At 42.9% G+C, this 144179-nt stretch overlaps 1 protein-coding gene and 1 long non-coding RNA gene across 2 annotated transcripts; both read right to left on the reverse strand.

Moving 5' to 3' along the window:
- Positions 1 to 46464: 46464 nt before the first annotated feature.
- LOC147445947 (uncharacterized) lies at positions 46465 to 84905 on the reverse strand. Its single transcript, XM_086525271.1, has 13 exons — positions 84816 to 84905; positions 84643 to 84732; positions 48902 to 48977; positions 48717 to 48813; positions 48573 to 48642; positions 48299 to 48478; positions 47823 to 47945; positions 47647 to 47730; positions 47391 to 47575; positions 47153 to 47291; positions 47021 to 47080; positions 46824 to 46940; positions 46465 to 46748 (listed from the first exon to the last, which is right to left on the reverse strand). The coding sequence occupies exons 1-13, from the start codon at positions 84861 to 84863 to the stop codon at positions 46635 to 46637; spliced, it is 1383 nt and encodes a 460-aa protein (XP_086381397.1). The 5' UTR covers positions 84864 to 84905; the 3' UTR covers positions 46465 to 46634.
- A 97-nt stretch (positions 84906 to 85002) lies between these two features.
- LOC147445948 (uncharacterized) lies at positions 85003 to 112599 on the reverse strand. The gene is made up of 8 exons (XR_015189827.1): positions 112459 to 112599; positions 112231 to 112352; positions 112055 to 112149; positions 87090 to 87330; positions 86868 to 86931; positions 85467 to 85615; positions 85295 to 85365; positions 85003 to 85184 (listed from the first exon to the last, which is right to left on the reverse strand). It is a non-coding gene; the product is annotated as an uncharacterized LOC147445948 (long non-coding RNA).
- Between the last annotated feature and the right edge of the window lie 31580 nt (positions 112600 to 144179).

The raw sequence follows: 144179 nt of genomic DNA on the forward strand, positions 1-144179 counted from the left end.
ATAAGATTTTCTATAAGCTTTTCGAAAGCATTGTTCTCCTTGGCAGACCATGTATACCTAACGTTTTTCTTTGTTAGGTTATATAATGGTCTTGCTATTAGTGAGAACTTTTCTATGAAGCGTATATAATATGCACACATACCTATAAAGCTTATTAGTTCATGAAGATTCCTTGGATTAGTCCATCCTTTTATTACCTCTAGCTTTGATGGATTCATTTGGATGCCATCTTGAGGGATAATGTGACCTAAATACTGAATCTCTTGTACAAAAAACTCACTTTTCTTTCGATTAACATAAAGTTTATTCTCTCGTAAAACTTGAAATGTTACCTGAAGGTGTTGCTTGTGTTCGTCTAGTGAATTAGAGTAGATGATAATATCATCAAAGAACACTCCAGTAAAAGGTTGAGTGAGGCCTGAATAGCTTCTCCATCAAGCGGGTGAATGTGGTTGGTGAATTGGTCAAGCCAAAAGGCATGACAATGTATTTGTAAAGACCAAACGTTGTGCGAAATGCGATCTTTACAATGTCTTGATCAACTATCCTTATTTGATGGTAGCCACTTTTTAGGTCAATCCTAGTGAAGTAGGTGGATCCTTGTAGCTTATCAAATAGGTCTTCTACCCGTAGAACGGGAAACCTCTTTTTGATAGTGATCCTATTTAGTGCTCTATAGTCGACACACATACAATACGTGTCATCTTTCTTTTGCACTAATAACACGAGTGAGCAAAATGGAGATGAGCTAGGCCTAACCATGCCCTTCTCAACTAACTCATGCACTTGCCGCATAATCTCCTCTTGTTGAGCTTGAGAAACTCTATACGGAGGTTTATTAGGCGGTGAACTTTCTAGAAGAAGTTCAATTGCATGGTCATCATTGCCTCATTCTCGCCTCATTTAGGAGGTAGTTCACAAGGGATGTCGTCAGTAAAGACATCTTGAAATCCCTTGAGAAAATTGGTTAACTCTAATTCCTAGTGATTATTTACATTTTCTTTTGCTAAAGCATTAGGTTCATTTTGATCATCTTTAACAAAAGTCATGTACACGGAAATAGAGCTCTTTATTGACTTATTGAAAGCTTGTGTATGTACAATGGGTATGGTGTTACCCATCTCTTTGGCATCTATGTACATATCTTTTTCCCTGAACCTAAAGTAGATTCTCCTTTCAGGGAATTTAACATTGGCAGCCATGCGATCAAACCATGGTGCCCCTAGGATTACATCCTTGTGCTTGAGAGGAGAGATAAAGAAGTCCTCTTTGTCCACATAGCTTTTGACATGGAGCCTCAATTTCCCAATTAAGGGAATGACTAAAGCTTCTTGACCCTTGAAAGCACCATCTGCGGGTAGGACATCTCCCATCTCATAGGCTTGGATGCCTAGCTTGGTGGCCAACTTTGTGGATATGAAATTGTGAGTACAACCAGGGCCGAAGAGAATAAAAACATCATGTTCTATTACCTTTCCCCAAGCATGGCATAGAGGAGATCCTTTGTGGTGAGCTTCCTCTTCTTGGATTTCGACCAGGGTAGTTCTAGGAGGCTCATGGCGGGTGTTCTTTTGGGGGCAAGCACGGTATGCATGCCCTTGCTCGCCGCATTTGAAACAATGGTTATCCTTGCGATAATGCTCAAGCTCTTCAGGAGAGAGTTTGTTTTTGCCTTTGTAAACTCTCTTCTCCTTAGCTTTGTTGTTATTGGAATTGCCCTTAGGAGACTTTTGGACATTGTCCTTCCCCTTAGGCTCATTGGAACCCTTGTTTTCTGTGGGCTTAAGATTTCTCTTAGCCCCTGTTTGAAAATTGATTTGTGAAGCCACCATGGTATGGTGTATGAGTGCAGATATGGTGCGTGGCCTTTGGGAGTTGACATACTCCGCCATTTCTTCAGTTCAGCCCGCACAAAATTGTTTTTTTGCTCTGCAAAATCCATCTTTTTAAAGACAGTAGCTTTGAGATGTAAGTCCCAAAACCTGTCTACATATTTGTGAATGGATTCATAGGAAGAGAGCTTCAAACTTCGCCATTCGGTGAGTACTTTATCTTTGGCATTGGTGGCCAAAAACTGCTTCATAATGGAAGCTCTTAAAGCTTTCCATGTTTGTGGGGCTTCACTGTTTGTCCATAGGCTAGACCACCATTGCCTGGCGGACTTTTGAAAGTTCATATCAACATGGTGTAGCTTAGAGGACTCCGTGAAGACCTCATCTCCAAACGCTACCTCAAATTGTTGAATGAAAGCCAAGACTTTGTCCATAGCACCAAAGGTGCCATCGTAGGTAAGGAAAGAGATGCTCTTTCCTCCCTCTTTGAACTTCTTGAGCGTGGACGATCTCTTCCACGCGGCATAGGATTTCTTATGGCCTCTTCTTTTTGATGGTTCAAAAGTTGCACCATCTCTTTCTTCAGAAGATGAAGAATTTGAGGAAGATGGAGAAGAGGGTGACCTCTTTCTCGCCTTTTTCTTGCCTTGGTCCTCTTTGTCTGCACCTTCACTTTCTTCATAAGAGGAAGAGGATGAAGAAGATGGAGAAGAGGGTGACCTCTTTCTCGCCTTTTTATTCTCTTGTTTTTTATCATCCCTCTTTGAATTATGGTGTGGAGAGGTGTGCAATGGTATTCTCTATTTGGGAGGTGATGGAGAGCGTTTTGCCCGATGTCTTCGTGGAGTCATCTCTACCAAGGTCGGAAAAGGCTCACTTCTTTCTTGTTTTTTTAGTGGGGGCTCTTGAGTTCTCCTTTCAGAAGGAGATGCGTCATCAAGAACCAAATTTTTGAGCCCTTCATATAGATCCTCTTCTTCTTCTTGAATTGGAGAGAGGCCTCTTTTGGAAGTCTTGCAAGGAGGCTTTCTAGGTACTCTCTCACCATGGTGGGGAGTTTGGACAATCCCATGAGCACAAAGTTGCCGTTGCACTTCACTTTGGAGGGATGGATTTCCCATGGCTTGTTGAAGCCTAGAAACAAGGTAATTAACAAGCATAGGGGCATCATTAGTAGCCTACTCATTAGAAAAATCAAAGCTATCAACATTAATTTCACTCGCTTTACTATTGTCAGCCATTCTAAAAATTTTTAGGTGTACTTTGGCACTTCAAGCCCTAGTTGGTGCTCCTCTATACCCCTTTAGAAAATCACTCAAGCTATTGTACCCATGGCTCAAATATCATTAATTGCAAGGAATAGAAGAGAGGGTCTTTCAACATCAAAAGAACACTGGCTCCTATCAAGCTTCTAATAGCTCAATAGTGGTTAAGCCGTAGGCAAGCCCCGTAGGACTTCACTATTAAGACCATAGCTCTCGACGGTGATGCTTTGTCTCTGCACAAAGGCAGGCACACTGCAAGGCTGAAAAATTACTATTCTACTTACTCCATTGCAATTAATAATACCAACCATTTATAGCTAGCTTGAGGACCTCCCTTCTTGACCAAGAAAAGAGAAACCTTGTGCTCTGATACCAATGCAACATTTAATGGCCTAGTAACTTGTGTGTAGCGGAAAATAATATGAACATAGTGAGCATTTCATTAGAATAGATTCCTAATGAGCATAGAAAGAGTGCTTGGATGGAGAGAGCAACAAAAAGCATAACACCTAGTTAGATAGGCATGAACAATACTTCAAAAGAGAGATAAATTAAGCTATTGACAATAGTTGAGGACCGGATTTACATGGAGCCGGTCCCCCCTCCAAAAGGCTTTGTATTATAGGTTTCCCCCATCAAGAGAGACATTTTACAATACAATTCTTTGTGTTCCTTCAACAACTAGCTAGTACAATGAAGATGGAAGCTTCAAGCACTAAGCAAACACTTATAAAACACAACATCAATTCCCTCACGGTCTTAGACACAAAACCTCACACACCTTTGAAGATGGTGAGAGCTAGCAGGGTATGAGAGTAGATTGAGAGGAAGAAGGAGTAGTCTTACGAGAAAGAAGTATATCTCCTCACATAATCACTCATAAAAGCTTAGCATATCTTAGTAATTAGCATGGTAGAGGAGATGAACATGCATTGAAGCTTCTCTCTTGGTTGGATTTGCATCACAAAGCCAAGAGTCGTTGGTGTAGGCCTCCCTTCTCACAAGCTTGGAGTAGATAATGATCTTTCCATTAAAGCTTGAGAAGGAGACAGAGAGTCTTCTTGCTTCACACATGAGATTGTGTGAATGTGTGTGTGTGTGTGTGGAATCTTATCCATTTCAACCTGTTCTTCCTCAGACACAGGACAATCTTGTTTGCTAAGTTTCACATATGGTGGCAATGGAACACTCAATGCCTTTCCCTTCTCCATATTGAAAAGTTGCAAAACCTTGTCAATATACTCTGTTTGAGATAACCAAATCAACTGCTTTGATTTGTCTCTCTCAATGCGCATACCAAGTATATGACTTTCCTCACCCATGTCTTTCATGTCAAACGATTTTGCCATCTTTGACTTCAAAGCTGAAATTTCTTCCAAGTGCTTGCCAGCAATCAACATGTCATCCACATACAAAATAAGGATCAGCCAACTGCCATCCTTAGCCTTCTTTGTATATAGACAGTGATCGAACTCACTACGTTTGTAGCCTTGAGAAAGCATAAACTTGTGGAACTGATGGTACCATGCCCTCTGTGATTGTTTTAAGCCATAAAGACTCTTTAACAACTGGCATACCAAATCGTCCTTGCCTTTCTCAACAAACCTGCATGTAAATTTCCACATCTAAATCACCATGCAAGAACGCTGTCTTGACATCCATTTGGTGCAACGCCAAATCTAATATGGCAACCAATGCAAGAAAGCATCTCAATGTAGTCATCTTGACCACCGGAGAGAAGACTTCATCAAAGTCAATGCCTTGTTCTTGCTTAAAGCCCTTGGCAACAAGCCTTGCTTTGTACTTTGGCTGACTATCATGAGCAGTGATCTTATACCTGTAAACCCATTTACTAGGTAGAGCCTTTTTGCCCTGTGGTAATTTAACAAGCTTCCATGTCTGGTTTTTATGCAGAGCTGTCATCTCTGATTGCATGGCCAATTGCCAATTCCCGGAGTCCTTCATTTGCACTGCTTCCTTGTAACATGAAGGCTCATTGCAATCAGTCAACATGACATAGTTCATAGATGGAACAAACCTATCATGAGGTCGCGTGATACGTCCAGATCTACGCACAATAGGTGGCTCAGGCTCAGCCACAACCTGCAGTTCCACTCTATCCTGTCCTTGCTCCTCTTGAGCCGTGACATTTTGTCTTGCACGTGCAGGTCCATCTTCCTAGAAGACAACTCTTCTAATCTCCTCAACCCTCTCTGGTTTAGAATGATATTTGGATTCATTAAAGTGAACATCATTGCTGCGGATAACCTTTCTAGATTCCCAAAGTCTGTACCCCATCTCACCAGAATTACCATAGCCTAGAAAGATGCACTTTCTACTCTTTGGCTCAAGTTTGTTCCTAAATTCCTTTGGAACGTGAGTATATGCCTCACAGCCAAAGACTCTGAGATGCTTGTATGAGGGCATTTTGCCTGACCATACCATCTCTGGCACTGAATCCTTCGGCAAAACCTTGCTAGGAGATCTATTTACAAGATGAACAGCTGTTGATACAGCTTCAGCCCAAAATCCATTTGGCAGCTGTGCATTAGACAACATACTTCTGACCTTTTCTTGTATGGTCCTATTCATCCTCTCAGCAACACCATTTTGAGGAGGATTGTAAGGAGCAGTAAGTTCACGTTTTATACCTTTTGACTCACAAAAGTCCTGAAAGGCCTTTGAAACATACTCTCCACCATTGTCAGTGCGTAAGCATTTAAGCTTCTTGCCACTCTGATTCTCCACAAGTGTCACAAACGTTTTGAAAACACTAAACGCTTCATCCTTGTGTTTGAGAAAGTAAACCCATACTTTCCTCGAGTAATCATCTATAAATGTCATAAAGTAAGAATCTCCCCCTCGAGATAGGTTAGGCATAGGTCCACACAAATCACTATGAACAAGTGCCAACTGTGTATCTCTTCTACTGCTTCTATGCTTATGTGGCTGCTGTGTTTGCTTACCATACAGACAATGTTCACAGAATTCAAAATCATTAAATGAAAAGCCAGGCAAATAACCAGAACAAAACAAGATTTCCATTCCCTTCTTGTACATATGTCCTAACCGGCTATGCCACAAAGAAACTTTCGGCTGCTCGGTTACATTGATTACATTTTTAGAGACATTTGATACATAAATCATGTAAAGTCCTCCAAACTTTACTCCATGTGCTACTGTCATAGAACCCTTGGATATCTTCCACATGTTCTGTCCAAAAGTGGTGACGTAGCCAGCATCATCAAGTAAACCTATACTGATCAAGCTCTTTGTAATTGCGGGAACATGTCTCACATTCTTCAGCGTGAAAGAAGAGCCATTTTTGAAACTTCAATTGAACATCTCCAACACCTAAGATCTCACATGTCTGCCCATTGCCTAGCCGAACATGATCTTTAGTGGTCACATAAGAGGTAAACCACTCCTTGTTTGGAGACACATGAAGTGATGCCCCCGAGTCTATAATCCAGTCACTCAGTGCATTTCCATCAGATGCTGTAAGAAGAGCTGAGTCCATTGTATTCTTCAAGAAGTAGATGTCTCTTGACACTAGACTGTCATCCTCTGCAACAGTGTTTGTCACATTTATTTCTTGAATCTTCAATGAGGACTTGTTCTTCTCACCATGGTCTTCAGCTTTCTCTTTGCCTTTTTCTACTTTCCATTCTCTGCAGTCTCTTTTCATGCGACCCTTCTTGCCACAATGGTAGCATTCTATGTCACTCTTGCCTTTAGCAATGCGGGACTTGCTACGAGACTGATTCCTCTTTCCACCTTTGTACTTTTCTTTGGTCCTTCCCCTGACAACTAAGGCTGTTCCTTTGCCTTTGTCCATTGTCTTTCTATTGGTTTCTTCAGTAAGCAGACTTCCTTCTACACCTGCTATGTTCAAACCATCTGGAGGTGCAGAATTACTCAAAGCAATGTCCCAACTTTCCGGCAATGTGATCAACAGGAACATAGCTCTAATAGGTTCATCAAAGTTGACACCTTGAGCTGACAACTGACTGTAGATGGTGTTGAATTCATTCAGATGATTGAACATAGGGGTCCCTTCTTTCATCTTCAAGTCAACAAGATTCTTAAGCCAGTATATCTGTGAAGCTGCACTCTGCTTCTCATAAAGATCACTCAGCTTTGTCCATGCTTGGTAAGCCGACATCTCGTCTGCTACATTGAAGTAAACGCTTTCTGCCAAAGTCAGCATAATGGTAGAAAGTGTCAATTCATTCATTTCGCTCCATTCATCTTCGTCCATATCTTTTGGTTTTATCCCCTTAAGCTTTATAGGTTTTATCTTCTTCTTTTGTACCAACACATGCTAAATCTGCTTCTTCCACAATGGGAAATTGGTTCCATCCAGCTTCTTGATATTGTAAAGAGCAGTGTCCTGTGATCCAGCCAATACATCCTAGCTGCCTATCTAAGGGTGCTCGAGGGATCGCTCCAAGACCTGTATCACCGAAAGGATCTCAACATTCGAGAATCCCCCAGCTCAATAAAACCTCACTCGACCCTCAACAAAGGCTGCAGTAAATCTGACACTACATAGATTTCCCACAAAGTCATACATCCACAAATTTCCCACTATATGTTGTAACCGTTGCGGCGGTTGTTTGCTGCGTGACTCACAGCCAGCAAACCCTCAACAGACATACATCATCTCTGACAATACATCCCATGTGGAAGTACCTGCAATGTCAGGATGAAATCTGGAATATCAAGCAGCAAACACAAGCTACCTGATGAACTAGTGGATGTCGCCTACAGTCTGTGTGTAGATGTGCCCGTGTCGTATGTAACACGCCTCCAAGAACAGTGAGCCGTCTTTTGATGTGTAGACATCCACAAATCAGCACTGTGGGAGTGCCGATATCCTCAGCACCTACAGTCGTAGGCCAAAACCCCAAATTTGTAGAGTCGGATCTACACCCGCCGAGACCACGTAGTCAAAAATGGCATGCGCAGAACTTTGTCGAAGCCGAACGGTGGTCGAGATGACCTCAGAATGAAATTCTGTGAACACCGACCTTAGAATGAAATTCTGAGAACACTAAGCCCTTTGGGCCCTCCCACAAGATTGGGGGCCGTGTCTTCGCCTGTCGAATCTCACTGCAATCTGAGCTGGTGATTCTGGCTACCTGCAAATGCTGCCCCAAGCCTCGATCTAAGCTCTGATACCAGTTGAAGGAGTACGAGCGGGAGTGTGACGCGAGAGAGAGTGCGAGAAGAAGAGCACGACGATATGGTGAACTCGCTCTACTGTGATGTGTAGAGCATAGTGAATTCTTATTAGGTTTTTACAAAAGAATATGTGTACATACCTGGCGGCCCGCCCACTTACCTGGGCGACCACATTGGGCTTTATACCCCAACATCTCACACTCTTAAAATGCCAATCCATGACCTTCTTAGCTCCCTAATTTCAATCTTTAAACACTTTCATTTCTGTAGCAATTGCATCTTCCTTTGGTAACCTCGGTGTTGTCTCATGCTCTCCATCAATGTACATACTCCTAATAATGTTTAGCCATAAGAAATGGTCATTCAAAACTTCCAAGCATAGAAGTTTGTTCTATTCATATTTTTGCTAACAATTTGGTTAAGTCTATCATTGTTGGATGACATGTTTTCAACACCTCAACAAGTCTTTGAGCAGCCTACTAAAAGTAGTCAGTTACCACCGCTAACCGCAGTATGTGATCATACACGTGTTTCAAATGAACATTGTAGCAAAAAAGAAACTATTTGCACCAATGAAATGTAGATTTGCAAAGACTTTAACCTTGTATGTGACTGCACTCTAACTCCAAAATGAGGGCCGAAACATGTCCAGAATGGAAATCTGGCTACACAATTTTAATAAAAAAGGACTATACACAAACCCGAGACGCACAAAGTTGAAAAAAATCAATTCAATCAAATCTCATTTGATAATGGCTCCCAAGAATCTCGACACAGCTTTTCTGTTGTTACAAACTCCTCGGACACAACCAAGCTCTCATACCATGTTAAAAGATAGAGAACGAGAGAGCTTGAGCTCTTGCCAGTGCATGCACACACAAAGATGGAGGAAAACCTTCTATTTCTTCATCTTCACTAACTCAAGATAAGAAGTCTACAAAGCATAAAATGAAAAAATCTAAATTAAGAGGAAACTAGTACAATGGTCTAGTGTGACCTATTAGTGAGTGAGCTTGATGGATAAGCATATCATCACGCTGGTAGGTAGACCAAGTCAATAAAGTGGAGTTGTAGTATCACCTGTGAAGATATGCGTATGCACCAAGGCGCGAGAGTGATAATCATCATGAGTAGTACATGTTGAGCTTGAAATCTCAACACAATTATTAGAGGTAGAGTACCTACAAAAGAGAAACATGATAGCAAACATTAGTAGAACTCATACACAATTTATCATGTGTTCCTCCCGGCATGAAAAGCAACCTCCAATTGCAAACTTGTTGCATGAACTTGCGATGCCATCGTGGTAGAATCTCCTAGGCCTCTTCTCATAGCAAGGGTGCCTTAACTCTTGGAAAATTGATGCCAAAAGTGGAGGGTGACAACTTGCTTTCATAGGCTCCTAGATCCAAAAAGAATAGAGGGCAGAGATAGGGGCACCTTTCTTTTGTTAAGGTGAGGATGATTAGGTTGGCTGCTGAAAATAGGAAAAAAAGGATGATTTTGCGAGATTTAGCAGCCCAAGAGGGGGCGCATCAAAAGAGGCTTGCTGCCTATGCTAGTAAAAGGGAGACGGGGGATCGACCTGCTACTTTATTTGGCCTAAAAGAGAGGCACCTAGATTTTGGACATCATTTTCTTCATTGGAATAAAGTGAGTGTGCTTTCTTAATCTATACAAAATGGTCCATATTGCATCATTTCAAGTCTGAGTCTTAGGGAGATCATTAACAAAATCCATGGCAATACTCTCGAAGGTTTATTAGACACGTGAAAAGGGTGGAGTAGCCCAAGCATCTTGTGCAGATAGTATTTCACTCTTTGAAAAACTAAGTATTCCCTGCAGGACATATCGATTGATGTTTGCTATTAGGTTTGTAAAAAAAAAAAAGCAGTTCCAATGCTAAGATTGTAGGTAGAATACCCCTATGAGTCGCATAAGGCGACGCATGTGCTTCATCCATAATATTCTTTCTCATTGGTGTTGCTACACAAACTTTTTGGTGGTGGTAAAGGTAACCATCCCGAATAGAATAGGGATATTGATTCTCTATGTTTTGTAGCTTTCTCCAAATAGAGGAGAATTTAGGGTCATCTAGATACATGTCAAGAAGTGATTCCAATTCTTGGTGATATATAGAACTTATTGGCAATCACCCTTGGATGTCTAAACAATGCGGTTGTCGCCACGTTTTTAATTCCATCTGTATGGAGAATTTGTAAATGAAACATGGCCAAGAAGTTTGACTATCTCTTTTGTTTCTTAGATAATTTTTGTAGTGTAAGGAAATATGCCATACAGTAATGATCTGTCTTGATCACAAAGTCTGTGCTTAGAAGATAATCCGTCCAAGTAGACAAGGCGTGAATTATAGCCATAAGTTCCTTCTCATAGATTGAGGCATGCAATTTTGCTTCCTTAAATTGTCTACTCTCAGAAGCCACTACATGGGCTTCTTGGTTCAACACTGCACTGATGCAATCACCTAAAGCATCACATTGTACCTCAAAGGGCTTCCTCAAGTCTGGTACTATCCAAATAGGACCATGGCTCAAATGGTATTGAAGCATGTCAAAGATAGTCTTTTGTCTCGTTTCCCACTTGAAAGGGATCTTCTTATTTGTTACATCATAGAGTGATCTTCCTACATTATCAAAGCCTTGGGATAAATCTTTGATGACATGAACATAACCCCACAAAACTATGTAGATCATGCACTATAGTGGGAACTGGCCAATCGTGAACAACTGGATCTTTGTCAAATCCATGCTCACGTTTTTGTGAGAGACGATATGTCTTAGGTAATGAATCTCCATGAGAAAGAACTCACTTTTCTTTGGAGCTCATGCTTTTGTAACCATTGTATCCAAGTGCTTTTGATGTTCCTCTTTTGATTGGGAGAAGATTAGTATGTCATCAAAGAATACTCATGTAGAGGCTCAGTCTAGACTAAAGTTACAATCCCTCATTTGATTGAATGTGGTAGGAGCATTGGTTAGCCAAAAAGCATGACCAAAAATTCATAAAGTTCAAAGGTTGTGCAACAAGCAGTTTTATGCACATTCTCAAGTGCTATGCGTATCTGATGATACCTACTCTTTAAGTCTATGCAACAAAAAGATGCTTGCACCTTGTAGTTTATCGAGAATATCATTGATTTGAGAAATCATAATGCGATTGTTAATTGTGATCTTGTTTAGAACTTGAGATACATCCCAAGTTAATGCAGCTTGGATTTCTTAGTGAAGTTTCCATTTGCAAAAGCAAATTCAAATTACTTGATGAAAGACAAAGCCTTGAAGACATCCCTCCATCCAATGTAAATGTCTAACTTGATGTTCTCGTCTCACCAGATTTTAAAACTTGTATCTTGCGGTGATGCTTGCAGCTAGCCTTCTTGAACTTGGGTTTCTATGAAGGGTTATGTAAAGAAGCAATAGGTGCTTTCCTCTTAGAAGAGGGTTGAGATATTGTATGAGAAGTAGGCTATACTTTTCCTCTTAGAAGAGGGTTTAGATATTGTATAAGAAGTAGAAGTAGTATAGTCAAAAGAATATGATGGAAAAGAGATAGATTTATCTTTACGGTTGTTCTAGAGAGAGAGAGCATTCTTTTTCTCGGCCTTTGCTCTTGGCAGTCTAGCTATTCCAATCCAAATATCTCTTGTGCACTTTGGATCCTCTTCCCATTTTCCTCTTGTTGGTTGTTATGTGTGACATTGTTTTTCTGTCACCCGCATCCTTCTCTTGGGTCTTCTTGAGATCGTCCAAAACCTTCTGAACATATGGCCGAGTAAGCCATACCTTTTTTTGGGGAGGAGGGGATGTTGTACCCATTTGTGCTCACTATGCCATGGCTTTTGCAACCTATTTGAATTGTGCCGCCCCACCAAATCCTTTGAAAAATCCAACAATACACCTAAAACCTACAAAAGGTAAATCAAGTATATGGAAGCTATGGAGAAAACCTCTGTTCTTTTGGTTTCTCTTATTTAATCCAATAATCAAGATAGTGTCAGCACCTAAGATAGACTTGGCAAGTAGGGTAGCCACTAGAAGGGCCCTATCCTCTCTCTTCAATAAGTTGCATGCCTCCTTCATGAAGGAGGCTTGTCTCCTCAGTTCACATATCGCACGGTCCATCTCCTCAACGTAAGCCTGCACATAATGGAAAAAATCCGTTGTGAAGGATTGGGGGGCTGGCCTCTACAACACCTCAAACCACCACAAATAAAATAGGATGAAGAGAATAGCTCTCTTGAGACAATATGGGCTGATCCTCGCTCACAAATTTTGGCATCCTCACTACACTCAACCTCGACTAGCTTCGACTAGCTTCCCTCTACACCGCTACAACTCCCACTATACTTGGATGCATCAAATGAAGCAAAGGGATTAAAAAAAAACGAAGGAAAAACAATGAAAAAATTTTCACGTTTTCTTATAGAACCAAGGGTTTCACTTCTTTTCAAACGCCCTTCCATGTGCTAGTAGAGACTCCATATGTGCTCCCATATATACTCATAGTTTGACCAAAACCTATCCAAATCAAGCCGAATTTAAAAAGCCACAAAGCTTTTTTAAAAAAACTTTGGGAAAAACCTTGCCCTTTTGCATACATACAAGCAAGGAATTGCAACGCATAGTCTACCCTTGACTAGGTGCACCACAGGGAGCTGCACACAACATGGCTGCCATGCCGCAAACCAAGATGAAGAGAGGTCAATATGCAGAGCTTAGCACCCAATTTCATCAGCCCATTGAGGAGAGAAACACTCTCAACTCACCACACCAAGGATCTCGCAAGGCAATAGGGGCACCCCTACATCAGAACCCCCACCTTTCACTGCAGGCTGCAGCAACATAGAGATTCTTCTTCACAACTGAAAACTCCCACTCACCCATGAATTCAAGCTGATAAAAGTTCATTTTTTCTTCATATTTTTAATGCACTTACTCAGTCTTTTAAGTCTTGACACTTCTATATACAAAAACAGCAAAACTATGCACCTCGCACAACTGGCCGGCATGCATAGAGACAACTGGCACACACCACCCTTGTACACTTTGTACAAGAATGCTCTATTTCCATCCAAGGGGTCCAAAAACATCTCTAAGACTTTGGGGAGGTTCACATCATTCCTCAAAAACACGTCACACCGTCAATAATTTCAAGCACTTCCAAATTCTCTTAGCACTCCTCCCAAGTGGTTTAACCACCACTAGGCTCTAAGAAGTTTCCAATGCAAATAGCGCTTTTAGATGTTTTCTTACTTCTCTTAGAGCTTGAAAGTGGTCTTACTTACATGACATCTTAGAATTTGCAAGTGGTGAACACTTGTAAGTGGTCTGAGTATTTGCAAGGGGTCTTAGCAGTTGTAAGTGGTTTAGAAAATTGCATGTGCTCAGACCAAAGTGGTCTAAGATTATGTAAGAGGTCTGAGCACTTGTAGGTAGTCTAAGAAGATTCATGTAAGTGTTCTAAGCAATTTCCATGGTCTAAGCACTTGTAAGTGGTCTAAGAACTTGTAAATTGGTGGTAGCACTTGCAAGTGTTCTAAGCCCTTGCAAGTGGTCTTAGCACCTGCAAGTGGTGTGAGCAATTGGAAGTGGTCTAAGCTCCTTGCAAGTGGTGTGAGCACTTGTAAGTGGTCTTAGCACCTACAAGTTTGAACCCTTGCAAGTGGTCTTAGCACGTGCAAGTGGTTTGAGAACTTGCAAGTGGTCTTAAGACCTGTAAGTTTGAGCCCTTGCAAGTGGTCTAAGAACATGCGTGTAAGTTCTCTAATCTCTTGCCAGTGGTCTAAGCAATTTTAAGTGGCCATAGAACTTTTAGGTGGTATGAGCCCTTGCATGTGGCTAAGAGCATGCATGTGAGTGGTTTAAGCAATTGTTAGTGGTATGAGCACTTGAAGTGGTCTAGGCATTTGTAAGTAGTCTTAGCACTTGAAAGTACTTAAACCGGTAATCTTAGCATAGCAGTACTCTTGAGTGCTTGAAAGTACTTGTAGGGTGGACACCTCCACAGTGTTAGTCAAGGAACTAGCCCTTGACAAGACCCTATCCAACACTCCTATCTCAGCTTCCATCTTGACAATGACAACTTCATTTTCTAGGGGAGATGCTTGTAATACTTGCATGGCTGCTCCGAGTCTCTCCATCTCTACTATAATTGGAGCACAAGTCGAGTAGCTTCCTTTGTTGGGTAGCCACAAATCCCCCGTCTTTGCTAAGATAAGACCAAATTAGTAGAAACAAACTTCTCCTTAGAATTATAAACATGTACATCAAGATCATTGGAAATTTTACGCACCCAATCTCTGTATAAAGGTTGGGATGCATCCTCGCCCTCTTTTGCAGGATGAGTGGACACTATCGTGCCATAGGAGTCTACAGCATACTCCATTTGTCAATGTAAGTTAGACACACTATAATTGAAGAAGAACTTGTTTACCTTGAGATCCAAGCCTCCCCTATGGGCCTTTACATTCTTCAGGACCATACCACCCACCACAGCCCACGCAATCTTGTAACTTCTAGGCTTAGCTTGAGCTGTTGGCCCAATTCTCATAGGAAAATCCCCTAGAAAATCTGTCATTAGTTCCCATTAGAGGGGGCAGTCTGGTACACTTTTTGATACAAAATATGGCAAGCATCATAGAGATAATCCTGCATCATATGCAAGAAGACCTTTGAGTTCTTCTTCTAGAGAAATTTGAAGATGGCCGGTCACTTCTCTTGTGGAAAATCGTGGTCGATAAGTTCTATGGACATCTTTCCCTCCATACTCAAGTCGTACTCAGCATGTAGCTCAATAGCTGAGTAGCAAAATTGAGAGAGCTTGGGGTACTCAAACGATGATGGCAATAATAAAGAGAGCAAGCAAATGTTAATTCTCCAAGGGCCATGCATGCACCGACAAGGTAACAATGTGTAAACAAAAACCAATGGAGGAGACGTGTAATAAGCATATGTGCATGTAGCAGACATGAAAGAAAAACACAATACCTTTTGGAGCGTTGGACTTTGTAGTCGAGGAGCCATTTTTGTCAAGGAGGCTTTACCTTGGTCTTTGGAGGTGGTGAAGGTGTTTGCACGACATAGTCAGCATCCTCGGAGGGTCTCTTGCTCCTCGTGGAGGGGGTGTTCCTCTTGAAGATGGTAGCACTCATCTCTGTGCACAAAAGCCGGTGTAAGACAGAAAAGGATGGGCAAGACGGAAGGCAAGAAGGGAATAGCAGAGAAGATCTCGGGGTTAGAAAGAGTAAGGTGATGCAACATGTGGATTAATGGGGGACGCAACAAGAAGATTAGTGGGAGGAGGACCCCAACTTCATCTAATGATTACTCGCATGCATGTGGAAATGGTACATAGAGCATAGGCCATAGCGGGAAATTTCTTTCCCTTTTACAAATTTCTCTCCTTAGGGGAAATTTTCTCTCCCTTTTACAAATTTGAAAAACATTAATTTTTCTTCCTTCTCTTAGCTATTGGTGGGACCACCAAAAGGTGGAAAAAGTGGTACCACCTATACATGCTTTCACCCTTGAGCTTGATACTACTTGATACAAGTAGAATCAAGCAAAGAGAGAGAGAGAGAGAGAGAGGGAGAACAAAGAAGAAGAAGTGTGTGGAAGCATGGAATGGTGAATTAATTTTTGGAGCATATAGCCTAAGTTTATAGCAAGGTGGAGAGTCCCATTTTAAAATCATGTGCACATCTATAGTGCTATATAGCAGCACAAAGGTGAGGAGGTAGCCCATTAAAACATACATGCAAGAAGAGTGGGAATTAAGACATGATGGGTTCATTACAGTCATCTTTTTTGAAACAAAAAAATGTAGGTGAAAGCACCTAGGGAGTTGCATTGATCACATGCTCTCATCCTCTCTCAATGCTCTCCCATCATTGCTCCATCATTGCTTTTGCATATAGCAAGAAAGCAATACTTTTCATGAGTTAAAAATTAGTACCTTCACCTAGGTAGTGTACACTCTCCTTCCTTGGCTTCTTCCATACCATCATCCTCTCATCTCCCTCATGGATACCCATTCTAGCACTATTGAGCTAATGTCCTTGTCATTACCCTATACATGCACTAAGATCCTTTTGGCAGCTACAAAGTCTTCTTCATCACCAAAACAAGCAAAGGCTTCCCCAAAGCATGATCGATCAACCAAATTCTACCAAAATGTCCCAAACTAATGATGAGTTTGTGTTAGCATATACATGTGGTAGTGATGTGTGTGAACACACTAGGACCGCCGGGGCATTTTTTCCCTCTTTAGGAGGTTTTTTCCCTCGTGCATTGTATATACGCCCATCACTCTAGGGCTATCTATCTTTCCATTGCACACTAAGTAAAACACTCTCTATTGTGTGCCTTGAGCTTCCTTCGTCTTCTCCAAGTTGTGTGTGTTTCTCTGCAACCCTAATTCCAACAATTGATATTTGAGGAAGTTTATGTAACGCAGCCTCGCGGTTTTGTCATAAAAGGACAAGAGGACAAAGTGTGCAGATGTAAGAAGGCTTTGTATGGGTTGAAGCAATCTCCTCATGCTTGGTATGAGAAAGCTGACACTCATTTGGTTAAAGGAGGCTTTCGTAACAGTCCAACAGAAAGCACATTGTATGTAAAGCGTGAGGGTGATGTAATTCTCATTGTGGTTTATGTTGATGATTTGCTAATCACTGGACTAAATGAGAGACATATTGCTGAATTTAAGGCTGATTTGAATGCTACTTTCAAGATGAAAGATTTGGGACTGTTGCATCATTACTTGGGTATACAGTTTAAGCAGTGTGATGGTGGTATTGCCTTGTGTCAGAAAAGTTACATAGAGACATTGCTATGTAAGTTTGGACTTGAGGATTGAAAACCTGTTGCCACTCCCATGGAAACAGGTTTGAAGTTGAGTCTACATGATGCTGGCGATCCTGCTGATGTCACTCTTTACCAAACTGTTGTTGGCTGCCTCATTTATGTATGCAACACGAGGCCGGATATTCAGTTTGCAGTCTCACAGGTCATCAGATTTATGCATAGCCCAGGGTCTAAGCATTGGCAGGTTGTCAAGAGGATTTTCCGCTACCTTAGTGGCACTTTACATCTTGGCTTGTTTTATCCCAAGGGGGGATCATTGCCGCCGCTAGACTTACATGCTTTTTTGGACTCATATTGGGCTGGTTGTTTTGACACGCGAGTGTCCACAAGTGTTTTTTGTTTCATGCTTGGCAGTTCATGTATATCATGGTTGTGGCCACTTCGAGTTGTGAGGCTGAGTACAGGGCAGTCTTCACAGCTACGGTTGAGCGTGTATGGCTCAGACGCCTTATGGCTGATTTGGGTGTTGGACAGGACACTGCCAACACTATCTACACTGACAGTCAAAGAGCATTGGCAGCTGCGAGGAACCCAGTTTTTCATGCTCGCACAAAGCACATTGAGGTGCATTACCACTATGTCAGGGAGAGGCTCTCAGCAGGAGAGATCAACTTGGCTTATGTGCCAACACAGGACAACCTTGCAGATCTTTTCACAAAGGCATTGTCTCGTGAGAAGCTTGAGGCTTTCCGCAAAGCTTTGGGCTTACTCCCCTTTGTGGACTAATCATGTCCTCAGGGCATGGCACTTCCCTTTACTCATGTGCCAGCTCTCGTTCACCGCATCACTCCAGGGGGGATTTGTTACCATATACATGTGGTAGTGATGTGTGTGAACATACTAGGACCGCCGGGGCATGTTTTCCCTCTTTAGGAGGTTTTTTCCCCCGTGCATTGTATATATACGCCCATCACTCTAGGGCTATCTATCTTTCCATTGCACACTAAGTAAAACACTCTCTATTGTGTGCCTTGAGCTTCCTTCGTCTTCTCCAAGCTGTGTGTGTTTCTCTGCAACCCTAATTCCAACAGTTTGATGGGTCCTTTATTTGATTTGGAAAGAAGAAGAATCCTGCTACTTCTAAACTTGGATGTTTACACATTTACCACATCTAAACTCTCTCACTCTTTATGGGGCTACTTGATTTACGTGATCTAAAATGCCTTTGAAGTAAGTTAGGATTATAGGATTTCAAAGGATAAATCAAGCTTTTAATCACATGAACTGTGAAGTTTTTCAGCCTTCATGATCCATAGCTAATTAACCAAGAGCTTTTGTTTTCAATATTTTTATCATGCTTGCTATCATGATTTGCATCATAATGAAGAGAGGGGACAATCCAATCCTCTACACTGTGATGCTTTTTTATTTTCTTATTTCGTGTGTGTTTAAAATGATCAATTCTCACACTTTGTTAATTGCATTTGTTGTCTATCATTAAGGATTAGGCTATATAAGTTTAATTCATATGATTGTAGTAAAATATTTTCAAAGAAGGAAGCAAATTAATGAACTAGCCCATCTAGTTATAAAATTAGGCAAGAAAAACTAAAAAGTAAGCCTATAAGAACCGATCCATTTGGGGGACCAAGACCTAACAACACATAAATTTAACTAGTGATGATGCATCTATACAAGAAATTCATGCAATTACATACATTGCACAACATCTATAAGAAGCATAGAACATTCCAAATCTATGAGCAGACATGCAAGCACAATAAGAATCTAATCATTTCATTGCTCTTGCAGAACAAGACCGAGTTATAGATAATCAACAATCTTTAGTCGCCCTTGAGGATGATTCCCATGATTTCAAAGATGCTTTCTAAAGGAGAGGCAGAAATATCTCTCTAGAGTCTTCTAAATCATCAAGTAGGGGTAGTTCAAGGTCTTTTTAATAAAACTCTCTGGCATAAAAAAATGAATTGTGATGAAGTAGCTCCTACATGATGGTGTCCTAAGTAGTCTCATGAGTGCAAAATTAAGCACAAAACAAACATCTCCACCTCCTTCTCCATTGAACATCTAAAAAAAATGAGACTCTTCAAGTCTACCATGTTTCCAAGGGAACACAAAGACAAGGGCACAAAATTGCCCTTCCGTCCTAACAAGAGCACCTCTTTTGGGAACACAAGTAGATGACAGAAGTAATGGCACCATTGACAAAGCCTTAAATTTGATCCAACAATTTAATGATACCTTTTTTGTGACAATGTCGTTGAACAATAAAAGGGACAAACCTTCAAAAGACTAGCACGGGCAATGATGGTCTATCCTTAAGACTCAAGGAAAGGTACTATGGACTTGGAAAGAGTGCAAGGTTTCTATCATTTTTATTTTTTTTAAATGGACAAGGTCAAGATAACACCCTCGTAGCTAGAGGAGGCTCGAATTTGAAACATGGGACACTATTTAAAAGCATATATTGACAAGTTCTAGTATTACATCTCAAAGCCACTATCTTTAAACATGTGAACTTCTTTGAACAATTCCAACAATTTTGTGTAAGACTTCTCCATGACATGTATTCTTTTGTTAATGCATAGAGACCCAAGACCTTTGTGAAATTATTCATGACACTATGGTTACCCACAAGATCTCCTGTCCTACTAGGTGGGTGGTCCAGCTCCATGTTACTGAAGAAGATAATCTAATGTATGTTGATAGGTGGTTCAACTCTTATCATTAAAGAAAATAACCAATTGTAGGTCAAGGTAGAGGCTTTGTGAGAAGATCCACAAGATTGGCAGTGGTGAAACAATAGTCCACGTTGATACAACCATCCTTAATGCAATCCCAAAAGAAGTGGTAATGAACATTAATGTTCTTAGTTCGTGCACAAATAATAATATTTTGTGCTAAAGTAAGAGGAGTATGAGCAAGGAGCAAGGAGAATGGATTTTGTGGTGGGTAAACAAGGAGCTCCTCTCTTGGGAGAACAGCTAGTTCAATGCGCCATGTTGGATGAGACCAAACAAAAGATTATCCTTGGAAATAGTTGGATTTATTTGAGGGATACAATATCTTTTGTATGTGAAGATGGCACTATTAAGCAACAAAATGTGTCTCGCAAAGCATATGAGGATAGGAATTATAAAAAAACAAGGAGATCTCTTGTGAAGAAGACATGCCAAAGGAGGAGGCAAGTCTCTTGAGAAAATAGGAACATGCGACCTATGAGACCGAGCTACAATTAAAAGTATGCTTCTGGTTAGCATAGATGAACTAACAAGCAAAGCCAATGTGGTACTTTTTTGTGAAACGTGTCAGGCCAAGGGCCCGGCCAACGGCCAGGACGGACATGCGGTCAAGGGGATCCCTATAATTAGCAAGCAGGGCCTATATAGGGTACGCTTGGGTGGAGAGTTGCATGGTCCAGTCCCCCGTGGTCTAACATTGGTATCAGAGCTTAGGGGAGGAAAGAAGATATGGAGGAGGATTTCGGAGGTGGTGCTCTCGCATGGCGAGGCATGGCTCCTCTTTTTCCCTCTAGTTCTCTCTCTCTCTCTCTCTCTCTCTCTCTCTCTCTCTCTCTCTCTCTCTCTCTCTCTTTCTCTTTTGCAAGGCATTCCTCTCAATCTCTCTCGCAACCATGGCAAAATTCATAGATGGAATTGCATGTGATTGCATGGCTCTTCTCTGACGAGGCAGGCATGGAAGCCGAAGAAGCAAGCACTGTGTGCTGCTGTCCCAAGTCGGGGACGAAAAATCAAAGCCCTCAAGACCGCGTGTAGCAATCCTAAGTCAGGGAACATGCCGATTTTTGACAGGAGCGAAACCAAGCGAGTTTGGGCTTGACAGGAGTGCCTCGGTGTGCTAATGAGTTCACGTTGCTGTAGCGCATCCAGAAACTGTCCATAGCATGAGCCCTCATCCGATTCTCCATTGTGCAAGCAGCCGAGTTCTGCACAGGTTATTGGCCATTGCTTTTTTCATACTTGACCAATTTCAAACATATTTTGGCCCTTTGAATTGTTTAAGGGAATGAGTCCACCTTGGCTTATGCTCGTTCAAGGAAAGATACCAAGGAAAATCTGTCTTAAAGGGAGTCAATCTTGGCAAGTACAAGGCCTCGGCAAAGCGCAGTTTGCAGGTCACTCATGCAAGTCGGAGCTTACAAAAATTTTCAAAAGAATTTTTGAAAATCTGCAATTTATGAAGTAGCAAGGCCATATTTTTGGTAGCGATATGAACGTCTTCGCAGGATTTTTGGCACTCAAGCACGGCTTGAGACTCAACAAGGGTGTCGTCAAGGGCGAGCTGCACCCGATCGGCAGGTCCTGAAAGGCTTCTCCGTAAGCTCAGCTGTTGTTTGAGGTCCATGGACACATTGACTGATAGGTCAAATCGCATGATTAACCAGCTCTTGCATGCAGGCACAAGCACATCTTGTGACAGTTCCATACGCACTCAACTTTTGTTGACTGCTTTGTTTGCAAAGACCCATTGTTTGGTTGAGGGATCAACATCAAGCACGGCTTGAGTACACAATACTTTGACAACCCACGTTCGTCGGAGGTTGAAGGTTGATACAAAGGCAAGTTAGGCAGGGCCTGTGACATATCCAATTACGGTATTCGGCAAGGCCGATCGGTAAGTATAATTTCAAGTAATTGTCTACCATCAGAAACATTTTAGGAGAAAGTCTCCCTATAACAACATTCCAATAAACCGATTTGTGTCTTATGTTGGTTGTTAATTTTTTATCTCTCCTCGTTGTGCTATCTCGAGGCGGAGGAAAGCAAGATTTTTGGGAGCACAGCTCCATGCATTGGATGCATACTCATTTACAAGCTATTGCAGCTTGCTAGGGAGCAGGCAATATAGGTACATGAAGCATCGTGGAAAAAACGTTGACATCCACAGCTAGGATTTGAATGCAATGTTGACCACCGTATGAATTTTCACAATGCCAACTTGTCAAGCAAAGGTTGCTTTGAACAAGCAGTATTGGACAATCGCTGACATTTGATAGCTCAGCTGTAGATGATATCTTTCTCACTATCGAGCAATGTTATGATTCTCAATCAGTAGCAAAATTTGACATTTTAGGAGAAAGTCTCCCTATAACAACACTCCAATAAACGGATTTGTGTCTTATGTTGGTTGTTAATTTTTTATCTCTCCTCGTTGTGCTATCTCGAGGCAGAGGAAAGCAAGATTTCTGAAAGCACAGCTCCATGCATTGGATGCATACTCATTTACAAGCCATTGCAGCTTGCTCGGGAGCAGGCAATATAGGTACATGAAGCATCGTGGAAAAAACGTTGACATCCACAGCTAGGAGTTGAATGCAATGTTGACCACCGTATGAATTTTCACAATGCCAACTTGTCAAGCAAAGGTTGCTTTGAACAAGCAGTATTGGACAATCGCTTTTGATTGGAAACTATTGCTTTTGTGCAAAGCAAAGTGCTTTGACAATTTTACATGAAGCAAGGCTTCTCCCTTGTGCCAAGGTATTGGCCAATGACTTGGCATCAAGGGAAGTGGCACACAAGTTTAAAAAAAACTGGTAAAATAGGGAATATCACCTCACAGAATCCCTACCAGTTTAAACTGTGCAAGGCACTGATGGTTTTGGTTCTCACATTTGAGGCCATCACTTTTGCCGAGGGCTTAAATTTTGTATGCATGGCATGCTATCTAGGTGGATTCAATTCTACCACCTCATGAAACACGCTTCCGCTTAACACTAGACACTTTGTCAAGGACAAGATAAGTTTTGGATTGTTTAACATGCTTGTTGGTTGCTGTCAACACACAACAAACACTAAAAGGAACCTAAACTTTGGAGTTCATTCAAAGTGCCAATGCCAGGCAAAGTGCCAATGCTAAGATATTCTCATAAAATCACGACCCCTGCATGGTAGATAGGTCAAGATGTGTTTGTGTTTTTCTCGTTCTCTCTCTCGAAGAATAATGAAAACTTTCTAAGAAGCTTTTGATACATGTTTCGCTGGTGAGTTAGCCCGAGCCAACATGCTCTAACTCTCAGCTAGAAATTGGGCAAGATGCCATCCAAATTAATCTTCGTCAGTTCGACGATTGAACACTAATTGCCATGAGGGCTATGAGCCACACACGCTGGCTAAGAGCCATTGTTAAATCTAGGGTAAGACCCAATTGTTGGTATTTCTTGGGTGATTCTTCTCAAGATCGAACATATCTACCCACTGGAGTACACATCGACGTTAATGTACAAGCAAGAGTCTTGTCATTACGGATGTTTAGACTGTCATTTTGCACTACATGTTTTTATTGCAACGCTCGAGTTGAGTTTTTGATAGCCTTAAACTCCCATCAACTTATCTCTACCACGGAGCATAGATGCAACAATCATTTGAAACATCAGTGTTCTTACGAAGATACTACCACTTGTGTTTTCAAGGACAAAAACGCTTCTCCAAGGGGGGAGTAATGTCAGGCCAAGGTCCAAGCCAAGGGCCGGGACGGACATGCGGTCAAGGGATCCCTATAATTAGCAGGCAGGGCCTATATAGGGTACGATTGGGTGGAGACTTGCATGGTCCTGTCCCCCATGGTCCAACAAAACATGGGAGCATGATACACAAAGGATTAACAAGTTGGAGGATTATTATGTACATTCATTGATGTGGTCAAAGAATCTCAAGCAACAAAGAGGACAAGCATGTATGATTAAGAAAGGATTGAAAGATTCTGTATCAATAGTGAAAGATGACAAGCACAAATGTTATGTATGGCTAAAAATTATGACACCAAAAAGAGCACCCATTTTTGCAGTCGGTTGCTACATTCCTCATCAGGATTCCTCCTTTTATGATTATATGGATAGAGATCAACCATTTGTTGATTTAGAGAAGGACATTGTTTATTTTAAAGGCAAAGGTGATGTTATTGTCTTTGGGAATACGAATGCTCGCACAAAAACATTGCAACAAGATACTCAACAATTTGATATACCATACATTTAAAGGGAGTTGGAGGAAATTCATTTGTATGATTGTACTTCAATGGATGAGAAAGAGCCACATCACTTTGAGAAGTTACTTTTACACATGTGCAATAGCATGGGTATGCTCATTGCCAATGGTGTATCTTTATGGGGTGAAACTGATGTATTTATATGTAGAAAACACAATATGGATAGTGTGATCGACTATAGCTACTCTCTAAAGCCATTATGTATCACATGAAGAGTTTTATGCTTAGCCAATGGACCTCATAATCAGACTATCAGAACTTATGTATTGACCTTACATGTAGAGAAACAACTAAGCATGATAATCTCAACCAAAGGGAAGAGAAGTTATCTCTTTGTATAAATTTCAAACGCGCACCAATGTATATTGAAATGGTTTAGCAAAATTTATGGATGATAAAGCTTCAAGATGATGCACCATTGGAAACTAAATGGGAAACTTTTAAAAAAATTATTTGTTATTGTGTCGAAGAATGCTTTGTTATAAAGCATGTCCATGGTATCAACAAAGGTAGATCATGCAAAAGGTGGTTTAATAAAGAATGTCAAGATGCTTAAAAGTCCTTGATAGATCTAGATGCGACTATGGACAAAGACAACTATCAAAGTCATTTGCATACAAGGCATTCATTCAAAGAAGAGAAGAACATAGAAAGTTAAGCATCAACTTTTTCAAGTGTAAGAAAAGGTAAGCGCATATGGAAGATTTTGGAGAAATCTAAAGGGCAAGCGGATTGAGAGTTTTAGTAACTTGAGTCTTATGGATATGTATACATATTGTAGGAAACTATATGAGCAACCAACTTGAATCTTATGGATATGTACACACATTGCAGGCAACTATATGAGCAGCCAAATGTAATAAAGATGCCATTTTATGGTTCACTCCCATGTATGTCATCGGCATTGATCAATTGGAACAAATGGTACTTGACTTATGCAAGAAGAAGGCATTGAAGAGGTTACTACGATAATCATGCTTTTGCTGCATGCGGATGACATAGTGCTTCTAGCACACATTTTCAAGGATGCACAAAAGCTTATGGTTGTCCTCGAGAAGTTTTGCTTGCATAGTGGGTTGATTGTGAATGAATTCAAAACAAAGGCTATGCTTATGAAAACCAACCATAAGGAGAAGCCATGCATTGTCTACAACAATGAAACACTTGAAAGTTGGAAGATGGGAAAAGAGCGCACTATGCTTTTGAGAACATGTATAATGGGGGAAATGTCAAATGTTGGGTTCTCAATTTTGACACATTGGTGACACCGGTTCTTCGTTATGGAGTTGAAGTCTAGGGCAAGAGCATCTCAAAGTCCACTTGAAAAGAGTTTGAGAATGTCCAAAATTGTTTTTCTTACAAACTTTCTCCAAGTTAAGACACAAACACTATATATGCTCCCACTTCTTGAGTCGGGATCTCTTCCAATTGAGGTTATGGACATGGAAAGGGTTGAGGAGTACTGATAAAGATGCGTCAAAACCCCTCACATCGACTTCCTACAATTGCATGGGAGGCAAGCAAAAAAGTTCAAAAAACACATAAAAGCAAGATCTTAAGCATGGGATGGATGCAAGACATAAAGAAGTGGGTTGGGAGATGGGATGCATTACACTTGCTATATGATGCCTCAATAGACTCCCAAGAGAATAAAGCTTTTCTACACGCCAATGCAGCTTGGGAGGAATCGGATGGATCATGCTTCATACATTACACCACCCATATTGCCCCCAACTACAAAACCATGTTCTTTTCTAAACGAGGAAATCGTACTCACCCTTATATGATTGAGCCCCACTTCTTGGAGGATTTATCAACCCACACAACAGTGCACTTCTCGTCTCCCCTCTCCCGCATTGCATTGCGCATGCATGCACTCTTTCAACTGGTATTAGAGCTACATCAATCGCTGGCAATGCTCCCTCAGCGGCAAGGATCGGTGGCATCGGGAGGAGAACCGGTGGATCTCAGAGCTCAGCTTCCCCACTGGCGTGTGCAACTCCCCTTGGAGCTTGCAGAGATGCAATGGGATTTTAAGGCATCTCTCCTGGAAATACAGAAAGCAAGAACAGAGCAGTGGATCTTTGAGCAGCAGAGATTGAGCAAGCAAGGAAATTTTGAAGGGCTTTGTAAATTAAATCAAGACTGCAAGCTTGAAGGACACAATCGAGCTAGTCTGCAGGCAAGCAAGGATAGACCTGCAGAAATTGAGGATAGCTAGAAAATTTTGCAAGCATTGCAAATCATGGAACCTAGAGAGAATTGAATGCAAGGGGAAATTGACCAAGCTTTGAAAGTGAGCATCGATTAACAGGCATCGGAGTAGCATTGGTCAAAGGCAGACTTGGTGCAAGGTAAAGGCAACAAGCAGAGAATCGAGGCACGACTTCTGAGCCTGAAATTGGGGGGGTCGGCGGTCCCCTGCCCCCAATCGTACCTAGCTAGGTATGCAGTGCCTCCCTCATCGAAGCTCATGATGTTGAGGTAAGTCACAATGTGGGAATTATTGTGAGAATTTGTCCAAAAATTCTTGTAGCGTAGTGTTAACTCAAAGAGCATGTAAGCAAAGTAGTGAGTGTTGTGGCGGTGTACACACACACACACACACATTGCACGTGATAGTGGGCCAACAAGGAGGGAAATCTTGAAGGAAGCAAAGTTGGGAAGGCATTGAAGCCTCACAGCAAGTCGATAGAGAAGGAAGCAAGGTGTGTGTGTAAGGGTGTGTTCCCACACACATACACACACACATTCACACAGTTCGAGAGCAGTCCCAAAATTGAATATTTTTTCTCTCTAAGAGTGTGTATACACACTCGTTAGTGAGAGAGAAAGTGAGACAAAGAGAGAAGACTTGACACGAGAAGCAAAGAGAGAGAGAGAGAGTGCTCGACACACGTATACACACACAGGCGTTGTGTGTGTGAGCACTGGTCAGTAAGCCTGGGTATCCCCTGACAACTTCGGCATAGAGCGAGGGAGGGAGAGAGAGTATACCTCCTTCAATACATATATGCCTTTGACTATCGTGTTTCTGGAGTTCTCATTGGCTCAGCATAGGCTCGACCTCAACGGCTATGGCATCGGCGGTGAGCACTTTCGTTCGACAACGAAAGATGGCATCGACCAAATTTTCTCGGCTTCAACTTAGCAAGCATGAGCAAGAGTGGCTTGGATCTCCTCCAACATAGCCTCGCCATCGACTACCCTCCCACGCCCTCATTCGCAGCCGATTTGCCCCGACAATTTTCCTCGGCATCCCAACATCCCGACTTCCACTTACCAGGAGACAGATCGAGTGAGAGTAGCATCAGCTCTCCTCTAGCCCGCATCCGAAGCGGCTTGGCTTCGTAATGTCTCCATGGTGTGTAAACTTTGACGGTTTCCCATTTTCCCCCTTCGACCACACACAACAACACATACGGCTCCAACAGACCATTTCGAAGCGTATTTTCTTTGAGCGCACTCGGTTCTTTGAACGATGTTTATGACCATAGGTGGCTAGTTGTGCTATGTGTATGATTTTTGGTCGACAAGTTGACCGACTGACAAAGTAGTGTATGTCAGGTTGCACTCTTCCAATGCAGACTATGCGACACATGTAGTGCCCATGTATGACCATGTGGGTTATTCCAGGGAGTGGTTTTAGCACGGTTTGTGTGATTATACAGCATGAGTGGCAGATTCACAGGCTTACAGAGGTTTTGGATAGGTGCAGTTGTCCATAGAGACACTCACTCAGGAGTGACTAGTTTGCGAGGGTTTTAATAGTTTATATATACTATCTATGGATCTATTCATATTTTATGCGATTTTGGTGAGTTTTTTGAGTTTTTTACTCAGTTTTCAAGGAAAACTCGATCAGATTCTTCCTAAACTCTCGTCATGTATTGTGCGGGTTACTCTGTGATGGTTCAGTGGTCGAGTGAGAATCCCACTTTGACAGTGATTAAATTCAAACTCTCACTTTGGCTGGTTTTGTATGTTGTATAGTGGTTACAAATTACAAGCAGTCACAGGTTTTACAAGTTTTTGCAGACCATTGTTAGACAGTTTTCTTATGGGATACAATTTGAGCATTGTTTGCTCACTACTTGCATATACGGTTATGCGCTTTACGTTCGGTTGATCTGTTTGTCCCATAATGGCTTCTTGGTTTAGTGACCCTGTTTATGCCTACAGATTACATTTTGTGGAGTTGTTTTACGCATATGCAAGTATCGATTTTAATTCGATTGATCATGGGTTTCATGATTGTATAGTGGTCGAGTGATCTTTCACTTTGATATTGACTTATTGCACTTGACATGTATGATGGTTTAGTATAGACACTAATGACTCGTGAGAGACAACGGTCTCATAGTTGTTGATATATGTGATGTTGGCAATGTGGTCACACACGGCACATTAGGCACCGCTATTTCAGACGTATGAGACATCAACAAAAATGTATGCAAGATACAAATGAGATTTTGGCACATGCTAGAGCGGTGGCCTCATATACTAGTGACGGGGATATCACATTTGCCTTTAGCATTCTTCCTGTTTACATGTCTTTGAGAGGTGATACTTCTCCACATTGGTTGCTAGATGAGGATACAGTTTTTCACGTCACACCACAATGTGAGTGGTTCAACACTTTCTCTAGTGGGAGTCGATAGTTCAATATTTGACATTGCAGGTGCAGGATATGTTTACTTCTCATCACCCAGTGGTGTATCCTATACGCTATGAAATGTGCGCTATGTTCCTCAACTGAGATTGAGTTTGATCTTAGTGAGACAATTAGCAAATTCTGGGTGTTCAATAATTTTAGAGACCAATCTTTTCAAATGCAATGTGGATCACTAGTGATTGCTAAGGGACCTCGAAGTGGCTTGGTATATCCTATGCACGTATTCAAGGTATGAGATGGCACAGTCTTGGTTTTGTTACTACATGTGTTGAGAGGAGACGAGACATGTCTCCTTTGCGAGTGAGCTCTAGTATGCTCAGGAGACAGATCATTAATCTGTGCAAGACGTATCAATGGACTCTGTAGAGAGAGAGGTAGAGCGGCAGTGCTCTAGTGAGATTCTGTAGGTGTTGTCAGAGTTTGTGCAGGTAGACGTAGAGCAGGTTTGCTCCCTAGAGAGACAAACAAAGATGACAGACATGGAGTTCTTTGATATTCTCATGCTCGAGATTGATAAGTTAACGCCAAGACGCATAGTTCTGCCTATGGATGAGAGTGACGTAGCCATCCCAGTGTCCATACGCGATGAGAAGTCATGATGATGCAGTGCATGCAAATAGCACATGAGAGGTTAGAAGAGCCAAGTTTGCGTAGATTTCATCAACATTCAGGCGTCTCATGAACAACCTACTAGTGTTGAGGCCCGACCTAGCAGTTGTAATGGAAGCATTTGCGGCAAGGATTGTTAATTGTATGGGGACTGACATTATGGAGGTATGCAGACCATACAGAGTTGTCTGCGAAATTTACATACAGATTCTAGCATGGATACGCATGCTCGCCTTTCACTAGAGCCAATACAATTACATGTAGATCGAGAGAGCGAACCAATGGATATGGGTTGAGAGAGTCTCTCACGTGCTTTCTTGTACATACTAGTAGTTTAGCTAGTAGCACTCACTTATAGGTGTTGGACTGCCAGGTTAGGGCGGGTGCCACCTTGGTGTAGCCATGGTATAGATGAAGCATGCAACAGAGGTTGAACGAGAGAGAGAGAGAGAGAGAGAGAGAGAGAGAGAGAGAGAGAGAGAGAGAGAGAGAGAGAGAGAGAGAGAGAAACTCAATACGCTATATGATGTATTTATTCAATAGCCTTTTACATATATAGATGAAACTTTCCATGCAAACTTGCTCTCCTAACTGCATACCTTTGGGAGATGTTCCCACAGGCTGATACCACTAAACTTGGGGCTTGAATACCCAACAACCTCCCCTCAAGTTCAAACTACATACGTCACTCTCATGATACCTCTAGTTTTTAGTATACTCGTCAACAATGAGTTTTAGGTTCTCTCACAACCAAGGATTTTGGTGTATCTATAATCTAATGCTAGCTATTGTTAGGCTACCGTCAAATGGAGTTTTTGGTTCACTACCAAACCTTGGGTTTAAGATGTACCCGGTAACCTCATGAGGAGCAAGACAAAAATGGGCTAAGAACAAATGTTTTTGGGAGGTCTTACCACTTATGTATGTGTGGCAGTGTCTACCCCGTACGTATAAATTTTTATCATGGCATGACTAACAATAGATAAAGTAAAAGAGGCTTTGACTACAAAAGGTAATTTTGTTTGACAAAATACAAACCAGAAGTCTATGACACTTAACAAGGAAAAACAATTTTCGACTTTGTATATGTTGTTGTACCAAGGTGTAAGTATTATCATTGTCTTGTTGCCATGCAGTAGTTAGTGCAAAGCGAAACAATCGGTGACCTTCTTTGCAAAAACTCTCAAAAGGTTTCCATGCATTAATACCTTGATATTTGATTCGATCACGTTCACTAGAACTTGAACCGTCATTGGAACTTGAACCATAGGATTGAATGTGGATGCAAATTGCCAAGGTCCAATTAATGCTATCATTTATTTTTTATTTCGTTTACCTTTTGTTGGTCCAAAGCTTTACTGCAATGCTTTGAAAATTCTGCTCATTTACAAGTTTCCTCATCCCAGCCATGTTGCGCACATCCTACAACCAACACGCTTCACAAGACCGCATTTTTTTGCATTCATAAGGGCACCACATTTTACATAGCTAACCAAGCACCTTCAAGGTGCAAGAAAAGGTGATTGCATGTGGAGAGAGGCCTTCCCTTCACATCCGGGGCATATCAGCCCAGAGCTTCCTTGCCATCATGTGGGAAATATCTTGCAATCAACGCGTTCCAAGAAATAACATTCTAGAAAGGATGCCCATCAATACCCACCCAAGAAGGTCAACCATGAAAGTATAGTGCTCTTTGTCTAGCTAAAAGCCCATATTCTTCCTTCATGCTGTAAAGAAGCATCTAGCCCTCATCCAACAGGCTTGAGTGATTGAGCACACTAAGAAAAGTGGTTGTAGTTGAAGGGGTGCCCTTGTATCACATCCAACAAAAGAAATGCATGGCTTCCTCGACCAGCCCTTGCTGGTCATATCCTCCTTTGGCAAGAAACCTCACTTCACATCTCGTTAAAACAGACCGTAGCTTCCTCGCACAGTTATGCTCGGCATATTCTTCTGTAACCAATGCAGTCTAGGAGACCACATTTTGCAATGAAATCTCATCAATAACTTTTTGTGTAAGGACACCACATGTCGCATACTTACCAACCAATGCATAGCCAAACACGTTCAAGGTGCAAGCATGGGAGATTGCATTTAGAGAGATACCTTCCCTTTGCAATTGTTGAAAACAGCATGAAGCTTCCTTCAATCAACACGTTCCAAGAGGTGACATTTCAGACAGAAATCCCATTAAGAACTTTTCGTGCTTTCATAAGGGCACCGCATTTGGTGTACATATCGACTAGCACATTGCTGCACAACACATGTTTCTCAAGTAGTCCCCCCAACAACCCCTGACTACATAGGTGATTGAATTTGAAGAAAGGCCTTTACAAAAGCATTGTCAAGCACATGTTTCTCCAACAGCCCCAAAGTAGCAATCTCATCGTGAATTCTCTTCAGATCTTGCATAAGGCCACAGACCTTCAAGGTGCAAGCATAGGAGATTGCATTTAGAGAGAGGCCTTCTCTCTGCATATGGTGAAAACAGCCAAGTCACAGCCATGTTCATGTTATGCCTATTATGTGCCTTTGAGAGGTTATCCACAGCACAGGAGAGAAATGAAAAATTCGTTGCTATTTCCACAGTCGATGGCGGAGCTGAGAAAGGAAGCTCGCTGCTAAACGATGTTCCTGTAAATAGATTTAGGATGGATACACACTGTCAATATGCATGTCCGTCAGTTTTTGGGACAGGCGGACATGTATTAGGGTTGCGTCCCACTGGACATGCAGCTCTTCCCTACTTACATGGAAAAAATGCATTGGTAGGTTCGATGTCCCCATTCACCGCCTCCTCTAAACCCACCAGTTGGCTCTGCATCTTAACCAAAAAAAAAACAAAAAACATAGGGAAAAGAGTTGGAAATGGTTGCAAAAGGTGGACTCTACAAGATCCAGCCAGTCAACCGCTACAAGATCCAGCCAGTCAGCCAGTCTACAAAAGGTGGACTCTACAAGATCCAGCCAGTTTTAAATTAAAAGGTGTTCCTAATGGCTTCAAAAAGTTTAAAAAGTGTTCCTAACTCAAAGATTCCTCTAAACTCTTGGGTAACCTCCTGAGTCTTTGAACTCTTTAGTACCCTCGTGCTCTCCTGCTCCACCTTCTCCTCCTCCGCTATTCCGATGTTGTGCACATACCTATCTACTACCCCCAAGGCATTTGTCGTGGCCCTCCCTCTCACAATTGTCCCTCCCTCGAACGTAACAAAACCTCCTACATGCAAACATATAAAAGTCGTCGTATTCCTTCCACACGATGGTGACATCAGGGCAAGTCTCGCAGAAGCATTGAATGGCCTCCTGCATGTAGCGCACCTCCATGATTTCGTCAGTATTGAGCTCGGGGTCATGATGCTCAGTCTCAGCGCCTCCAAGACATCGTCTTTCAGGCCCTCGCAATCCACCACGTCCAGCTCCTGCAACTGTGCTGCATGCTGTGCCAGCGCCCGCTAGCCCGCCACCATCACATCGTGGCAGTTGGACATATCCAACACTCTCAGTCGCCGTGAGCATCCCGCCAATCGCAGCATATGACTTAAGCGATGCAATACTGCAGCAAGTGAATAAATAGCTGCTATCGCAGGTTGAGGTAGCGTAGAGAGGTGGCCACGCAGCCCCTCCTAGCTGCAGCCTTGCAAAGTACAATAGTGCAGACACCCTATTGCCTTCTATTCTGGGAGTAAAGGATCTGTAGACATCGACAAGATTAGTTCCGCTCCAATCTTTGCTTTCCTCACCTTGGAACCACCCTTTCCGTTCATCTCCAATAACACACAACAGACACGCAACAAAGACATATGCTTACGACGTCTACAGCATTAACGCACTGCATATTTCCTTGCTCACTTTTTGGTGTGGGTTGTTTGGTGGGGGGGGCGGGGGAGAGAGAGAGAGAGAAGAATACACCAACTAAACCATTCCTTTTTAATATAAAAAACTTTTCACCTTCCAAATTCTTTACACGTAACCTTTGAAAAACTATTAACACTTTTTGAAATTCCATCTTTTCATTGCTTTCTCATGGAGTATTCCATGTTTTCTCGAAGTTTTTGCTTTTTCTGAAATTGGGGAGACCTAATAGATAGCTAACTAAATAAAAGACCAAACGTTCGATTAATAAAACACCTAGCAAGACCTCGTCCTTATATCACATGAGAGTAGCACTTGAGACAACCTAGGTTTAGAACTTTAGTGTTTTCCACCTACAAGTTTTAGAGCACACGCAGATGGAACGGTTGGATAGGCAAGCTACATCGCTCTGTGTCGATGATGGGTTCGACTTGCAAGCTGAGACTCGAGGTCTCTTATTTTCTAGCCTCCCCTATCTCTAGATCTGTGCACAACGAAGGCAAAAGATCCTTGTGCATAGATCTTGAGGTGGGGGAGGCGAATGGTTACCATTTAGATCCCTCTTCCGCTCATTTGTCTATCCTTTGGATCCCTCTGCACCTCCCATCTCATATATACACCTAATTAGACTAAGAGCCGACTCCCATGTAGGCTTTAAGATTTAGTGGTATTATGTGATTAAATGCTTAAAAAGTAGTCACACCAAAAGGTAATTCTAAAAGGAGGTTTCTATAACAAGAAAAAAATTGGAACATACAGCTCTCCTTCAAACATGGAAAGAATTCTCATAGGTCAGACTTCCAAGAGACTTGAAAAGTCTAACCTTTCTTAGTCTTTGCTCTGCGCTTTGCTTGCATCGGAGTCCTATGTACCCTAGTGTCGATCTGTTTTGGGTAGCTTCAACAGTGCCTCATCATGTGGGGGGGCCTTTAGGAGACCTGGCTAGGGACTTGAGGTCTAATGCATGCGAGGTCTGCAACCTGCTATCAGTTTCATCCCAAAATTATTTGAATAATTTAGTGGTTAATCCATCAAGGGAGCATTCATCCTCGATGAATGCCTTCTTCAGACAATAACCCTCCTAATGATCCCTTTTCCTTTCGTATTAAGAGTCTCTTGGAAAGTCTTTTTTCTTCCAGCACTCACAAAATGTGAGTGGATAATATATTGAAATAAAAATTTACATTCCAAGCCATGCCCAAACCGGGTCATGGCATCAACCCAAGCAACATCAATCCATAGCCGATGTGAGCTTTTTATACGAAAGCTGAAACTACAACCATTGACCAAAGCAAAGACAAACTCTAATGCCAAAAAACTAGAGAAGATCGTGCTAATACACAATTGGGAGCCACCACAACCTCCCTTATCTCACAAGGTATACCATGCCCAGACCATGTAGTAGCAAGAGCATCAAGAAAGGGTAATGACACCAACAGAGGCTCAAAAAGACATAATATTGCACAAGAAGGGCTTAGCCATCCAAAATAGCATTGCACCACAAACAATTGATTCCGAGAGAGTCGAAGCTAAGATGCCAGAATGCCCAAACCACATGTCAATGCCACCAGCAAGTAAGGCCCCGCCAGCGCCCCAACCTGTTGTTAACATGCAGCGGACCGAGAGACACAAATCAACACCATCCTTGGGCTTTTGGTGGAGAGCCATGCATCGTCTGTAAGGCCTAGTGTTGCCAAGGAGAAACACCGTCACATCGGGCTTGAGGGGGAGCCCACCTTGTCAAAAGATAACCCTAGAGCCACCAAGCAAAGACCATCTTGCCACGACGAACCCCACCTACCGACGACCCCAACCCCAAAGAGACAACCAGGGTGAGCTATTGAGATTTGAAGTGAAGCAGGGCTACTGCCAAGCCCTCTCAAAAGAAATTGGCCATGGTTGCACCCCCGTTGCACCATTGTACACATATTAGGAGGGGTCGATAGTCGGGTGCCTCCCAGAGCAACCCCTGTCCACAAGCCTCTTTGTCTGCTGTGTTCTTATGTCCCCAATCACGCGAATGGCCAATCAAGTACTAATCAATGGGGTCTTGGACCTGAGCATTACAAAAGGCCTCATCAAGTCTATACCCAAACAAGTATGATATTTCCAGTTGAAGCATAGGCGCCCCATAACGATGGTGTCAGTTGCCTATAAATTATTGCCAAATCTATAGCCCTCAGGCTCTCCCCTCTCCTAGATGAAGTCCTCACTCCTCACCAGCATGGATTTATAGAGGGAAGATCAATCTATGATAACATTCTGGCAGAAATGGTCTGTATTGAATATACTTCCGCCACTAAGCAAGAGTTTCTCTTGGTGAAATTGGATATGAATGAGGCCTATGACAGGATCACATGGTCATTTATCAAAGATTTCATGAAGTCACTAGGCATTGGGCCCCAGATGTGCCGACTGGCTGGTACTTTTTGTGTTGGTAGCCAATCGGGGCTCTTCTTCGATGAAAGGATTGTGGGGCCTTCAAGGTAAAAAGTTTTATCAAGCAAGGCCCTCAATTTTCCCCTCTAATGTTTTCCATTGGATCCCATCCTCTAGTAACACTTCTCGAAGACAGTGCGGATAAAGGGGAGATTCAAGGACTATCTCTACCTAACAACCATCAACTTCTCGATAAGCTCTTTGCAGATGGCTCCCTGCTCTTTCTCATCGCATGCCCTCAAGTCATTAGGAAGGCCTTTGAAATTGTGCAAACATTTGCCTAAGCATTAGGGTCAAAGTGTAGCATTGATAGTCGAGATTGATCTCTCCCCAAAAATGACTCATTTGATCCTTCATTGTGGACAAGGCAGATTGTAAGTAAAGGGAGCATTGTCCTGTACCTCGGAGCCCCTTTGGGGGTAGATGTAACCCACAAGCAAAGATTATTATGGGTGATGGAGAAAGTGAAGAGCAAGATGCAAAGGTGGGAGTATGTGTTGCTCTCTTTTCCGAGCAGAATAAAGGTTATTAAATTCTTGATCCTTCATTGTGGATAGGAGAGATTGTAAAATGACTCGTTTGATCCTTCATTGTGGACAGGGTAAGTAAATGGGGCATTGCCTGACACCTGGGAGCCACTTTGGGGGTAGATGTAACCCACAAGCAAGATTCTTATGGGTGGTGGAGAAAGTGAAGAGCAAGATGCGAAGGTGGGAGTATGTGCTCCTCCCTTTTGCGAGCACCATAAAAGTTAATTATTCTTACTCCTTTATGTAGCCTTTAATGGGCCATTGCTTAAGTTGGCAAGATGCAACTAGAAAGAGTTCTTGAAACCATTGAAGAGATTCCTATGGAAGAACAACACTAAAGACTCGACGCCCTGGAAGTGGGCTAAATGGGAGACCATTGCCAGACCTATGGAGCAAGGCAGTCTCGAGATTATTAACCCTAGCATTCATGCGGAAGCCCAATGTGCCAAGCTTATGGTTGCCCTCACAAAATCGGACCATGCTTGGGCTATTATGGTTAAGGCTATGATAAATAACTCTAAGTTATGCTCGAAAGGTGGTCAGTGGCTATTTTTGTCATGTTTGGAAGGCAAGGAAGAGTCGGATATTTGAGAGCATATTGGAAACAGCTAAGTTTGTTAGGAAATAGGATGTAGCTAAGAAGATATTATAGTAGTTTACTTAATGGAGAGGGATAGTTTTCACACACAAGAGATTATAGAGTAGAGAGAGAGAGAGAGAGAGAGAGAGAGAGAGAGAGAGAGAGAGAGAGAGCACATGATATATGTGGTTCACCCAATGTGGACTACGTCTATTGGAAAGAAGCCACTCAATGACTTTAGTACTTCAAACCAGAAGTAGGTTATAAAAGAATTATACCCTTAATGGAACTCCCACCTTGCTTCACTCTCACCACCTCACATGTGCCTTGCTTCATCAACTTCACAATGCATTTTGTGTGTAGAAGAGGCCTCCTTTTATAGGCTACCCTCTCTCATGAGAGACAGCCATGTGTAGCCACCATTGTGAAGACAAGTCCGAGTTGAATTCTCCCATGCACCCATATGTGGCCTCCCTTGAGAAGACAAGTCCGCCTAGAAATCGACCACCGGCCAAAGACTTCCGCCCATCGGCCATTGACTACAGGCCACTACAACCGGCCAACCAAACGGCCGTTTTTGAACAATTTTCAGCCAGCGAAAAGGAAATATTCCGTGGGCATGAATTTTTTGTTTTCTGACGAATGATTTTTCTCATGCACAATGGCTTCTCCTCATAACGGGGGCCTTACAAATGTGTGTTTTAAGACTAAAAGTTACAAGGGGTAAATCAGGCTCCATACTTACCAAAGTTCACAAAGATAATCCAAGAAAGTAAGGAGGGATCATCGCCATCAGCAAAAAACGGCTAAACTAGATGTGCTAAATTTGAGATTACCAACTTTAATGCTACTTTTATCACTAGTTTTGCACAGATCATGTCAAATCGGAAGTTGATTGAGATTGTGTGTCAAAGACGGATATACAATTACTAGGTTTCAAGCCTATCTTGCATGGCAATCTCTCTCTCTCTCTCTCTCTCTCTCTCTCTCTCTCTCTCTCTCTCTCTCTCTCTCTCTCTCTCTCTCTCTCACACACACACACACACACAGTGTATTTGTAGCTCCATCTAGTCGAGCAAGATCAATGGCCTCAATTATGGAGTGGGATTGTGTTTGGATATTTATCATCTCATGACTTCTCATCCCAATCAAAAAATCAAGAAACAAATTTTAAAGAAAAATGTGGTCATGTCCCTATGTGGAGTATGTGAACTTAAATGCCAACCAGTACAAGTAAACTATACCCATTCATTTCATTATAACATACTTTTTGGCATACATAGAACAAGAAGCATGTGAATGGTGAGTCTTTGCTCTTCAAGAGGAAAAGGTTGGGGGTGGTTCACATCTAGAAAGTGCTCATAATCACAATATTTTGATTGCCACCATTAAAATAAAACGACTTACAACATCCAATGGATGTGAACTGTTGATCTCTCCTTAGACCGGTGGCAATTGATGACGTGGATTCTCTCTCTCTCTCTCTCTCTCTCTCTCTCTCTCTCTCTCTCTCTCTCTCTCTCACACACACACACACACACACACACAAACCACTCTATTTTCTTACGTGTGAGCACAAGCACACATCAAGGGAGGTTGCAATTCATTGAGTGGTATGAATACATGGTATTTTGATAGATTGAAGCATCTCATATGAGTCTGTGGAATTTTGATAGATTGAACCGTCTTCATAGAAGTATGTGAAAAACGCCAAATTGGGGAGATGAACATTTTGCATAGTCCTAGCTTGCTAACTTTCCAAAAGGAAGAACATTTGACTCAAGTGCACCAACTACAATTTTATCACTCAAAATACGCTTCAATTGTGGAAAATATGAACTATAATTTTTGCTTTCTAAAGTGTAGACAACAAAAATACGTTTCCGAGACTTATCATCTACTGTTTTGCTTGTTGCTCGGGCACAAAAGCACATGCCATCAAACAACCATTGAAGGCTTCAACGGTCACACACAACTGACCATTGAAGGCTTCAATGGTCACACACAATAGACCATTAAAGGCTTAGTGAAACCCTAGCTTCATACAAAGTGATAGACAACAAGGCTTTAGTAGGACATTTTCTAAGTACATGCACAACAAACAAGCTAGCCTCTAACCAAAACTCATGTCGCAAAGCTTTGCTTTTGACTAGACATCATGCCATCTCTATAAACCTATTTTTCTTTTCAGCAATACCATTTTGTTAAAAAGATATGACACATGGTACATAGATGTTTTATCCCATGATTATCCAAAATCTTATTAAATTCTTTGATATCTACTTCCCCCCCTCAATCAAATCGGAGGGTTTCCAGAGTACAACCAAATACATTTTTTGTCATTAAAAAGAATCACTTAAAGCACATAAACAGTTTGGATTTTGCCTTATGTGGATGCAGACTTGGAACAACCATAAGTAAAATTCACAAGTACAAATGGTTGCTAAAAGATAAGAGTATGGACTATACAACAAATGTCACTCTATGCAAGCTACTATTTATGAGTAGCCCATAGTGGAACCATCCCTTGGAAACTTGGAATGATGCAGTTTGCTCAAAATGCAGTAGTCATATGCACGTCTAGGTGGTGTCCAAACTGGCAAAATCTAGATGGCCAAACCATGCACACAAATAATTTGCCTATGAAACAACTCTAAACCTAGAAAATTCAGCATTCTAAATCATCAATGCAAGTTTATAAGCATGGAGCTTATAAATCCCATGACACAAGGTGCTTTGTCATAATTGTATGGTCTAACCTAAGATCATGAACAATGCTTCTTTCATTCACAAAAAAACAAGTCTAGCAAGGGCAGAGACAAAGAATGAATTCTTCTTGATCCTCAATATATATAACACGTCAAATATGCGAGAGTAGTAAGCATAGATAGGTGGCATCCGTAAGAGATAGTCTCAAGATAACATATCACAATATGATGTAATGTTCTTTGTAGTACCACAATCAACGTACCATATATGTTACCACAATCACTAACATACATCATGAACAGAGGGTAAGGGTTATATTGATGATATGCACGAAACGCATACTCAGCATACACTATTGCAGAACCAACATTAAAAGAAGCATGCTTCATTTTCCATTTTATTATGAGCTTCTTTAACCTTTAGCTTAGGACAATTCTTAATGATCATTTGGCTTATGATAATTGAAATTCAATTTTATCTTGCCTGTAACCTTTAGCTTAGGACATTTCCTAATGAACTGATCATTTGGGTTATGATAATTGAATTTCAATCATGACCTATTTGGCTCTACTTTCCATTGTATTATCTAGAATGTTCCTAGATTCCTGGCATTCCTTTCTTGTTCGCTTGCAACTTGGAGTAAATCTTCCATATAGCAACTAGAGTCAAGCTCGCAGTGTCATTTTTTGCATTGAACTTTACTTCGCTAACCAACCCACCCCAAGCTCCTTGATGTGCAGGGCGTGAGCCCTTTTATTATTTAAAAAATGCTTCCCAAGTGTTGAAGAAAAGGCATGCAAGTGCTACCTGTCTGCGGGGGACACCCACGAGGTTGGTGCATTCTACCTTTGCTGCTTGATCATGTCAGTGCCTTCCACCTTCCCTACGCGTCCACGTCCCCGCCCACATGTCTCCTCCTCACCGGGTCGCCCTTGTTCGACTTTTGCTTCTGTTCTCCAAAGGGTGTCCCCTTAGATATCCATTAATAAACCCTCCCAAATCAATGGCACTCCACTAGCAGATTGCTTATTTTATTTTGCATCTCGTCACAACGACGCATTACAACATACGAAACCTTTACACGATTTGATCTCTAGCAGGCACGTACGCTTGCAAAGGCTTCCAAGCTAGCCAGCCCATGTGACCGCTTTGTTGCTCATGCAACGACTCTCGACTTCTATACTCTTTATAATGCAGCTTAAAATTTTCAATAAAGGAGAGGGCGTCCACTTGTCACTCCCTGGTTCATTTCAAAAAACACCTTACAAAACATCTAATCTAAAATACAAAAAGGGTAAAATTGTAAGAAATGACAACCTTTTCAGAATGTAAGAAGTGACAAGTCTTTTCCAATGTAAAGTCAAGAGACTTTCTATTCCACATAAAATATATCTTGAAGTTTGATTGCACATAACAAAAAGGGGATAACTTTAGTGGAGGTTTTGCTACTTCATGTGAATTCACTTTTTGAAGATATAACAAAAAAAAGAAAAATTTTAGTGATTTTTTTTAATGGAAATGTAATTTTTGAAGATATATTTGATTTGATCTTTTTTAAGGGGCTCTTTTCAAGACCAATATTGATATGTTTTAAAAAATTGCACATAACAAAAAGGGGATAACTTTAGTGGATGTTTTGTTACTTAATGCAAATTTACTTTTTGAAGATATAACCAAAAAAAAAAGTGATTTTTTTTTTTTTAATGAAAATGTAAGTTTTGAAGATATATTTGGTTTTATCTTTTCAAGGGGCTTTTTTCAACACCAATATTGATATGTTTTAGAAAATTTTGGAAGTATGTATTTCTTTAAAGAGCTTGAGAAAAAGAAAAAAGCTCGCCTAACGTCGGCTTGGGGTTGTTTTGCTCTAAGGACATGCATGACATGCAAATGCAGGGATTGTTATCCACATTATTGACCATGAGAGAGAGAGAGAGCGAGAGAGAGAGAGAGAGAGAGACCATTACATTGCATGTGTGTATACACATGTACATTTTTGAGGGGGAGAGAAAGAAAGAAAGATTATACCGTTGAGCTCACGCACTTTTCAATTTTTTAAGATATTATTAATGTATTTAAAGGATAGCTAAAGTTTTTCACCCGTAGAAAATGGATTAAATGCCCGACAAAGACCACCCGCCACATTAATACTCCAAATGGGTAGAGAGATTTCTCAGCTAATGGACCTTTTACCAATTCTTGGATATTTTGTTCTTTTCATTTTTAGGAGTTAACATGTGGGCCATGCTTAAAAATCTATAAATTTCTTGAATTTTGGCAAGCAAGGGTGCCAATCTAAAATCAACGAGAGAGAACACCCCAAATGGGTAGAGAAATTTCCCAGTTGATGGACCTTTTACCAATTCTTGGATATTTTGTTATTTTTATTTTTAAGAGTTAACATGTGGGCCATACTTAAAAATCTATAAATTCCTTAAATTCTGGCAGGCAAGCGTGCCAATCTAAAATCAACTAGAGAGAGAGAGAGAGAGAGAGAGAGAGAGAGAGAGAGAGAGAGAGAGAGCGGGGGGAGGACAATTGTTAAGTGCCACATTTAAAGTGTTGAAATGCAAAGTCCAACAAATGACGAGGGGAGCATAGAAACTTTGAATGTCATAGTTACTGTATTGGAACAATAGCAAGATGTCTCTTTGTGACAAATGTGACAAACTCAAGACATATGTGACAAATCTTTTCTTCAAGCATATATGTGTGTGCGCGCGCTATGTGTACATACAGACATATAATTGGAAAATATCATGATGTCTCAAGACCTATGTGACAAATCTTCGCTTCAAGCATGTATATATATATATATATAAATACACACACACACACACCAATAGAATTAGAGCACTTCTAAGTTTGTTGAACAAGGGCTAGCACCTCATGAAAAATAATGTCTATGAGAAGCTTCCAATCTTGGTATCAAAGAATGTTTTGCAGCATCTATTAAGAGGTCGTGTCACTCATCACTTTTATAAATGCGATAGACTATACATGTAGGAAGAGAGTATTGACAGTGTTCCACTTGGAAGAGAAGATAACCCTATGAGAATAGAGGCATTGTTTCCTTGGCCGCAGCAACGTGCGGGTCGCATACTAGTATAACATGAAGAACCACAGCAACCCCCCTCTTCGCAAAACATCACCTATGTTGTTGTTCCTCTTCGGGTCTTCTGCATCTAGCTGGCAGGTGCTCCTGTGTCACCTTCGCAGAGCTGCCTCGCTGCTTGGATTGCGCTCCTACGTCCTCTTTTTGCATCTCCATTCATTCACAAAGTATCGTAGTAGATTCCTCTAAAAATTCATTTTCGGAATTGTGATGACATGATGATTTCTAAGAAAATTAAATTTCTTGCAAGGTTCCCCTTTCATACGGAGATTCGTGTGCGGTGCCTCCCTCGCAGAAGCTCATGATATGCATTGTATGAAAAACACAAAAAAAAGACTCTTGTTTTCCTACATTAGAAAATTTCTAAATCTTCTTGTGAAAGGATGGGGACGGCAGTGAGGGAATTTGCAAGACTTCACACAAGAGAGAGAGAGAGAGAGAGAGAGAGAGAGAGAACCATCTCATGCATGCAAATGGACTAGCAATCTCCTTGTGAATTCCCTCACAGATGTCAAAGCATTTGACAAGAAGCCCCCAGTACACATCTGACAAAAGGACAACACACAACACCATCTCGTGCTGCAAAATTGGTTAAGTAGGCATGAAGCGCCTACCACATAAAGAGAGAGGAATGAAATGAAATAAAATGTTATATTAACGTCTTCAAAAGGCCAAAGTACCTATGAGACCAGAAAGTTACAATATGGTGGATCTGATACAAAGTCAGAGTAACAAAACTAACAACATAACAAAACAAAACAAAAAAATACTATGGGATCCTAGACTGGTCGATGTGAACTAAGCAAAATGGACAGCTGGCCGGGATAGCTAAATCACAGGAGATCTAGCATCGGGCACTGATAGATCTCATCAATCTCCTCCAGGGTCAGTAGTCTAACTGGGCGTCGTGCATGCCTGGCCAAAGTGCTCCGAATCTTCTGATGAAGCCTCCGTCGATGTTGTGTAGTCCTCTGCAGTCGTGGGCCCCTAGATTTCCCCAGCTCACTCACTCAGTCGATCGGTGTGCCTCTGGTGTGAGACGAAAGTGAGCTCTGATGTGGTAGTAGCTCTTGCGACTGTCCAGTGTCTGTTCTAAAGAGATCTGTGATCCGTCTCTAAGACTAGCTAGCCTCTCCACTCATCAAGGTATCTTTGTGTCTGCGCAGCTCGAGCAAGAACAAACCCAAGCATCTCTGATCCTCATATCCCATGACTCTGGAAAGTGGTCCAAAACCCTCTCTGAACAAGCAATGGAAGCGTCCTCGTATCTCGTAGTAGAGGGGGCAACGGCATGTGTAGTGCAACTCTATCTCAGGCTCCATGTCACACAAGGGACAAGTCTTGGCCTCTGCCGATACTCCGCTGTATCTCCCAGTCTCAATCCGCAGCTGGTGAGAAGATGTGCGTAACTGGCCAATAGCACATCGTATCCCATGAGACAAGTGGGTGTCCATGTATCTGGGTCTCGTCACAAAACCATCTTCCCTAAGATGGAGAAGATGGGTCTCTGTAGAAAGCCATCTTCGTGCCCAACTCCTGCGCCGACTGTATCCATGTCCTCCTGGTGTCTAGCTGGGTCAGGTCTTGGCGGATGAGCCTGGTGATCTCGGACTGTGTAAGAGTGAGAGATGGTGCATCCAATGAGTACTGGAAGGGTGGCTACATGTCTATGTTGAACCCATGCGCCTGAAACCATGATGTTATCTCTCCATACTAGCATGTTGTATCTCCCTGCATGGCTAACTGTCGAGAGGACTCAAGTGCAATACGAGCATATCTGTCTGTAGGAAGTTCCCACATGAGGTGTATGAAAGAGACTGATCTGGTGAGCGCCTCAACCACTGATGGGGGGGCCGCTAGCTCTGCTCGAATAATGACATGTGGTACTGATGCATTGGCTCTAATGAGCCGCGAGATCATAGAGACGAGAGGTTTCTCCATGCTCCCCCATCCATCAATGTGGCCCGACCCCCCGTGATGATCCAATGAAGGTCCCCATATTTCAGCTCCATAGAGCAATGCAGAAGCCACCAAGGTGTCAAAGAGCCAGAGCTTCGTTCGAGGCTCCTGAAACTGAACCTGTGAACACATCCTCTCCAATCTACTCAATGTTGCACAGCCTCTAGTCAATCTGGTCTGCTGCTCTCCTGAGTGAGAATGCCGGTCCACTAAAAACCACTTCAAGGTAAGTGTAAGCATCTATGTACTCCATAGTCTCCTGGCCATATGTGAATATAGGTGCTGACCTCCTGATCCACTGTGGGGTGGTATTAAACACCATAACCTTGGTTTTACCAAGGTTGACAGACAAACCACTTTCATGGGCAAACCTATGCAAAGCATCCAAGTGGCGTTGCATCCCCTCCGGAGATTCGGAGATCAACACAATATCATCAGCATATAACAAAAGTGGAATCCATGTCCCTTCCAGTTGTGCACCCCTATCACCATCGCTCTCAATGTAGTCAGAAACCTCATCTACATACATACCGAACAGAGTAGGAGAGAGCGGGCAACCCTGCTTCACCCCAATAATGGAGTGAACCGGTGTAGATAGTCCCTCAAGGGTGCGCACCTTCCCAACTACTATCTGTACAATGCCATGATCCCCCAAATGAGCTCTATGGGTACTCCCATCTCCTGTAGTCTGCGCATCAATCTAGCTTTGGGTACTGTGTCAAAGGCTTTGCGGAAGTCCACAAAGCTACAATAGATCCGTCTCCCATGAGATCTGCCCTCCTCGATGATGGCCCGGAGTGTCAAGATATGGTCAAGAGTAGAGGAGCCTCTCTTGAACCCTACCTGCCCATCTACACGTATTCCTTCCCTCTGTCAAGCTACTCAACTGTTGCACAAGAATGGATGCATACAACCGTGCCAGTGTGTCCAATCATCATAGTGCGATATTTCCCAAGCTCCATAACGTCTCCTGACTTGAAGATAGATACAATCGTAGATAGGCTCTAAGTATCAAGCAAGCCCTCACACATGGCACGGTTAAACATAAATGCTGGAAGCTCTGCTAGTAGATCTTCGGCGTGTATGAAGTGCTCAGCCACTAGGCCATCATGATCATATTCTCTCCCAATCCTTATCCTGTCGATGGTTTTCTTCACCATCTCAACGGTGAAAAAAGCACGTGTATGGGCATGGATCGAGGGGGTCGGGAAGGGGCGACTGTCCAGGTATTGCGTACAAAGATGATGCATACTGACCCCAGGTCTCTGTAGAGGTAACAGCGGGGGGGGGGGGGGGGGGGGGGGGGGGGGGGGGGGGGACTGCTCATGAAAGAGCCGCCACGCCTCACGCGAGTCCTGACTCAAGAATAACTGGTACAAAGAGAGAGAGAGAGAGAGAGAGAGAGAGAGAGACAGAGAGAGAGATTTCAACACAACAGACTACACAATGATTGGATTAAAAAACCTTTAACTGCCTCGATAGGAGCCTTGAAATTTACAAATGGGAGGGGAAAGACCTCAAGGGTGATAAAATTGCTCAATACAAGCTGTTGTAGAGTGGCAGAATTATTCCCTGTACACAATGAGCTTCCAAGTCCTCCCAAATCACAGGTTTGCCGCCTCTGTTCCACAGACCAAAAAGCAACTTGCAATTCACAATTCATAAACTGCAAGTCTGTATCAGCTCTTCTGACCAACATTAAACAAATCCCACCAATCTCGGCTCTGACGCACACAGGCGTACCTCCCTGATTCCTTTCGAGTTGAACTACATCACCACCAAAAATCTGAGCTACAGAGCATGGGCATCTTCTTCCGATATCAAGAATGCGCCCACGGGTACACAACTCACTACCCATGATACATGTTCATTAGACCTAGCAATGTAACTCAAAACTGTCTCTACTTCAGCCGAGCATGTAATGTACATAATCGGGAGGTGATGTAGTTAACTGGCTCCAGGCATTTGGGGAAAACGATACCAATTCAAGGGTGAGTCACCAAAAGGTCTGCATCGAGGATGTCAGGTCTACATGAAATAGCTTAAGGCAGCTTTCTTCCGGGATCCTCCTTCACCATACAACTCATTCCATTGGATTAGCTCCGTCATATTGGCAGAGTCTGAAGATACACTGGCACAAACCTAAAATATGAAGAAGACCATAATGAGACTCTCTTTAGTACATCATAGTGAAGATCAAAACGCATAGATATATACTTGCTCATGTGCCCGCCGCACATCATCCATGTTCAAAGGCCTTATGTTAACAGGACTCCCTGCAGTCCCCACAAGGGGTGGGGGAGGGCGACCTTCAGCTACTGCAGCTTCCTGCTCCTGAATTTGCAAGTTCAAACATCAGAAGCTCCTCTATGACGTTTGAAAATGTGATGCTTCTCTGAAACTCAAAAACTCACCTTCTTCTCCTTGTCTAGAATTTCTCGAATAGGACGGTAAGCAGCCATTACACATAAGTTCTGAAGCAGCAATACATTGTCAGTTCACTAGGCTTTAAATTGAGAGGGCAACAGGGCAGATCAGTTTAGTACCTTTAAATCACTTCCTGAATATCCATCAGTCATTGCAGCGATATCATCGAAGTCTAAATCAGGGGCCACTTCTTCTTTGGCAAGAATGACTTTCAGAATCTTGGTACGATTAGCTGCATCTGGAAGATTCACCATGAGCCTGCTCACAAAGAATCAGAAGTGTGAAAAAAATTGAAAAAAAAGCCTTAGCCTTCGAACAACCCAACAAAACATCACAAACAAAGGCACAATATAAGACCTCCTAGGAAGTCTTCGAATAACGGCCTCATCCAGATCAAAAGGCCTGTTCGTTGCGGCTAGCACTAGCACCCGCTCTCTGTCCTTTGTTCTCAATCCATCCCAGTTGGACATGAACTCATTCTTCATTTTTCTCATGGCTTCATGCTCTCCAGGTTTTTCTCTGCGCCCAAGCATACTATCTACCTGTACCCATTGAAAAGAATCAGAATGACCTTCAAGAATCTCCATGGCTTCGACAGACGACTTCAACTCACCTCGTCAACAAAAACGACACTCGGAGATATTTTGCTTGCCAAGGTGAAAACAGCTTTAACATATTTCTCTCCTTCACCAAACCACTTAACAAGGAAAGAAAAATGCATTAGCAACTGCCTCCACAGAACTAACTGCAAAGCATGCCATATTAACAAGATTTGCTGCCACAACTTACCTTAGATGCAATGCTGGACATAGAAATGTTGATAAAATTTGCACCAGCTTCGGTAGCAACAGCCTTCGCAAGCATCGTCTTGCCTGTCCCAGGTGGCCCAAACAGTAAAATTCCTTTGCAAGGCTGCAGCACGAGGAATGCTTAGACACAAAGCTGCAACAAACATTGAGGCTACCCTAAAACCAAACAGAATAGACCTTTCCTTGCTGCCTCCAAGTACACAGTGCGATAAATAAAACATTTGATCCCATGGAAACTAAAAGTCAAACATCTATTCAGAACTCAGCCTGATGCACGTTACAACTAATAAGCACAAAACACAGAAAGGAGAAGCGGTATAATAGATGCAAAAAAAGTGTACTGTTAAGCCCAAGAAACCCATGGATCTTGATCACTTGCTTTTGTGCATCTAAGCAGGGAAGTAGACACCAGGAGCACATATCAACATATCTGGCACAAAAAGGTGGCACATTTACCTTTGTAAGCTGACCTTTGCAGAACAGTTCTGGCCTCTGCAACGGAAGCATAACCAGCTCTTTCAGTGTCTCTTTCACATTTTCAAGGGCCCCGATATCGTCGAAAGTCACACCTATATCACTTGGTGGAATTACTTCTGAGAGTAATCTTTTCTCAAACTCGTTGTCAGTCACAATGTCCTGCATCAAACACCAAAAAGACAAAAAATGAATGATCATTTTACAAACAACTCTTTGGAAAGAAAAGAAATCACAGGCAAAAATGTGATTATACCTTGAGAGTCTTCTTCAAACTGCGTGAGTCATTTTGCACTGACTGAAAAATATTTAAGCCATGGACAACGCTGCAATCACACAATATATTTCAATCATCTAATCTCCTGCAGAACAAAAAATCCCTAAAAATACAAGGATTCACCTCTCTGTGGAAAGAACCAGCTTACTGTTTCTCATCACTGGCTCCTGACAACCCATCAGATGATCACTAATTGCCCAGCCAACGATCCGCTCAGCCGCTGAGGGCAAGAGATTTTATTGTTAACACTCTTTTACCATTAATGAAAATACAGCACTGTAAGTAACAACAGATGTAAATGAGCTCACTTTCATTTGTAAGAGCCTGGTCCTTGATAAAGACCGAGGAAAGACCATCAACCTCCACATTGTTCCGTGCAAGCACCTGGAATGTCGGTCACTATCAGATATTTCCTCTATTTAAAATAAATTGTGCAAAACTAGTCAAAACTGAGAATCTGCAGAAGGATATGGATGTGCTGACGTCTGGCTAAAAGGGTTTCTAGATGTATGATTTCAAGACTCCTGTGTTTATAAGAGTACACAAGCATGCACCGTGCAAATGAAGACAGAATCTGTTAGTGGTAAAATGCTTTCAGTAACTCGCGCCCAAAAAACTCCTTAACGTCTACCACATCTCTCGTATTTGTAACAGGTTGAACACCCAAGCGAGAACTCAATAGCCACACACGAACAGAATTGCAACAACTAATCTTAAATAGATAGAGAGAAGAAGGGGAGGAGAGTCGACACGAAGTAGCGGAGTTCCACTTTCAAATGCACTGGCCCCAAACACAAGTGCCCATTTCGGTACTTCTTTCTTGATTGCTTGATCACAAAGCACAACGGCCGTAGGGTCCTCTCTACAGCCTTGCTTCCAAGCTTGGTCTACGAGAGAGAAATCCCTAGGTCATATTTAAGGTACATGGGGCCCTGAAAAAACACAGCGCCACCAAAAGCAACTCAAGCCAAAAGTTGTTTCCCCAAAAGTACTGGTAAAATATGGCGCAAAAAGTTAATCAACCATCCGTACAGGGCTGCCACGTGGCACCATAATTTTCGGTGTGTTTTGCGGATCTGCATGCCACCTCAACATTTCACAGTTTTAAGGGTTTTAAAGTTTTGGCCGCTTTGTCCACTACAAGTGTCACGTGCGCACACAATTGCGTCAAGTGGACAAGCTTCTGCTATAGTCTAGCATCAGTCCTAGTTTAGCATAGGATCTAGCTTGGCACTTTGTGAGCCTCTAGCAGGACATGCATGTTCACGCAAATCATAGTTCCATACCCTCTCTTGCACAATACAGTCATTTCAGCATAAAGGCGTGTGAACGGTCTCTTAAGTTATTAATAAGCGACTTTTTAGCCCATTTTCATCAAAATCATGGGGCTGAAATAATGCATTGCTCGACCCAGCTTTGTTCGAGTATATATGTGACCTAGGGGTCTCACCTCCTAAGGTAAGAAGCAAAAGAACCAGCAGACCCAGTACCCGCGGCACCTCGACCAGCACCTCCAGCATTCTCAGCCCATTTTACCAATGTTTTCAAACATCAGTATTAGCATTTTCAGCAGCCTCATCATCACCAGCTTTTCCGGTACCCCGGCACCCTAGCGTTAGCAGATTCCAGCCCAGCGGATCAGCGTTTTCAGCAAGTAGCAGCTTAGAGTCTTCAAGCATTAGCGTTTCAGCATTCAGCCCGTAACCTCACAATACCAGGTATCCACAGCAGGTACCCTTCAGTATCTCTGTAGTACCAAGCATCTCTAGCAAGTACCCACCAGCATATAGGATCATTGTAACAGCATTGTGCAAGTCAATTGCTCTCGCAACAGACCAAAGGGGCCCTTGAGGGTGGTTGGGACCCGACATGCAGTGTCGTCTCTCTCTCTCTCTCTCTCTCTCTCTCTCTCTCTCTCTCTCTCTCTCTCTCTCTCTCTCTCCTTTTCATTGTGTTCAATTCAATTCTCTTTTCAAGTGAAATACAGTAACCTTGTGTTTGTATGGAGTACTAGATCCAAGCAAAATCATTAAACACTTCCGTTGCACCTGACAACAAGGGTTCACATGCTATTTACTGTCATGCCACTTCATCAGATTTGTGGCATACCCCCCTCTAGAAGAAGAGTAATCGCCTTCAATTACCCTTGCAAACAGACAAAGGACGAAAACTGGCTCAACAAAGACATCAACTCCACGCTCCTATGCACCAAATTGCACACAAAGACACTAGTCATTGAACAATCATTACATTTCCCTCGAGATCTCAAATATAGATCATGATCATTGTAACTTATTTAGCAATCACATCCAAACCGAGCTCATCTGTCCATGGATGTCTTGACCTACTAAACCTTGTCAGTATGAGATTCACATTCTCTCTCTGCTAATGACCATCCCCACAAGACAACCCATTCACGAAGCATGCATCCCATAAATCAATCACTTAGTTCACATTGACCACTCAGATGCAAACAGTCAATTTAGTCATCTCATCTAGTCCAGAATTAATGCACATAGATCATTGTCTAGCCATCTCATCCTTTCAGAACTCTTGATGCACTTCCGTTGCACCTGACAACAAGGGTTCACGTGCTATTTACTGTCATGCCACTTCATCAGATTTGTGGCATACCCCCCTCTAGAAATAAGAGTAATCGCCCTCAATTACCCTTGCAAACAGACAAAGGACGAAAACTGGCTCAACACAAACATCAACTCCACGCTCCTATGCACCAAATTGCACACAAAGACACTAGTCATTGAACAATCATTACATTTCCCTCGAGATCTCAAATATAGATCATGCTCATTGTAACTTATTTAGCAATCACATCCAAACCGAGCTCATTTGTCCATGGATGTCTTGACCTACTAAACCTTGTCAGTATAAGATTCACATTCTCTCTCTGCTAATGACCATCCCCACAAGACAACCCATTCACGAAGCATGCATCCCATAAATCAATCACTTAGTTCACATTGACCACTAAGATGCAAACAGTCAATTTAGTCATCTCATCTAGTCCAGAATTAATGCACATAGATCACTGTCTAGCCATCTCATCCTTTCAGAACTCTTGATGCACTAAGATCAATATCCAGTCGTCTCATCTAGATAGAACTCTTTATCACATTCATGACCTATTTAGCCATCACATCTAGATCTCACCGATTCCTAGCAGCTTTCTAGATGTTTATCATATCAATCATGCGGCAAAATGCTACAGGCATTGAAAGGCATTTCATATTTTCAACATATACTCAAACAATACACACATGAAAGAGGGCATGTAACAAGTTCAATCTAGGAAATTTTGTCACGTGCACATCTAACCCTATGTGCATGTGGACAAGCTACACCAGTTCTAGGGTTCAAGTTAGCCTAGGAAGCGTTCTGGCACCCTTGTGAGCCTGTGGGCAGGCCGTGCATCTCCACGCACTAAGAGTAGTAGCATACCTCTGATTGCACAACCTAGTAGCACCCAACATTAGCCTTTTCCACTTCATAAACCCAACTCTGCATTGCAAATTGGCCATGCATTTTATATTTATTTATTTATTATTTATTTATTTAATGCCAATTTGTAACGTCGTGGGGCTATTGGAGAGCAACTGGTCGACCCAACTTTCTGCAAGTATAAAGGAAGAAGAGGGGCACCCATTTCAAGCTGAAGAAGTTATCCAACTTGCAGTGCTTCTCCTTAGCAGACTGGCAGAGAGCCCAACATTTTCAGCCAACAAGAACCCTGGCGTTTTGGCATCTGCACCTGGCATTTTTGCCAATTCCAGATCCACCTAGCGTTTTCAGTCTTAAGCATCGCCACCAGCAGATCAGATTAGCATTTTCAGATTCCAGCCCCCTGCACTTACAATTTCAGCCCTTAGCCTCGCAGATCTCATCTCCTGCAGCAGATCCTCATCATCCCATCAGTTCAGCCAGCGTTTTCCAATTCAGCCCGCAGATTTCAGATTTCGGCGTCAGCGTTTTCAGTAAATTGTTGTCGAGTCATCGTCATTGCCATCCTCTCCGACACAACGCCAGTATTCAGCAGCAGATCACCGTTTCCAGATTTCAGCATATCAGCCTTGGCGTTTTCAGTTTTCAGCCCGTCGTCATCGACGCCACCATTGTCGGCGACATCGTCCGCAAGTCCATTGCATCTAGACCATTGTACCAGATTTGTCCAATCTATAGCATAGACCTCTGTCGCCATAGAGAGGGGCGCCCTTGGAGGGGGGTTTGAGAACCGTCTGGCATTGTATTCCTCTCTCTCTCTCTCTCTCTCTCTCTCTCTCTCTCTCTCTCTCTACACTTTCATTCACAGTAGCATTCACTTTCTTTGTGATCATTGCACTTGCACTCTCTCTCTAAGAAGAATGGAGGGCTTTCCCTTCCGTAAGTAAAAGGAACCCTTGAGCAAAGTTCGGAACACTCATCCTGAGCACTATCAACATTCACTTTGTCACGAGGACGTGGCAACTGTTAATTACTGTCACGAGGACATGGCAACTGCTAACCTTAGTTGTTGGTTTCTTTCCGATGACCCTCTTTTTGAAGTCACAAATGGTCGGACATTGCATGGCCAGTGTGAAACGGCCAACGGCTGATCCTGCATCAGTAAAGGCAAGGTCGCCACGAGCTGGTCGGGCCAGTCGGCACGAGGAGTAAAAGGGTGGCTAGGATCAGTGTTAAGCCATTTAGGCCCCTCGACAAGACTTTTAAGTTTGTGGGTACTAGGAAATTAATCCAAAAGGAGTCTACGGGACACATGGCAGTAGGGGAGCTACATACAAGCCAGCACACACCTTCCAGAAGGCTCATCCAAAAGGGGGCGCCTAAATTTGAGAAGGGGGGGCTGATTTTTACACAGTGTGTGCTTTAAGTGTGTGGGAGAGTAGTGGGTCCAGGTGGTCACAGCTTTAATGGAAAGCTTGCCTTCTCCCTTGTCTTACGTAACGCGATGATTTGCTCTCGGGGCGTATCCCTCTCTCCCATTTGGCACATATGGTAATGCCCCACTAGATGGGCTTCTCAATTGACCATGTACAGTTTAGAGGGTTTTATGCGTGTTTGCCAAGGCAAGAGCCTTCTGAACAGGTACAGGATTGGTTCAATTGCTAATCGCGAAGAATTACGAAAATGGAAACTTTTCTCGCGTGGAAACTCGTCCGTTTCAAAGGGGAATTATCCCATTGCATGCGGGAGCGTCTGAGGCGCGCGTAGACGTGTTCGCTCCACACCAAAATTCTCACTTGTCTCATGCCTTCTCTGTCACGTGACACATCCAACCCTATGTGTCCATGGACAAGCTACAGCACGACAAGGGTTCAGTTCAGTCAAGTCAGTCTAGATTTAGAAGTGTTATGGCACTTTTGTGAGTCTGTTTGCAGACCGTGCGTGCCCAGGCACTTAGTGTAGATGCATATCCTCTGGTTGTACACAGCATGATCATAAGCATTCCCATCAAAATCCTTCAGGGGAATTTTCCAATGCATTTAACCTATTTTCCCTATTTTTGACATTTTTCACTTATTATTTTTAAGTGACTTTTGTTGGAAAGTAAGTAGGGCAAATTAAGTAAGTTTGTATATAAGCAAATCTAGGCTAGCACTAATTGGCAAAAGAGGCAACAGGAGCACCTTGCTCAACAAGCAACTTCTCAGCAAGACCAACCCCCGCGACAACTCTGGCGTTTTCTCTCAACACAAGGCCTAGCGTTTTTGCACCAAATCAGCCAATGTTTTTGCACTTGCGGATTTCCGGCGACAGTAGACAGCAGATCAGCCCTAGCGTTAGCAGATTCCCACAGCAACACATCAGATTCCCTAGCATTAGCAGATTTCCCCGCAAGGTCAGTTTTCAGCCCTAGCGTTTTTGGTTTGCAACACCCTCAGCGTTTTGCAGATCATCGCGACAGAATCAGCCATAGGACGAGCGATTTCAGTTTTCAGCCTTTAGACATCGCAGAAGAAGTCCCAAACCTCGCAGATCTCACCTTCCCGCAACAGTTCCTCGCCGCACGGTCAGTTTTCGCAAGGTTTACAGTTTCAGCCCGGAAAACGCAGATTTCCGCATCTGCGTTTTCAGCACGTCGTCGTTGTACCGTCGTCGTCGACATCTTCACCGACATAGAGTCAGAATTCAGCAGATAAAGCTTTGCAGATTTCAGCCCTTAGAATTTTCAAATTTCAGCCCGTCTCGTCGTCGTCCTCGTCGTCGTCGACATCGTCAGCAAGTCCAAGCATTGTAGAGATTTGTGCAATCATAAGTAGACCGCTCTCGCCATAGAGAGTGGGGCCTTCGGAGGAGGGTTTGTTGGGTTAAAGGTCCAAATGGCCCCCTTATAATGTACATTTTAAAGGTTACTAACCTTTGGCTAAGTTCACATTGAACTTGGCCACTAACTTATAAATTGGTCCTATACTTTTAATAAAGGGAACAAGTGAGTAATTAACTCACTTATCATTTGCCCTCATCTCACGTGTAGCGTGCCCTCTCTCTTCTGCTAGCGCTTCCTCTCCTGCTGGCCTTCACCTTCCCTCTCTGCACACACACTGCACTTCCTCGCGTGCTCTTTCACTTGCACACACCGCCGTGCGCTCATCAACTGGTATCAAAGCCCGATTAGGGTTTGCCCCCAAACCTGCAAACGCTGAATTTCAACCAAGAAGGTCAACTTTCACGCGAGATTTTGCAACTTCTTCGCCAAAGGACTCGTCCCCGGACACTAGAGAGCTCCCGGCAACCCAAATTGATCCAAAACAAGATGAAATTAGGTCAAAAACAGGAAATTACAGGTTATGACAGTAAAATACAAGTTTTGCAAATGATGTGGGAATACTTTCACTAAGTCCCCGCTACCCGAAAACACTGAAATTGCCGAAAAACAAGCCCTAAAACAGGTGTTTCAAGAAAATTTCTGATTTGCGCAGGTTTTTGCAAGTGTTTTTATGGTACGATTACATTGGGGAAAGTGCAAATTGACGCAATCTACGCACATTTGACAAATTTTGTCGATGTATGACCATTTGTGGCTCAATTTCATGCAATTTTGATGCTACAAATTGGGGCTTTTACGCTTACATGCTTCTAAAGGCTGTGTATTAGCCTGATGTATGTCTTCTGAGGCTAAAAACAACTAAATTTGTTGTTTTCGAGCACAAATTCGCTCGCTAAAATTTCCTACGCATAAATTTCAGAAATTGAATTTTGTGCCCAAATCGACCTATTTTGCCCCAAATTGCTCCTGTGACCGTTTGGAGCTCTAGTGCACATCTCTGAGAGGCTATACTCCGATTTTTGCGCATTTTGCCCAAAAATTCAGCGTATTATCCCTCTTATTTCGTGCAACTATGGCCTCATCTTCTTCGGATGTGAAGAACCTCTTCGAGATTAGGAGGTTCGATGGAACAGGTTTTGATCTTTGGAAAGATAGGATTCCCTGAGGATTCATGAAATCCTATTTCTTAAGGATTGCGAAGGGGCACTTGAACAGGTGAAGCCACAGAATATGACGGATGAAGCATGGGTTAGCATGAACAGGAAGGCCGTTACATACATTAAAATGGCCATGACCGATGAGACCGTCATTGATGTGAAAGGTCTCACGACTACTTTTGACGTGTGGGAGAAGTTAAAGGGAATGTATGAAAATACTCCGCCTATCAACCAGGTGCACGTGATGCGAAAACTTGTTGGCATGCAACTAGATGAGTCCAAGAGCGCGGCAAAGCACTTGTCATTATTCGCAGGTACTTTGTCGCAGTTACAGGATTCTGGCTTGCCCCCTTTTGATGATAAGCTGAAAGCTATCTTCTTGCTTATGACCTTACCTGAGTCATGGGAAACTTTGGTGGTTTCGTTGTCCAATAACACCTCTGATGGTGTTACGGGTTCTATCTTGAATGAAGAAATCAGGAGGAAAGCAAGTGGAGAGGGAGGCAGCTCTGCCAACATGGTTAGAGGCAGGACAGAAAAGAAGAATGCTTATGCACAAAGGAGTAAGAGTAAGAGTAAAGAAAGGGGAAATGCAAGCAAAGGCAAGGGTGATGTGACTTGCTATCAATGTGGCAGGAAAGGTCACAAGAAACCCGATTGCAGGTACTATAAAGCTGAGTTAGAAAGGAAAAAGAATCGCGAAGACAAAAAGAAAGAGAAGAAGGAAGTCAAGGCAGATGCATAGGATAGCTCAAAGGACAAAGAGAAGGCCAATGTGGCTTCTAGTGTCGTGATTGAGGAGCTGTCAGATGTAGAGGATATCTTGTGTGCCACTTTGTCAGATGATGATGCTTATGACTTTGATGCCTCTCTAAATGTTCATTCACAGGACATGCAGATCACCCAGAGTAATCTTATTGATGCTTTGTTGACTGTCAATGATTCATTGTCCCAGAATTGGATTGTTGATTCCGATGCTTCATTTCATGTGACTCCTATCAAGGAGTGTTTCTCTACTTTTGATGCAGGCAAGCGGCCATGTATACCTTGGAAACAATCATGCATGTTCCATTGAGGGTATTGGCACTGTGCATCTCTCCATAGATGGCACAAATGAGCTTGTCTTGCATGATGTTAGACATGTGCCGGGAATCAAGAAGAGTATGCTTTCTGCTGGTCAGATGGATATGCATGGTTACAGCATCTTGTTTGAGAGAGGATCATGGAAAATGACCAAAGGCTCAAGGCTGATTGTAAAGGGCACAAAGAAAGGGACACTTTACTGCATGCATGGAAAGGCCGTGTTGGGCAAGTTTATTGCATTGGCTGAAATTAACTCTCACATGGAGTTGTGGCATAAGAGGCTTGGCCATATGAGCCAAAAGGGTCTTTCTAAGCTTCGTACTTTGAACAAGCTTGATGCTAAAGGCACAAAGCTTGACTTTTGTAATGAATGTCAATATGGCAAGCAAGTAAAGCGTTCTTATTACTCTGGTGTCTCTCGTAAATCTTGTGTGCTTGATCTTGTACATTCTGATATATGTAGCATGCCTACTAAGTCTATGGGTGGTGCATGTTATTTTGTCTCCTTTGTTGATGATCATTCTAGGAAAATTTCGGTTTATTTGCTTAAGTCTAAGGATGAAGCCTTTGCTGCGTTAAAGAGATTTTGTAACAGACATGGACACTCCAATTCAAGAATCAACCGCGACAGCACCAAATAACCACTTCAAAACAATTCACAAATCACAATAGATTTGCACTGGCCCGGCGGAGTTCCGTGCCTAGAGATATTGGCCCCAGAGACTGGCGCCCCTTTCGGTATTTCTTTTTGTATTAATCAATCATCAAAGTACAAGAGAGCGGTTAGGGTTTCAGTCTCAGACTCTGCGTCCAGATGCTCTGAGAAGTGAGGCCCTCACCACTAATTTAAAGGTTACAAGGGATGCCCAAAAGCAGAGCCCCAAAAGCTTTTAAAATCAAAAGCATCAGTTCTCTCTCTCTCTTAGAGAGTCTTTTCTCTTTTTTTTTTTTTTTAAAAAGCAAAAGCAAAATTCGCGTCGCTCATCATTTTCCAAAAAAAAAAATTATTTTATTTTTTTTAATAATCCGCCTCCGCGATTTCCGGAATTTAGGGTTTCTAGCAAAAATTAGGGTTTGCAGGAATTTTAGGGTTTCCGGCAGAAATTAGGAATTCTGCTATCCGCCACGTCATCACTTTGTGACATACCCCCCTCTTGAAAGCATTGTAATCGACCGCGATTACGCCTCCAAAACGTACCAAAGCCATAAACCGTCTTAGCAGACACTGACTGTTAGTACCTACGTACTAGGAACACACATCTAGCACATGTACAAAATCGACAGTCACATCACACGACATCACAGGACATCACCAGACATCACAGGACATCACATGACATTCAACATTCATTCGGATCTTAGACCATGATTTATCGGCAATGTAGCTAGCAATCACATCTAGGTCCAATCGGGACCTCATCGATGTCCGATTGACTAACCCCTATTGCAACCATGTCTATTCGAGATCAATCAGACCAAAATGCTGCAGTCATTTCGGCTATCAGTTCCTGCACTCACAAGAAGTCAAGAACAAATCAATATCATAATCAGCAATTCCATTTCATAAAGTCATCCAGCAGAATACTGTCAGCTCTCAGTATCCCTGAAGCTCAAAGAGACATCAGTGACTTTAGTATCAAAATCGAGGCATCTGTTGACAAAGGAGCGGAGTAACTCCCCCCTTGTGCATCCCACTGCACCAGATCTTCGGCCAAGCTGAGTTCTGGGTTCCGTTTGGAGTAGACTATGCTAAACCAAAACATCGAGGTAAAGTTTCACAATCCGAGGAGTATCTGCTAGGTCCTCCTCCTCCATCCACTTCGCATCAAATGCAGGAAAGTTCTTGAACTTAACCAAGAACCGCCTTCGGACTTTACCTTTCTTCGTATCATTATGTACCAAAATCTGTTCAGGAACAAGGATCTCCTCGTTTTCTTCCACTTTGGGTTGCTCATCAGGCTCCCCATCATCAGGCACATCACCCTTAACAGGTTTCAAGAGACTCACATGCAATGCATTGTGAATCCTCCAAGTATCTGGCAGTTTCAATTGGAAGGAGACATCATTTATCTTGTCAGTGATCTGGAAAGGTCCGTAGTATCACATACTAAGCTTTGGAAAAAGCCTCTCCTTTCCCTTTTTCTTTCTTAGGCGTGCCTTCTCAAAAGTAAGAGCACCCAATCATCCTCCTTCAGTTTCCAGTCGCGACGATGGCGATCCGCTACCTTTTTCTGTCGTTCTTGAGACTCCTGCAAAGTCTCGCGAACCTTGGCAAAAGCCGTATCCAAATCTCGCGAATATTCATCCGCTTCAAATTTCTAATCTTTCGTGCTCAGGAAGGATGGAACCTTCGCAGCAGTTTCAACAATCTCTCATGGCGTCTTCCCCGTCGAAGAGTGTATCGTGTTATTGTAGGCAAATTCCACCAAAGGTAAGTTCTTTTCCCATTGAGTCTTCTGATCCGAGATACAAGACATCAATAAATCTAAAATCACTGAATTGGCAATCTCAAATTGCCCGTCAATCTGCAAGTGGAACGATGACGAGAACTGCAACTACGTGCCAATGTTCTCCCAAATTGCCTTCCAAAACCAACTCATAAATCTGGGGTCTATGTCAGAGAGAATCGTCTCAGACGTGCCATGTAATCGGAAAATCATCGTGATCATTCTGTATTCTCGGGAGATAAAAAAAAATGAAATCCATTTCAATATTTTCCCAGGGGCGGGTGGGTATGGGTAAAGGCTGTAACAATCCCTATGCCTTATGCCTGTCAAACTTGACCTTCTGGCATACCAAGCAACTGCGCACAAACTCTTCCACATCCTTCTTCAGTCTCCGCCAAAAGAAATCTCTCTCTACCCCTTTCATGGTGGTAGCAATGCCGCGGTGACCCGTAAAAGGTGGAGAGTGGCAATCAGTCATAACCTTTTCCCTCAACGGCTGTGTAACGCACAACATAGTCTTTTTCATCAAGTAGCCTTCCCGAAGGGAGTATCCAGCTACTGTCTCCCCATCCCGTATCCGTGTGAAAATATCTGCAAAATTTGTATCTGTGGCACACTGATCGACCATATCCTCAAAGCTCCTATGATGTATCGCGGAAATAGCCAGAACCAACGGTTTTCGAGACAAAGCATCTCCCACCATATTCTTCTGTCCCTGCACATGGACAATCTGGAAGTGGAACTGTGACAAGATGTTCACCCACCCCATCTGCTTTTCCGAAAGCTACTTCTGTGACAAGAAGTAGCGCAAACTCTGATGGTCTGTAAAGACAGTAAAATCCGCTCCGAGTAGGTAATGCCGCCTCTGAGTAAGAGCGTGGATAACCGCCAAAAGCTCTTTCCCATAGATCTGTGTTGTCATCTCCGGCCTAGAGAACAAACGGCTCTCGTAAGCTATGACATGGCCTTCTTGCAGCAAGACCGCACCCAGACTACGACCACAAGCATCACAATATACTTCAAATGACTTCTGCAATTCCGGCAAAGTCAAAATAGGTCTCGTAGTCAATTTCTCTTTCAATGTCCGAAAGGCAGTCACCTCTGTGGGTCCCCACGAAAAAGGTACTCCTTTCTGTGTCAAGGTATGCAAAGGGGAAGCAACCTCTGCAAACTTTCGTATGAACCGCCTGTAGTACGAACACAGTCCCAAGAAGCTTCTAGCTTCATGGACATTCCTCAAATCGGGCCAATCACGGATAGTCTCTATCTTGGCCGGGTTCATTTGCACTCCTACTGTTGACACAATGTGTCCCAAAAAGTGTATCTCTGGTAGGAAAAATTCACTTTTCTTAGCATTAATCACTAATGTGTGATCTCGTAATGCCTGAAAGACTTGAAGCAGATGATCTCTGTGTTCTGCCTCATTCTTCGAGAAAACAATGATGTCGTCAAAGAAAGTGCCAACGAATAGCCTGTACTCTCGAAAAATCCTATCCATCATCCGGTTAAATGTCGTAGGAGCATTGGTTAAGCCAAAAGGCATCACCAAAAACTCAAATAACCCAAAAGTCGTCCGAAAAGCTGTCTTGTAGACATCTCCTTGTGCTATCTTGATCTGATGATATCCACTCTTCAAGTCAATCCTGCTAAAGCACGAGGATCCCTGTAACCTGTCGAGTATATCATCGATCCTAGGAATCGGAAATCTGTTCTTGATGGTGATTTCGTTGAGAGTGCTATAATCGATGCACATTCTCCAAGATCCGTCTTTCTTCAAAACCAACAACACTGGAGAGCAATACGGTGAAGTACTAGGCTGGACAAGACCCTTTTCCAAGGGGTCTTTCACTGAGTTCATAATCTTTTCATTCTGTACTCGGCTCACACGATAAGGTGGCCGATTCGGTGGCGTGCTTCCAGATTTCAGATCAATGGTATGATCTTCAGGCCCTCTCAAAAGCAATCGGCATGAGCATGGAGAAAAAAAATCTTGGCGTTCTTTTCTTCAGGTCAAAACATTTTCAACTTTTATCCATCGTTCAGTTCTCCCAAAAGAATGAGTAAGAAAACTGAAGTTCATCAACTACAATCTCTAAGCCCTTCATTCATCAAAGTCGCTTTCTCGGCCCGATAGTCAACCACGGCGTAGTTCTTGTGGTACCAAGAGATCCCGAGTAGAACGTCACTCGCATGCCCTGAACACCCCTGTCATTGCAAACGAAGTTTGCCAATGCTCGGTGTAATGGCAACATCCCATCCGAGTGCCAGTCGAACTACCTCCGCCTGTGGCGCCAGTCTGTCGGGCGTAGTTCCAAATCGAGCCGCCAATTCCAAGCGAAAAGAAGTTGACCTTGGCTCCTTCAAAAGAGCTTTCTGATCCTTCACTTTGCCCCAAAAAAAGCGGCAAAGTTTGTACTTTCATTCATTTGATTCGGTGCAGGTCCCACGCCATGTGGTACCAGTTCTGCTTTTCTAGCTGCCTTTTTTGCCACATTCCTCAGCTGCTCTCAAACTCTTAGGCCTGTCGTCGTCTTTTCATTCTGTTCTTTCTGTGCCTTATCACGGCACTCGGCGGAGATATGTCCATGTTCCCCGCATCCAAAGCACTTTGCCTCTCTGATGAAGCGAGCTCTCTCCTCAAGAGTAAGCTTGGGTCGTGTATCCTTTTTTTTCTCTAGGTTGCTCTTTTTCATTCTACTTTCATTCCCAGAAGTCTGTTCGGCTCCTTGTGTCATGGCCTTATCTGTCGGGTAGGTCAAACTGCCAGAGTGAATGGCAAAGCCCCGCTTCGCATGACTCATCAACTCCTGAATAGAGACTGACTTCTGTTCCAAGCAGTGATCTCGGATCTCTGTAGGTAGACCCAAGGTAAACCGCTCAATCTGTTCTCTGAACGAGATCTTCTTGAATGAAGAGGCGGGTAGAAAAAAGCTCCAGAATCTTTCACAATAAGCATTGATTGTATCTTTCTTGGTCATCCGAAGATGGTTCCATGCAGCTCGTACATCTCGTTCATATTCTTGCGTCAACCAAGAAGAAATAAAAAGCTTCTTAAATTTCAGCCATTTAACTGGCGCACTCTTGTTAAAAGAAGCGTGGACCACCAAGTACGAGCATTCCCCTTGAGGTAAGAGGTAGCTCTCTGAATCTTGGAGTGCCCTGAATAGCGTCCTCCCGCGAAAGCGATGTCAAACTGCTGAATAAAAGACAAAGCCTTCGAAGCATCTGAGTATCCTGAAAAGTATCAAACTTGATCGAGTGGCCACCTTCCTTAAACTCTCGGACTTTCTTGCTTTTATCTTCGAGAAAGTCATACTGGTTGGCTTTGTAAAAATTCTTCTTGTTCACATAAAACTTTCCGTCATCGGAATCTGAGCTGTCTGTAGACGAGTCCTCAATAGAACTGTCAGTCTCTAGGCGAGATGTAGCCTTCTTTGCCTTTTTCTTGCCCTTTCCGAAGCTTTGTGTCTTGCTTTGTTTTTTGCTTTTTTTCTGTCTTCTTCGCTCGAATCCGAGGAGCTAGAAGAACTGTCAGAAGAAGAAGAAGAAGAACTAGATAGGTCTTCAAACTTGACGCGCTTCTTCAATTTCTTTGCCATGTCAAATGTCGACCGACGACCCAAATATCCCGGGAAGTCAGTGCCTTTCGTCTGCTTTTTGCCGTGCTTTTTGGCTTTCTTTTGCGTGTCAAAAAGCTGAGCAATCCGTGCATCAACCACGTTCTCCAGTTCCTTCACCGTATATTTCTTGGAGACAGAAGGTTTCTTGAGAGCGGGTTTCGGGAGTGGTGTTGTGGTTCTCTGCCACTCCATCTGTACCTCTTTCAAAGAGGTCTGGTTCATATATTTTGCCATCTTCGAGTCCTTGGCAAAATTAAGCATCATCTTTGTTGCATCGCCAGTCAATTGACGACGCTCCATCTCTCTTTGCTCCGCCTGAGTAGGCCGAGGCGGGCCATACTCTCTGTCTGAATCTTCGTTGTGATCCCAGCCTGCATCTCCAGATGCAGAGGGAGTCGACTGATCATTGCCTGAAGCCATAAGTGCCGCGGAAAAAAATTCGGGGATCGGATTTCCCGTAGAAGAGAAATCGGCCGTGCTCTGACACCACTGTAACAGACATGGACACTCCAAGTCAAGAATCAACCGCGACAGCACCAAATAACCACTTCAAAACAATTCACAGATCACAATAGATTTGCACTGGCCCGGTGGAGTTCCGTGCCTAGAGCTATTGGCCCCAAAGACTGGCGCCCCTTTCGGTATTTCTTTTTGTATTAATCAATCATCAAAGTACAAGAGAGCGGTTAGGGTTTCAGTCTCAGACTCTGCGTCCAGATGCTCTGAGAAGTGAGGCCCTCACCACTAATTTAAAGGTTACAAGGGATGCCCAAAAGCAGAGCCCCAAAAGCTTTTAAAATCAAAAGCATCAGTTCTCTCTCTCTCTTAGAGAGTCTTTTCTCTTTTTTCTTTTTTTTAAAAAGCAAAAGCAAAATTCGCGTCGCTCATCATTTTCCACAAAAAAAAAAAATTAATAATCCGCCTCCGCGATTTCCGGAATTTAGCGTTTCTAGCAAAAATTAGGGTTTGCAAGAATTTTAGGGTTTCTGGCAGAAATTACGGTTTCTGCTGCCCGCCACGTCATCACTTTGTGACAGATTTCATGCATTTGTGACCACCCAAACAGGTAGAAAGCTAAAATGCTTGCGTACAGACAATGGGGGGTAGTACACAAGTGCTGAATTTAACAAGTTTTGTGAAAATTTGGGCATTAAGAGGGAGCTTACTGTGCCATATAGCCCCTCTTCTGATGGTGTGGCTGAAAGATTCAATAGCACACTTTGTGAGAGGGTGAGATGCATGCTATCCACAGCTAATCTCTCTCATGGATTTTGGGGAGAAGCTTTGAAAACTGCAGTGCATATATACAATCGATCCCCTCACATGTCTTTGAAACGTGACATCCCTGAAGAGGTTTGGTCTGGCAAGCCTGATGTAAACCCATTGCCGGATAATGTGGATCATTGGGTGAGGCGGTCTACTCGTCAAAGACGGCCTGTGAGTCATATAACCCCTCTTTGCATTACATTATGTTGACAGATGAGGGAGAGCCTCTTACGTATAAAGAGGCAAAAACATGTGAGCTTAGCGACAAGTGGGAGCTTGCTATGCAGGAAGAGATTAAAGCTTTGCATGCTAATCACACTTGGATTTGGTTGACTTGCCCAAAGGAAGGAAGGCTATTCCTAACAAATGGGTGTATAAAATCAAGACTGTTGATGCAAAACCCAAGTATAAGGCAAGGCTTGTTGCAAAGGGATATGTTCAAACCAAGGGCATAGACTTTCAAGAAGTGTTCTCTCCTGTTGTGAAGATGACCACTTTGCGTGTATTGTTTGCCATAGTGGCTGCTCTTGATTTGGAAATTGGACCAAATGGATGTACATACCGCTTTCTTGCATGGTGATGTGGAAGAAGAGCTTTACATGAAGCAACCCAAGGGTTTTGTTATCCCTAGCAAGGAACACTTGGTATGTATGCTCAATAGAAGCTTGTATGGGCTGAAACAATCATGTAGACAGTGGTACAAGAAGTTTGATCGCTTCATGCTTAAACATGGTTACAAAAGAAGCCATGCAGACCATTGTCTGTATACCAAACGTGATGAGGATGGCAGCCCTATCATTCTTGTGCTCTATGTAGACGATATGTTGATAGCTGCAAAGAAAAGAAGCATTGTTGATGCTCTTAAAGGACAGCTGAAATCTGCGTTTTCAATGAAAGACCTTGGGGCAGCTGAACATATACTTGGAGTGCGTGTTACACGGCAAAGAGACAAGCGCCTAATGTATTTGTCGCAAGAAAAGTACATTGAAAAGGTGCTGGACAGATTTAACATGGCTGAAGCAAAGCCTCTTGGTGTGTCATTACAGCCATATGTCAAAATCTCCAAGGATGATTGTCCCAAGTCAAAGGAAGAAGCCAATGACATGCAAAGTGTGCCTTATGCTTCAGCTTGTGGCTACTAGGCCTGACATAGCCCATGCAGTGGGAGTTGTGAGCCGGTTTATGGCTAATCCAGGCAGGTTGCATTGGGATGCAGTGAAATCCATTATGAGGTACTTGAAAGGGACTAAAAACAAATGCCTCTGCTATGGTAAAGGACCAATGGAGTTGAAGGGATTTTGTGACTCTGACGTGGCTAGTGATGTGGATACACGAAAGTCCACAAGTGGCTATGTATTTACTCTTGCGGGAGGTGTTGTTTCATGGTGTTCTAGATTGCAAAAGATTGTTGCATTGTCTACGACAGAGGCTGAATATATTTCAGCCACTGAGGCTTCCAAAGAAGCTATTTGGTTATCACGCCTATGCAATGAGTTTGGTTTGCCTGCCAAGGCACCTATGCTTGGTTGTGATAGCCAGAGTGCCATATGTCTGGCAAAGAACGCCATGTTTCATGCACGCACAAAGCATATTGATGTGCGGTATCACTTCATACAAGAAGTGCTTGAGGATGGCCTTATTACATTGGTTAAGGTCCATACATCACAAAATCCAACAGATGCTCTCACAAAGTGCTTACCCAAAGCACAACATCATCTATGCATAGAGATGGTGGGAGTCACGTAGCTTAAAGGCGCCATTTATGCCTTTAAGTGGGAGGTTGTTCGGTTAAAGGCCCAAAAGGCCCCCTTATAATGTACATTTTAAAGGTTACTAACCTTTGGCCACTAACTTATAAATTGGTCCTATACTTTTAATAAAGGGAACAAGTGAGTAAATTAACTCACTTATCATTTCCCCTCATCTCACATGTAGCGTGCCCTCACTCTTCTGGTAGCGCTTCCTCTCCTGTTGGCCTTCGCCTCCCCTCTCTGCACACACACTGCACTTTCTCGCGTGCTCTTTCACTTGCTTACACCGCCGCGCGCTCATCAGGGTTTTACAACGTCTCCGGTGTCGTATTCTCTCTCTATCTCTCAGTCTCATACACCTTCACCCACAATGTCCATTCACTTTGTTTGTGTTCATTGCACTCTCTTACTAAAGGAACGGAAGGCTCTCCCTTCCGTAAGTAAAAGGAACCCTTGAGCACAGTTCGGAGCACTCATCTTGAGCAAAGTTCAAACATTCATTCCGCTGCACCTAACATTCTCCCTTGCCTTATGTAACGCAATAATTTGCTCTGGCGTATCTCTCTCTCTCATTTGGCACATATGGTAGTGCCCCACTAGATGGGCTTTCCAATTGACCATGTACAGTTTAGAGGGTTTTATGTGCGTTTGCCAAGGCAAGAGCCTTCTGAACAGGTACAGGATTCGTTAATTGCTAATCGCAAAGAATTGCAAAAACGGAGAGTTTTCTCGCGTGGAAACTCGTCCATTTCCAAGGGGAACTATTCCATTGCGTGCGGGAGCGTCTGAGGCACGCATAGACGTGTTCGCTCCACACCAAAATATCCAAAACAGGAAATTATAGCCTGCTGTCTTTTTCTGCAGGTTTAGGGTTTTGCACCTAAACTGCAAGAGAACACCGCCAGGGGAGCCTCAAGAAAGCCTCGGGATGCGTAAACAGGGCTTAGGACACTCGACAATGGTGAAACGAGGAATTACAAGCTTGCTGAAATTGAAGGATTTTGGCGTCGATGTGCTGCCGAAATTGGGTCAAAAACCTGCAATTACAATCATGGACAGGTTCAGATAGCTTGGTGAGAGTTAGGTGAAAGTGTACGGATCGTTTATTTGCAATAAAAATAAAGAAATACCGAAAGGGCGCCAGTCTTTGGGGCCAACAGGGTGTCGCTATCTGCTTGGTAACACTCTAGCTACCAGGCCGTGGTTTGTTTTTAAGTGTTATTCCAGTCACAAAATTATTCGTGACGTTTCCTTTGTGTCATAAATTTTAAGTGAAGATCGGATGAAAGCTAAAGTGTCTACCGCCCTACGGGCTGGTTTCACACTTCCACTGCACCTTACAAATTTCCAATTCAATGTACATCTTTTCATAAAGTCATTCAATAGAATACTCTCACAGCCTGTTAGAACCACTAAAATCCCATGGACAAATTAGTGACTTTATTCCCTCTAGGCAATCTGTGACAAAGGAGTGGAGTGGCTCCCCTCTTGTGCAACGCGCTTGATTACACCTGCTGCTTTGACGTGCACTTAGAGAATAAACAATGCTAAAACCAAAAGCCTTAAGCTACAGCTCTAGTACTAAGGAGAATCTACTTAGTTTTCCCCCATCTATTTTTCATCGAGAACCGGATAGTTCCTCTCTCGGACCAAATTATCGGTGAACCAACTTACCCTTCTGTTTATTTTCCATGTGCCCTATGACCTAATGGTTGCTTCTCTAGCTCCTTGTCCACTTGGCCATCACTCTGAATCTTTGCAACTCTTTGATTTACCTTCATCTAATTCCTTTGTTTCTTTCTTTGGAGACTAAGGGAAGATATACCCCTCTTTACCACAGCCAAAACACTTGCCCTCTTAAAGTATTCAACACGCTACTCTTTTGTCAATTTGGGACAGGTGGATTTCTTCTTTTGCATCTTGCCCTTTTTTTGCTCCTTGGAAGACTCCCTCCCCGTTTACTCCGACATTGGTTTGTCCGTTGCGTAAGTCAAGGAGCCTGCGTGCATCGAGAAACGATCATTTGTGTATTCTATAAGCTTCTTAATGCTTTTGGACTTTTGCTTCAAGCAATGTCGCCGAATGTCTTTAGGCAAATCCGCAACAAAATCGTTCCATCTGCTCCAAAGAAGGAATTTTCCAAAAAGAAGCAATTGGCAAAAAGGTATTGTCACAAAATGATGACATGGCATGTCCACCCGAAAAACGAAAAGATGTCAAAGATTATAAGTTGTTCCAACGTATAGGGTACCCGTCCGATGGGGCCCAAAGGACACTAGAATAAATAAAAAAGGCAAATCGCGTGGACGTGCTAACGTGGTAGGGTTGTTCGAATGCTTCACGTTTTTCGTTGGCTGCTAACATGGCACCATAGTGGTCTCGTACGGTCTTGTACACATACGATGATGTGCGGTACTAAACGAACTAAAAAATATTAAGATGTACGACGACGTTACGTACGTTCAAAAAAAAAAAACAAAGAATTCTTACATCTAAGGATTAGGCCCTTGGGTTTAAACTTTACACTTAAAGAAACTTGACGTTATGAGATCTTCAATGGGAGCTTGAGAGGGAGAGACCCAATGGAGAGAAGATGGCGAGGCAAGACTCTAGTCTCTAGAGCTTGTCACTTGAGAGCTGGAACATGGAAGCATTGAGCAGTGAGAGCATTGAGAGTTTGAGAGCAATGAGCATTGAGAGCTTGGAAGTGTTGGAGAACAAGATGGAGAGGCATTGCTTAAATAGGAAGAGGCTAGAGCATGAGAGAGAGAGAGCATGGATGATGACTCTTGATGAGAGGGGCAGAGCGTGGGGGAGAGGGAGAGCATAAGAGAAGTGGAGCCCTAGCACATAGAATCCAATGTTTGAATGTGGCTTAAGTGCTTGAATTGGCGCTCCAAAACAGCCCCAAAAGTTGCCCTCGATGGCCCTTAGTCAACAGTCAAGAGCTGCCAATGGCTATAAACAACCATTTAAATTTTTTTGGGCTGCTCAGTATAATCCACTCACAATTGTGAATTTTGCTTTTTTTTTCTTTTTTTTTTTAACGTACGAGACGGTACGTGACCTGCAGTACGGAACGAGACGTTCCATACGTCATACGAAAACTACTCTGCATGGCACTGTACGGAATTCCATGATTTGCGTTGGTAGCTTTTGGCGCCAGTTTTTGGACCATATGCTTTTGGAACCTGTAGCTTTTCATGTGATTGCTTTTGGGGCTCTACTTTTGAGGCAACCCTTGTAAGAATAAAAGAGCCCTTGGGGCCTCACTCTGCAGGGCATCTGGACGCAGAATCTGAGAAATACCGAAAGGGGCGCCATACTTCGAGGCCAATACCTTTGCGCACGGAACTCTGTTGGGCCGTGTCAACTCTGTCTCTCTCTCTCTCTCTCTCTCTCTCTCTCTCTCTCTCTCTCTCTCTCTCTCTCTCTCTCTCTCTCTCTCTCTCTCTATATATATATATATATATACACACACACACATATATATATTATATATTATATATATATATATATATATATTAAAGTTCAATGATTATGTTCGTGTGTTGCTATTGATTTCTCGCTTGGAGTGTCCAAGTCTGTTACGGTGGTATCAAAGCTCAGAAAGATTCTTCTTCTACAAAGGATCTGATCCCTTCTGCAGCACACCCAGATTCTCAAGGAGAACACGACAAAACAGTAGAGATTTTAACTCTATGTGAAAGAATCTCCGTATCCTAACCCCGGACTTATTAGCAACTCCCACCCTTACTTCATCCTGCATCGAGCGCGCTCATGTCTTCATCGCTCTGTCTTACAGGGCATAAGCCATAAAGAACCTCAAATTACACATGGGTTCTCGCGGAGAATCTGACAGAGAACACCTCTCAATGGGTAGACAAAGAAAGTTGAAAATCCGACGCGGGGACTGAAGAAAAGAATGAAGATTCGGACAACTTCTTGGCAGGAAAGTTTGCCAAAGCGAAGTACAAACGTCAATTGCAGGTTGACGCATGTATGAAAAGATTGATCAAGTACTCAAGAGACACAAGATTAGTGAAACACCTGAAGGACTACCCGATTGACGAGATTTACTCGAGATAGTCAGATATGGCCATTGATTCTCCTCTCAGATCGGGAGGAAAGTTACAAGGACAGATGAGTGCAGAAAAGCGGAGCCTATACTCGCAGAAAGAGCTGGACAGAATTCTTGAAAAGAAGAACCAAAGGGCCACTAGAAGACAAGCTAGGGAATTCCAGAGCAGTCGAAGAGTGCGTAAGAAAAGGAAAAACGAAAGCCGGACTGGTACCAAACTTTGTGAGGACCGACCCTGATGGACGAAAGTACCGAACTTTGCAAAGCATGGGGCAAAGTGCCAGATCAAGAAGCTTATCTTCTTTGATAAAGAAGCCAAGGCCAACTTCATTTCAACCGAATTGGCGGCTTGACTTGGAATTACGCCCAAGGAAATGGACACAGACAAAGGTTGTTCTAGAGACACCCGGACGGGATGTTGCCATTACACCTGTCATTGGCAAACGCCGTTTGCATTGGCAAGGGTACTTAGGGCACGAGGACTTTTTACATCATGCCTTGGAAGGGTGTGACGTCCTCCAAGCAATCCCTTGGTTCCCAAAGAACAATGCCGTGGTCGATTATAGGGCAAGGAAAGCCATCTTGAAGAATGAGAAGTGCAAAGGGATTGTACTTGATGTAAAAGTGAAAGACGAGTCCATCCCACTTGATGAAATCCAATTTGTTTTTTTTTTGAAAGAATTGAATAATGATCAAAGGTCAAATATGTCTCATCTCAAAAAGAAACGACAAGATTTTTTGCAAGCTCAAGCTGACTATTTTCCGTGAGGGCTTACCATGCGAGTTGCCTTCTTCATGTCCTGAAGATCACACGATTGATTTCATTCCCGGTAGTACACCACCAAACTAGTCATCTTACCGAGTTAGCCGAGCCCAAAATGAAAATATAATGAACCAGCTAAAAGAACTTCTTGAAAAGGGTCTCATCCACCTAGCACTTCACCTTTCTGTTCATCGGTGTTGCTAGTACTAAAGAAAGATGGATCTTTGAGAATGTGCATTGATTATAGAGCTCTCAAAAAAATCACCATCAAGAATAGATTCCCTATCCCAAGGATAGACAATGTTCTCGAATGACTTCAGAGGTCCTCTTGTTTTAACAGAATTGATTTGAAGAGTGGATATCATCAAATCCGAATTTGCTCTTGGAGACGTCTACAAGACAGCTTTCAGGACGACTTTTGAGGTTGTATAAATATTTGATGATGCCATTTGGCCTTATGAATGCTCCAGTAACATTCAACCATACGCTGGATAGGATTTTCAAAGAGTACCGATCGTTTGTGGGCACTTTCTTTGATGACATCATCGTCTTCTCCAAGAGTGAGGCAGAGCACAGACACCATCTGTTACAAGTTTTCCAGACACTGCAGCAACATAAACTAGTTGTAAATGCAAAAGGAGCGAGTTTTTTTCTTTCGAGAGAGACACTTTCTATGACACATCGTCTCAGCAGAAGGTGTAAAGATGGACCCGGCCAAAATTGAGACCATTTGTGATTGGCCCGATTATTCATGAAATTCAAAGTTTAGCTAGCTTTTTGCACCTACTATCGGTGGTTCATTCGAAAATTTGCAGAGATAGCTTCTCCTTTGCATGTGTTGATTCACAAAGGGGTTCCTTTTACTTGGGGACTGTCAGAGATTGCAGCCTTTCAGACTCTCAAGGAAAAGTTGACAACCGGACCGCTTTACCAAACTTGCAAAAGTCCTTTGACGTCTACTGTGATGCATGTGGTTGCAGTTTGGAAGCAGTCTTGATGCAAGAAGGACATGTCATAGCTTATGAGAGCAGGATGTTTTCACGTCCTGAACGAGTTGCACACATTTATGAGAAAGAGCTTTTGGCAATTATCCATGCTCTTACTTAGTGGCGACATTTTCTACTCGGAGCCGACTTTACCATCTTGACAGAACATCAGAGTTTAAACTACTTCTTGACGCAAAAGCGGCTTTCCAAAAAGCAAATGAGGTGCGCTAACATCATGTCACAGTTTTAGTGGCAGATGCGTTGTCTAGAAAGCCCTTCGTTTTGGCTATTTCTGCGATACATCATCGAAGCTTCAAGGATATGGTAGATCAATAGGCTACAGCTGTAGCAAATAATGAGAGTTGAAGCTTGCCTCATAAAGGTCTGTCATAAAAACTAATATCTAACCAACCCAAATATCCTGATTTTGCAGATATCTTTCATTGGATGCAGAGTAGAGAGACAATTGCAGGCTATTCCATACCGACAGCTATTTGATGCGGAAAACGATGTTGTGTGTTACACAGTCTTTGAGGCCCACTTCATTCCGATAAAGAAGACAATTAAGCCAAATCATTTAGCGAAACTGATTGGCTCACAAATTTTTCGATTATATGGCATGCATTCTTTCGGACAGAGATGTGAAGAACTGTATATTACTTCATATGTGTTTATTATATTTCTACACAAGACTAGAACTAGAAAGATAACATTGACAACAGACTCAAGAGACTGTTTGATTGACTGAATGAAAACCGAGTACAAAGGGTTCCTTTTGTCACGAGGACGTGGCAATTGCTAACTTGAGTTGTTGGTTTCTTTCCGATGAATTTTGTTTAATTTTTGGGATCTTCTTTTTGAAGTTGCAAATGGCCGGACATTGTATGGCCAGTGTGAAACAGACATCGGCCGGAAGTTTCACCCGCAATCGGGAAGGGCAGGTCACCACGAGTTGGTTGGGCCAATCGGCACTGGAATCCGAGCAGTAAAAGGGTGTCTAGGCTCAGTTCAAAGTCATTTAGGCCCCTCGCGACACTTATAAGTTGGTGAGTACTAGGAAATTAACTCAAAAGAGGCAAACTAGACACTTGGCACTTGTTGAGCAACCTGCAAGACACCTGGAGGGGGCGCCCGAGAGAGAGAGAGAGAGAGAGAGAGAGAGAGAGAGAGAGAGAGAGAGGGCTGATTTTTGTACACGCAAGTGCTACTGTGTGTGTGAGTAGTGGGTGCAAGTGATCACAGCTTTAATGGAAAGCTTGCCTTCTCCCTTGCTCTATGTAGCGCGACGATTTGCTCTTGCGCATCTCTCTCTATCCTTTGCACATATGGTAATGCCCCACTAGTTGGACTTCTCAAATGACCATGTACAGTTCTGGGGTTTATGCGCATTTACCAAGGCAAGAGCCTACTGTACAGGAACCGGATTAGCTAATTGCTAATCCCCTTCAAGTACGCACAATTCCATTGCGAAGGAATGCGAAAACGAAGAGTTTTCTCGCAAAAAGGGAACTGTCCCATTGTGTGCGGAGAACCTGAGACACGCATAGGCATGCTCCCTCCGCTCGAAACGGTCCAAAACAGAAAATTACAGCCTGCTGTGTTTTTCTGCAGGTTTAGGGTTTCGCACCTAAATTGCAGGGAATGGCCAGGGGAGCCTCGGAAAGGCCTTGGGATGCGTGTACACGGCAATAGGCACCTAACAGTGGCAAAACAGAAAATTACAGCATGCTGAATTTGACCTGCAACTCACTAGAAAGCTTCCGTACTGCAAAGGAAAGTGTCCTTGACGTGTACTTTTGACCTACAAGGATTTTTGCACCGTTACGCTGGCGAAATTGGGTCAAAAACCTGCAATTACAGCCATGGAAAGGTTTGGACAGCTTGGTGAGGGTTAGGTGGAAGCGTTCGGATAGTTTATTTGTCAAGGGAACCTCGGGAAAGCATTGGATGCTTCTTCAAGACAATTTAGAGAGCTTTCCCGCGAGGAATCTCAAGGGCAAGTGACCCTACAGGTGCGAGAGCTCGAGGGCTACCCAAAAAAGTGATCGGCACGCGGATCGGAGCGCAAAACAGAGAATTCAGCGAGCTACAATTTCTCGCTAGGTTTTCCAAAGAGCTCTAAAGTGCGTGGAAAGTATATGTTTGCTTGGGATTTTGTCCGTGGAGACTTCTACTATCGTTATGTTGCCCAAATCGGGTTCAAGTACAGGAATTTCGGCCCGATAAAAGTGGGACAGCTTAGAAGTTTACAGGTTTTTCTCAAGTATAATAAGAATAAAGAAATACCGGAAGGGGCACCAGTCTTTGGGGCCAACAGGTGTCGTTGTCTGCTTCGTAGTGCTCTAGCTACCAGGCCGTGCTATCACAAATTGCTGACGTGTCAAAGCCCTGAAGAAGGGAGCCAACTTGCAGATATCGGCAAAGGGCCCTAAACCCTAAGAGAACAAGTAACAGAAGAAGAAGCCCTACCAACTTACGGGGACCCCGTCCAATAGGGCCCCAAGTGACATAAAGGATTAAAATAAAGCAGAACACACACATAGGAAGAACTGAAGACGTGGCAGATTTCTGAAAATTGCGTTGGCATGATGACGTGGCAGGCTGTACGGATTTCCGTGTTTTGCGTTGGTTGATGATGTGGCAGTTGTACGGATTTCAGTGATTTACGCTGGCAGCTTTTTAGCAATGCTTTTGCACCAGATGCTTTTGAGTTTGAAGGCTTTTCATTGTAATTGCTTTTTAGGCCAAGGGCCTTTAAATATGAGGTTAGGGCTCATTCTCTGGCCTGCTTCCTGGTGAAGGTGCAGAGTCTGGAGTACCGGCTTGTACTGTGTTGATGCAATATAAAGAAATACCGAAAGGGACGCCAAGGTTTGGGGCCAATACTCTCTCGGGTGGAATTTCGCTACTCCGTGTCGCGTGTCGTCTCTCCTTCAGTTCAGTTGTTATTGAAGTAATAAAAGTCTATTCGGTCCGTTCTTTTCTATTGGCACGTGGTGCCTGTCTTGTGACACGTGCTTTGTCTTGAAGTGTTGAATTCCAGTCACATGCTTCTTCGTGAAGTTCCTCTACGCCCTAAAGTCGAAGGTAAAGTTATCGGGTGAAAGCCAAAGTCTATCGCCCTAAGGGCCGGTTTCACCTTTTATAGAAATGAAGTCACTAGTGAAAAGGCATATCTCATGGTAAAGAGACATGACTTTAGACGTAAAGACACAACCTTTAGGCGAAGAGCTGCAACCATTGGGTGAAGAGTCGCCCCTGTAGAGCGAAGGGGTGTGACCAGTCTCGTCAAAGGAGTGTGGCTTTTGGCGAAGAGGCACGTCTTTTGGGCAAAGGGTCGCGACCATCCAAGCGTAGGGGTCCTCCTTGGCATGGTACTTCGCCTATCTGCATCCATGAGTGTATGCGTATAATGTATCTTAGTCACAATCGTGACAAGAGATTCCCCAATTCACAGTTTGTTTTGGAGGGCAATCTGGAAGAACATTGGCACGCGGTTGCAATTATCGTCCTCGTTCCACCCACAGACAGATGGGCACTTTGAGATAGCCAATTCAGTGGCTTTGGATTTGTTGAAGTCTTATATTTCGGATCATAGACTCAAGGGGAAAAGTATTTGCCCTTGGTGGAGTTTGCCTACAACAAGACAGTTCATTCTTCGACGGAGAAGGCGCCATTTCAGGTAGTCAAGGGTGCTAAGGAGGTCCCATCATTTCTGAGCACCAAAGAGAAGATTTTTAAGGCGGAGAAAAAGCAAGAAAAGCAGATTTTTGAGAAAGCCCAAAATGCATGGAAGCTTGAAGGCCCTCCAGCAGTTCAAAGGAGGAGAGCTCGTCCTTTTCAAAAACTGATCACATGAGCAAGAAGACCAAGGAGTTCAAGGAAAGGGATCATGCCATCAAGTTCGAGACGTTTTCAGGCTACCAGGACACCCATACAGCCCTTGAAATTGTACAACAGTTTGACGTCGCCTTCTCTGGAGATCGCTTCACAGGACACTCCAAGGTGCGGAGGGCGGCATCTTACTTGAAAGGAACTGCACAGACATGGAGGTCTACTCTGTTGTTACGGAGATGATTAAAATTTAAGACAATTTTCACGCCAACTTGGATATCAGATGAATATGCAACACGTGTCATCACAGCTTGGCATCACTTGAAAATGACCGAGAGCGATGCATTGTATGATTACTACCAAAGGTTTAGGGATACTTATTTGCCAGTGTCTTCGTTTCGAAAGATTACTTTGAGAAACTAGATTGAGCGGTTTGTTGTGGTTTGCGACAAGAGATTGAAGACTATTGTCTAAACCAAAAGTCTGACTCTATTCAGAGACTAATGGAACATGCTAAGGAACAATTTGGAACGCATGTCGGCTCATTGACTTATCCTACACACAGAATAGTATCCACCTCAACAAGGTAAGAGTCTACTAGTGAAAGAATGAATCGGGGCAACCAGATGATAGCTCATTATAGGATTCTAGAGAATGAGATGGTAGCACATCCGAAGGTTCCGACCAACTAAGGGAACCAAATTCAAGTTCATCGGAGGATTCCGGAGAAAGGGGATCAGATGATAGTGCGTCTCAAGGTTCCGATGATTGAGACTGACGGGCCAATGGACAGGGAAAACTAGCAGAGATACCCACAGGTCCCAGGACACAAGGAAAGAAAGGAAAAGGCAATCAACTAGTAGATCAAAGAATTCCTCAGATATTGGAACTTTGCCTTGAGGTTTTCAGTCTAGCTTCGACTATTCCGAGAGATTCTGTGGATCAGTAGGGTTGAATCTGGTGTTTGCACAAGAGGGGAGTTACTCCGCTCCTTTGTCACACGTTACCTAGAGAAAATAAAGTCACTGATTATCAATTGGATTTCAAGAATACTAATGGGCTGACAGTATTCTGCCGTATGACTTGATGAAAGAAGTACTTCGACATGGGAATTCCCGACATGAATCTGATTTACATGTGCTCTCTCATGTGACTGTGTTTGAGTGCAAGTTTGAAAGACGAAATGGCTACAGCAATTCAATCTTGCGATTCTATGAACATGATAGCAATAAGAATTAGTCAATCCGACATCAATAAGGTCCGTTGTGGATCTAGATGCGATTGCTAAACAGGTTGCCTACAGATCATGATCCTAGATCTCGATGGATTTTATGTGATTTGATTTAAATGTGATGTGGATGTTCACAGACCGTCGTCGCCGTGCAAGTGTTGCATTTGTGTCGTCTAGTTCGTCGGTACGAGTCAGTGTTCTACTGAACTAGTTCGTGACTTGTGTCAGATTTTTGCAAGCATTCCTTCAAGAAGATGGTATGTCACAAAATGATGACGTGGCATGTCCACCCGAAAAACGGACAAACGTCAAAGAATATAAGTTGTTCCAACTTATAGGGTACTCGTCCGATGGGGCCCCAAGGACACTAGAATAAATAAAAAAGCCAAATCGCATGGGCGTGCTGACATGGCCGGGCTATACAGATGCTTCCACATTTTTTGTTGCTTGCTGACGTGGCACTGTACGAAATTCCGCGATTTACGCTGGTAGCTTTTGGCACCAGCTTTTGGACCAGATGCTTTTGAAACTTGTAGCATTTTATGTGATTGCTTTTGGGGCTCTACTTTTGAGCCAACCCTTGTAAGAACAAAAGAGCCCTTGGGGCCTCACTCTACAGGGCATCTGCACACAGATCTTGTTTGTACTGCTCAATCAACCATATCAAAGTGAACACTTTACCCACGTTCTCGGACTTTATTGTACAGAAGCAAGGTTAACCATCATCTCTAAGCATTGCCCTTCAAAAAAGATGTCGCTTTTTGTACTTTGGAGCCTTCTAAGAAGTCCCCCCAAATAAAACGGTGTCAAATTGCTCTAATGTGAGAAAGGGCTCAATCGACATCCTTGTAGTTCGAAAAGGTATCAAATCTTATTGCTTTACCTCCATTCTTGAACTCTTTAGTCTTCTTCTTCTTCTTATCAAGTTGTCATATTGAGCAGCTCTCAACAAGTGATTCTACTTCTTACCATAAAAGGTACCAAAAGTGTGGGTATCACTGTACGAATTGTAGGAAGAGAACGAGGTCTCCACCTCTGATCTTCTAGATTGCTTTATGTGCTTTCTGAACTCTTTTTTGATTTGGTTTTATTGATCTTTCTCTGCTTCTTCTGCCTTATCTCATCCTCATTACAGCTAGAGAAAGAGAGATTGTCAGAAATCTCTGAAGACGAGGGGTAATCTTCGAAGTGAACATGCTTCATGGATCCACTAAGCATCTCAAAAGTCAATTTCCGTCCCAAATAACCGGCAAAATCCAAAGACTTCCTTTTATTTCGACAGTGCTTTTTGCCTATTATCGTCTAACTGACAGCTTTGTCAAACACTTCTTGCAAGTACAGTTTCTAGTTTTCAATAACCGGCTTTTCTTTGATCTACATCACCGACTTGATAGGTGAATGGATGGCCTTCTGCCATTGAAAGTGAACCGCATCAAGCGGATAATTCTTCAAATACTTCACATAGTTCACGTCCTTGAAGTACTTGATCATTCGTTTTTGTACACGTGTCAACCTAAAGTTAACACTTGTACTCCTTATTTTCGAGATTCCTCGCCGAAAACTCGCCGATATCCTCTCCCCATTCCTCAGAAGGAGGTTTGCTTCCGTTTGAATCTCCGTTGTTTCCTTCCGTTTCTCCCATGGCAGTGGTGAAACCGACCTGTAGGGCGGTAGACTTTGGCTTTCACCCGAAACTTTACTTTAGACTTTAGGACACAGAGAAACTTGCAAATAAAACCTATGACGGGAATTAACACTCCAACATACACGGCTTGGAAGCTAGAGTGCTACCAAGCAGACGCCGACATCCGTTGGCCCCGAAGACTGGCGCCCCTTTCAATATTTCTTTATTACTTTAGAGGGCAAAGTTACAAAACTAGACTCTTGGGGATCTTTATTTGTATCCAACTAGATCGCACCTGTCTTCGCAAAATTTCAGTAACGCAACGGCCCCAGAACTCGCCTTGAACAAATCCCCCTGTTAGAACTCGCTTCCAAAGACATAAACCCTCTGCTTTCAGCCCAAAAACAATAATAACAGCTCGCTGTATTTACTGGTTTTTACCCTGTTTTCAGCCCTAAACAGTCCCGGAACTGTCCTCTAACAGAGGAGCACTATTCCCAATGCTTCTGGCATCTATATGCCTACAAAACAGTCCAAAAAGAACGCATAACCAGCGCTGAAAATGCACCTGTAAGATGAGGTTATCACCCTCACCAGTGCCTGCTTTTGGAGTAGCAGTTAGCTACTCCTGTTCCTGCTCAAAGAGGCTCTTGCCTCGGCACAGAAGCATAAGACCACACAACTGTACATAGGTCAAATGAAGAGCCCCCTTGTGGGGCATCATGTTACTTACACGTAGGGAGGAGAGAGAGAGAGAGAGAGCAGTGAATGTTGTGCAAGACTTCAGTTCTTGCACTTCACTGTACATAGAGGGTAAGCAAGCACACAGTCGCTTTGGTACCTGCAACAATCCACCATACGGCTGAAAATTGCAACCCACGTTTTAGTTTAACGCTTTTCTCTCTCTTAAGTCGAAAAATGCCCAAAAATGTGCCAAGTGGCACTCGTGCATTAATTCCCCGCTTTGGACCTTCTGGTCTAAAAATATCTCAACCGGTTGCTCAGTTGACTTAGCGACAGAGTAGTAAAATATTCCCCTTGTCATTCTGAAGTTAATGACACGAATAGGTTTCGAGGCCCAAAATAGCAGTTCCCAAAATTTTAGGAGATGCTTCCATTGGACTCTCACTAGTCATCTGACCATCTATCACCACTGGGACCACGTCCAAAAATGCAATGTAGCACAGTTCCCGAGTGATTTTCTCTTGGTGACCCCACCTTGGCATTGTGTCTCATTTGAGTTAGTTTCCCTAGTATCCACCAACTTATTAAGTGCGGCGAGGGGACCTAAATGACTTTGAACTGAGCTTAGACACCCTTTTACTACTGGAATTCAAGTGCCAACCAACTTCCCATCTGCAAATAAAAAACTACCGTTTCACACTAGCCATACAAAGTCCGGGCATTTGCAACTTTAGAAAGAGGGTCTCAAAAATTAAACGAAAATCATCGGAAAGGAACCAACAACTAAGGTTAGCAATTGCCACGTCCTCGTGACATACCCCTGAAACTGGTAGACGTAGGCGTAGGCTTTTACCCGATAACTTTACTTTAACTTTACGACACAAAGGAACTTCACGAATAAGACACAAAGGAACTTCACAAATAAGCCTGTGATTGGAATTCAACACTTCAAGACAAACCACAGCCTGGCAACTAGAGCGCTACCAAGCAGACAACGACACCTAGTTGGCCCCAAAGACTGGCGCCCCTTTCGGTATTTCTTTAATCTTATTATACTTGATAAGAACCTGTAAACTTCTACAAGCTGTCCCACTTTTATCGGGCTGAAATTCCTCTGCTCCAACCCAATTTCGACAACAAAACCACATTAGAAGTCTCTACGGACAAAATCCCAAGCAAACATTGACTTTCCACGCACCTTAGAGCACTTTGCAAAACCTGGCGAGAAATTACAGCTCACTGAATTCTCTGTTTGCACTCTAATTCAAGTGTCGATCACTTTTGTGGATAGCCCTCGAGCTCTCGCACCTATAGGGTCACTTGCCCCTTGAATTAGACGAGATTCCTCGCGGGAAATCTCACTAAATTGTCCTCTACAAGCACCAAATACTTTCCCGAGGCTCCCATAGTAAATAAACGATCCGAACGATTACACCTAACCCTCACCAAGCTATCCAAACGTGTCCATGGCTGTAAGAAATCAGCCTACTCTCTTGAAATGGGCACCCCCTCTTCATGCAGACTGGCAAAGCTGCTGAGGAGCCGCCGTGTGTCCAGTTTGCCTGCCACGACTCGGTGACATGGCTGCCAGTACACACACACACACCCTCTGGCAAGGACCCCCTGACTGGCTTGCAAAAATGATGACGTGGTAGGCCCGTACGGACAGCCCTGGAATGCTGACGTAGCAAATTGTACGGCAATCCCCGGAAAAAGCGGAATTGCTGACATGTGGTAGGCTGTACGGACGCCCGCATTTTGCGGCGGATTTTGCAACAGTAGGAAAAGTAGCGCCGATTTTGGGGTTGCTTTATTTTGGCTACGCAATTAGAGAGAGAGAGAGAGAGAGAGAGAGAGAGCTTTTGCTTTATTTCTCTCAAGCGAGAGAGATTGTCCCTCGGAATGACCCTCGGAAAGTTTTGAGCTAACTTGAGTGGTTTTCCAGATATGTTGTAATCGCGGACGATTACTCCTTGATTACTTTCTTTCAAGAAGGGGGGATGTCACAAACTGTTGGCATGTCAAGCAACTGAAGAACGGAGCCAACTTGCGGATCCCGACCGAGTGGCCTAAACCCTAGAAGCAATAGAAGAAGCAGTAGTAGAAGAAGTTTTACCAACTTGCAAAGTCTTGCCAAGCTGCCTATTTTTAAAGAGTAGTTCCCACCAACTTATATGACCCCATCCGATGGACACCTAAGTCACTAGAAGTAAAGCCGGCACACACGCGTAAAAAAGCTGATGACGTGGCTGACAATGCCTGTACAAATTTCCACAAAACGAGTTGGTTGCTTTTGGAGCTTTGGCTTTCGAGAGAGCATATGCTTTGAGCTTGAATGCTTTTCATGTCAACTGCTTTTCATGGCCAAGGGCCTTTAAATATGAGTCAAGGGTTCATTCTCTGGCACGCTCCCACGTAGAGGTGCACGGCCTTGTACTGAGTTCAAGCAATATAAAAGGGACGCAAGCGTTTGGGGCAGTGCTCCATTGGGATGGAACTCCGCCACTCTCTCTCTCTCTCTCTCTCTCTCTCTCTCTCTCTCTCTCTCTCTCTCTCTCTCTCTCTCTCTCTCTCTCTCTCTCTCTCTCTCTCTCTCTCTCTCTCTCTCTGATATGTCCCGCTCATAGGAGAGGGGATCTAGCCCAGATGCCGTCGGGATGGGCGTCCACTGTCGGGGCAGACGTAGTGTGAACACGGCCAGTGTGGCCGGCCATTATTATAAAAGGGAGGCCAAGGCCTCATTTACAGTTATCAACCCCACAAGCAGAGTGCCAGTGGTTAGCCCGCGAGGCTAGGAGTGCGCGAGGTCACCTCGAGGAGGTGAGGCCGGGTGGTATGGGACGCCCGGTCTTACAGGTGCACGCCTACGTCCTCGGACACTGGCCCCAGCACGGGGGAGTTGCCAGATGGTGGCTATGGTCGGGTGGTTCGTCCGACGCGTATCTGTAGACGGTCCGTGTGGCCGGGAGTTCCTATCTCCTCGTTCGTTTCATGGTATCAGAGCCGGCTTGGCTGCACGAGGGACCGTGTGCACACCTACGGAATGGTTTGGGTCGGAAAAACTCGTGTTTGCATAATTTTTCGTGATTAAATTGCTGAAATTGCTTACTTTTCTTCTCGGAAGCATGTTTGCAGGTAAATAATACAGTTCGACTGCTGATTTTTGATAAAAATAAGCAAATTGACAGATGGGAGTGCTGGAAATTGAAAGATTTCCGATGAAATTACTGGTTTTTCGATGAAAATCAGCATGTTACTCATCAATTTGCTTTCTTGATTAAATTTCAGCATATAGTGTATTTTTGCCTCTCTCTGCCAATTCCTCTCTCTGTAACTCTCACTGTGCAAAGCACAGAGAGAGAGAGAGAGAGAGAGAGAGAGATACCTCTCTGTGTTGATTTTCTTCAATCTGCAGGAGACGTTCCAGGAGAGAGAGAGAGAGAGAGAGAGGGAATTTGCGCAGATCCACCACATTGTAACTTTCTGGTCTCATAGGTCACTTTCGCCTTTTGAAGACGTTAATATATCATTCTCTCTCTCTCTCTCTCTCTCTCTCTCTCTCTCTCTCTCCTCTCTCTCTCTCTCTCTCTCTCTCTCTCTCTCTCTCTCTCCTCTCTCTCTCCTCTCTCTCTCTCACTCTCTCTCCTCTCTCTCTCCTCTCTCCCTCCTCTCTCTCTCTTCTCTCTCTCTCCTCTCTCTCTCTCTCTCTCTCTCTCTCTCTCTCTCTCTCTCCTCTCGTCTCTCTCTCTTATCTCTCTCTCTCGTTCTCTCAAGTCTCTCTCTTCGTCTCTCTCTCTCTCTCTCACTCGTCTCTCTCGTCTTCTCTCTCTCGTCTCTCTCTCTCTCTCTCATCTCTCTCTCTCTCTCTGTTCAGTTGTTATTTGAAGTGCTTAAAGTTGTTCAGTCTGTCTTTTTCTGTTGGCACGTGGTATCCGTTCTCATGACACAAAATGGTAAACTTTGAGGACTCGTGGTTTGCTACATTTTTTAAGATTTGTCGTACAAACAAAAACGGAAGGGTAGGTGTCCCTGCAGTATTCTGGCCTAGCCCCTACATCCGTGGAATGTTTCCACATGCAGCCTGCAAACTTGCTTGGTTGTATTTAGTATTGAAAAGGTGTGTTAATGACATGCATCTCATGTGCCATCTAGCGTGACATTGAACTGTTCGTGGTTTCAACTGCTTCTATGTCTAGAGATTTTAAAAACTTTTGTTTTTCAGGGCACGAGATAGGTTTTGTATACATGCATGTGAGCAAGGAGGGTAGAGGACACAGAAAGGTGCAAGGAAGGGATGAAAGGTGAGTTGGGGGGTGGGGGGGGAGATCACATATAATATGTTGAATGCAAAAATCAAAGTGTCAATCAACATACATCAAACTTTGAACTTTTACAAGGCTAAATTATAAAATAGAAAGTATAATTCCAAGGCACATGCCAAAAAATGTAGCTTTTTTTTTAATTGAAGAACTAATTTAAACTTGGAAATTAGATCAAATATGGCATACATCGAAAAGTCTTTGGTTGAACTTTAAATAAGAGCAAGATAGAAAAACAAAGCTAAAATAATATCAAACTGAGCCAAGGCTCTATATTTTACTCTGAAACTCGATAGAAGTAAATACTAGCCACCAGCTCTAGTGCCCTTTCTAGAAGGATCGTTTGATTGTTGCTACATCTATCCCCTATGATCACTACATTGGAATCCTCATGTACAGGCAACACCTCTCTCATCACCTGGGAGCTTTTAGTAGCTTGACTGCCACACCTTCCACGTGCTTTTGAATAAGTGCTGGCTGGAAAAGAGCTTCAGAAGACCACAATTTTTTCGCCTTGAAAATTTGAAACTTTCCATTTCGAAAGGTTTTGCCAAAACGTTTTGGTTGTACCAAAGTTTCAAGGTTCCAAGTAGGCAAAATTAGATTTCATGTCACGAAGGTTTCGTTAGGTATACCCTTACCTAGGACTTCGCTTGTAGGCTAGAGGCTAGTAAGTCCAATTTATATAGAGATAGAATCGCAATACCGTGGGGTTTTCCTCTTGAAAACAAAGGTCCTTTCGACCAAACAAGTAGTGAAATAGACCTTACCTAAACCCAAATATTTTGCATGCCCACATCACAACATACACCTGGGGATCTTTCCATATCACTCAACAGTAAGTGCTCGGTACAAATAATGAAATGTGTATACTTAGCTTTCTACCTAAGAGCAGGTATAAAGAATGACATAAAACTAACCGATCGTAGCTGGACCATATTAGCTTTGGATTTAAGAGTCTCCACATCCCGTTCCAGCTGACGTTTCCATTCGGTTAATAAAACTTCATCCTAAATACATACACCAAGTGTTAAATGCAGCGACAAAAATAACCCCATGGCAAAGAAAAAATGTATTTACGACTAGTGCCTACCTGTGGTGCTTGCAGAGAAACCTTGTTTGGAAAAAGCTTGGAAAGCATCTTTGATGCTTTAGGAATTTTTCTTTGGGTGAGACTGCATTAAATAAGCAGGAATACCCCCGAGTAAGAGAAACATAGCAAAGAAATCTTTACAAAAAGAAGCACCAATTTATCTTGGAAAATTAGCACAAAATTGCTGCTGCTAACCTTTTCCTTGCGACTATCTGACAAAGTGTGTGAACCGATAACAACTATTCCACCTTCTAACTTCTCAAGCTTGCTCTTAAAAGCTGCATGGTACTCAAAATTCCCAATCACTGATTTTTCAACATCTTTGACAAAAAGTATGCAAGGTCCCTTCTTACTCTCTTCTGCAACAACCTGAAAGGCCAAGTGACTGTAAGTTGTTAGGTGCAGCATTAAATAAAAGACCCTGATCTATCCTGATAATTCCATAGCCATACAATCCACACACGACAACTTAAACAGACCTCAAAGAGTACGTCCGTCACAAGCTTCTCCAAATCTTCACTATAACCTCCTTCCATTCGAAGTTCACTACCTGATTAATAAACCAATATGAAAGGTAAGATAAGAAACCAGGAAACCTGTTGCGGCAATTCTCCACACCATGCTCAGCCTCAAATATTGTCAAATACAAACCATTGCAAAAGAATCCATGGTCATCCTCACATATCCCCCCCAGATTGTTGCCATCCGCAATAGCTTTGTCAAATCGAACTCCAACTTTACCGGGATTTTCTTCAAAAGTAAGAAGAACCTTTCCACGGGCACCAATTGAGGGTCCGCGGCTGCAGACGGGACATGTGGAAAACAAAGTAGTTTAAGCATACCAAGAAAAGAAAAACCAGTAATTTTCATTCAAGATGTTAAGGGTAGAGAGAGAGAGAGAGAGAGAGAGAGAGAGAGAGAGAGAGAGAGAGAGAGAGAGAGAGAGAGAGAGATGAAATGAAATGTTATATTCATGTCTTCCAAAAGCCATATTGACCCTGAGACCAGAGAGTTACATCATGGTGAATCTGATACAAGGTCTGGAAAAAAAGAAAGAAAGAAACAACTGAACAGAAACACTACTAGAGCTGTAAAAGGTGGAGAGAGAGAGAGAGAGAGAGAGAGAGAGAGAGAGAGAGAGAGAGAGAGAGTGTGATCTGTTTTTGACCAGTGAAACATTTTTCTAATTTTCCTTCCAAATAATGGATCTGAAAATTTTGCAAACAGAACTCCAAATATGCATCACCAGCTCTATTGATTAACATGCACGAGGGATGAAGTGCAGAGAGAGAAGGAGAAGAAATGACAACCCTTAGCATCACCTAATAAATTCATCAATAAGGTGTTTCTGGCAGCCATAACAGGACATCAAAAAACAAGCAGCTTTCCTCCCCATCAAGAAAGTCACTAAAATCACGTATGTGTTGAGTCGACTATGAAGTAGGATGCCAGCACAAACTTGATCAATAACTTCCACTTGCCAGGTGGAGCAACTCATCAATCGCTACTGTTTGTTATTTTGGACACAAGCAAGCAAAAAAAAAGGCAATGTAATAAATTACGCCTTAGTATTCACGCTATGTAGACTTGGTATACTGGTTGTTGACATTAGGAGTTTCTCTCATCATTTGGAAGTTACAACGAACGGAGAGTTTCACCAATTTAGTACTTGGGTGTCCAGCATAATCATACCACCTAAAAGAGCAGATCCCCGGTATATAACATCTGACAAAAACCTATAAGTGAATGTTTCTGTGGTCACAGATGAGGGTGCCTAGGGGTGTAGAAAGGCAAAATGAATATTGACACAGAAAAGGCAGTATTTTATACAAAAATTGAGCCCAAATTTGGTTCAACGTTTGGATCCTTCACAACAAAAAAGAAAGATATAATGTGCACATGTCAGTGAGAAGGTGAACGAGACCACCAGTTCTGGGCATTGCGTTCTCAGACAAGGAGGGAAGGGGCAGGGGAAAAGGAAGGGGGGGGGAGAGCTTCTTTACAATAGCAAATAAATAAACTCAAAAGAATTTAAGGCCACAGAAAGGAAACCTGCAAACATAATTCTGAAACGCGACACTAGCAACATTTGGACCAATGAACTTGACACGATCCCCTGCACAGCCACAGAAAACAGCTGAAAAAACTTGACCCTGATCTCTTCTATAATGAAGCCTCCCATCAACCTAACTTTGAAGGAAAGTCAAAATACTCTCATATAAGTGTCTTCACTCTATGGAAACTACCAGCTTCCATGATGTAAATTCCACCTACCTACTTTCAGCACACGCTTTGCTGATGATGTTCCCCAAACAGATGCTACATCAAGCTTTGTGCCTGCATTACTAATTGACGGCAAGGAGCGCGATACAAGTGCATTGAGGTCAGCAACAAACGAAGAATTTTCCTTTCGCAGAATATCTTCAGGTGTCTCCAAAGGTTCCTTTCCTGAGGTGCCTGATTCCAGGCCTGCGACCTCTTTCCCAGACTCCAACTCCCCAGCAACTGTTAAACCCTGTACAAAAACAGTATCAAACAAATTAAACTGCTTTAATCCCTCTGCAAAGCATATTAGAAGGTTATGCAAAAGCCATACTACAGTTGGTGTGAACCTCTGTGGGTGGGTATGTGTGCATATTCAAGTTCTTACATACATGTCACAAAACCCCGGACAATTGGTTTCTTCGCGGGAAGACCGCCCCCGGGGGGGGGGGGGGGGGGGGGGGGGGGGGTCATCAGATAGTAATAATTTTGTATAGCAAAGGTTCAACCACAAAGAGAAGAAATGGGACACTCGCAGCAGATCACGGTATGGCTCATGTGCTAATGAACAGCCTGGATGACGTGGCAGCCCTAGTGACATAGCAACAATGCCACATGGCAATGGAATTGTCGGTCCACCATGTAACAAGTAGTCACAACAGGCAACCACACTCACATGGTGTAAGGTGCAGCTGAATGAATGTTTGAACTTTGCTCAAGATGAGTGCTCCAAACTGTGCTCAAGGTTCCTTTTGTTCTTATGGAAGGGAGATTATGGAAGGGAGAGCCTTCCATTCTTAATGAGAGAGTGCAATGATCATAGCAAAGTGAATGGAAACTGTGCGTGAAAATGTATGAGACTGAGAGATAGAGAGAGAAGAGAATACGACACCAGAGACGTTGTAAAACCCTCCTCCGAAGGCCCCACTCCTGTCGGCGAGAGTGGTCTACTATTGATCGCACAAACTAGTACAATGAGGATGCATGTGACTGATGCAAGTCTAGGTTAGATCGATGACGACGACGGGAATGACGAGACCGATCTAAGGGCTGAAATTTGCTGTTCTTGTACTGCTGTCCAAAAACGCTGATAGGCTGAATTCTGTCGCTGATTCGCTGCTGTCCCAAAAACGCTGATGGCTGAAATTGTCTCGCACCAAAAACGCTGATATGAGCTGGTCCTTGCGGGCTGAAATCTGCTGGTCTTTCGGGGTTCAAAGCTGAAAACCTGCTGGTGCTTATCTGCTGAAAATCGCCATGCAAAAAGGGGGCAACTTGTGGTGATGATGCTGGGAATAGAAAACGCTAGGGCTGTGGGTCTTCTACGATGATGCCTTGATGAAAAACGCCAATAGATGAGGTCCTATGGCGAAGAGTCTTGTTGAAAACGCCAGCAATGGAAAGCTATGGCGATGTGGATGGAAAAACGCTAGGGGAGTTGAAGTCTTGCTTGGAGGGAAACCACCAAGGGGGTTCTTGCTGAGAAGTTGCCTGTTGAGCTTGGGCTCAGAAGAGGCCAATGGAAAGCTATGGCGATGTGGATGGAAAAACGCTAGGGGAGTTGAAGTCTTGCTTGGAGGGAAACCACCAAGGGGGTTCTTGCTGAGAAGTTGCCTGTTGAGCTTGGGCTCTTGCTGCCTCTTCTGCCAATTAGTGCTAGTCTAGGTTTGCTTCTATACAAACTTACTCAATTTGCCCTACCTACTTTCCAACAAAAGTCACTTAAAAATAATAAGTGAAAAATGTCAAAAATAGGTAAAATAGGCTAAATGCATTGGAAAATTCCTCTGAAGGATTCTGATGGATTCTGATGGGAATGCTTATGATCATGCTGTGTGCAACCAGAGGATATGCATCTACACTAAGTGCCTGGGCATGCACGGTCTGCGAACAGACTCACAAAAATGCCAAAACACTTCTAAATCTAAACTGACTAGACTGACTGAACCCTTGTCGTGTTGTAGCTTGTCCATGGACACACAGGGTTGGATGTGTCACGTGACATCCCCTCCTTTTCAAAGTGAGGTACTGGTACCTAACCGTATGGCGTCGAGGGAGATCGCCAATAACATCTGGAATCCTAGAAGGGACTCTTCGCCAGCCCACTCTGATGTGTGGGTCGTGCGGTACTTGAACTTCATAAAGGTCTGCAACGCTTGCTTCTTTGGGCCGCGCCGAAAGCGACACAAAGTCATCTTCAATGCTTCAACTTCGTCGAGAGTCGTGCTTCTTTCTTCTTCAAGAATCTCCATGGCTGAAAATTCTTGAAACCATTTCCAACACAAAACCATGAACATACCTATTCCATGTAAAGTGAGTGGAAAAATCTTGTCTTCCTCAAAGACTGTGCATGCAATGTAGATGAACAAAGAGACGGAGCGCCAAACCGTTCACCACACACACGCAAACAATGAGATCAAATCTTTCTCTTTTGATCTAAAGCACTCAATTGTGGCAATTCACAACGAAATGCCCATGCTTCGTGTTCATACTTTCTGGTGCTCGTTCTACGAATGTGTTATGCCAAGGAAGAGACATGGAAAGTATGTACGTGACTTCCTCACATACATACTTTTCAGCTTTTCATGAACAATCCGCATACATTCGTGCTCATTCATGAGTGAAACGTGCTCAATATACAATATGGCATGCCTGGGAAAAGGGATCACATAAAGACGTCGACTAAAATACAGAAAACGATCACGAATGAAACACTTGAACAATGCGTGCTGAGGAATCATTCGAACACATAATACTTCCTGTGAGGGTTCTTTGGACCTAGGCTCGAGAGTCAAGATAGGTTCTTCCTGAAGGGGTGCTTTGGACCTCGCCTCGAGAGCCAAGATCGATCCTTCGTGATTGATCGAATCTGCAACGAGGTTAGCTTTGCTAGAAAAGCATAAACTAACTCATCATCCTTGTGAACAATCACGTCATCTTCATGCAAATCATCATGCTTGTGAGAAATCACATCTTGATCATGCAAATCATCATGCTCATCATTAACATCCAAATCATCATGCTTGTCATTCAAATCATCACCATGCAAATCATGTGTGTCATGCTTGGGAGAAGAAGAGACTGAGAGAGTCTTCGTCTCCTGAATCTTTTGCATTTGTGCCTGCACTTGAGAAAAGAGTCGCAACAACTCTTGCATGTGCCGCGCTTGCTCATGCTCACGCTCTATAGCTGCCTTTCTTTCCGCTTCTCTTTCTGCTTCTCTTTCTGCGTGTCTGCGTTCCATTTCTGCCATTCTTTCTGCATTTCTTGCTTCGCGTTCTAACTTCCTTTCCTTAAACATCTGCTCCAACTCCTCCATAGGAGTTAGTGTAATCCTTGACGTAGATGGGGAAGGCAAAGGGTCGGAAAAACCTCCTGATGGAGTAAATTCTTCTTCGCCTCTCTCATGCTCATCACCTCCAAGCGAAGTAGCCATTCCGCTTCGAGTGATGACCATCCACTGAAGTCTTGGGTTCTTGTGGGTTCTTGTGGTCTTGGGTTCTTAAGTTCACGACGAACTTGGGTTCTTGGGGTTCTTGAAGGTCTTGAGGTTCTTGAGTTTCTTGAGTTCTTGAGGTTCTTCTTTCGCTTGCAATCTGTGTTAGAGAAGGATCTTCTCTTCATCCGAGTTCGGCTCTTTTCCGTGGGCGCACCCCTTGGCGGCCTTGCGCTCACACCAAGGTTGTTTTTTCCGACATCAGGTCGATTGGCCGGCTGCTAAGTGCACGGTCCGCTCTCAATGAGTGAAAAGAGGCACAAGGGGAGGCTGGACAAGCCCTTCTTTCTTGGGATTCCTGTCACACTTCAAAAACACGATTAGGAATCGACACACCCAAGCGAACTTGGGTTCGTGCGACCTCAACAAGCAAAAAAAAATTCTTGTGATTCTTGTGGTTGTTTCCTTGAGTGATACAGAACACTGCCAAAGCTCTGATACCAATGTTAGGTGCAGTGGAATGAATGTTTGAACTTTGCTCAAGATGAGTGCTCCGAACTGTGCTCAAGGTTCTTTTGTTCTTATGGAAGGGAGAGCCTTCCGTTCTTAATGAGAGAGTACAATGATCATAACAAAGTGAATGGACACTGTGTGTGAAAGTGTGTGAGACTGAGTGATAGAGAGAGAAGAGAATACGACACCAGAGACGTAAAACCCTCCTCCGAAGGCCCCACTCTCGTCGGCGAGAGTGATCTACTATTGATTGCACAAACTGGTACAATGAGGATGCATGTGACTGATGCAAGTCTAGGCTAGATCGATAACGACGACGGGAATGACGAGACCAATCTAAGGGCTGAAATTTGTTGTTCTTGTACTGCTGTCCAAAAACGCTGATAGGCTGAATTCTGTCGCTGATTCGCTGCTATCCCAAAAACGCTGATGGCTGAAATTGTTTGGCACCAAAAACGCTGAAATCTGCTGGTGCATATCTGCTGAAAATCGTCATGCAAAAAGGGGGCAACTTGTGGTGATGATGCTGGGAATAGAAAACGCTAGGGCTGTGGGTCTTCTACGATGATGCCTTGATGAAAAACGCCAATAGATGAGGTCCTATGGCGAAGAGTCTTGTTGAAAACGCCAGCAATGGAAAGCTATGGCGATGTGGATGGAAAAACGCTAGGGGAGTTGAAGTCTTGCTTGGAGGGAAACCACCAAGGGGGTTCTTGCTGAGAAGTTGCCTGTTGAGCTTGGGCTCAGAAGAGGCCAATGGAAAGCTATGGCGATGTGGATGGAAAAACGCTAGGGGAGTTGAAGTCTTGCTTGGAGGGAAACCACCAAGGGGGTTCTTGCTGAGAAGTTGCCTGTTGAGCTTGGGCTCTTGCTGCCTCTTCTGCCAAGTAGTGCTAGTCTAGGTTTGCTTCTATACAAACTTACTCAATTTGCCATACCTACTTTCCAACAAAAGTCACTTAAAAATAATAAGTGAAAAATGTCAAAAATAGGTAAAATAGGCTAAATGCACTGGAAAATTCCCCTGAAGGATTCTGATGGATTCTGATGGAAATGCTTATGATCATGCTGTGTGCAACCACAGGATATGCATCTACACTAAGTGCTTAGGCATGCACGGTCTGCGAATAGACTCACAAAAATGCCAGAACACTTCTAAATCTAGACTGACTGGACTGAACCCTTGTCGTGTTGTAGCTTGTCCACGGACACATAGGGTTGGATGTGTCACGTGACACATGGAAGTTAAGTAGCAGCCAAAGCTGCAGCAAGTGTTGGCACAACAATGTGCCACATTGTTATAGGTCTGAAATAAAGCATAATTGATATGCTACAAACCCAAAGGCGGAAGGAGATTGGCAACGTGAGAACGCCCCCAATGTCCGATGGGAGCAATTTTATATACATAAATGGAGAGAACAAGGTTGTCCATGTCCAACGGACGCATCCTTGCATCCGACCCATCTAGTCCCATATAGACGTCCAACTAGCACATTAGGTGTCCATTCAGCTTGACCATTGACTGACGAGTTGTTGTTTTGGGCAAATTTTGGTTCTTTATGCAAGTATTATCACATGGCCCATGGGCCAAGGCCCAAGGCTCAAGCGTAATTTAACCACCAACGACATTTTCAACAATCTAGCACTTGCCTTTGAACCCTTCATCCTCACCACATCGGCCCCAAGGTGTATCCCTCATCAAGTTGGAATTCGAACATCTAAGAGCAGAACAAACAATTCTCAATTCTGTCAAAGGTACAATTGAAAAGGGTGAATTGAGCGATAATATCGTTTGCAATAACAAGCAAACCTCCTCTTGGAACCAAGCACCCAATGGATCTTGGATCTATCGCAACAAATCTCCTCGGAATCAACCTCCTAACGCATAACGCCCACCAAACGCGCGCACGTAACAAATCTACAAGTGGACCTTGCAAGTAGAGTTAGAGCAGAGGGGACGGGAAGTGTTATATAGCGATGTAGAGATCATTGCCAATAAACAGGAAAGAGGAAATGCTAGTGGAGGAAAAACGCTAGAGTAAAACTGCCAAGCACACAGAGCGCTAGAGAGAGAAAACGCTAGAGAGAGGGTGTGACCCAAAACGTTGAATGGTCTGCAATCACTGATATGCTCAATACAACCAAAAAATGAGCCTATCCCTAATAGATGGATAAAGACTACCCACATGAACTAGGGAAAATGCTAAACACGAGAGACTCTAACCCTACGAAACCCTAGGCAGGAGGGTACCGCTCCATGCAAGCCTACCGAGTAGGCAACTCGATGGAATGCACCGCCAAGAGAGTATGTCTACCTCAAGTTGAGCTGGACACACCCACAAAACAGCCCTGACTCCCTAATCTGCTCCTAGGAAATACTCGAGCCACCACCAAACAAGAATCTGAAACTCCAACCAATTCATCTATCGATAACTTCAGTTTAATGAAGGAACTCTCATTTCATGAGCATTCATGCATGATAACATATCTTCAATAAAGAAGCAAATGCCACTCCATTTTGGGGTGGGGGGGCCCTTGCGACAATTGGTTGGAACCCAATAGTAGTGCCAACCTATCCTCTCCTCTGTCTATCAATAATAGCATAAATGCCACTTGGTCCAAAGAGGCACCCATTTTCATGTACAAATCTCCACAATTGAAGTCACATTTGTCTCCATCGGTCCATGCCATAAAAGCCACCCAGAGCAATGTTGCTTGGAACAAGAAATTATGGTAAAGACCGTGGGTCAAACAAGTCCTATCCACAAGTTTTTTAGAAAAAACACTTAGTACGTGTCATAAATTGCTCACGTGTCAAGCCACTGAAGACGAAGCCGACTTGCAGATCCCGGCCGAGGGGCCTAAACCCTAAGTAAAGAAGTAGAAACAACAGAAGAAGTTTTACCAACTTGCAAAGTCTTGTCGAGTGGCCTATTTTTAAAGAAGAGTTCCCACGAACTTATGGGACCCCGATCAATGGGGCCCAACTGACATAAAGGCATTAAAATAAAGCTGGACCCTCACAAACAAAAGATAGCGTGGAAAATTGATGACGTGGCACCTGTTGTACGGACATCCCGCAAAACACACTGATTGATGACGTGGCATCCTATACGGAATTCCGAATTTTACGATGGCCTGCTGACATGACACAACTGTACAGATTTCCGCGTTTTATGTTGACTACTCAGGTGGCAGAGCTGTACGGATTTCAGCTTTTGCGCTGGCAGCTTTTGGGCATCTGTTTTTGAGCCAGTTGCTTTTGAGTTTCAAGCTTTTCATGTAAACTGCTTTTCAAGGCCAAGGGCCTTTAAATTAACTAAGTACAGAGGACTCGGTCTCTGGCACGTGTCACAAGACGAGCACCACATGCCAATAGAAAAGAACAGATTGAACAAACTTTAGCACTTTATTAACAATTGAACTGAGAGAGAGAGAGAGAGAGACGACACGCGACACGGAGTGACGGAATTCCACCCCAGAAAGTATCGGCCCCAAATCTTGGCGTCCCTTTCGGTATTTCTTTATATTGCATCAACACAGTACAAGCCGGTACTCCAGACTCTGCACCTTCTCCAAGAAGCATGTCAGAGAATGAGTCCTAGCCTCATGTTTAAAGGCCCTTGGCCTGAAAAGCAGTTACAATAAAAAACCTTTAAAACTCAAAAGCTTCTGGTCCAAAAAGAATAGCCAAAAGCTGCCAACGTAATTTACGGAAATCCGTACAGCTTGCCACGTCATAATGCCACTGCAATTTTTGAAAATCTGCCACATCATCAGTTTTTGCGTGTGCACGTCCTGCTTTATTTTAATCCTTTTGTCATTTGGGCCACATCGGACAGGGTCCCCATAAGTTGGTAGGACTTCTTCTTCTGGTACTTGTTCTTCTTACGGTTTACGCCCCTCAACCACATCTGTAAGTTGGCTCCATTCTTTAGGGTTTTGCCACGTCAACAGTTTGTTACATCTCCCCTTCTTGAAAGAGAGTAATCATCTACGATTACAGCATATCTGCAAAACAACTCAAGTTAGCTCACAAAAACAAATTCCGAGGGTCATTCCGAGGGACATTCGGAGGGACAATCAGTTTGCTCTTTTTATTAAGGAGTTAGCTTCTCCTTTCTGCTCTTTTGATCAAGGAGTTAGCTTCTCCTTTCGACTGTTTTGATCAAGGAGTTAGCTTCTCCTTTCTGCTCTTTTGATCAAGGAGTTAGCTTCTCCTTTCGTCCAGATCGAAACTCTTGATATTCCGACGTAGTAAAATTAGCCATTACACCCAGACCGTGTTGATCTTCCACGAGTGTCATGATGCACTAAAAAATTACATACCCAGGCAATCTCATCCAATTAGGAATATTCAGTAATTGCCACATCACAATGCAACACAAATGCTCACATATGCATGTTACAAGACATAGAAACGTAAAGCTGCCGCGATGAACACTCCCCTCTCAAATAACCATCCAAGTCCGGGCCATGAGCTGTTCAACGACTCCCTCATCACTCCTCCCGCAAATAACCTAAAAAGGTCCGGGCCATGAGATATAGAGGCCTTTTACAACCAAACGCCCCCCAAACTGGAGCCTGCGTCGTTTGGAGGTGCTGAGAGTAACCACTGCTCAGACTTCTTAATACTCCCCCCGTAACTAACCATGCAGGTCCAGGCCATGAGTAGCAACAATACTCCCCCCGTAAATAACCACAAGGGTCCGGGCCATGAGTAAAAACAACACTTTTCAATCATTCAATACTCCCCCCGCAAATAACCACAAGGGGCCGGACCATAAGCATTCTCAAACATCTTTTCTCGCTACTACACCCGGGAGTAAAATCACCAATCATTGAAGCAAGTATTAAAACCAGAGTCAAACAAATCAAATCGGCACCCAGACAGGTTCAAAACAGATACCATCCATTTCAAACAAATTCCAAACAGGATCACCAAACAAGTTCTCAAACAGATTTCAAACTTAAAAAGCAATCTCGACAGAACTCTAGTTCGAAAAGTCGACTGACTTTCCATCCTGAAACCTGCACCAAAAAATTAGGGTTAGGTTCATTCCATAGGGTCGTAGCCGAGCACAACATGGTCTATCAGCTCTTGGACAAACAGTGTTTCTTTGGCGGCGATGGTAGTCCCAAGATAGCAATCACACTGGATCTCCAAGTTCATCTACTCGTGAAGAGACATCTTCTTAGGTGCAGCGGAATGAATGTTTACGCTTTGCTCAACATGAGTGCTCCGAACTATGCTCAAGGTTTCTTTTGTTCTTATGGAAGGGAGAGCCTTCCGTTCTTAATGAGAGAATGCTACGATCACAAACAAAGTGAATGGACACTGTGCGTGCAAGTGTATGAGACTGAGAGATAGAGAGAGAAGAGAGATACGACACCAGAGACGACGTAAAACCCTCCTCCGAAGGCCCCACTCTCGTCGACGAGAGTGGTCTACTTATGATTGCACAAACTGGTACAACTGAATGCAAGTGATTGATGCAAGTCTAAGCTATGTCGACGATGACGACAGGGATGGCGAAACCGACTGAAGGGCTGAAATCTGCAATCTGGTATCTGCTGTCCAAAAACGCTACGGGCTGAAATCTGCTACAGTCCAAAAAACACTGATTCTAGGGGTTGTTTCTGTAGGTCTTTCTCGCTGAAAACTGAGGTTCTTAAGGTCTGAAAACTGATGGTTTTTCCGGGCTGAATCTGCTACTTCTTTAGGGGCTGAATCTGCTACTCTTCTATTGCTGAAAATCGCTGAAATTCTGCATATGCTGCGATCCAAAAACGCTAGGGAAGCTGGTCCAAAAACGCTAGCTGTTGTTGAACTTCCAAAACGCTAGGTGCTGTGATCTACTTGCGGGAGGATCTGATGCCAAAAACGCTAATGGAGGGAAGGTGTATGGCGATGGTTCTTGTTGAAAACGCTAGGCAATGGGGGGAATCTGCTGCTTGGAGGGAAGGTTCACCAAGGGGTCTTGCTGAGAAGTTGCCTGCTGAGCTTGGCTCCTGTTGCCTCTTCTGCCAATTAGTGCTTAGTCTAGGTTTGCTTATATACAAACTTAGCAAAATAGCCCTACCTACTTTTGTTGGAAACTCACTTAAAAATAATAAGTGAAAAATGTCAAAAATAGGGAAAATAGGCTAAATGCACTGGAAAATTCCCCTGAAGGATTCTGATGGATTCTGATGGAAATGCTTATGATCATGCTGTGTGTTAGGTGCAACGGAATGAATGTTGTATTTTCTCAAGATTAGTGATCTTTATTGCTCAAGGTTCCTTTTAGTTCTTAGGGAAAGAGAGAGCTTTCCGTCTTATGGAAAGTGCTATGATCACGAACAAAGTGAATGGATTGTGCGTGCAAGTGAATGAGACTGAGAGAAGGAGAGAGAAGAGATACGACACCCGAGAGGTTGTAAAACCCTCCTCCGAAGGCCCCACTCTCGTCGGCGAGAGTGGTCTATTCTTTGATTGCACAAAGGTGTACAATGCGTATGCAATGGACTATGCAACTTGGTCTATGCCGATGACGACGACGGTGACGACGACGACGATGACGATGACGATGACGACGATGGCTGAAATCTGAGATCTTCTAATCGCTGAATTTCGGGACTGTTTCGGTGGCTGAAAGTGACTGTTTTGGCTGCGTTTTCTTGGCTGAAAAATGAGGTTTCTTAGGGCTGAAAACTGATGGTCTTTACGGGCTGAATCTGCTACACTTTAGGTGAATAATGCCGGTCTTAATTTGCTGCTGAAATCCAAAAACGCCAGGGGCTGAAATTGGTTCTTCTGTCGCCGGGGTTCTGCAAATGCAAAAACGCTAGGCTGATCTACTGTGTCGTGATGACGCCGGGGCTGATCTGTTGTGCACAAATCGCCAAGGCTGATCTGATGCAAAAATGCTAGGTCTTCTGTGGAGAAAACGCCTGAGTAGTCGCGGGGAATGGTCTTGCTGAGAAGTTGCCTGTTGAGCAAGGTGCTCCTGCTACCTCTTCTGCCAGAAAGTGCTAACTTGGGTTTGCTTATATATTAACGTAGCAAAATTGCCCTACCTACTTTTGTTGGAAAGTCACTTAAAAATAATAAGTGAAAATACCAATAAATAGGAAAATAGGCTAAATGCACTGGAAAATTCCCCTAACTGATGCTAATGGATTCTGATGGGAATTCCGATGATCATACTGTGTGCAACCGGAGGATATGCATCTATGCTAAGTGACTGGGCATGCACGATCTACGAATAGACTCACAAAAGTGCCAAATCACCGTTAATCTAGACTTGACTTGACTCGACTGAACCCTACTGTGGTGTAGCTTGTCCACGGACACATAGGGTAGGGATGTGTCACGTGACATCCTCTCCTTTTCAAAGTGAGGTACTGGTACCGAACTGTATGGCGTCGAGGGAGATCGCCAACAACATCCGGATTCCTGGAAGGGACTCTTCGCTGGCCCACTCTGATGTGTGGGTCGTGCGGTACTTGAACTTCATAAAGGTCTGCAACGCTTGCTTCTTTGGGCCGCGCCGAAAGCGACTCAAAGTCTTATGTGGCTCCTTTGATGCTTCAACTTCGTCTAGAGTCCTGCTTCTTCCATCTTCAAGAATCTCCATGGCTGAAAATTCATGAAACCATCTCCAACACAAAACCATGAACATACCCATTCCATGTAAAGTGAAGGAAATAAATCTTGTCTTCTCTAAAGACTGTGTATGCAATGTAGATAAACATAGAGACGGAGTGACAACCCGTTCATCAAACACATGCAAACAATGCGCTCGAATCTTTTCTGTTTGATCGAAATCAATCAACTGTGGCAAATCACAATGAAAATGCCCATGCTTGGTGCTCATACTATCATGTGCTCTTTCTACAATTGTGTCACGCCAAGGAAGAGACATGAAATGTGACTTCCTTACATAGAAACTTTTCAGCTTTTCATGAACAATCCGCATACATTTGTACTCATCCATGAGAGAAACGTGCTCAACATACAATATGTCATGCCTAATAAAAGGGATCACATAACGATGCTGACTAAAATACAAGAAACCTTCACGAATGAAACACTCGAACAATGCGTGCGTATCAATCATACGAACACATAATACTTCCTGTGAGGGTGCTTTTGACCAAGGCTCGAGAGCCAAGATTGCTTCTTCTTGAATGATCGAATCATCTTGTGGGGGTTCTTTGGACCTCGACTCGAAAGCCAAGATCGGATCTTCGTGATTGATCGAATCTACAACGAGGTTAGCTTCGCTAGAAAAAGCATCCACTAACACATCATCCTTGTGAACAATCACCTCTTCTTCATGCAACTCATCATGCTTGTGAGAAATCACATCTTGATCATGCAAATCATCATGCTTGTCATTGCCATCCCAATCATTATGCAAATCATTGGCATCCAAATCATCATGCTTATCATTGTGCTTCAAATCATCATGCAAGTCATTGTCAATCAAATCATCATCATGCTTCGCACAATCATGCAAATCCTGTGTGTCATGCTTTGGAGAAGAAGAGACTGAGAGAGTCTCCTTTCCCCAAATCTCTTGCATCTGTGCCTGAACTTGAGAATAGAGTCGCCAAAACTCTTTGTTTTGTCGGTCACTTTGTTCTTGTATTGCTTTTCTTTCTGCTTCTCTTTCTGCTTTGTCTTTTGCGTGCCTACGATCCATTTCTGCTTTTCTTTCTGCGTGTCTGCGTTCCATTTCTGCTTTTCTTTCTTTGCATTCACGATCAAATTCTTGTCATTCTTTCTGCATTTCTTGCTTCGCGTTCTAACTTCCTTTCCATAAACATCTGGTTCAATGCCTCCATAGGAGTTAGTGCAATCCTTCACGTAGATGGGAAAGGGGGAGGGTCGGAAAAACCTCATGGTGGGGAAAATTCTTCTTCGCCTCTCTCATGCTCATCACCTCCAGGCGAAGTATCCATTCCGCTTCGAGTGATGACCATTCTAAAGTCGTGGGTTCTTGTGGGTTCTTAAGTCCACGAGGGACTTGGGTTCTTGAGGGTCTTGGGTTCTGAAGTTCACGAGGAACTTGGATTCTTGGGTTCTTGGGTTCTCGAGGATCTTGAGGTTCTTGAGGTTTTCTTTAGCTCGCAAATCGCGTTGGAGAAGGATCTTCTCTTCACCCGAGTTCTACTCCTTTCTGCGGGCGCACCCCTTGGCGGCCTTGCGCTCACACCAAGGTTGCTTTTTCCCACCTCACGTCGATTGGCCAGCCGCTAAGTGCACGGTCCGCTCTCAATGAGTGAAAAGAGACACAAGGGGAGGCTGGACAAGCCCTTCTTTCTTTGGATTCCTGTCACTCTTCAACAAAACACGATTAGGAATCGCCACGCCCAAGTAAACTTGGGTTCGTGCGATCGCAACAAGCAAAAAAATTTCTTGTGGTTCTTGTGGTTCTTTCCTTGAGTAATGCAGAACACGTCCAAAGCTCTGATACCAATGTTAGGTGCAGCGGAATGAATGTTGTATTTTCTCAAGATTAGTGATCTTTATTGCTCAAGGTTCCTTTTAGTTCTTAGGGAAAGAGAGAGCTTTCCGTCTTATGGAGAGTGCTATGATCACGAACAAAGTGAATGGATTGTGCGTGTAAGTGAACGAGATTGAGAGAAGGAGAGAGAAGAGATACGACACCCGAGAGGTTGTAAAACCCTCCTCCGAAGACCCCACTCTCATCGACGAGAGTGGTCTATTCTTTGATTGCACAAAGGTGTACAATGCGTATGCAATGGACTATGCAACTTGGTCTATGCCGATGACGACGACGGTGACGACGACGACGATGACGATGACGACGACGACGATGGCTGAAATCTGAGATCTTCTAATCGCTGAATTTCGGGACTGTTTCGGTGGCTGAAAATGACTGTTTTGGCTGCGTTTTCTTGGCTGAAAAATGAGGTTTCTTAGGGCTGAAAATTGATGGTCTTTACGGGCTGAATTTGCTACACTTTAGGTGAATAATGCCGGTCTTAATTTGCTGCTGAAATCCAAAAACGCGAGGGGCTGAAATTGGTCCTTTTGTCGCCAGGGTTCTGCGAATGCAAAAATGCTAGGCTGATCTGTTGTGTCGTGATGACGCCGGGGCTGATCTGCTGTGCACAAATCGCCAAGGCTGATCTGATGCAAAAACGCTAGGTCTTCTGTGGAGAAAACGCCAGAGTAGTTGCGGGGGTTGGTCTTGCTGAGAAGTTGCCTGTTGAGCAAGGTGCTCCTGCTGCCTCTTCTGCCAGAAAGTGCTAACTTGGGTTTGCTTATATATTAACTTAGCAAATTTACCCTACCTACTTTTATTGGAAAGTCACTTAAAAATAATAAGTGAAAATACCAATAAATAGGAAAATAGGCTAAATGCACTGGAAAATTCCCCTAACTGATGCTAATGGATTCTGATGGGAATTCCGATGATCATGCTGTGTGCAACCGGAGAATATGCTTCTATGCTAAGTGACTGGGCATGCACGGTCTACGAATAGACTCACAAAAGTGCCAGATCACCGCTAATCTAGACTTGACTTGACTTGACTGAACCCTGCTGTGGTGTAGCTTGTCCACGGACACATAGGGTTGGGATGTGTCACGTGACACTGTGTGCAATTAGAGGATATGCATATACACTAAGTGACTCGGCATGCACGGTTTACGAATAGACTCACAAACGTGCCAGATCACTTCTAAATCTAGACTGAGATCACTTCTAAATCTAGACTGACTGGACTGAATGAACCCTGATCATGCTGTAGCTTGTCCACGGACACATAGGGTTGGATGTGTCACGTGACACATCTACTAGGAGATGTCGAGAAACTTCAAGTTATAATTAGCTAGGGTTTTCCATGGCAAGCATTTCAGGATACACCACTCTGCTAGAAGTTGCACTCGAAGGAAGATGTCAGAAACCATATAACTTCAGGCAAAAATTTCTTGAAAGCTTGCCAAGTCCTTGGAAGTGTACGGCTTGGTAGCTGTAGATATCAACATCTGCATGGCACTGTCTCTGAGAAAAACAGCAGCTCGAAAGAAATCTTGGATCCTTCTCTTGCAAGTGATCTTAATGTCTTATGCCCTGTAAGGCATGAGCGGTGAAGACGGGAGCGCACCCGATGCGCGATGACGTAAGGGTGGGATTGGCTAATAAGTCAGGGTTGGAGGGTGAAGACCCCTCAAATAAAATTCCAATAGCTCTGTCTGCTCTTTTGTAGGACCAAGGACAATACCAAAAGGGGCGCCAAGGTTTGGGGCCAATACTCTCTGGGGTGGAACTTCGCCACTCCCCGTGTCGTCTCTCTCTCTCAATTCAGTTGTTATTAAAGTGCTTAAAGTATGTTCAGTCTGTTGTTTTCTATTAGCACATGGTGCCCATCTTGTGACAGTACAAGAAACCATCCAAAGTTCTTATAAATATTTGTAGTTTTTTGTAGCCACTTGAGTACGTAAATACTAGCCTAATGGGCATTATCAAGGCAACTTGAAGACAATCAAAAGGCCAATGGGACAAGGATTGGCTCATGGAGCTTTTGGTTTCATCACTAAAACAATTTTTGCGTAGTCACAAATACAATAATTCATAAACATCATTCCACACAGATGGTATAGAAAGGTATGCACCACCAGTACCATTGTGACCTAGTAACCATAGTTTTGAGATACAACCAAGGTTTTCGACGCATCGACTATCACAAACTAATGACGTGGCAGCCTCTGTACAGAATTCCATAGTTCACGCTGACCGGCCGACGTGGCAATAGTACGGAACTCCGCGATTTGCAATGACTTGCTAACGTGCAAAATGTACGAAACTCCAAGTTTTACACTGACTGCTCACGTGGCCTAGCTGTACGGATTTCCGCAATTGGCACCACTACTTTTTACTGACAGATTTTTGACAAGTTGTTTTTGGAGCTCATTGCTTTTGAGACTCTGCTTTTAGCAACCCTTGTGATCTCGATAAGTGACCCAAGGGGGCTCACTTCTGAGAGCATCTGCACATAGAGTCTGAGAGCGAGCACCCGCGGGCATTGTACTTTGCTCAAAGATTAATATAAAAGAAATACCAAAAGGGGTGTCAGTCTTTGGGGCCAATATCTCTTGGCACGGAACTACGCCGGGCCGTGTCGACTCTTAAATTTGTGAAGTGTTTGAAGTGAATCTCTGTTGTATCGCGACAAAATCTTGACTTGGGGTGTCTAAGTTTGTTACAATGGTATCAGAGCACGGCCGATTTCTCTTCTATCGGAAAATCCGATCTTTTTTTTCGCAGCACCTATGGATTCCGAAAAGAATCAATCAACCTCTTCTGCGACCGCTAAGGCGGGAGGAGGCAATACGGAAAATTCAAGAGATTTAGCAGAAGATGAGTACGGGTCACCTCGGCCTACACTGTATAAACTTTTGATGATACAACATCAACAACAGGTTGACGAGTGCACAAAGCAGATGCTTCAGTTTACTAAAGCTCCCTGGTTTGCAAAATTTTTGACCCAGCAGTCCATGGCTGAAGTGTATACTCTGGTTCAGACCCAGATCAGTCAGCTTTTGGACACAAAGAATCAATCGAAAAAGCAATTGAAGAAGCGCAAGAAGGGGACTGACTACCCCAATTACTTGGGCCGTCAATCTTCTTTTGCATCTGCAAGAAAGCAGAAGAAGCATGTGCATTTTGAAGGACTATCCATTTCTTCTTCCTCTTCTTCTAACAGTTCTTCTAGCTCTTCCGACTCGAGTGAGGAGGACAGAAAGGGCAAGAAGCGAAGGCAAAAGCAAAGCTTTGGAAAGAACAAGAAAAAGGCAAAGAAGATCAGCTTCCGATCAGTTTCTGATAGCTCTATGAAGGAGTGATCCTCTGACAGTTCGAACTTCAACAACCACATGTTTTATGCGAAGAAGAAGCACTTTTACAGAGCCAACCAATACGACTTCCTCGAAGATAAGATCAAGACGGCAAAGGAATTTAAAGAGGGTGGACATTCAATAAAATTTGAATCCTTTTCTGAATTCCGAGATGCCCCAAGGGCTTTGGCCTTCATCCAACAGTTTGACATAGCCTTCTCTAGAGAGCATTACTCAAAGAACTCCAAGGTCAGGAGGGCTCCATCATTTTTAAAAGGAAATGCTCGAACATGGTGTTCCACTCTTCTTCCAAGGAAAGAAGCCCCGGTCAAGTGGTTGAAGTTCAAACGGCTCTTTATTTCTTCTTGGTTGACTCAGAGTACGAACGAGATGTAAGAACCGCTTCGAACCATCTTCGAATGACCAAGGGTAATTCTTTGGACGCTTATTGCGAGAGGTTTTGGGATTCTTTTCTACCGACCTCTTCCTTTAAGAAGGTCACTTTCAAGGAACAGATTGAGCGGTTTGTTGCGGACTCCCTAGAGAGATCCGAGATTACTGCCTTGAACAAGAGTCTGAGTCTATATAACAACTAATGGGACATGCGAAGCAGGGATTCTCGATACATTCAGGAAATTTGACTTATCCCATTGATGAAATTTTGACTCAGAGGACTAGACAGACCTCGAACAATGAAAACAGAAAGAAAAAGAATCCCCAAAGAAAAGAAAGATACACAACCCCGATTGACTCTTAGAGAGAGGGATAACTATCTCAAAGAGGGGAAGTGTTTTGGTTGCAAAGAACAAGGGCACATCTCCGCAAAGTGCCCCAAAAAGGCACAACGAGGACCGACTGAAGACATGCCAGAGAGTTCTAGAGCAACGGAGGAACGTGGCAGAAAAGGCAAGAAAGCAATACTGGTACCGGATTGCACGGGAACCGACCCGAGCCAGATGGATAAAAGTACAGAACTTTGCCGCGCTTGGGGCAAAGTGAAAGATCAGGAAGCCCTTATCTTTTTTGATGGAGGAGCCAAGGCAAACTTCATTTCACCTGAATTGGTGGCGCGGCTCGATATTACGCCCGAGAGGATGGGGCCACCGGCGGAGGCAGTTCTAGTGACATCCGTACATGATTTAGCCATTACGCCTGTCATTTGCAAACTTCGTTTGCATTGTCAAGGGTATTTAGGGCACGAGGACTTTTCCATCATGCCTTTGGAAGGGTGTGACGTCCTCCTAAGAATCCCTTGGTACCATAAGAACAATATCGTGGTCGACTATCGGGCCAAGAAAGCGACTTTGACAAATGAGAAGAGTAGAAAATTTGTGCTAGATGTAAAATTGAAGGGCAAGTCCGTCCCTATTGTATCGGTTTCGGCCATTTCAAATTAATGAAATCCAATCTTTTTGTTTACTTGATCTATTTGAAAGAATTGAATAATAAACACCAAACAAACATGTCTGAAATAGACAAGATTTTATGCACACATACCAACTGTTTCTTAGAAGGCCTGCCAAGCGAGTTACCCCCATCTCGTCCTGAAGACCATACCATTTATCTGATTCCTGGAAGCATACCACCAAACCGGCCACCTTATCGTGTTAGCCGAGCCCAAAATGAAGAAATCATGAACCAAGTGAAAGACCTTCTTGAAAAGGGTCTCATCCAACCGAGTACTTCACCCTACTGCTCTCCGGTTTTACTAGTATTAAAGAAAGACGGATCTTGGAGGATGTGCATCGACCATAGAGCCCTCAATAAAATCACTATCAAGAACAAATTCCCGATTCCAAGGATTGATGATATTCTTGACCGACTTCAGGTATCCTCTTGTTCCAGTAGGATTGATTTGAAAGCGGATATCATCAGATCAGAATCGCTTCGGGAGATGTCTATAAGACAGCCTTTCGAACAACCTTTGGTTTATACGAATTTTTCGTGATGCCCTTTGGACTTACCAATGCTCCAGCGACTTTCAATCGAATGGATAGGATTTTCGGAGAGCATCGATATTTTGTGGGCACTTTCTTTGATGATATTATAGTTTTCTCTAAGAATGAAGCGGAAACATCAACACCATCTGCTATAGGTCTTTCAGGCATTGCGTAATCACAGATTAGTAATCAATGCGAAAAAGAGCGAGTTTTTCTTGCCGGAGAACACTTTTTGGAACATGTCGTCTCAACAGCAAGAGTACAAATGGAGCCAAGATTGAGACTCCACGATTGGCCAGACTTGAAGAATGTTCATGAAGTTAGAAGCTTTTTGGGCTTGTGTTCTTACTACCGACGGTTCATTCGAAAATTTGCAGAGGTAGCTTCCTCTTTGCACATATTGACTTAGAAAGGAGTCCCTTTCTCGTGGGGACCGACAGAGGTGACTGTCTTTCAGACACTTAAGGAAAAACTGACTACTAGACCAGTGTTGGCTTTGCCAGACTTGCAAAAGCCATTCGAAGTTTATTGTGATGCTTGTGGTCGTAGTCTGGGAGGTCTTAATGCAAGAAGACCATGTGATTGCTTATGAAAGCAGAATATTTTCAAGGCCAGAAATGGTACACAGATTTATGAGAAAGAGCTATTGGCAGTGATCCATGCTCTTACTCAGTGGCAACATTACCTACTCGGAGCCGATTTCACGGTCTTTACTAATCATTAGAGTTTACGCTACTTCTTGTCACAAAAGCAGCTTTCGGAAAAGCAGATGTGGTGGCAGATTGTCCATGTTCAAGGACAAAAAAAACTTAGTGGCACATGCATTAATCTTGAAAGCCCCTGGTTTTGGCTATTTCCGCGATTCATCATAGAAGCTTCGAATATATGGTTGATCAATACGCCACCGATCCTGATTTTTCCAATGTGTTTACTGGATACAGAATGGGGAGATAGTGCCAGGGTATTCTATACGGGATGGCTACTTGATGAAGAAAACAATGTTGTGTGTTACACAGCCGTTGATACAAAAGGTTGACAGATTTAGCAAGCAAGCTCACTTTATTCCAGTGAAGAAAACAGTCAAGCCGGACCATTTAGCAAAACTATTCATTGCACAGATATTTCGATTACATGGCATGCCTGAGATAATAGTCTCAAGCAGAGATCCCCAATTCACGAGTTTGTTTTGGAGGGCTATTTGGGAGAACATTGGCACGTGGTTGCAATTCTCGTCATCATTCCACCAGCAGACAGATTGGCAATCTGAGATTGCAAATTCGGTTGTTCTAGATTTATTAAAGTCTTACATCTCTGATCAAAAGACTCAATGGAAAAAAAAATTACCTTTGATGGAATTTGCCTACAACAACACGGTTCACTCTTCGACGGGAAAGGCGCCATTTGAGACAATTAAAGGTGCTTCAAAGGTTCCACCCTTTCTCAGCACTAAAGACTATGATTTTTGAAGCCGACCAACTTGGACACTGCTTTTGCCAAGATCCGAGAGGCTTTAGAGAAATCTCAAGAACGACATAAGAAGGCAACAGATTGACATCGACGAGATTTGAAATTAAAGGAAGACGATTGGGTGCTCTTATGTTTTGAGAAGGCAGGCCTAAGGAAACGAAAAGGAAAGGAGCGGCTTTTTCCAAAGCTTAGCATGAGGTATTATGGCCCTTTCCAAATAAAAGAAAAGATAAATGATGTCTCCTTTCGACTCAAGATGCCCAATACTTGGAAGATTCACAATGCATTCCATGTTAGTCTCTTGAAACCTTTTAAAGGTGAGGTGCCAATTGATGGGGAGCCTGATGAGCAACCCGAAGTGGAAGAAAGCGAGGAGATACTCATTCCTGAACAGATTTTGGCACACAAGGAAAGAAAGATGAAAGGTAAAGTGATTCGGTGATTCTTGGTTAAATTCAAGAACTATCCGGCATTAGATGCGAAGTGGATGGAGGAGGAGGACCTAGCAGACACTCCTTAGATATTGGAACTTTATCTTGAAGCATTCGGTTTAGCATAGTCTACTCCGATAGAACCCCGAACTCAACAAGGTTGAATCTGGTGCAGCCGGTTTGCACAAGAGGGGAGTCACTCCGCTCCTTTGTCAACAGATTACCTCGATTGAATAAGGTCAATGATGTCCCCTTTGGGTTTCAGGGATACTGATTGGATGACAGTATTCTGCTGTGACTTCATGAAATGGAATTCCCGAAATTGAATATGACTGATTTGTACTCTCTCATTTGACTTGTTTGAGTGCAGGAACTGAAAGACGAAATGATTGCAGCATTTCGGTCTCATAAATCTCTATAGACATGATCGCAATAAGGATTGGTTAATCGGACATCAGTGAGGTCCGGAATGGATCTAGATTCGATTACTAAATACGTTGCTGACAGTCATGGTTTGAGATTTGGAATAAATTTTTATGTGATTGATTTGTCATGTGATGTCATGTGCAGTGATGTGACTGTAGTCTTTTTACAAGTACTAAAGGTGTCGTGTCTACCGTCATGCTTCGGTTTCTTCTGCGGAAGGTCCGTTGATTGATTGCACAAAATTCCGTAATTTGCGCTGATGCTTTTTAGAGGCAGCTTTTTGATCGAGGGCGATTACAATTCTTTCAAGAGGGGGGTATGTCACAAACTCACGACATGGTAGCTGACATGGCAGTCTCTGTACAGAATTCCGCAGTTCACGCTACCGTGGTAACAGTACGGAACTCTGCAATTTGCGTTGACTTACTGACATGGCAGAATGTACGGAACTCCGCGTTTTACGCTAACTGCTGACGTGGCCTGGCTGTATAGATTTCTGCAATTGGCGCTATCGCTTTTTACTGACAAATTTTTGACGAGTTGTTTTTAGAGCTCATTGCTTTTGAGTTTAATGCTTTTGGGGCTCTCCTTTTAGCAACCTTGTAACCTTTATAAGTGACCCAAGGGGGCTCACTTCTCACAGCATCTGGACGCAGAGTCTCAGAGCGAGACCCGCGAGAAGTATACTTTGCTCAAAGATTAATATAAAAGAAATACCGAAAGGGGCGCCAGTCTTTGGGGCCAATATCTCTTGACACGGAACTACGCCGGGCCGTGTCAACTTAAATTTCTAAAGTGTTTTGAGGTGTACCTCTGTTGTGTCGCAACAGAATCTTAACTTGGGGTGTCCCAAGTTTGTTACATCGACTTGTTAGTAGACGTAATTAAAGAGGAAAAGGACACCTTGTTTTCTTATTTTCCCCAAAGCTTCGTAAGCTCTTAGCTACCTGTATTATCATTGGAATTCCCCTTTACACTTCTGAACATAGAGTAAAACTAGATTTGAAGCAATCAAACCCATATACCATACACTTGGCATACCGTCTTGTTGCATATAGAAACGTAGAAACGTTTTCAAAATCAAATCCAACACAAGCATGTGAACATGTGAGCACCTTCACATAGGTCTCATGAGTTTTCATCCGCAATCAACGAGCTATGAGCCACAAGCCTGACTCTTTATAGAGTCGAAGAGACTATTATTCAATTGAAAAAGACAAAGTTAAGACAAAAGGAGGAGAAAAACAAGAGTAAATTCAATAAAACTCCAAAAAAGTACCAAAGCTGTTTTAAATATCAAAAGTTAGTGATGTACATTGATATGCCTGGAGACTAATTAAACCAATATATCTATTCATTTACACACGTTTCCCACAGATGAAGTATGCTCAAATTTAAAAAGTACACACTCAAAACAAAGAATCCATCCAGATAAAAGGTATCCGTGTCACGAGGACGTGGCAGTTATTACCCATGTCACAAAGATGTGGCAACTGCTAACCTTGGTTGTTGGTTTCTTTCCAATGGGGTTTATTTTATTTGTTTTGAGACCCTCTTTTTGAAGTAGCAAACGGTCGGACATTGTATGGCCAATGTGAACGGTAGATTCACCCGCAAACGGGAAGTGGTCGACACTGGAATTCGTATGGTAAGAGGATGTCTAGGCTCAGAGCAAGATCATATAGGTCCCCCCGTCGCACTTAGTAAGTTGGTGGATACTAGGAAGTGAACTCAATTAAGGCGTAAAGTCAAGGTGGGACTACCAACAAAAAGTATCCGACAGTTGGGCCACATTGCACTTTTGGATGTGGTCCCAAGGAGGATAGATGGTCAGAAGACCAGTGGAAGCCCAACGGAAGCATCTCCTAAAATTTAGGGAACTGCTATTTTGGGCCGTGAAATGTGTTCGCGTCATTACCTCCGGTATGACCAGGGGAAAATTTTACAACTTTGCCGCGAAGTCAACTGGGCAACCGGTCAGGATATTTTTAAGCGGCGAACCCGAAACGGGAAAATGCTTGTAAATGCGCCCAAGTGTCGATTTTTCTTGGACTTTCCTCATGCAGAAGAAAGGGCGCTGAATTTAGAGAAGGGAGAGGTCTCATTATGCAATCTGTCACAGGTTAAGAGCTATGGAGTGCTTCCTCTCCCTCTTATGTACAGTGCGGTGCCAGGAGTGATGCCCTGCACGCTACACACTGTCCTCTCTCTCCCCTACGAGCAGTATGTTATGCCCCACTAGTGGGCTTTTCATTTGACCAATGTACAGTTATGTGGGTTCATGAGCGATTGTCGAGGCAAGAGTCTCTTGCACAGGTACTGGATTAGCTAGCAGCTAATCCCCCGCAGGTACAGGTGAATTCGGAGAGGTTTCACGCCAGAAATCTCGTCCAATTCAAAGGGCAAGTAGCCCTACAGGTGCGGGAGCTCGAGGTCTTGCTACGGATGCGACCAGCACGCGAAACGGAGCCCAAAACAGGGAATTACAGCCTGCTGTGTATTTTTGCAGGTTTAGGGTTTCGGCCCTAAACGGACCCTAATACCCCCAGGAGGTTCGGGGACGCAAGGGGACCGTTGTACAGGTGTGAACTGGCGCATTTTCGGGGCAGAAAACAGAGAATTCAACGTGCTGCAGATTCTGACTGTGAAGCGTCCTAGTACAGTTATGCTGCCGAAATCGAGCCAGAACAGGTGTTTCTTAGCCTAGATTGTGCGGGGCAACTTGTGGGAGATCACAGGTTTTATTCCCTTTGATAAAGAATAAAGAAATACCGAAAGGGGCGCCAATTTTGGGGCCTACAGGTTGTCGGCGTCTGCTCGGAGCATTCTAGCTTCCGAGCCGTGTGTGATTAAGTGTTAATTCCCGTCGCAGGTTCTCTTTGCAAAGTGCTCTGTGTGTGTGTGTGTCTAAAGTAAAGAATTTCGGGTGAAAGCCAACGCCTACCGCCCTACAGGGCGGTTTCAATCCAAAGGCTCCATTTTCTACAAAATCATGAAACCTGAAATTTTGAAACTTCAGAGAGAGAGAGAGAGAGAGAGAGAGAAGAAGAAGAGAATTTTAACGTCATAGGAAACTATCCCAAGAGACCTCAAAGTTCTATTCGACAAGAGTTGAACTCACGACCTGTTATTCAAGAGGGAAATGGCATAACCAATCTACCACACTTGGGTGATAGACACACACACACACACACACACACACACGAAGAGAGAGAGAGAGAGAGAGAGAGAGAGACTCATCAATCCAAGTAAATAAAAATTACCATGTAAACTCAAGTAGATAAAACTTATTCTTGCACTTAAAAAAAAATCCAAACACAAGACGGTCGAAACAGAAACATAAATACAAAAATGAGGAGTTAAAAGCACGACCAAAGTCATCAAAATCCAGAGCCTCTCATCTTCAAACCGATCGAAAGGCAAAAGACCTCAAACTTTCCCCTCTAGGAACAGGAAGATCTTAGAACACCAAGCACAAATAAAGCAAACTAAATTTGCAAATAGAAATAAATATGCAAGCATGAAAATTACTAAAGAAGCTCAATATATTTGTATGGACATATCTGCTAAAATCTGCAGCTAACCACAAAATTGATATATAAGAAGGCATTCCAAGAGTTTCACCATTTTGGTTTTTGTTCAAGAAGCACAGAAAGCATTTGTAAAATCTGCTTAATGCAATGTTATTCTAGAAACAAATTTGGCCTTGTACCCTCTCATGTTGGAGCAACTTGGAATTGCTCCAACTTAGTGACCGTGTGCATTCCCGTGCCATGGAACTATGGCTATTTATTAACAGTTTCCGCATGAAATTCTTCCCTTACTACTAGCCCTTAAACTTCAGTTTAATGTAGCAACTGCTCCTTTCAAACAAAAAGTCTTCAATGAAGCATATACAATGGGTTACTTACAGCAGACGGCAAAGAGCCACTATCGAATACCAGCAGCCGAGCATTAAAATGTCTTGTCAATGCCTTCACAAGAATTTCCTGATAAATCTCTGATCCTGACACATCCCATCAGAATTGCAAGTTATCCCCTCAGCAAGTGAACAAGACTCCTCGTGTAAAACAGTTGTGTGTCATACCTGAAGGTCCTGAAAGCAGGATGCGTGGACTAACTGAATGCAAATCATTCGTGAATTTTGCGTAGTCTGGGCGCTGTAAATGGATGTAAGTAGATGCAACGAGCACTTTCTTGGTGCTTTCACTGGCAAAGCACATTCAAGCACATTAAACCACACTCAATAAAATACGATCGAATGATTGAAATTCATAGCATTTATGGCTCCATGCTGACAAGGCAATTCATTCACCTCAAATAATAGGGAAAATTTTCGAATGAAAAGTCAATGTCTTGGCCAGCCATAACCATCCTCGTAAAATCTTCCTTCAAGGATTGTCGTTTTAAGGCAGCGGCAGAAGATAAATTGGCATTCTCTCGCTCTGCATCTTTACCTTTAGCATCACTTCCCGAGCAATCAATCTCACCACGTAGCACTTGCTCCGCATCCTTGGGCAAAGTTTCCAGGCAATCATCTGCAAGAGTCAAGGCATGTGCAGGATCTGTTTCCAACCCTGCATCCTCCATTGTCAGATCTGTTGTAGGCTTTTCACCCCCAGCTTCTGGAGGCAAAGCAGACTCATCACAGCCTTTCCCTGCTTGTCCTGCTGCGTCTACATCAGACATGGAACCATCTGATATATCAGAAGGGGGTGGCATGGGTGGCAGCATTGCTGCCGTCATGCTTGCTTTCACTCTTTCATCTGAAGTCTGTGTTATTCCTGCAGGGAACCCAGGGTTCTGAGCAAAATTTGAAAAAGAGGCCAGGATTGAGGGTCCTGCTACGTCTAAAGAGTCTCCGCCACGGGTTTCATCCACTTGCAAAACTTTAGCTGCTCTGTTCTCTGAAATAGGATGCAATGCTGCTGAGGGAACAGATGAGCTAGACAAAGGCTGGAATATCTGAATTGCATGGAGTTAATAAAACAATTTCTCACTTAAAACAAGAACAAAAACTCGCTGACCACTTGAGTGGAAGCCATCATATAAGCAGCTCAAAGGATACATAGGAGAAATGCTTGCAAGAGGAAAATACTATATCATCTCCACCTTTGAGAAGAACGTTACAATTCTTTTTCACATTTTTCCCATTCACAAGCACCACACCATTATTCCCCGTATTCTCAAGCAGAGTTACGCCACCTTGTTCATGCTGAAAATTACCCATTGATTTTTACTGCCTCATACAATATCCTTTATATAAAAGAAAACCAGTCAATGAATCCTCAACCTCTCAATACCTGCATATATTTAAGCTTACAAAGCATCCCGCTAATTCCCTGATCCTTCAACTGCAGATTGCATGTCCTACTGCGTCCAATGGTAAAAGTGTGCCCAACTAGATTCACATGCTGATGCTGAAAGTTGAACCATAAACTGTTACTCAATGAACCCATCAGAGCATCTCTGATAACCAAAAAGTGAACTGAGAAAGTTCAAAGATAGTTGCCTGATTGCTTTGAGACAACAGCTTCCCCCAGGGATTGCCAATGTCAGGGGGCTTTAATCGAAACCAGGTTCCAGGATTCCTTGGCCTAGACACTGAAGGTGCTCCTGCATGTCAAGTACCAACCCAGGAGCTTATTATATCGTCAGGGAAGGATTGCTGATTGGCCTCCCTGGGACTAAAAATGGGTAACACCATAAAAATATGTGCACCTGGAACATTAGGTGACTTTGCTCTTTCTCCAGCAGTATCAGGATTGTCTGTCTCTGCTAGCTTGGGTGTCCTTGGGGAGCCCTCCTCAGCTTGATTGCCTGCTTCTTGGTCAGGCTCCTCTGCTTGGAGTTCCTCTTGGGGCAATGATGTGTCAAGCTGTGCACCATCCTGCTCCTCAGCCCGAACGGATGGCGCTTGTGGTTCTACTTTCTCCTCGGTCTATCGATACACCACACGAATGAGACTAAACATACAAATGGGACTAACCCTGCTCGTACGCACAAGCACATAAAGGGAATAAAACAGTTACTTGACTTAACCTTTGCTCTTTTAGAAGGTGGTGGCGATGGAGGGGCGGAAGGAAGTGGGTGCTGTTGATGTTCATGTTGCTGCTGTTGCGGTTGCTCTGATGCAGGGTCGGAGGGAGGAGAAGAGCGCATAGACGCGCTTCGCCGCGTGGAGACCATAGCCGCGATTACGGGAAGTCGGGGGCGGGAGCAATGAAGAGGACACAGTAATGGCGGTGGATCGAGATCGGCAAAAATTGGACGCAGAGAGGTGGTGATCTAGCGACGAAGACGCCAAGAGGAACAGCCGTGGCCGGAATGAGCGGCTATGGCGATGGAGCTCACAGAGAGCGAAGGGTAAAAAATGATGATGGCTATGGCCTCCTCCGCCCTGATTGTTTGTTGTTGCGTTTAGTTGACGATGGTATTGGGGAAGACAGGAAGCTAAGTGAATTTCGTTTAGAGGAACCAAATATTCTAAGAGACGGTTCCCATACTGTTAACCTTAACTACTACGGAGAAGACAGAACGCTATCTGAATTTTAGTTTGGAGGAACCAATTTTCTAAGAGACGGTTCCCATACTGTTAACCTACATAGTGCAAGGACACTTATAGAGAAGAAAACGCTAAACGAAAAATAAAAGAGAAGAAAAATACAAATGCACCAATGTGAAGTCGACCACCTCTTTATATGCACACAAAAAGTTTTTGAACTTTCTACCTTCGTCGATCTTTTCATTTCCTAAACTCACCCTTCAATTACACACTTACGATGTTTTGAAAGGCTTTTTATTTTTTCAAGAGGGGAGACCTAATGTTAACCTTGATTAATACTTTGCATACTTAGTTCACATCAATTCCCCACCATCCCTTATTTCTTTGCCTTGAATAACTAGGTCTTTCTAGTCCATCACATTAATACCTTGGCCATTAACAACCATAATTTTGGTTGCAACCCACATAAAACAGGAGAAAACATATACAAGGAAAGGATTGAGTTTTCGTATTCTAATATTCATAACATCAAACTAAAGTTCAAGAATATATGGTTATACACATAGAGCCTCTAACCATGCACTAAGTAGTGGTAATCCATCTAATAGAGTTGAAATGCCAAAAAGACAGCCAATTTATCAAGAAGAATTGGCTCAGTCTTCACATGAACTTTACTTGGTTAACCTATCTTACCTACATTCCTTCCTTCCTTCTCATGCAAGATTACTCCCTTACTCAATCTCTCAACCCTTTTTCTCTTAGAGTAAAACAAATGTGTAAAGTGGTTATGCTCTTTTATCACCTAGCATGAAGTTGTAAAGCTTTTAGTCTATATCAAAAACTGTAATTTTATCCTCTCAACAAAATATGCAACGTTTTTATTAGAGTCGTAGTTATGTATCTCTAGGTTTTTGTAGGTTTATACGTAGGTGATCTTAAATGTTCTCTAAGTACATTAGAGTGAGTTTCCTCCAAAATGCTAATAAGATCACATCTATCAGACAATGACATTCATCTTCTGAAAATCATGCACAATTGAATCTTTTGATCTCTTTACTCTCTTAAAGAGTTGAATTGATAAAAATATGTATATTATGTGCACTTAGGCTTTACAGTTTCTTGTCGTTGCTTCCTATTTTTTATTGGGAAGTTCGAGTACCCAAACACGTGCTCACTTACGGATTGTTGAACTAGTATGGTTTGAGGGTAGAAATGATTCAATATTGGCATGCCCTGATTTAGGTACGTGCTTCTTTATGCACTATAAGCCACCACACTGCCATCCATATAGCTTCTTAATGCACAATAAGCCATTACACCCCTTCCACGTAACTCTTTTCATTTTTTATTCATTTGCATGATGTGTTATAAAATTGATATTTTATTATTTATTGCAGCTGACAGGTGGAAAAGACTAGACCAAGCTAGGCCTATGCGAATGGAAATATATATATTGTACAGTTTATTATTCAAGTGCTCTTTTATGAGCTTTGGCCATTTATGACCGGTCGGCCAGTTTGTAACCAATTTGACCATTCAAGAAATCTATAAAACAAATACGTGCAAGAGGGAAATGGTCACTCTTGCAAGGGGGGAGATTGCACCCAGTGCTTGTGTCTTCTTCTCTTCTCTCCTCCCTCCTCTCTCACCGTGCTCACGTAGCACTCCACTCTAGGAGGTGTGCCTGCACGTGTTCTTTCGCTCTCCCCCACTCTCTGTCTCTCTCTATTCGTATTGTGCTCGATTATGGATTTGTGCGAGTCGACAGGTACGTAGATTTATTTGTTTACGTCTTGCTATGCGCTATTTTGAGTATTTTGCAGGGCTCTCTACGCTCCCGCCTGTAGCAGTGGTATGTTATAAAATTGATATTTTATTATTTATTGCAGCTGACAGGTGGAAAAGACTAGACCAAGCTAGGCCTATGCGAATGGAAATATATATATTGTACAGTTTATTATTCAAGTGCTCTTTTATGAGCTTTGGCCATTTATGACCGGTCGGCCAGTTTGTAACCAATTTGACCATTCAAGAAATCTATAAAACAAATACGTGCAAGAGGGAAATGGTCACTCTTGCACGGGGGGAGATTGCACCCAGTGCTTGTGTCTTCTTCTCTTCTCTCCTCCCTCCTCTCTCACCGTGCTCACGTAGCACTCCACTCTAGGAGGTGTGCCTGCACGTGTTCTTTCGCTCTCCCCCACTCTCTGTCTCTCTCTGTTCGTATTGTGCTCGATTATGGATTTGTGCGAGTCGACAGGTACGTAGATTTATTTGTTTACGTCTTGCTATGCGCTATTTTGAGTATTTTGCAGGGCTCTCTACGCTCCCGCCTGTAGCAGTGGTATGTTATAAAATTGATATTTTATTATTTATTGCAGCTGACAGGTGGAAAAGACTAGACCAAGCTAGGCCTATGCGAATGGAAATATATATATTGTACAGTTTATTATTCAAGTGCTCTTTTATGAGCTTTGGCCATTTATGACCGGTCGGCCAGTTTGTAACCAATTTGACCATTCAAGAAATCTATAAAACAAATACGTGCAAGAGGGAAATGGTCACTCTTGCACAGGGGGAGATTGCACCCAGTGCTTGTGTCTTCTTCTCTTCTCTCCTCCCTCCTCTCTCACCGTGCTCACGTAGCACTCCACTCTAGGAGGTGTGCCTGCACGTGTTCTTTCGCTCTCCCCCACTCTCTGTCTCTCTCTGTTCGTATTGTGCTTGATTATGGATTTGTGCGAGTCGACAGGTACGTAGATTTATTTGTTTACGTCTTGCTATGCGCTATTTTGAGTATTTTGCAGGGCTCTCTACGCTCCCGCCTGTAGCATGATGTGAGCACCCACTATCTATCCCTAGATACGTTAAAAAATAAAATAATGCTTCTCATTAAGTGTAAACCCCATTTGTTTAAACAGATATGTGTTAGTTCTCTAAAACTTGAGAAATGCTACCTATATTCTAAAGATCTAGCTACTCCAAACCTTTTTAATTTACATTTTTCAAGGTATGTTGATTCTTTTAATTTTTAGTCACTATGCTACAAGATACAAAGGAAACAACGCACGAGAAGGAGAAGTATGTGTGTGTGTGTGTGTGTGTGTGTGTGTGTGTGTGTGTGTGTGTGTGTGTGTGTGTGTGTCTTGATTGTATCTATGAGAAGGGTAAATTAGTTTGTGAGTTAGTAGTTGTAAGGTGTTAGTCACGAGCGATCAATCGGCCTTTACCCCAACAATTTTAGCCAAGGAGCACGTAAGGTTGTGTACTAGTTGTCTGTCAATGTGGAGAATACCATGATTGGGCATATACAAGATTCTGATTCTCCTAAAGAGGTGTGGAACAATTTGATCTCACTACCAACAATAAGGTAGGGAAGCTGCACTTGAATATAAAGCTCAACATTGTGAAGAAGATGGGTGTATCAAAGAATGATTAATGTCTTGAAGATAAAGGACATATGTGAATCCCTTACATCGAGTGGCATTATGGTATGATAAGGTTGAAGCATGCTTGTGTCTTTTTAGGGTCAGAGTACAAGGAGTTCAAGACCTCTATTCATATCGAGGAAAATATTATAAGCTCTATGGATCGTGTGTCAATGCTACTTGTGGAAGAGAAGAGCATTAGTAAAGAATCATCTTCTCAAAGTGCATGTAGTTCTGAAAATGTCCTCTAGAAGATCATTAGAGATAGAGGTAGAGGTCAATTATGAAAACAAGTTTCTTGCAAGCTTCCTCTTTAGATTTAAAAGAAAAATGACGATACCTTTCTATGGAATTGTGCTTAGGGGGTCTTCTTTTAGCAATTCTCACGTGTTCTTCATTTTTGCTAAATAAATACCTACGATTGAGGAGGGATGTAAGTTGCTCTCTTTGGCTGATAGGTTTTGCTTGGTTTTTATCTCACTCAAAAAATCTTACTCAACCCTTAGAATTCCTTGCAATGTGGCTATGACCGTTGATTGTAGGGGTACAAATGGTTGGAAGTCCAAGCGTGGAAAGGGAATAGAAAATTTAATGAAAGGCAACACCGACCACAATCCATAAGCAAGAAAGCACGATGTAATGGTTCTAAGTTATTCTCAACCATGATCAAAGTGTGCCACCTACCCATTATGTGGAAGACTTGAATTGGAATTGTATTCTATCCATTACTTTCATGATGGTGCATTCATGCAACTTGCACATGTGTCTTAAATTGTGGACAAACTTTTACTACTCCATGTTAAATATCCATGGCAAACATGGTGCTCATGAAGAGAAGAAGAAGAAGGCATGACATCTTTGGAAGGCCTTCTACTGAGTGTGGGTCTTTGTAGCAGAACTGTGGAACTAAGAAAACTTAAGAAGGAGTCTAGGAAAAGCAGATCAAACATAATCAAAATGTATGGGGAAAAGGGGAGGAATCTCCTCTTAAACCATTTTGATCATCAAAGCCACATAACTCTCAAACATGGAAGAAAGTCAATGGCATAACCCCTGATGGCACTCGTGAAGCACCTCTTGCGCTTAAGCACAAACAATAGTGGCATTTGCTGATGACATGGTAAGGTTTCTTAGGAAGGCTCAACTCAAGCCCAACAAAGTCACTTCTCTACAGCTAGTAATTGGCAATTTTATGACACAAATATCGGGGTGAAACATAGAATACACTTCACGTGGTGGGCACAAGGTTTTTTACGTTGATGATCTTTGTGTTGGCTGACTTTCATACATGGTATGATTCTTTTGTTACAACACATTCTTTACCCACATGTAGGATATTTTTCGAATCAACAGGGCTCATGAGGGTTTTGGAGTAGTTGGGATGGCATGGTCCCATTACCAAGAAAAATCAATGTACCATGCAGGTTTTTTACCTTTCGTAGAATGTTAATGGGTAGTCATGATAATACCATGCCTCGTGCACAAAGTGACTAGATTTGTTGATAGGCGACAATAAGTTGATGTTGTGGAACATGATTTTTGGGAAGCATTTCCTAGATAAATCTTTTTGTCTCTAGACGGGTTCTTTTTATATATAGTACATACTATATGTAGTGAAAGAGGGTGAGAAATAGTGGTGAGGTCATGGTCGATAATTATTTCAAGAGTTAGAATTTCTTTGCCATCCTCGATCGGAGAGGGGGGGGGGAGGCTGCTGTGGAAAGGGGTATCGAGAATAGGTCCTTTGTGTGGTTTGAGTAAATTGACATGAAACAAGTTATGTATTTTCGAGTGTGAAGGGATGTCCAAGCAGAACGCGTGGTCATTGATCTTTTCAAGGATTTTGAATGGGCTCTAGAATCTAGGGGCCAATTTTACCTTAGGATGTTTTCCAACACTTTTTTATCGTCGTTTTTCTATTCTAAGCCAGACGATATCATTTTCTTTAAAAGATGTGGGTCTTCTTTTCTTGTTGGTTTGTGTTGTGTATCTTGGCCATGATCTTTTAATATATTATGTTGCTAAAGTGTCAGTTGTTGGTACGCCAATGCTAATAGTAGATATAGGGACAAGGAATTTTTTCTTGCCATAAACAATTTCAAAGGGTGCTCGGTTTGTGGTTGAGTGAGGTGTGTTATTTATTGTAGGCGCATTAAAGCAAAGGGAGATGTTGGTCCCAATTTGCAGTGTTTTTAGTCGTGTATGATCTAAGGAGGTCCATAATAGTGCTATTTGTTGCTTTTGTTTGACCATTACTTTCAGGGTGAAAGATAGATGTGAAGTCCATTGTAGATCCTATATTTTTGGCTAATGCAACCCAAAAGTGATTGCAAAAGCGGCCATCACAGTCTGAGAGAATGACTTTGGGAAAGCCATGATAAGAAAAAGTGAGTTTGAGAAAGAGTTTTGTAGCTTATGGTGCGGATAGGGTCTTTTTGCAAGGTACAAAATACTCTTGCTTGCTAAAACAGTCAACTTATCATATCATTTTGAGAGGAGACAGTGGGGAGTCCTGTGATAAATTCCATTAAGATTTGCTCCCAAGGGTTGCTAGGGATAGGGAGAGGCATTAAAAGACCATAAGACTTATCGTGTTGATGCTTACTCTTTGACATATTAAGCATTCAGAAACAAATTTAGTTACATCGTGCTTCATGTCAGTCCAAAGAAGTGATATTTATATACAGTAAGTGTAGATTGTATTCAAATCAGGTTTTCTACTTAATGCATATGCTATTACGCTTGCTTTGCTTGGTCGGTATTGAATCATTGGATGAAAATTTTGAATAAATCCAACCCATATATATGACGGTCCAAAATGGTAGCTGGTGTCAATAGGTGTTTAATTGCTTGTTGATTGGTCTTAATTAGGACTTCAAATCCCATAATGTAATGTTTTCAAATATCAAGGGCATGGACTATTGCTAGTAGTTCTTTGTCATATGTGATATGTTTGGTTTCAAATGGTTTTAGTTTTCTACTTTTGAAATCAAGTGGGTGATCATTTTGCATCAAAACAGCTCCCATACAGGAACCACTTGCATCAGTGACAACTACAAAGAAAGATTGTGAGAAGTCAGGCAATTGAAGGATGGGTGCATGGGTCAAAAGGTATTTTAGAGTGTCAATTGATTTTTGTTGTTCAGTTATCCATTGAATGGTATTTTTTGGTGAAGCAATGTGGTCATGGGTGAGGCAATGCGATAAAAGTTTTTGACAAACTCATGATAGAAGCCTGCTAAGCCAAGGAATGACTTGATATCATGCACTTTTTTTTGGGTTAGGCCAAGTTTGAATGGTTTCAATATTTTTAGGGTCGATAGGAACACCCATTTTAGAGACGATGTGGCCTAAATAATCAATTTCTTTTTAAAAGGAAATACTTTTCTCAGGGTTTGCAAACAATTGGTTTTGACGAAGCAATTCAAAAACAACATGTAGGTGATCCTTTGTGTTCTTGCTCACAACGACTGAAAACTAAAATATTGTCAAAGAAAACAATAAAAAATTTATTGAAATCTAGGAAAATTTTATTCATTGTCGTGGAAAACGTGGCAGGTGCATTGGTCAGTCCAAAAGTAACAAATAAATTTACAATATCCAGACTATGTATGAAAAGGAGTTTTGAAAATGTCAGTGGGACACATACGTATTTGGTAATAACTAGATTTTATGTCAATTTTACTGAGAAATTTAGCACCTCGTAATTGATACAAAAGGTCATCTACACGAGGAATGGTATATCGATTTTTGACACTGACCTTATTTAATGCTATATAATCTATGCACATGCAAAATTTTTTGTTTTTCTTTTGGACAAGAAGTACCGGGGCACCAAAGGGGGATGAAATGGAGCAAATGAGACCTTTGTCTAAAACTTCAAAATATGTTTTTGGATTTCATGCTGGTGTAAAGGACTAGTCTATACAGTGCTCTGTGTTGGGATTGTGATCTTGGAAATATCTCAATTTTGTGGTCTAATTATCCTCGTGAGGGTGGAAGGTAAGCGGGATAACCATCAACAAAGCAATGTCTTTTTGCGTATGTGAGAAAGGTGGTTGTTTGTGCCCCACTTTAGTAACAAATACCATATATGCTTTGTCATCTTTGTGAAGCGCACATTTTGCTTGTGTGTGTGATATGAGAGGGAGCATGCTAAGAGATGTATCAACAAAAAAAGAAATAGGTTTGCCTTTGAAAGTGAAATTCATTGTGTGTGTGTGCGGTAATCAATTTGGGGACTATGTTGGTGTCAAAAAGGCATGCCCAAAATAATATGAGTGGACTGTAAAGGTGTGATTAAGAAATCACAATTTTTTGTGTACTTATCAATAGTAATTTCAAGAGATTTTATTTCACGAGTATGTTGTATCTAGTTCTTTGGAAAGCACATTTTACTTTATAGGCAAATGGTACGGTTGTTAAACTTAACTTTTATTTTGACTTAGGTCTTCATGATGAAGCAATCTGTCCAATCGCCTATGTAGCCATCCATGTGCAATTCTTCTTTGAGGTTGTGTAGGCGAGTTGTGGGTTGTCTTGGTTCAGATTCTTGGTCTGGTTGTATGTCTATCTAGAAGCCTATGTCGTCATCTACGTGCTCCGATCCTTCTTCGAGGTTGTCAAGCGAGGTGTGGGTTGTCTCTGTCCAAATCGGTGTTGATTTGTGTATTATGCTTCAACATGGACATATTGGTGGCACTTGAAGCATCAAACACCATTCCAATTGGCAAGGGGATTTTGGTTATGATGTGGGCTTGGATTGCGAGGTGTAGCGTGGGTAAGTGTAATTGTGGAGTTGTGTTGTGAGTGATGATTATTGTAGTGTCTGCGGGAAAAAGGGGGGTGGACGATTCTGTGTGTAATTATTTGTGCAAGGAGTAGGAGTATGCTTGTTAAAATCATTACCATTACGGTTGCAATTGTCCCATCGAGTGCATCATTGAAAATTTGGATGGTTGTTTTGTTGTGAGCGCAGGTGGTGTAGCTCTTGCACGATTGAATTTATCTCCTTTTAGATATCATGAGCAAAGAACATGGCTTCATATATTGTAGTCGGTTTAAGAGAATTGAGCATGGGTTGGATGCCATTGAGTAAGCCATCTTCATACTAATGCTGGATGGAGTCATTTGGTACCTCTTCTACCATGTGGAGAAGTAGAAGGCGTTTCCAAAAATGGTTGATGTAGCGGGAAATAATATCTTCTTACATTTGAGAAAATTTGGCCCAAGCACGGTGAGCATCAAGACTAAATCGAGGGGGCAAAAGAGAATCTTTCATTTGCTATTGAAAGCTTTTCTAGGTTGACGAATGTTCTAGCGTTTTGCAAAGTACACTCCACTAGAGTGAAGCTTGACCAGATAGATGATTAATTGTGCACTTTATTTTTGTTTTTTTTAGTGAAAGACTCACCAGCAAAATAATCATCAAATTGTGTTAACCAAGATAGTACAATTTTACCACTTTTGCGGCCATCAAACTTGAACAATATAAAGAGTTTTTGACTTATCTTTCCATCTTTATGGGATTGTTGAGCATCGAATTTAGCCTTCAAAATTTTAATAATTCGTTCATCTTTGAGGTCATCATCATGGACTCTTTTGTGGTTGCTTTTTGTCAGGCGTTCGTTTGCTTCGTTTAAGTCCTACTATAGTAAATATACTTGCTGCTCAAGATGAGTCTGTGCCAAGAGGGGTGAATCTTTATCCCATTCAGAAGAGTTCTTAGCAATTGTCTCCGTTGCGAGGATGGATGTCAATAATTAAGTTGGTTTGCTGCAAATCATGGACCAAAATAGAGGGCTTCTAACGAATAGACTCGACGATCCTCCTACCACACCTTCGAATGGAGTAAAATAACTAGTAATCCCACATCCAAGTGCTTAGAGTTGTATGTGGTGGAGGAAAGATGCTATGTTTTTTATTGTTAACCCTCACGGACACCCTATCACCTTCGACGGACGCATATTATTTATTTGATTGAGTCATGGACCGGGTACCTTTAGGCAACCGAACCAACTTCCAAGTTTGATTCTTATGTAACCAGTCCATTTCTAATTGCATAGCTTTCTCCCACTTTGCCTTGTCATCCATTGACATGGCTTCCTTATAGCAGGAAGGCTCTCCGCAATCTGTCAACATAATGCAGTCCAATGAGGGAGTAAATCTATCAGGAGGCCTTGAAACTCTTGTAGACCTTCTTATAGCTGCTTGAGTTGGTTGTCCCTCAGCAACATCTTGTACTACAAGAGGATTCTGTACTTTGTTGTCTGACCTTATGCACTTTAGCCCTATTGTGGATAATTCCATCTTCTTGGAAGATAACTCTCCTACCTCCACTATATGCACAGGCTTCTTATGCATCTTTTCTTCATTGAAGTATACGTCATTGCTGCGAACTATCTTTTTAGCTTCAGGATCCCATAATCGAAATCCCTTCTCGCCAAGATTGCCATAGCCAAGAACTATGCATTTCTTTGACTTAGGAGCCAACTTGTTTCGAAACTCTTTTGGAACATGGCAATACGCTTCACATGCAAAGACTCTAAGATGCTTGTAAGAAGGGGGCTTCCTAGACCAAAGCTCTTCAGGTACCTTCTCATCTAAAGCCTCGTTAGGAGATCTATTAATAAGATGGATAGTAGTTGCTAACGCTTCCGCCCAAAATCCATTAGGCAACTCTGCATTAGACAACATGCTACGTAACTTCTCTTGTATGGTACAATTCATCCTCTCAACAACACCATTTTGTGGAGGATTATATGGAGCAGTCAAACTCTCTTTTGATGCCTTTAGAATCACAAAAATTCTGAAAGGCTTTAGTGACATACTCACCACCATTGTGTGACCTTAAGCACTCGACTTTCTTGCCCGGCTGATTCTCCACTAATGCCATAAAATTTTGAAATTTTGAAAGAACTTCATCCTTCTTCCTGAGAGGATATACCCACACTTTCCTTGAGAAGTCATCGATGAATGTAACAAAGAACAATGAACCTCCCATAAATACGTTAGGCATAGGTCCACACATATCATTATGCACTAACTCTAATGGCTCACTTTTCCGAGTGCTTCCCCTTTTGTGTGGTGACTGTGTTTGTTTACCATAAAGACAATGCTCACAAACTAAAAAGTCTGAGAATTTGAAGCCAGGAACATAACCAAAACGAGACAAAGATTTTTATTCCCTTTTGAGAATATATCCTAACCGGCGATGCCACAAAGAAACACTTGACTGCTTTGTTACACAAATTACATGGTTTTTAACATTGAATACATGTAGCATGTACAAAGTCCCAGACTTTGAACCATGTGATACCACTAAAGAACCTTTGGTGATCTTCCACGAACTATCACCAAATGTGCAGTATATCCCGCGTCATCCAATTGTCCTGTACTAATCAAGCTTTTGGTAAGCTTCGGCACATGTCTCACATTCTTGAGCATGAATGAAGAACCATTCTGAAATTTCAGCTGCACATCACCAACACCAACTATGTCGCAAGCAAAATCATTGCCAAGACGAACACGACCTTTACGGGATGCATCATATGTACCGAACCACTCTGTGTGAGGAGTCACATGAAACGATGCACCTGAGTTAAGAACCCAATCATGTAAAGCATAGTCATCAGTGGCAACCAAAAATGTTGAATCATGGCATATGTGAGATAAATGTCTCCATCAGAATCTTCAACAAAAACATTGTTGATCTCTTCAATATTTATATAGCCTTCCTTAGTCTTGCCTTCTTCCTTCTTCTTGTCTTTACCTTTCTCTTGTTTCCACTTTAGACGGTCTTTCTTCATATGACCCTTTTTGTGACAATGGTAGCACTCAATGTCTTTTCGACCACGTAATTTGCTACGAGATTTTCCTCTCTGATTCTGCTTGCCTTTTTCATGTGATCGACCACGAACAACGAGAGCATTGCTAGTACCACGAGAAGCATCAAGATTCTTCCTGCTAACCTCTTCAGTAAGCAAACTTCCCTCAACATCAGCACATGTTAAAGCATCATGAGGTCCTGAGTTACTTATGGTTGTGCGAAAAGTATCCCAACTTTCTGGCAACGTAACTAGCAAGAACATTGCTTTGACCGAATTGTTGAAATTGACTCCCTGCGCAAAAAGCTGCCTAAAAATTGTGTTGAGCTCATTGAGATGGTTGCACATGTGTGTACCCTCGTTTATCTTCAAATCAACTAACTTTTTCAGCCAATAAACCTGTGATGTTGCAGTTTGCTTCTTATACAGGTCACATAACATCTTCCACAGCTCATAGCTAGTCTTTTCCATGTTCACATTGAAGTACACATTCTTTGACAAAGTCAACATGATGGTGGACTTGGCAAGCTTTATCCAACTTCTCCTAATAATATTCATCCATATCCTCAGGCTTTATCCCCTTCATCTTTATCGATCGGATATGCTTCTTCTATACTAAGACATTGTAAATTTGTTCCTTCCAAAATGGGAAGTTAGTGCCATCTAACTTCTCAATGTTGAACAAAGAGTTCTCCGATGATGAAGCCATCGCTCGACAAGGAACAAAAGTGATAGATCCGTTGCACTAAAGAAGATGATTGAAAACCTGAAAATTTTCGACAGAGTCTCCCTTGCAAAATTGACTTCTGAACCCAAAACAAATGTGTACAATGACTGAAACGCTGATCAAAGTGGCTAGACTAGCAAGATAGAATCTCAAAAAACTGTCACTGTCAATGTCTTTGACTCTAGGAGAGTGTTTCTGATCAACTGGACACTGTCAAACGCATAAGCATAAAGATGAAAGCAATGCCAACAATGGCGGGTCAACAGATGCATACCAATACTACACTAACCACATAAACATACATCCTATGTCGATGCCGAAACTATGGGGATGTCGGGGGCTCACTCCAAAACCCGTATCAGTGAAAGGATCTCCACATTTGAGAATCCCCTAGCTCAATAAAACCTTACCACGACCCTCAACAATAGGCTTTGTATATTTCCATCACAATACATCAACCATAGAAATCCTTTTCTGTAACCGTTGTGGCGGTTTGTCTGATTTAACAGACCCTCAAGATCTTACATCAAATATGCATGTGACAGAGATTGTAGAAAGAGTCTGCAACAAAAACCTGTACGCAAAAGATTGAGGAAGGTAGACCACCCTGCTGTCTGAATTGAATATCTCTCAACCCGTGCAAAATTTGTAGAAACTTCCTTTTGCAAAGTTGTAGACCACACAAAAATGGTTAAGAACGTGGGGAATGGACATGAAATAAGATGCTTTTACAGATCAAAACAGATTTGTAAAAATCTGCAGCTTGTACTTCACGACCTACAGACAGTTTGAGTGACGTATCTCAACATTGGTGAAGAATCTCAGAAAACTTTCTTCTGCAAAGTTGAAGAGGACAAAAAATCCATTTGAAATCGTAAGAATCGGCTTGAATGAAAATGTTCTGATAGGCAAAAACACATATGCAAAAACGTGTGCAGTTTTTGTTGCTTCTCTTCGTGCTTCCTCGTCGAGCTCCAATGGTGCTCCCAATCCCTCAGCTCTGATACCAGTTGAAGAGCGTGTGCAAGAGCGTGTGTGTGTGTGTGCAACAGGTTTGGGTGGACTCCAAACACAACAGTGTTATGGTTATGAGTCCTTATTCTTTTTATAGAATGAATGGTCAGTGTTAATTCCCAGTCAGTCTACGACCGCCCAACACTTAGGTGCAACACACATTGGGCTTTACCGCCCCAACACCTTTGAGCTTGCTAGGCTCTTCTAGTTGTGTGTTTGCAGTCTTTCAAGGCTTACACATAGTGCACAGGCAAGTTCCCAGCTTCGACACATACGACAAAATGTACAGTTTTCGCGTCGTTGCTGGGGAATGCCTTGCATTAAGCTTGAAAAGCACTCAGTGCTACCTTTGGAAGCCTTTCTTCAATCTGTTTTCTGTTTTTTGCCGTGTTTGTGTGAGGACTGTTAAGTGGCTACAATGGGCAGATTAGAAGGTTTTTGTTAACTACTATTAAGTGGTTGTAAAGGGCAGATCAGTAGGTTTTTGCCAGCTTTTGATAAGTGGCTGTAAGCTCTATTAGTGCTGCATTGTACTATTTTTGTTAGTTTTGCAAGATCTGTAATGAGCAGGTGTTAGTAGATATGCTAGTGAGTGTAGAAAGTGAGAAGTAGAGTAGACAATGAGCAGTAGAGTTGATTGTTTGTGAGTGTGAAGTGTACCATGTTTGTCAGTGTGTTAGCAGAGGTAGTTAGCGTGAATTATCTGTTAATTAGTTGTGTTAGGTAAAACGAGGTTAGACAAAGCTCACACGAGCTGCTACGTGTGCGTGGGAGCTCGGCGTCAACACAGCCACATTATCCTCAAAAAAAAAAGAATTTTGAAAAAGAATTAATAATAAAAAAACGCTCGAGATATTTGGGACTAAAAAGAAAACTCTAAACAAAAATTTAAAAAACCTTATCTGAAAAGGAAGGGATCGGGATCTTTCCCCAAGCCCAAGCCCAAGCTCGGGATATTTGGGACTAAATAGAAAACTCAAAACAAAAATTTTAAAATAATTATCTTAAAAGGAAGGGATCGGGATCTTCCCCCAAGCCCAAGCCCAAGCCTCAGTCTTATGATATACTATACACACCACTTTATATATAAATACTAGGACCTCAAGTGAAGGGAGGGCATGTGGGACAAGTTCCTCAAGTCCTCCACCATCCCCTTCATACTCACCCTTTGGACTTACTAATTCTAGCCCTCTCCCCACCTAAGAAAAGACTAGTTTTGGATTCCGAGAAATGTGCATAATCAAATCGGGGGCTGTAAAGCACGGCATGTCCCTCTAGCCAAGACGCTCATTTTGAGCTATCACATGCCATATTCCATGGCTTGGTTAAAAAAAGGAACCAAGAAGAACAACAAAATTGGGTTGTAAACACCTAAAAAACTAGGTGATCGGCCTTCACGAGCACTCACCAACACCTCTAGAGTGTTGAGGTCACATGCACCTACGCTCTGGTCGTGTGCTAGAGGACGAGCATATAGAGAGTGTCTCCGTTTACGCGGACACTCATTATTCGTCTACCTTAGGCTCTAGGACCTGAGGGAGAACCCAAGGTAGTACCACTCAGGACCCACATATTGCGTCTGGTGACTCTTGCTCTGACTACGATGTCATGGAGGGTTACACAATGCCTAATCCTAATAGCTCAAGCCAAGACATGCATGCCATGGGCCCACGGTCCGGGTCGAGTGTGCTTAGCCGCTTGAAGGAAACCTTTAGTAGAGCCACTCACTCCAAACATGGAGCTAACGATGTAAATGAGGGGGGTAGGGAAATAAATCCATCATTCATGAACAACGTAGACCCCATGCTCGTGGAGAGTGTGCACATGAATACTCCATTCATTGCACCCCTTGACTCTTCAGAGCTATTCCCCTTCGAGGTCATATTACCTGATGGTAGAAGCCTTGCCGAAGTGCAAGAGGTTGAGTGGTATATCACTGTAGCTAGGGAAAAGGAAATCGAGAGCTTACGTAGGGCAGAGCAAAGGAGAGAGTAAAAAGCAAAAGCCCCTATGTCAACATCCATGCCAGGTGAGCAATCAAGTGCTCCTGAATTAGCGACCACTAAGGGTCAACCCATAGAGAGCCAGATCACATCTAATTCAACGGACACTCCTAGCACCTCAATCCTAGATGGAGCGTTCCTAAATGAGAACTAGGAGTACAAACTACAAACGGAAACTCTAACCAACATATACATAGGTCACACCTATCACGTGGGTTGGTTAGATGTCCTACAATCCACAACGGGTGCTACTAGTGTAGAGGATCAACAACAAAGATTTTGTGAGCTCATCCATGGGGTTGTTAAGCTAGAGAGACAGAACAAGGGGATCCACATGCCTTCAGCGGGTCTCATGAGATTCTTGGATACAGGGAAGTCTAAACAACCAACCTTATTGCAAATGGAGACTCCCTTGGTAAGTCTGATGGATCCTCTATATGTTGTTTCACCAGGGGTCTCAGTGCAATCTCTGAGCCACAAGTGATAGCTTTACCTTTCCAAGTCTAGACTCTAGCTCATCTTTCCCTTGATGACACCACAGCTACCATGCCTACCCCAGTGATGGGCATGCCAAGGAACACGCGATGGACCTCGTTTGTTAGTAAAGCACCACTACATGGTGGCTCAATGCCGGCAACAATACCTACAAGTGTGTATCAATCGTATGCACTTATAAGTCCTCGTACTCATATAGATCCTACCCCTCCCATTGTTTCAACAACTTATGCTCCACAACCATAACACCCAAGCTCTTATTTCAATGGGACCATATCGGCTAGCATTAGCATGTCACATCCAACGTCTGCTATGCCTAGGGCCACACATATGAACTTTGGGCCGCCACATGGCACAACACCGTACCAAACTTGGAACCCAGGGTTTCCTATGCGCCAAGCCCAATGCCAATACCTACTCCACATGTAGTCTCTAGAGTGCCTTCACCCATGGTGCCTGTTCACTTAGGTGACTTGGCAACATTTGCTCTCAAGCTACCGATCAATCTATTGCTGAGAGTATGCGTAACACACCTGATAGGGAGCCTAGAAGTAAGGCAGTACAAATAGCCAAGCTCACACAAAAATTTAGTGGAGACGGGGATGTGAGAAATCATATCGAAGTGTTTGAACAAATATGCGATTCTCTAGGAGAGCACAATGACCTGCATAAGAGTAATGCTTTAAGCCTAACCTTAAGTGGGAAGGTTGGGGATTGGTATAGAACCCTAAGGGTGGAAGAAAAAACGATTTACCCTACTCTTAGGAGAGTGTCATTGAAAGAATACATATGAGAGGGAGTGATTTGGGGTGTAGCATCTCAGCTCCGGAAAGCCCAACAAGAGGAAGGAGAGTCTGTGAGACTTTATTAGTCACTTGAATTCTCATTGTAATCCAAATAAACGCTTCAATAATAACCAATTGCTTGATAGATTCATTAAAGGATTACTACATGAGGATATCTACAATGGCCTAGTCTTTAGAGGTATCACCACTTGGAAAGCAGTCACCACCAATGCGATCCATTTGGAGGATAATTTAATAATTCAAGGAGAAAGAGTGTCTATTGAGCCTAAATCTACTAGCTCTTGCAAGCATCGGGGCGTTAGCCAATGACCCTAAAGCCTATTGCTAAGGAGCCAAAGATATCTGAGATGACTTTAGCAGATCTCACCAAGGCCATTCAAGAGAGTCTTAGAGACAATCGTGCTCCTCAAAACAATCATATGTATCCAAGAAGGGAGAAACAATGGTGCTCAGTTTGCTATGGTCCGCATAGTACCAGTGAATGCCCTACTTTTAGAGTAAAATTTAATGGGAATTGTAATGCATATGGGAGGTATGGTCATAAAGCTAAGGATTGCATAGTATTTAAGCGCACGATGGCCAATAGACCAACCTTAGCATGGACGGACACACCTTGAGTGCCTGCTTGATGCCGGCCCCACCTCTTGAACAAATGTCACATGGTCCCTAGGGCCCAAAATGTTGTTTAAACAACACCCTTACCACCTCCAGTGCTAGGACCACAACCACCATATCCAAGAATCATTTCTGTGAATCGAGTGGGTTGCGAGTCATCTATTGTTGGTTTGAAAGGTTGTGAGGAAGAAATAGACCCTAATATTGCCTATGGGATTGATGCACTTGAAGAAAGTCCACAGTACTACATGGAGGACTATTGGGGACAAGTCAAACCTGTTTATCAAAGTAGCTACTCTTGCAGCAAGAGGCCAAAATATCAATTACACTGCCAAGAGACCACCTCTTCAATGCTACGAGTGTGGAGGTCCTATTAGGCTACAAAATAATGCTACACTAATGCAAAGCAATCAAGCGAGCACATCTACAATGCCGATACTCATGTGTAATCAATGTGGCATGGATCATTTGATTGCCCAATGTTCGAATAATCCAAATGCACTGAAGATCATGCCATTAAACTTGATCGAGGTTACCAAGGAGCCATCACAAAGTACACCCGTAGTACCAGTAAATGTACTCACACAATCGATGCTCCAAAAACAAAATTATATTATTGAGGAAAGAGACACGGCATCAATTGCCCAATCTCAAAAGAAGAAGAAAACACGAAGGAAGAGATCGCAAAAAGCAACGAAGTCAGACCCCAGTTCAAAGACCAACATAGGGACTGGTGACGGCCCTGTATATATGAATGACACTGAAGAGGATTCTGATTCAGGTGAAACCATGGAGACCAAAACGACCACTAGGAAAGAAACCAACAAGGAAGATCATCATGAGCCACAATGGCCAGGACCCAAGAAGAAGATAAGAACTTACCCAAACTCTATAAAGGAGATCGAGCGAGTCAAGCAATTAAGAAGTTTGGTAGAAGAGACCCAAAGCGATTTAGAGCCAGCACCTAGGTAGATCCAGATTACAGACACAGTGTTCCCTACGCAACAACAACCTCACAAAGTCCATAGACCCCTAGCTACCTAGTGTCATCCAAGAAGAAAGTGACTTGAAGTCATGGGAAAGTGGACGTACTCACTTCTTGTTGGAAAGAATGTTTACATAGGGACTACCTGACCCTATTGAAGAAATGGAAATTCCATCTTCCCCACGTCAAGGGACTGAAGCCCAAAAGGTTCCATTAAATATTGCCAAATTGACGGATTTCATGGCTTCAGAAGTTAGAACCACCATCATGTCCAAACTATATGGAGACCCCGAGCTATTCTTAGCTCTTCAAGCTTTGCTCAAAGGAGAACTAAAAATCGGGCTACCACAAGTTTCACAGATGGATGGATCTAGGGAGATGCCGATAGAGGAGGAACACTGAGATCCACAACCCAAGCTAGATGAGAACTCTGTTGTAGAAATACCTATTAACAAGTTGGGACAGTACTTTGAGGGCGATGAATCCAATGCAACCATACCACTCACTACTAAGGGATTAACTGTGAACGGAATACTTGATGGTGGCTTTGGGGTTAGTACTGTGCCTAAAAATTGTTGGGAAACTATGGGAAGACCTCACCTTCGGACCACAAACATAGTAGTAAAGATTGCCAATGGGACTATTGTTAAACCTATTGGGATGCTAGAAGATCTCAAGATCAAGGTCTTTGGACACAAAATAAGGAATATCATCATTGTTATGGATTTTTCCAAGCACACTATATCATCTGAGATGATTTTAGGACGTTCTTTCATAAGGGAAGCAAAAATGGTGCATGACTGGTGTAAAAACCATGTCTATTTGCACTTCCAAGATTCTGTCATTCGAGTGGATCTTGTAACTGGTCGAGCACATCCTCTAGGAAACAGATTTATAATTGATCATAGATCTGACACCACAGTTCACTCGACCCCATTGCAGTAGTGTTACACATGTAAAATGGACACTGATGTTGGGGAAGATTCTCCATATATGGATGTTCTACCTGGGATGACCGAGTCTGACAATGTGGATTGGGTCCACCTAGCAGCAACCATAGACACTTGGGGAAATAGGGGGATGACTTGGGTAGCACCTGAGGGGGATGAAGTGCCACAACTCGTACCCTTAAATATGATAGAAGCAATACATATAGCTTGTGAGGACCTACAAGATGAAGGCTTGACTGACATTGGAACTAGTAGCGTCTCATAATACTATAGCCCACACGATTCGGAGTCAGAATCATCAATTGAAATTGACTTTGAGGACAAAGAAGCTGAGTTAAATCTTAATGCAAATGTGGGCACAAACCATTCAGGGCCCAGTGGTACCCTAGATGACAATCTATCCAAGAGAGCAGAAGACACGAGTAGCGATTCATCTAGTGATTCTTCACTAGAGATCGACCGCAATAAAAAATTAGACAAGAAGAGTAAGAGATATAAGAGGAGACGTTATCGAGCAAATGTGTGTGCTAGAATAAATGAAAAGAAATCTACCACGGAATAGCTTAATTATATAGGGGCATGTGATGCTCATCGAAAGCTGGTAGATAACTGGGGTAAATACCTTCAAAGCGTTATGTGGTGTAGCCCACAACCCATTGACATCGCACAGCTAGAGGCTACAGAGAAGCCAAAGTTGAGCCGTACCATAAGGAGACAAAAAAAATTGAGAGTTAGCTCAACAACAAAAGGAAGTGGAAGGGAAATCACAGTCCACCAAACAACAAGACCCCATAGACTTACACCTTGCACCCGATCATTTCAAATCCTGCACCACGGAGGAGTGTAAGGTTGTGTTACAAAGTCTCCAAGAAAACCTATCGGTCGAAGCAATGGAGTCTATGACGGTCCAACGATAGTTAAGGAGATAGAGTTAGTAGACCCAAGAGAAGAGTCCAAACCTATTTTCATTGCCCAAGATCTGACAGAGACTGAGGAGTATATCCTTAAAGAACTTCTCAAGGAATTCAAGGATATATTTGCTTGGACATATCATGATATGAAAGGTGTTCCACCTTCCGTGGTGCAACACATAATCCCCATGAATAGCATGGCTAAACCAGTCTAGCAACGACCCTACCCAATGAATCCTAAGTATGCAATCAAAAAGGTCAATGCCGCCACCAGGAGAGACCATTACCCTTGCTATATTCGGAACATGTGCTTAAACGAGTTGCAGAAAAGGAAGCTTATATCTTTTTAGATGGGTACTCTGGATACAATCAAATCACAATTGCACTAGAGGATCAAGCTAAAATGGATTTTATAGCCGAATTCGGAGTGTTCGCATTTTGTGTTATGGCTTTTGGCTTAACCAATGCTCCTGCTACCTTCCAAAGATTAATAAACACCACTTTTAGAGAATATTTGAGGGAGTTTTGTGAAGCTTTCTTAGATGATCTTTGTATTTATTCTTCTTCAAAAGAACATCTATCATGTTTACGAAAAGGGTTTGAGAAGTGTAGATTGTATCGCATCTCCTCAAACCCTTTTAAATGCTAATTTTGGGTTAAACATGGAGTCATTTTAGGACATATAGTGTCCAAAAATGGGATTTCCACACACGAAAGCAAAATTAAAGCCATTGCTGATTTGCCACCACTTACAAACTATAAAGGAGTTCAAAGGTTCATGGGCCATGTTGGTTATTACCGACGCTTTATTTTAAACTTTGCCGAAATAGCTCATCCTTTGTACAAGCTTTTTATTGAGTTTCACTGGACCGCGGAGTGTGACCGTGCTTATGAGTCATTGAAAAATACCTTGACAAGCGCTCCCATTCTACGAGTGCCCGATTGGAATGTAATTTTCCATGTGCATATTGATGCATCAAACTTTGCTATTAGGTGTGTTCTAGCTCAACCAAGAGAACATAAGTTGGACTACTGTTACCATATACATGTGGTAGTGATGTGTGTGAACACACTAGGACCGCCGGGGCATTTTTTCCCTCTTTAGGAGGTTTTTTCCCCCGTGCATTGTATATACGCCCATCACTCTAGGGCTATCTATCTTTCCATTGCACACTAAGTAACACACTCTTTATTGTGTGCCTTGAGCTTCCTTTGTCTTCTCCAAGCTGTGTGTGTTTCTCTGCAACCCTAATTCCAACAATTGGTATCAGAGCAGGTCACGTCCTCCCGGGCTTAGTTGCCAGCTGCTCCAGCACACGCCTGCTCACTTTCTTCGATTTCAGTGAGCTTTGGCGAGCGTTCGCAGGTCTGCTCAGAATTTTGATTTGGGCTCATTTCGGCCTCCGTTTCCACTACAGGCAGTACTACACATGCTATTTCGTCATTTTGTGCAGATTTTCTGTTAGTGCCGTTTTTTGCATAACAAGTGCCTTATAGTCTTCTACGGTTTGTGCTATATAGCACAAGTTGTTCCCGCTCCATTTCTCCTATTTTCGGGCAGTTTTCACATCAGGTGCAGCATTTACCATGGCTGACAACAACAACACAGATGTGTTCAAGATGTTTGCTGCTGAGGACAGGTTGGATGGGGACAACTACCCTATGTGGGCTTATATGATGCAACATGTTCTTGTGTCAAAAGGTGTCTGGAACATTGTGCAGGGCATTGATGTACGTCCTGGTTCTGAAGATGTAGGCGATGTTGAGGATGTTGCAGGTCTTGCTGCAAGGATTGCAGCTGTTAGAGTTGTTTTGCCTACGGCAGAACAAGCTCGTTGGGATGTTAAGGATGCATAGGCTCATGCATTGATTGCGTTGTCTGTGAAGCGCATCATTATTCCTCACATCCGTTCAGCAAAATATGCAAAACAGGCTTGGGATATTCTAGCAGGTCTTTATGCAAGCCGCAATGAGGCTAAAATTGCTTTGCTGCGTAAAGAGCTAGAGTCGAAGATTATGCATGAGGAAGATGATATGGACACTTTCCTTGCTAGTGTCAAGGATATCAATGAGCAACTCATTTCTGCAGGTGAAGTCATTTCGGACACTTCCCTTGTGCAGACTGTTCTTGATGCCTTACCAGATTCCTACCAGACTTTTGCTAGTACTTGGAGACTCATGACCCAAGGAAATCCTGAAGTTGTCAAGTTTGATGTATTATGCACATTGCTGTTGCAAGAGTCACTTTCTAGAAAAAACAGGACTAGGCAGCGTGCAGTTGAACAGGCTTTTATTGCTTCTCAAAGAAAGGGTGGTAACAGTAATGCAGCCACTTCTTATGGTTCTGCTGCGAGTGGCAAAAATTCTGTTCCTAATGCTTCTGCTGGCAGCACTTCGTCTGGCAATTCTGGTGATAAGGGCAAAAAGAAGATGCGTTGCCATTATTGTAAAGCCAATGATCACTTGATCAAGTCGTGTCCTAAGTTGAAGGCCAAAGAGGCTAAGAAGAAAGAGGGTGGTTCCACTGCAAATGCTGGTTCCACTACAAATGCAGCCATTGTTGAGTCTTCTGTGAAAGGAGATTGTGATGCTGATGTTGATGCAGAATGGGCTTTTAGCGCAGAGTGCACTTACAATCCTGCTGTCCATGATGCATGCTTGTCAGTTGCTGCAGATTCACATGTGTGGTATTTCGACAGTGGTGCTACAAAGCACATTACCTCACATCGTGAATTGTTTACCTCTCTCGAGTCTGTCCCTCATGGGAATTCAGTCACCTGTGCCAACAACGCCTCTTATCCAGTTCAGGGAGTTGGAAAGATTGTGCTCACTGCTGCTAATGGCAGTTCCTTCACACTTGTTGATGCACTTTATGTACCTGGGATCAAGAAGAATCTCTTGTCTGTATCCGCACTTGCTAGACTTGGACTTGTAGTCAAATTTGTGGATGACAGATGTACAGTTCATGATCCTAGTTTTGGTGATGAAATTGTTGCATCTGGGCTTTTGTGCCGTGTGTTGTATTAGCTCACTTTGTATGACAAGTGTGGACAAAATTTTGCAAATGCTGTTGCAGATTCAAGGGCTATTTCAGATGCAAAACTTTGGCATGCACGTTTTGGTCATCTGAATTTTGCCAGTTTGTTGCGTTTGCAGAATCTGATATGGTTGCTTCTTTGCCGCCTCTTGAAGCACCTGTCAAACATGTTTGTGAAGGCTATATTCTGGGTAAAATGCAGCGTTCCAAGTTTCCAAAGGATGGTTCAGTTAGGGCCACATGCAGGTTGCAGCTTGTGCATAGTGATGTTTGTGGGCCCATGCAAACTCCATCCTTGGGCAATTACCTGTACTTCGTGACTTTCATTGATGATTACTCCAGGCATGCATGGGTATTTCCACTTAAAGCGAAGTCCGAAGTTTTTATGTGCTTCAAACAATTTTTGGCTATGGCTGAAAATGTCTCAAAATGTACTATGGGCACCCTTCGTTCCGATCGAGGGGGGGAGTATATGTCTCATGAATTTAATGCATTTCTGGCTAGTCGTGGGATAAAACACCAATGTACAGTGCCTTATACACCTCAGCAAAATGGTGTTGCTGAGAGGAAAAACAGGTCACTAACGGAAATGGCACGATGTATGGTCAAAAGTCAAGCTTTGCCGCATTCTTTTTGGCTTGAGGCCATCATGTGTGCCACTTATGTACTTAACAGGTGTCCTACGAAAGCTTTGCAGTCTATTACTCCATATGAAGCATGGCATGATAGAAAGCCTTCTATTGAGCACATGCGTGTTTTTGGCTGTTTGGCATATGCTTTGGTGCCACAAGTGCAGCGCAGAAAATTGGATGATAAGGCTGTCAAATGTATTTTTGTTGGTTATAGTGCTGAAAGCAAAGGTTACAGGTTGTATCATCCGCAAACAAAACGTATTCTAGTTTCACGGGATGTAGTGTTTGTGGAAGATTCTGTTCAGCCCTTGCTGTCATGTACTAGAGACAATAATGTAAGCTCACAGGACATTTATGACACTTTGTTGCCTCTTTTCAGTGGTGGAAATATGAATGTAAGTTCCAATGAGGCAAATGTACAGCCTATGGGGGTTTCTGAAAATGTTTTAGAACAGCCTATTACTGATGCAGATGTACATGATGTACTTGATGAGGAAAGGGCTGAAAATGAGCAGGCTAGAGGTATGCCAAAATGGCTGGTGCACACTTTGCGTGACAGTAAATTGGATGCACCTTTATCTAGTCGTACTCGTTCAGGCTCTCGCCATGCATCTTATGCATCAGATTGTTATGCTTTGGCTGTGTCTAGTTTACATGATGTTCAGGAGCCTGTGTCTTTTGATGAAGCACAGAATTCAGAAAATTGGATTGCTGCCATGAAATCAGAATATGATGCACTTATAGAGAATGACACATGGACTTTATGTGATTTGCCTCCTGGAAAAAAGGCCATTGGTACGAAGTGGGTTTACAAGTTGAAACGCAAGCCGGATGGTGAGATCGATCGCCATAAGGCTGGCCTTGTTGCAAAGGGTTATGCACAACAAAAAGGCATAGATTATGAAGAGACTTTTGCTCCCACTTGTCGTATGACTACTGTACATTTTCTATGTGCATTGGCAGCTCATTTTGGTTGGGATGTACATCAATCAGACATTGTTACTGCTTTCTTGAATGGTGACATATTTGAGGAAGTTTATGTAACGAAGCCTCGCGGTTTTGTCATAAAAGGACATGAGGACAAAGTGTGCAAATGTAAGAAGGCTTTGTATGGGTTGAAGCAATCTCCTCGTGCTTGGTATGAGAAAGCTGACACTCATTTGGTTAAACGAGGCTTTCGTAACAGTCCAACAGAAAGCACATTGTATGTAAAGCGTGAGGATGATGTATTTCTCATTGTGGTTCTTTATGTTGATGATTTGCTGATCACTGGACCAAATGAGAGACATATTGCTGAATTTAAGGCTGATTTGAATGCTACTTTCAAGATGAAAGATTTGGGGCTGTTGCATCATTACTTGGGTATACAGTTTAAGCAGTGTGATGGTGGTATTGCCTTGTGTCAGAAAAGTTACATAGAGACATTGCTATGTAAGTTTGGACTTGTGGATTGCAAACCTATTGCCACTCCCATGGAAACAAGTTTGAAGTTGAGTCTACATGATGCTGGCGATCCTGCTGATGTCACTCTTTACCAAACTGCTGTTGGCTGCCTCATTTATGTATGCAACACGAGGCCAGATATTCAGTTTGCAGTCTCGCAGGTCAGCAGATTTATGCATAGCCCAGGGTCTAAGCATTGGCAGGCTGTCAAGAGGATTTTCCGCTACCTTAGTGGCACTTTACATCTTGGCTTGTTTTATCCCAAGGGGGGATCATTGCCGCCAGACTTACATGCTTTTTCGGACTCAGATTGGGCTGGTTGTTTTGACACGCGAGTGTCCACAAGTGGTTTTTGTTTCATGCTTGGCAGTTCATGTATATCATGGTTGAGCAAGAAGCAACCTACTGTGGCCACTTCGAGTTGTGAGGCTGAGTACAGGGCAGTCTTCACAGCTACGGTTGAGTGTGTATGGCTCAGACGCCTTATGGCTGACTTGGGTGTTGGACAGGACACTGCCAACACTATCTACACTGATAGTCAGAGCGCATTGGCAGTTGCGAGGAACCCAGTTTTTCATGCTCGCACAAAGCACATTGAGGTGCATTACCACTATGTCAGGGAGAGGCTCTCAGCAGGAGAGATCAGCTTGGCTTATGTGCCAACACAGGACAACCTTGCAGATCTTTTCACAAAGGCATTGTCTCGTGAGAAGCTTGAAGCTTTCCGCAAAGCTTTGGGCTTACTCCCCTTTGTGGACTGATCCTGTCCTCAGGGCATGGCACTTCCCTTTACTCATGTGCCAGCTCTCGTTCACCGCATCACTCTAGGGGGGATTTGTTACCATATACATGTGGTAGTGATGTGTGTGAACACACTAGGACCGCCGGGGCATTTTTTCCCTCTTTAGGAGGTTTTTTCCCCCGTGCATTGTATATACGCCCATCAATCTAGGGCTATCTATCTTTCCATTGCACACTAAGTAACACACTCTCTATTGTGTGCCTTGAGCTTCCTTCGTCTTCTCCAAGCTGTGTGTGTTTCTCTGCAATCCTAATTCCAACAACTACCCCATTAGCTTTGTAAGTCGTCAATTGAATGATGCTGAGAGAAACTACACCACTACAGAGCGGGAAGCTCTAGCTATGATTTACGCAATGAAGAAATTTCGCTACTACCTTCTAGCCAACAAGTTTGTTTTCTATGTTGATCATTAAGCCTTGTTGTATCTAGTAAATAAACCTTGTTCCATGGGAAGAATTACACGATGGTTGTTAATTCTTCTTGAGTTTGATTTTACCATTGTGGTGAGACCTGGTAAAAGACATGTCATGGTGGATCATTTGTCTCACATACCCAATGGTGAAGCCCTTACTGGAGTCGATGATGAATTGCCCGATAATTCCTTATTTCTAGTTGAGACCATGCCTGAATGGAGTGACAAGATTGCGAACTTTCTAGTTAATGGTTTTCCACCCAAGGAGCTTCATAAGGATATAGCTAGAAGGAACTAGCTGCTAGAAAGGTATTGTAATCAGGCTATTGGTGGCCTATCTTATTTAAGGATGCATCACTTTTTGCAAAAGGATGTGATGAATGCCAACGTTACAAGATCACACAATGAAAGGATAAGATGCGCTTACATCCTGTTAAAGTGACTCAACCATTTGAAAAATGGGGTTTATAATTTGTAGGCCCAATTAGTCCGGCAAATCGTAACACTCAATCTCGATATATTATCATTGCCACAGACTATGTGACAAAGTGGACGGAAGCCATGGCGACATGTAAGGCTGATGTAAGGTCAACTGCCAAGTTTCTCTTTGAGAACATTATTACAAGATTTGGTTGTCCCTTTGAGATTGTGAGTGACAATGGTACTCATTTTATAAATGGAGTGATAAAGGAACTCACGACAAACTTCATGATAGCCCACCATAATTCCATGCCTTATTATCCACAAGCAAATGGTCAAGCTGAGAGCACCTTAATTTCTATCTTGACCAAAACAATCGAAGCTCATTGCACATATTGGGATTTGAGGCTGACATCAGCTCTATGGGCTTATTGTACTTCTTACAAAGTGGCTATTAATTGTACACCATTCAAAATGGTATATGGCTAAGAAGCAGTTATGCCATGGGAATTTGTAATTCCTAGTGTACGCGTAGCTTCACAAGAAGGTTGGGATGGTAACCCTTTAGTTGAGCGTTTATATATCCTTGAAAGGTTAGACGAAGAAAGACAATTGGATGTGCAAAATGCACTTGTGGAGAAAGATAGGAGGAAGAAATGGTTTGACCGTCATCTAAAGAACAACGATATCAATGTTGGTGATGAAGTCCTTATGTATGGAGTGAGAAACAAGAAGAAAAAGTTGAAATATGCGGGAGAAAGACCATATAGAGTATGTGAAATCACCCCACAAGGTACCATTCATGTGGAGACTCTTGATGGAATTGGCTCCCTCAATGGGAGCAAATTTAAAAGATATTATGAGCCTTTAAGCCAAGAGGAGCTACGTGCCATCCATTAAAAAAAAAGCAACCAAAGCACACGCAAAGTTGAAGAAGATACAAGCTCAAGCTGAGGCCAAGGAGAGACAACAACGCATAAGACGCCAACGAGAGGCCAACCTTGGAGTTACACATGCATTCCACGTTGAAACAGAGGATGATTGGTTGGACTCTGACACATATCTACGATAGCCTATTGAACTAAATAGCGCCTATGGGAAAGTGCTATATAACGCCTTGTTAGACACGGGTGCTAAATATAATCTATTGTCATATGGAGTGTGGTGTCAGTTGGGAAAGCCATATCTATCTGAGAGTACTATCCAAGTCAAGGGTGTCAACAAGAAAAAAAACTACGGTTTTTGGAATCTGGCACACTTCTATCAGTTATGACAAGGGGGTTGTGACTTAAGACTTTTTGGTCATGCATGCTGGAACTATGGAAGTCAATATAAACCTAGGACGTGTGTGGATGACAACCACCAAATGCACTATTGATTGGGGGATTGGGAGTGTTACAACGCAAAAACCAACTCTTAGCCTTGCCACCCAAGCCATAGTCCCTGAGATATTGCCTCTTGAGGAAATAAAACCCAAAACATTGCATGTCCAAGAGGTTGAACCATATGTCCCTATAGCCCAACTCTCTAGAGATTCAACATCTGTAGTTGAAACAAAGCTCGAGACACACACAAGGAGCATCCTAATATAACGAAGAAAACATACAAGTGGGTCCCTAAAGCTTCTTTAGTGATCATGGTTGATGCTAAAAAACAGGAGCCTTGTAAGAAACGCCCCATTCGCTCCCAGAAATGTAAGAAAATGTTGCGTTGGATTCCTAAACGACTATTGGAAGACCAAGGCTACTATCAAGGAAATAATCAAATCTGGGTGCCAAAACATAAATTGTGTTCTTACCTGTCACCTGACCCGTGTGAGTCAAATCTTGTGACGACAAAGCCGAAGGAAGATAGTGGGAAAGAAAAAATCACAGAACACTAAACACCAGATCCGGAGGTAGTATGGGTTCCCAAGCGAGAAAGTCTTGTTTCGCTCAGCTCAATCATAGAAAAAACAAATGAAGCTTCTTGCTCTTCATGTAGTTCATATACGAATATAGAAGCTTCAACACAACCTCCATCGACCATTGTACATATCCATACAAACAAGAAAGAGTTTTCACCTCCCGTTGTAAGTTCACCACCTACAACAATGTTGCAAATAAAATAATGGGAGAGTACCTTACCACCCTTGCAACTAGATAAAATGCCTAGGGCGGTCGAAAACTATTGGTCAAAGTCTTTACCCATGACAACTTGGAACAATTGGTTTCAAAAGGTGACAATATCATTCCAAAAGGTATGATCTACCCGAGGAAGGGGGGAGTGTTTGCTGACATTCATCATTCACTCACTCCCCTCTTAACCTTCCTCCCCGACCTCTCAATCTCCCAATCTTAGCGAATGTACATATAAAGCCTTACACTCATAAGAACAAGATAAAAAAGTAGAAGAGCAAGAGCCACCAAACAATAATCTAGAAACTTACAAGTTCTATATATGACACAAAATCATAAAAACACATTATGCACAAGGACACCACCTTTTGACATGACCCTTATAATATTTGCACTCTAACCATCATCTATCTGTGTGTACAGATATGGCTATTACACTAGAGTCATCCACTCCTACCTTGGGTGAGAGGTACCCTCTTTACTTTTCACAAGTGTTTCACACAGTCTTTCGGATGCTTGCCTGTGAATGGGGTTTGGTAGGTACGCTAGCATGTGAGAGTATGTTAACCCTCACGGCTCACGTACACCCCATCACCTACGACGGACGTGTATTATGTATTTGGTAGAGTCGGGTACCGGGCTTGTCGGACCAATAGGAAAAGGGTAAGAGTGATCGCCGATGAGAGGCGCACTCTAACTGGGACATTCAAGGGATTAGTTGGCTAAGCATGGGCGCCCAAGTGTGAATGGGGTGAGCTCATATAAAAGCCAACTAAACCTAAAATTCACTCATTCTCTCATTTGTGCAATAGAAGAGTGCTCTTGCTCCATCTGCATCTCCATCTTCTTCTTCTTCACCTCCTCGTGTGTGTGTGCATGTGAGAGAGAGAGAGAGAGGGAGAGTATGT

The sequence above is a fragment of the Adiantum capillus-veneris genome, chromosome 12, assembly GCF_014529385.1.
Source record: "Adiantum capillus-veneris isolate H3 chromosome 12, ASM1452938v2, whole genome shotgun sequence".
Taxonomy (NCBI): Eukaryota; Viridiplantae; Streptophyta; class Polypodiopsida; order Polypodiales; family Pteridaceae; genus Adiantum; species Adiantum capillus-veneris.

What these genes read in the sequence shown, in the direction of transcription:
- LOC147445947 (XM_086525271.1), bottom strand. Translation starts at nt 84,863, where the DNA reads ATGCTTTCCAAGCTTTTTCCAAACAAGGTTTCTCTGCAAGCACCACAG. An exon ending in CTGGTTCTTTCCACAGAGAG is followed by an intron (nt 48,643 to 48,716) that starts GTGAATCCTTGT and finishes GTGTGATTGCAG; the next exon opens with CGTTGTCCATGGCTTAAATA. An exon ending in GCAAAGGTCAGCTTACAAAG is followed by an intron (nt 47,946 to 48,298) that starts GTAAATGTGCCA and finishes CTCGTGCTGCAG; the next exon opens with CCTTGCAAAGGAATTTTACT.